This window comes from Sciurus vulgaris, assembly GCF_902686455.1.
Source record: "Sciurus vulgaris genome assembly, chromosome: 14".
Taxonomy (NCBI): domain Eukaryota; kingdom Metazoa; phylum Chordata; class Mammalia; order Rodentia; family Sciuridae; genus Sciurus; species Sciurus vulgaris.
In genome coordinates this window covers 83,581,779-83,712,598 of record NC_136475.1, presented here as the reverse complement: position 1 = coordinate 83,712,598, position 130,820 = coordinate 83,581,779, and the positions used below count along the sequence as shown (strand labels likewise).

Below are 130,820 nucleotides of genomic sequence, written 5' to 3'. Positions count from 1 at the left end.
CATCCGAGGTCCCCGAAGAGAAGAGACCTTAAACCTATGGACACACACACACACACACACACACACACCACCTCTCCCCTGACTGAGATGGGACTCCCTGTGCCCGGTCAGCACAGATGCTCACAGGCATTCACGTTATCCCAACATCCTCGAAGTACTGGACGGACGCTCTTGGGGCTGTTTTTTAAAAAAGGAGTTTTCAGCGTCTTTCTATAGAAGACAATACCCTCTCTCTTCGTACTCCGAACTAAAAGGGAAAATAAATAACTGCTTTGTTCCCAGATGACTAGGCATGCCCATCTGAGAAGCGCCGGTTGAGTTCCTGCTCCTTTGCTGTTCCTTACCGGCGTTTCCTCCAGGCGCATCAGACCAAAAAGGCCAGAGAGCCTGCAGGTGTGGGACAAATGACCATGAGAGCACAGGGGAAGAACCGACCGGGCTCTGCCCACAATCTGGGTGCCAAATGACCTTTGCACCTGGACCTGGAGACTAAAGGTGGCCTTTTCCTCGGTAGTCTTCTCCAGAGGGGAATGCGGCTCGGTCCACGTGAACTGAGAACCAATAGGTTCTCCGAAGGCTCCTTGGCTTCTCAGAAAGTCTCCTGTGTTTTCCATTTAAAGGTTTAACTCTTCCTGGGTTCTAGGTAATGCAGGAAGGGAAACTGACTCAGAACCCTGGATTTCCCTCCGCCTGTGGAGATTTCCCTGAAGTGAGGCAGCCTCCTGCCCCAGGTCTCCATCAGACCTCAAAGATGGTGACCACCTTAGAGCACTTTTCACTGTGAAAAACAAAACAAAACAAAAACATTGACCTGAGCAGTTTGAAAAACAAGAACAAAACACCAAACTGGTGACTTTTTTTTTTTTTTTTTTTTTTTTTTTGAGCCCGGGATTGAACCCAGGGCTTTGTGCATGCAAGGCAATCACTCTACCAACTGAGCTATACCCCCAGCCCCTGGGTGATTTTTTAAAATATGAAAAGATCCCCATCAAACCCTCTACCCCAATTTTTCCTATTTTGAAATACAGAGAAAGGTAAGATTTAGAACTGACCCATTTTTTCCTCCAAGTTGGGTTGCTTCTGTCCCTGCTCCCAAATATCTATTTGATCTTAGGCAACTCTCTCTCTTTGGGGTCTCAGTTTCCTCAGGTCCATGGGTGGTGATAGTTCCTCATCGGGACTCTTGGGGTTGATACTGGGTACCTGAAAATCTTTGGCGGTGGATCATCTGGCTGCTGGCTAGGACCTGCATAGCTAGGGCCTGTCCTGCAGCTCAGGAAGTCCTGGTGGGTTAAAAATGTCCTTTGAAGCAGACCCTGAGTGTATCTCCTGGAGGATGGTCCTCCCAGTCTGAAGTCAGCCTTTTGTCCTTTCAACCCAAACTGGAGGAAAAATGGGTCAGTTCAATATCCTACCCTTCTCTACTTCTCAAAATAGGAAAATTTGGGGTAGAGAGTTTGATGGTGGTCTTTTCGAATTTAAAAAATCGCCAGTTTGGTGTTTTTTCAAACTGAATAAATGTGCCCAGACCAATGTATCTGTTTTTTTTGTTTTGTTTTGTTTTGTTTTGTTTTGTTTTTCTTTTTTGGTGGGGGCGCAGACTGAAAAGAGGAGGAGCACCACAGAAGGGCCCCGTGAGGAAGGTTTGGGGCTTGCCTTCGGCCTGGCTAATCCTACCCTGCTTACATTTCTCCCTGCCCACATTGGTCTTCCTTCAAGATCCCTCTCAGAGAACCATGTACCCAGGGTCCTGTGTTTCCTCAAACTTTCTCTCCATAAATGTGGCTCTGACATTCCCTGTCTACACACATCCACATATCACCCTCTGCCTAGAGACCCTGAGCCCTCACATGATCTAGCCACTAAGGGGTTAGTGCCTGGCTCAGTAGGGAGCCTCTGGCTTTCCTGCCTGGCACTGAGTAAGGTGTCCATCCTGATTTGTGTCTTTACCTTGGGTTATTTTCCATGCCATCCCTGGTGAATCACTGTGTTCCTTTCTCAATAGGAGAAAGATAGTTACTGGAAGGCAAGGCCAGGCTGCTCCCCTCCTTTCTCCTGTGGACACACAGGTCCTCACTCTAGGAGAAACACTTTTTTTTTTTTTTTTGCGGTGCTGGGGATCGAACCCAGGGCCCTATGCTTGTAAGGCAAGCACTTTACCAACTGAGCCATGCCATCTCCCCAGCCATGAGAAACGCTCTTGACTCTGGTGGCTGCTGGTGGCAAGCAGGTAAGACGAGGGAGAAGTCCAGCACCCAATTGCAGAGCTGCCCCATCTGTGCGGAAGGCGTCTGCCTGATGTGTCACAGACATTCCCTGGCCAGGCAGGCAGATCTATCTAACCGAGCACACACTGACCCTTTCACCCAGGAAATCTCCTTTAGTGCGTTTTACTCATTAATTCATTTCACAAGAATTACCAGTGTCCAAAGAGGTGTGTCTAAATGCCCTCCTGTAATCGAAAATGGGAAAGCAAAATAACCATGAGTGTTCCCACACTGCAATACCATAGGGTTAAGACCTGACCTGAAATCTATTTTTAGGTGAAAAGATATATATCTATATAGATAGATATAGATCTCACATATGTATAATATATAATAATATAATAACTAAAGAGTGATACATATTTACTTATTAATGATCCAAATTCTCTTAAAACCTGAACATGTGTGATAAATATATATGTATATATAAGTAACGTGTGTGTGTGTGTGTATATATATATATATATATGTAATAAAGTCTAGAGGTACAAGATGGGATGAGAACAGTATAAGAGAACCTTCATGTTTATTCTGTATTCTTAAGTATTTATAATGAGAATATATGTTCCTTTTCTAACTTTTTAAATTGGAAGTTATTTACTGACTCAATTAAGATGCTTTCAACATCAATTCATAAACCCTCCTCAAGTAGATTAAATAATAGGATCTTTGTTGCTTACGCCCAACCCACATTACCCACCATACAACCAAAACTCAGCACCATTAAGAACTTAGGCTTCTCCCACGCTGAAGCTCCACCATCCCTTGTGTGGCTTTATCCTCAGGAGGGCAGCAAAATGGCGGCATTCCTTCCAGTATCACACATTCATGGCTAACTCAGTCGTGTTCAAAGAGGATACCATTTCCTCCTAGTGTTTTTCCTGGGAGTGAGGAAATATCTCACACAATCTCTCCTCCTCTATATTTTTTTTCCCACCTCACTGGCCCAAAGAGGGTCCCATGCTCTCCTGAACCCATCACAGGCAAGGGGAGTTTGCTCACCAGTATGGATTTAGATTAATCCTCTTGAGACTTGAATCCAGGGGAGCCAATACTACATCCACAAAATGGACTTCTTAAAAAGCATCAGAGGCATGTAAGGCATTCTTACTTTAAGAGAACACAAAACACAGCTTCTTTCATTCCCACTTCTTCCCATTGTGAGGCATTTTAAAGGAAAGCTAGTTGTTTTATTGTGAACCATATCAAACATATAATAAAGACTAATATAATGAACACCTGTCCAACAACCACCCAGTTTATATAATCTTAATGTGATTTTTTTTCTTTTTTTTTAATGAAATGAAGCATTGAGATTGTGATGGTTAATTTTACGTGTTGACTTGACAGGGCTAAGGGATGCCCATATAGCTGTAAAATATTATTTCTGGGTGTGTCCATGAAAATGCTTCCAGAAGAGGTTTGAATCAGGAAATTGAGTAAAGATCTACCCTCACCAATGTGGGTGCTGTGGTCCAAATATTGAGGACCCCAGTAGGTTTATGTGGAGGAAGGGCAAACTCTGTCCGTGAGCTGAGACATCCATCTCCTCCTACCATTAGCCACTGGAACTCCTGGTCCTCAGGCCTTTGAACTTGAACTAAATTACACCACCAACTTTCTTAGGTCTCCAGCACATAGACAGCAAGGGCAAACTCTGTCCGTGAGCTGAGACATCCATCTCCTCCTACCATTAGCCACTGGAACTCCTGGTCCTCAGGCCTTTGAACTTGAACTAAATTACACCACCAACTTTCTTAGGTCTCCAGCACATAGACAGCAAATTAGGGGACTTTTTGACCTCTGAAATCTTGTGAGTCAATTCCCATAATAAATTTATTCATATAAATATTTAGTTCTGTTTCTCTGGAGAAGCCTAATAAACAAATACAATTGGATTTTCTCAATTTAGGTTATATTTTGAGATTTATCCATGTTAATACATGTAGCTCTGATTCACTTATTATAATAGTTGTATAATAATTCATGGAATTATTGTGTAAAAAAATGTCACAACTTATCCATGAACATTTTGTTGCTTCCAGTTTTGGTTTTTTCTTTTTTCCTAAGATACTACACACAATTATACAGTCAATTCTCTGTTTTTGTTTTATGTAGTGTTGGGATCAAATCCAGGCCCTCACCCATGCTAGGCAAATGTGCTACCACTGAGCCCTATAGTCAATTCTTAAACCTGCCTCTTTCCTGCATGTGTGAGACTTTCTGTAGAAATGAAGTCATGACTTATAAGTGCAAACATCTTCAACTTTGTTAGGAACTATTCTGAGCAATGTCTCTAAGCAAATTAGTCTCCAAAAGGCTTATAGTGAAGTATGCTGTCAATGGCAGTTAGGAGAGTTGCCATTTTTCTACATCCTCACTAGGCCTTGGCATTGATGGACCTTTTATATTTTGCCTACTTGGTACAGATTCAAGTGGTATCTCATTGTTGTTTGATTTTGAATGCCCCTCTCATTTGGAAACATTTTGCTGAAACCTTTTGTTGCTGACTGGTTGGGCAGACATTTCTGGTTGCTTCTCACATCTGTTCTCTTCTTTCTCAGTAGAAATCCCTTAAATTTCAGCTGGGCCCATAGCAAATACTACTTTTCCAAGCATCCCTTAGAGCCATGTGTACCTATGTGATTAGGGAAAACCAATGGCAAAACCAATGGTATGTGAACAGAAGTGGTACATGCACCTTTAGAGAAATATCCAAAGAAGGAGGCATGACATTTTCCTTCCCTTTTATCATTCTTCCTGACAAATGCAGATATAAAGGCTGCAGCTAGAGCAGCCATCTTGGACCATGAAGTGAACTTGAGAACAGAGGCCACATATGGCAGAAAAGCTGGTGAGAAGCAGCTTATGTCCCTGGCCCAGGAAGCCCAGCACTAATCCTGGACTGCCCACTTAATCCCACTTAGATGTGTACATGTTGGGGGGAAGATTTTTTTTTTTCTTTAAAATATTGTTATTCTAGATTTTCTGTCACTTGCCAGTAAATCTAATCCTAATACGCATATAAATTCAGCCTTGCACACATGACTAAGTGGATAATCCCAGGGGAGTGTAGGGAAAGGGCACCTGGGGAACAGGAGGAGGAAGGACCTAGACACTTCCCCAAGCCTGGACTACATGGCAGCTTTGGATGTGTCTCAAATCACCTGACACTCCTGTTCCCAAAAGAGGTGGACACAAGAAGGAGCTCAGGGGAAACACCCAGGTCCTGTGCTCCTCTAAGGCACCATTGCTCCCACATGGTCCAAGTGCAGGGGTATTTGCCCCTCTATCAGTGGCCTGAGAGGAAGCCCCTCAGTATGGCCACTGCAGGGCTGTTTAGGGGCCCACTGTGAGACACAAAGACCTAAAGGCACAGGGAAGCTTTTGTTTCTCCCAAGGAACTAATAGGATTGCTCTCATAGTCCTGAGAACTGTGCAACCAGGAGTGTTTCAGTTTTTGCTTTTGTGCTTGGAAACAGCAAGGGATTCAGTGTGCAGCAGGTGTCCTGGACTTGGGCCTGCGACTCTGTTTCCATCCCGAAACCTTCCTCGCTCTGGGCTCTGACCATTTCTAATGTGTTCTTTCCCTCACTTGCTAAGTTGCCTCTAATATTGCATAGAATTTCAGCAAGAAAGAAAGAGAACAATATGCCTTTTGTAAGTATCGTCAGCATTTACAGATCCCGATCAGAATATCTACTTCCTCGAGGGGGTTCCCTCAGGAACCCACACTTATTACCCTCCTGGAGAGTAATAAGAACCTTTTGTCTATGGGGATAGATTTTTTTTTTTTTTTTTTTTGAGGAGGAGGAGGAAGGTGGCATGCAATCTACTCATTTGACAAGTGTGTCCAGAGCCTCAGCATTTCCCACCCCCCGGAAAAGCAAGGCTCACAGTGCCTCCCACGTAAATGGCGTCCCTTGGACCTGTGCTCTAGGAATCCACGTGCCCTGGCATCTGCAGGAACGGTGCTGTCGAGGTGGACACGCAGCAGGACCACAGCTGCCGGGAACCTATGGGAGTCGGATCCAGGGCTGCTTGCTGGAGACACCAAAGTGAAAACATAAGGTTCTCATTTTCTAGAAGTTCACAGTCTTTGGGGAGAAAAAGATATAAACAATCCTTATAAAACAAAGAAGTGTGTATAATACCAGCTTTTTACCAGCAGCTGGAGGAAACAATGGATTCCAAATGCAGGGACAAGTTTCCTAAAGGTCTCACAGATGAGGGTAGGGGCAGGGTGGGTGGAAGTCATTAGACCCTGATCTTAGATGAAGGAAGAGCTTTGGGTAGTATATTAACTTCCTGTGGTTGCTGTAACAAATTACTACAGATTTGGTGGTTTAAAATAACACACAGTTATTCCCTTACAGTTCTGGAAGCCAGGAGTTCAAAATTGGTTTCACTGGGTTGCAACTAAGATGTCAGCAGAAAAAAAAGGAAAAAAAAAAAAAAAAAAGATGTCAGCAGGCAATGCTCCACCCTCGGTCTAGGGGTGACTCCGTTCCTTGCCTCTCCAGCCTCTGGCAGCTAGTGGCAGCATCTTTGGTCCCCTCGCCCCTGTCTTCACATTGCCTTCTCTTCTGGGTGCCTCCCCGCTTCACACGAATGTAGGCTGCCGGGCTCAAGGGGTGCAGCCCTGCAATCCCAGTGAATGGGAAGCCTGAAGCAGAAGGATCACAAGTTCAAGATCAGCCCCAGCAATTTAGCAAGACCGTGTCTGAAAATAAAAAGGGCTGGGGATGTGGCACAGTGATGGTACAGTAAGTACTCTTGAGTTCAATCTCCAGGAGCAGTACTGGTAGGAAAAAACAAAAACAAAAACAAAAAAAAAAAAAACAAAAAAACACCCCAAATAATCCAGGATAATTGTCCCATCTCAAAATGCTTAACTTAAATCAAGCAGTGGCATGCCTGTAATTCCATCAATTTGGGAAGCTGAGGCAGGAGGATCCCAAATTTGAGGCCAGTCTGAGCAACTTAGCAAGATCCTCTCTCAAAATAAAGAACTAAAAATAAAATAAAGACTGGGAGATGTAGCACAGTGGTAGAGTGCCCTGGGATCAGTTTATAGTAAAACACACACACGTTTAACTTACATCTGACAATTCTGTAAAAACTCCCCTCCCCCCCCCCTCTTTTTACTTTTTCTCTGTTCTTTTTGTCCTAATTGGTAGCAGACACAGGTTCCAAGGACTAGGACGTAGCTACCTCTTCAGGGCTGTGATGCAGCCTACCTTCGGTAGAGCAGGCATAGGCCATTCCTGCAGGTAACCTAGCAAAGAGTAGGCAGGAAAGCCAGAGCCAACTTCAGGATGTTCAGGACCCGGAAGGAGACTGCAGTGGACCCAGGGCACAGGACCCCTGGCAAGAGCTGTGCTGCTTACGCTAATGGTCCCCTGGCAGGCCATACCAGGCAAAAAGAGCCTCTGACCTCTCCAGTGACGGAGACAGGCTTGGGTTGCATTTTGGAAAGATCCTGTGGCCACTGTTGGAGGACAGCCTGCAGCGTGGGAGACTGGAGGAGGGAACACGGGGGAACCAGAGAGACACAGGTGGTGGCAATGGAGTGGAGCAGGAGAGTTGGGCAGGATAATATGAGGCTTGGAGATGCTGGGAATCCTCAGCGCCGCTTCCATCCGGTTTGTGTAACTGGCTAGCTTCGGAGGGGCCTAATGAGCATGTGAGGAGGCCTTCAGGCGGGGCAGTGCTGGGTACTGAAGTCAGGCGGTGGACACCACCCAAGCTCGTGACTCAGTCTAGGCCGCCTCAAGGAGCTGCCTTTGTTGGAGGCTTGGACAGGAAACTCTGGGAAAGGTAGGTGTGCCAGCACAGCCACACCCTCCCAGGTGCGCCAGACCCTGTCACCCTGAGCCACTTCCTGAGGTGAGGCCGCTCACCCCCACCCGCCACCAGACCTTCCCACGAGGCTGAGGTGTCATCAATGACCTGGTGTGTGAGAGGCCCAGGACTCCCTCTGACTCAGTCCCCAGGGGGGGAAGATGCCCAGGCAGAGAAGAGAAGGGAAGGAAGGTTATCTGTCCCGCCCACCCTCAGAGCTCAGGGTGAGCTTTACAAAGTCCCCACATGCATGTAATTTCCTTCTGCACATTACTTTAGCTGGTGGCTTTAAGCAAGCATCACCTCTTTGCAATTTAATTTGGCTCTTCGAGTAGGGTAAGAGTAAGTTCCTCCCTCAGAGAGCAGAGTGCGTGAGGCAAGCCCTGCAGAATATGGGGCCAGCACACCTGTGGGTGTTCCCTGCCTGCTAAGGATGTGGAAGCTGCCCTGGGTGGGAGGTGGGGTGTGCGTCTCAGCCACACTGCCCTTTCCCCCTGTGACCTTGGGCAAATCCCTTAAGCATCCTGAATGCATTCTGCATAATGCACGACATTGTCACCTGCACAAGGAGGGGATCCTAGAAATAACAGAGAAAAGCATTCTAAAGCCTGCTGGGGTGGGGGATCTGAGGTGGCCCTAAAAGGCTTCCTGGGCTCACTGGGCAGGTGGTATATGTTCCAGTGCTCTTTGGGTGCATGTACCTGTCTGTAGCACAAGTGTGCACACCTTTACCTCCAGCCCCAGGATACACATGCAAATTTACATAACAGGTAAGTGACTGAGATCCTGTGACCTAAGGTGACTGAGGAGACCATACTGGGCAGAGGTTTCAAAGTGACAGCTCTCAAAGCTACATTTGACCTGTAGAAGTGTTTTGCCCTTACCGTGTTAAAAGACAGAGGGCAGAGGAGGGTATTTCCATGTAGGAATTGCAACCAATTTCTGCTAGTTGTGGTGGTGCAGGACTATAATCCCAGTTACTCAGGAAACTGAGGCAGGATACCAAGATAGGGGTTTGTGGGGCAATTTAAAGAGAACTTGTCTCAAAATAAAATTTAAAAAGGGCTTAGGATGTAGCTCAGTGGTAGAGGGTTTGCCTAGCATGCAGGAGGTCCTGGATTCAATCCCTTGTGTCAAAAAAGAACAAAAGAATACAGACTTCTAACTTGCATCAAGCAGAATCAGGGGAACTAACACACTGGACCACATCTCATCGTGGCGATGACAAGCCGAAGTCACAAGTCATTAGCTCATGACTACTTCCTGAGTCCCAGAGCCCAAAACCAGAGTTAATTGTGCTGGCTCTGGCAGCAAGCCTATCTGGATCTGCACTTTGGCTCTGCCTTCCTGTACGAGTCGTACAACCTTGTTACAGCTCAGTCTCTTTTTCTGTAAAATGGGCATAATAACATCACATTCCTCTCAGAGTTGTAATAGGAGCTATCTGAGTCCATTTTGAGCTACTATGATAGAATACCACAGACTCAATAATTTATAAAGAACAGAAATTTATTTGGCTCATGGTTCTGGAAGGCTGGGAAGTCCAAGATGGAGGGGCTATACCTGGTAAGTGTCTTCTTACTGTATCCTCCACTGTAGAAGGCAAGAGGGGAGAGAGAGAAGAGAGGACCCAGCTTGTCCCTTTATAAAGAGATAAAAGGCTTGAACCCATGTATAAGTGCAGTGCCCCGGTGACCTTAGCATCTATGAAAGGTCCCACCTCCCAACACCTCCATTTCATGGATCAAGTCTCCTGCACAAGAACTGTGGGGGACACATTCAAAGCACAGCCAGGGTGAACCAGGTAGTATGGGATCAGTACTCAGTGTCTGCACTTACTATGTAGCCTATATTTTTATTCTATTTAAATGTGTTGTTTTATGCTTGCGTTTATGCTTTGATGTTGAAGGTTGGAAGGAACCGTCCTCAACTGACACACTTGTCCTCTCAGGTCTTCCTCTGTTGGCTAATGATTGCTGAAGGCCACACGGGGCACTGGAGCCCTCTCCTGGGTCCTGATGTCTCCCCTCGCCTGGTGCTGACCCCCCAGTGCACCCATACTGCCCAGGCCTGACAGGGAGCCAGGCTATCGCTGCCACAGAGCCCCTGTAGGCTCTTGTGGGTACCACACTTGGTCATCTTCCCATCCTCCTTTTGAAATCCTGTGGCGTGGAGTGTTGGTAAAACTGGAATTGCTTTGAGTGTCATGACTTGGTTGTGGGAATGCCGGACAAGGAGCTAGTCACCTTCTATGTGAGACAGACTTCTTGGGTAGACAGAACCTCATTCAATACTGGGACCAATTAGAGCCAGAAGTCAGGCTGGGTGAGTTCAGAGGGAACCCTCAAGAAGTGGGGAGACTCTGATGGCAATAGTGCTTGTCTAGTAGAACAGAGAGGGTAGAGTGCTCTAGGTAGAGGGCACAGCACAGGCAGCACAGGAGAGGCTGGTGGTGGGCATGTTTCACTGGACCCCCGTTGTTGGACCTCTGTTGGGAAGGTGGTGTGAGCTAGGGTCAGACAGGGCTGTGAGGGCCAACTCTGGGGGGTAACCACTCCCACAGGCTGTAGGGAGCAGAGTAGTGATGATCTCTTGACCCCCTGGGGTGGCCTGGCCACCTTCCACTCCTCCATATGAGCCCTTTAGCTGAGGAGACGGGCCAGGAGAAGAGTCTGAACCTCTGCAGAGGTCTCTTCATCCCCAAATCATTCATCCATCCAGTCTCTCACTCAGTTGTCCAAACTTTCCTTAGAAAATAGGCCTGTTGTTTCAAGAACAAGATTACTATTTGCTCATCATAAATCAGAACAGTACCCTATAAAATAAAACTTGAAAGTTCCTTTTCCCCAAGTTCACTCCTCAGGGTAACCATGCTATCAGCTCTTTATGAGGCCTTCCAAACTGCTTTCTTCTTCTTCCTCCTCCTCTCCTCCTTCTTCCTACTCCTTTTTTATTTTATTTTATTTTTTGTTTGTTTTTGGTACTGGGATTGAACCCAGAGGTTCTTAACCACTGAGCCATAACCGCAACCCTTTTTTATATTTTTTTAGAGACAGGGACTTGCTAAGTTGCTCAGGACCTCACTAAGTTGCTGAGGCTGGCTTTGAACTTGTGATCCTATTGCCTCAGCTTCCAGAGTCATTGGAATTACAGGTGTGTGCCACTGTGTCCTGTTGATGGGGGTTTATTTAGAATTTTTCCTACACATTTAACATATCAATGGTACCAATTCAAATACAGTATTGTGTGTGTGTGTGTGTGTGTGTGTGTGTGTGTGTATTGTAACATCTCCAATTTGTGTTTTTGACTCAGCGATATGTCTTAGGAATGTCTGTCACTATAGGCCAGAGCTCAATGTGTACTGCCTGCTTGAGTTTCTGAGTTTGGGCTAGTTCTTGATTTATTCAGCCTTTCCCCTTCTGATGGGTGTCATTGTGCATGTGTATGTGTGCGGTGTGTAAACTTTTATTTGGATGCGCCCAGACATATACAAAAGTAGATAATATGATGAACCTCCATGTACCCAACACCCAGCGTCAACAATTATTCCTGGTCAGCCTTCTCTCTACATAGCCTGTACTTGCTCCCATCTTATTTTGGAACGAATCCCATTGACTATATGATTTTATCCATAAACAGGCCACTAAGTATCTCATTAAAAAAGAGTAAAACATCAGGTTGACATTTAAATTTCCAATGGCTTCATACTGTCATATTTTTAAAATTATAACTGTCCACACATGGAAACCAGTTGACATTTCTCTTGTCTCTTAATCTGTAATCTATTTGAGTCTCTCTCTCTCTCTCTTTTTCCCCTTGTAATTTATTTGCTAGAGACAATGGGTTGTTTGTCCTGTGACGTTTTCCTCGCCTTGGATCTTGCTGAGTGTATCCCTAACATATGATTTATCATGTTCCTTTTTCTCTGCATTTCCTGTATGAATTCTAGGCATGTGATCAATTCAGTTTCATTTTTTTGTGGGAAAGATTGCTTCCTGGATGATTCCTGGTGTGTTTTTCTACCAGGAGGCTCATACCTCCATTATCTATTCATTTATTAAGGATTACAAATATTGCTTTTATAATTATGTTTTCATTACCAACTCAATAGAAATCACACTTCCCTTCACCTATTCCTTTGCCACTTAGTGATACAGTTTGTACAGAAAAGAGGATAAACACTTGATTCATTTTCTTCATTCACTCATTTACAAAATAACAAATTGTCTCACTTGCATCTTTTAATGGTAACTAATTGCTGTGGGATGTTTTTCCCCCTTAAGTTTCATTCTGATCTCATGGCCTTAAACGTATTTGATGTGTTTCCACCCTCTGCAGTTATTTTCCTTATGAATGCTGGGATTGTTCCATCTTGGGCCTCTGGGGACATCCACAGGGTGGTTTTGACGTGACCCTGGTCCTCTGATAGCTTCCTTGTTTCTTACCCATCTTGCACGTTTTCTACTCAAGATGTGCAATCAATCGTTTTCAGAATATCTTTTAAATAGGAAATCGTTTATCAGGATCATTATCTGGGTACTAGAGGTGCTAGTCGCTCCTAGTGTGGTCTTTGATTCTAGACCTCTTATGGGGCAAGATCTCGTACTTGGAGGATTTTGAACCTTCTCTCTTCTTACATGTGTGTCTGCTTACTTACCCCCATACAGGGGATCCAGTTAATGACCCCCAAGGCCAGCTTCCCCACCTCCTCATTATATCCAAAATGGACCCAACTCTCCCAGCACTGCTGCCATTTCCCCACCCCTGCCCTATTCTTTCTAAATGTTTTGCTATCACAAACAATGCTGCAACATATTCTCAAAACTCCTGCATAAGGTGCACAAAACTTTTGGGGGCAAAATAGATAGGTTGCATTGGAGGAGATGCTGAGGACTCTGCTAGTTCCTCTCTCAAAGGGCTATGCTTTCTTTTTTCCCCTCTATTTTGCCCAGTGCTGGGGGATCGAACCCAGGACCCTATGCTTGTAAACAAGAACTTTACCAACTGAGCTATCTCCTCAGCCCTAAGGCTGTGCTCTTAAGTTGTTCCAAGGGCCTGTTCTGAGCCAGGTCCTGGGGTGCACCATGACTCAGGCAGGGCCCTGCCTGGAAGGGCTTGTGGCTGGCAGGAGAGGTCACCAAGGGATGTAGGCTCAGAGTACTAAGATTGGGGAATTCAGGAGCTGGGGCCCCACACTGGGGGAGAAGGGAGCTCAGGGAAGGCTTCCTGGAGGAACTGATATCCAGGTAGAAACCCAACTGGCAAGAGCCCACCAGGAACCAGATCCCATGTGGAGGGGTGCCCCTCCATTTCTCTCTCTCTTCCTTCCTTCCTTAATTAATAAGCTATTTTTTAAGAGCAGTTTTAGATTTACAGAAATATTGAACTGAAAGTACAGTGAATTTCCCCTCACCCCTTGCCCAACACACAGTTTCTCCTTTTTTGGGGGATGGGATCTTGCTGTGTTGCCTGGGCTGTTTGAGTATAGTCAAACTATTGCAGCTGCTATAAACATTATATGCAGTTTTTGTGTGGACACAATTTTTCAATTTATTAGGATAAATACCCAGAAGCATATGGTAAGATCCCCTTTTAATTTCATAAAACATGAATACATTTGCATGCAAAAAGTCCGACAGTGCTACATATAACACCAAGAATCTGCCTTGGCCCCACCCCCAATCTCACGCTGACCATATTTTACAAGGACTGTGTGACCTGAAAATGTAAGTTCCTTCAGCTCCACACCAGGAAGGTGTGGAAACAACCTTCTTCCAAGTCCTTGGAAGGGAGATTCATTAATGCTTACCTGACCACAGGTGTGAGGGGGACCCGGCAAGAAAGCGGAAGTACATGGACGGGGAATCTCATGCTTTGGGGTTTCATTGCCTTCTGGAAGCATTACCTCACTCAGACATGTGTGATGGGCGAGGCATGGGCTCCGGTGGGGGTGACCTCCCGTTTGGGTGCTGGTGGTTGATTGAGGGAGCACAGCAGAACCCAGGAGCTGGTACAGAACGGGGATGGAGGAGTTGGATAGACTCATGGTGTGCTCAGTTCAGGAGTGGGAATCTAGAGGCACCTCTGTGCTGTCCAAAAGAGATTTCTAGAAGGCTACGTAGAAACAGTTTGGATTTTGGCAGAGAAAACTGGGTAGGAGATGCAGGCTTGAAGGAACCTTGCCTGGTGGCCTCAGAAGTGGAATCCCCAGACAGAGGAATGGAGGGAGACACAGCTCAAGGGTGTGCCAGAGAGGCTGAATGCAGAGCTGAGCATGTTGGGGACGCCAGGAGAGGCTAAGGGCAGAGGGCTCAGGAGAGCCAGCACTGGCCTGAAGAAACATCCCACCTGGGGCGTGACCATTCCACCACAGCGGTCCAGGCTCTGGTCAGCGTGTCTTTCCCACGTGCTCTCAGGCAATAAGTTGATAAGAGGTTGTCACAACCACGGTGAAATGACCTGTTTCAAGGAAGCTTAGGGCAGCCAGGCCTGTCAGTTTAAAATCCAGTTAGAACGGTGGTCAGTGGTCAGAGTTGGGGAGATGTAGAGAGTCTGAGGAGCCTCCTTTTTAACTTGTCCCCTGTTGTTAGGAGCCTGTCCTGCTGTCACCTGTGACTGAGAGGGATGGCTTTTGGTCTGACATCTCTCCGACCCAAGCCAGGGATGTTGACCCCTCAGTAGACCCTGAGAGACTTTGGGGGAAGGTAACAGCCTGAAAGCTGGGTGAGAAGGTTTTCCCTCAGTCCCCAAACTGTCTTGGCCAGAACCAAGGCCTGGCCTTGGGTCCCCATACCATGCGGGAGGGAGCAATGAATGAAAAGGGGAGATGACAGAAGGGACTGAGAAGGGCCCATCACTTATTATGTGATCATTTACATTTGTCGTTTGACCAATAACTGGAAAATTAGGACAAATTTTGCCCCACCCAGACCTCTCATTCATTCACTCACTCAACAAATATGCATTAAATGCCCATAATATGCCGAACATTATAAACCAAAGAACTCTGACCCTCACAGAACTTACAGGCTTCTTTTTGGTCCTGGAGATTGAAACCGGGGGCAATCTACTACTGAGCAGCAGCCCCAGTCCTTTATTTTATTATTTATTTATTTTTGTTCTTTATTGTTTTGGAGACAGGGTCTTGCTAAATTTCCCAGGCTGACCTGGAACTGTGACCCTCCTGCCTCAGCCTCGGGAGCCCCTGGGATTACAGGTGAGCGCCACCGCCACCGCACAGGCAGTGCAGTGGAATTTACGTTCAGACTTGGCAAGACAGACACTAACGAAACAAATAAGCTAAATCCACAATGGGTCAGAATGTGAAAAATGTTTTAGAGAAAAGTAGGGAAGATGACCAAGAGGGCAGGGTTGGAGGTAGAAGGTGGCATCTGGGCGAAGACTTGAGAGGTTTGGGGAGGAAGCCGAGGGGAGTGTACGGAAAAGGACTTGCTGCAGAGGGAGCTGCAGCGCAGGAGCCTGGAGAGCAGCTCAGGAAGGGGAAGGCGGGAAGGAGAGGGAAAGGACAGGGCCAGGCAGGTCCTGGAAGGACTTTGGTTAAGGCCGTGGGTACTGGGGGATATGTAAGGAGGTTGAGCAGAGATGTGTTTAGTTCTTTCCATGCAATGTATTTATTTGTTGTGGAAGCTGGATTTTCCCCCTGCCTGGCTGCTGCAGATTGCAGTCTTGTGATGGTGTTTGACTTGTTCTTCTGTCCCCTGCATTTCCTGCAAATGGGATCAGATCTAGCAGCTTGATTAGTTTCAGGATGGATTTTCTTTTCTTTTCTTTAAAGAAGACTTTACACTCTACAACCAGGAGGAACAGAGTCTGTTTTCTCTCTCTGAGATGTTAGTAGTCATTTCTTGAGCTACAGTTACACAGTTGTTTTCTGTGGTTGAGAACAACAGAATCTCACAGCTAAGGAGGATGGAAGTCTGAAATTAAGGTGTCAGCAGGGCCACGGTTGCCCCGAAGGACCTAGTGTCTCCCAGCTTCTACAGGCTCCTGGTAATTCTTGGTTTGCAGAATAGTTCCGGTCTCATGGCTCTCTGTATTTGTCTCTATGTTCAAATTTCCTCTTACAGGGATATCAATTGTATTGAATTTAGGGACCATCCTGATACAGTATGATCTCACTACAAAAATCCTACTTCCAAATAAGATGAAATTCCCAGGTTCACAAATTGCAGGGCGAAATTCAACCTAACACACCATGAATCACCTTTATTATTTCATGAGAGGATGTGGAATGTTGATATTCTAATAGTATTCGAATATCTAATAATAAGAATCTAATAATTCTAATACTAATAGTATTAGAATACAAACATTAGATATTAGATATTAGAATGGTAGTATTAGAATCCACTCATTAGTTGGATTACTTCTATAAAGAGGAACATATCAACTCACTGGTTTCCTTGAGTTTCAATCTGGACAGGGAAGTCTGGTCTAAATATTTACTCTTTTCCTTATTTAATTATTTTACAAATAATTAATTGGTTCTCTAGCATGCTCCAAAAGTGATTCATTGAAACAAAAATCTTGATGAACTCATGGACTTAAACATTTGATATATTTCAATCCATTTGCAGTGATTATTAGTCTTAACAATGGCCAAGGTTTCCTAGTCTTGGCCAGTGGTGACTCCTTCAGTTTATCTTCTGAGTCCTTTTGACATGACGGCCATAGTTCTTAATAGTTCACATTTTCCAAAGACGGATGTGCCAATATATCCCATTCCACTTACTTTTCTTACAACATGGAATTGCCAACCCTCCATCCAGAGGTGGAGTCTATATTTCCTTTCCCTTCAGTGCACTTTTGTGACTCTCTCCAGTGAGGCTGTGTGACTTTGGAGACTAGGCCAAAATGGGCAATTCGGTTTCTGCTTGGTGTCTTTGCCCACACCAACTGTCTCGTTCCCTCCCCCTTTAGAACTAGATGCCTTGAATTGGGAAAACCCAGGTTACACAGAGAGGTCATTTTGACTCACAGCTCCCACTGAAGACCCACCTGACAGTCAACATCAAATGGTGGACATATGACTGAGTGAGCTGTCAGATGATTTCAGCCACTGTTTTCTGTTTTGTTTTTGTTTTGTGTATGTACAAGTGTTCTGTTTGTTCATTTGTTTTGATGGTACTGGGAATTGAATCTGGGGACACTTACCATTGAGCTATACCCCCAACTCTTTTTCTTTTGAGACAGGATCTGAGTATGTTGTCCAGGATGGCCTTGAACTTGATTCTTCTGCCTTAGCTTCCTGAGTTGCTGGGATTACAGGCATGTGTCACCGAGCCTGGCTCTACTAGTTTCTTGAGTTCATTTATCTTCAGATTTCCTTGGCTAAATATTTTTTGCTGAATAGCTTTTGGCCTGAATCTTTCAGGTTTTTATATATGATTCATTAATTTTGAAATTATCTTATAATTATTTATTAATTATTCCAGATTAGATGAGCTCTTTAACTTAGGAGTTATTAAAAAGGCTATTTAAAAATTTCTAAGTTATTTTTCTAATTCATTCTATAATGTAGACTTTTTTAATAGACATAGTTCTCTGTGTAGGATGTATTTTTGATCCCCCTAATTCTACTGTATTCTACTCAGTGAATGTGTTCTGTATGATTTCAGCTTTTTGGAATTTATTAGGCTTTTCATTATGGCCTAATAAATAGACAGAAAAAGATTTGGAAGTTACATACCCAGCTGTTAGCAGTGATTAACTCTTGAGTGGGGAGTGGAACTGAAGTGTGGAGGAGGTGAAAGGAGGTTTTTCGTTTGTAGTTTGTGTCTTTTGGACTGAATATTTTCAACCATAAGAATTAATTAAAACATCACACACACAATTTTTTTTGCAGTGCTGGGGATCAAGCCTCGGGCCTCATGCATGCTAGGCAAATGCTCTATCATTGAGTCACATCCCCACCCAGTGTAGACCATTGGGTAGAGCAGCTGACCAACCCCATAATGGCCCTTGATTGAGACAGACCACTTAAACCTGGCATTCTTGGCTTTCGCTCTTTCTTTCATGAGCATTTTCTAAGTACCTAACATCAGGCTTTAGGCAGAGAGAGAGAGAAGCGTCCGGTCTGGACTTCCAAAGGTTCAGTCTGGCTGGAGAAACCCAGGAAAACAAGCAGTTGCAGTATTTAGTCATCAGAGGATCATGACTTTGTACCTGGAGTCACCATCCTCTGTATCGCCTAAAGAAGCCTCCTGGGACTTCCAGAGATGGTGTAGAATAGTGGGGCAAATTGGCTCATCAGAGGTGGGCAGTAGGGTTCCAGATTAGCAAATGAAACCACAGGACACACAGTTAATTTGAATTTCAGATATGTTTAGTATTAGTATATCCCATGCAATATTTGGGATATATCTATAATAAAAAAAAAATTAGTTGCCCACCTATGGCCTTGGGTGCCAATTAATCCAGGAAGGGAAGAGGATGAGGAAAAGAAGGGTTGAGAGAAGAAGATGGGTTTGGTCCTATTTGGGGACCTTGCAGTTGGAGATGTTGGATTTTTAAGATTTTGGGGTCTGGGTCATAGGAGAGAGACTGGGGTTGCTAAGATATGACTGCTAGGATATAGGATGTAGTTGGGGGCAGGCATGCAACAGCCACTGCAGTGGTGGGTGGGGGTTCTTTGCTTGCTCACCAAGGTTGGGTGCGTGTGTGTAATGCCCCGGAGAGAGGAGCTACCAATAATTAAAGGAAGACTTCCCCCGAGCTTGAGAGACTCCTCACGGTGCAGGGCAACCTGACTTTGGGAAGGGGCCCCATGGCCAGGGGTGGGAGGACCAGGTGCAGGGTGGCGCGGGCCGGCAGCGGGTGCTTCCGCTCTGGCAGCCTATATAATACAGGCTGAAGCTCCAAGGGTTGAGGGCCTCTACGGTGACCCTTGGCCTCTGGATGTGTGCGCCCAGCTGGGCAGGAGCCGGCTCTGGGTCACGTGGAGACAGCCCTTTCCTGACAGCTTGGACCTCCAGGTCCCTTCCCTGTTCCGCACCCTACGTGGGAAGGGAGTGGAATTGGAATATGAAATTGTCACCCTCCCATTCCAGTGGCGACCCTCTCCATCCTCAGATCTCAAATGCCCTCCACACCCCACTCCCAAGCCCAGACCAGAACCCATTTTGAAGAGTGGGACAGAGGGGCTCTCAAGAACATCCATTCTAGTCCCTGGTGTAGGAGAGGACGAGCAGATGGTGAGATTCCTGGCTTTTCAAGGCTTCTTCCCCTAAGAGGTCTGGCATGGGTGATTTGCAGGGCCAACACCACCCCTATCCCCTTCTCCCTGAATTCTGCTTTGCCCACCCTGTTGGTGGGTCCTTTGCAGCACTGTACCCCACGCCCCTGCTCAGGAACCTGTGACGTCTCCCATTGGCAACTACCGACTTGCTTATATTCCAGAACCTCATTCTGTTCAGAGCTGTTTCACCAGCATCTAGAATACAACACAAAGTAGGTGCTCAATAAACCTATTGGAATAGGGTGGCCCCTGCAACTACCTTATCCCAACCTCCCAGTTGTCTCCCCCTCCTAGTTGACTTCTGTGCACTTCACTCTTTCAAGTCCAAGGCACTGCTCCCAGTGTTCTACACTAGAACATATTCTTGACATCTTGATTCTTGTCTAAACTTAAAGCTTTTGAGGGCTGGGGTTGTGGCTCAGTGGTAAAGCACTTGCCTAGCATGTGTGAAGCACTGGGATTGATTCTCAGCACATAAATAAATAAAATAAAGATCTATCAACATCTGAGACTATATATATATTTCTTAAAGTTTTTGAGACAGTAATTACTACCCTTTCAGCCCAGGTGTAGTTCTACCTAGCATCCACCCTGAGTTAGGTGCCATGTATGGTGAAGACAAGGCCCTGCACTGACCAGGAGCTTTCCACTCACTGCTGGGGAACCAGGCCTGCTTCCAAAATGGGTGCTGAGGCAAATCATCTCAAGTAGCCCTTGACTTGCCATAAAAGTCATAGATGGCCAGGCCCATAAGTTGTTACTGGGCAACATTCTTTTATCTTCTGACTCTGAAGGTGGCATTGGGTGACACCTCTTTTGGCTTGTGATTCACTTTGGTGTTCAGGCAGATGCTGAGAAGGAATGGTTTAGGCCAACAGTCAGATTTTTTTCTCAATTTAGAGCTTTCCTGCCTACAAGTCAAATTAGCACAACTTTTCTGAGCAGTGTTATTGTGGTTTACTTCAGGTGAATGAACACACGCTGAGGATTGTTCTTCACTTAGCTATAAGCCTGTGGCTCAACTCTGGAAACACATTTGTGAATGACCAGAGATGGTTCTTCATACTCAGCAACACTGATTTGAATGACGGGCTTCCCTGGGGAACAGAAAATTTTATATTGCAATGTTAACCAAGAAACTGGAGAAATTGCCTACAGGGTATGGAGGTACTCAGGTTCACTAAAACACACCCAACCCTGGCTTTCCCAGGGTCAAGTCCAGTCCTCCCCAGTTGCAAGTTTGTGTGTGCAGCAGCCAGACCCAGGTTGCCTTCCCGCTGTGGTGCAGGCTCTTCCCCAGCATGACTGCCTGAGAAGGAAGCACGGCCCCCTGACTCTCCAGCCCTCCTAACCCCTGTCCACAGAGGTCTAGAGCACCTAAGCCTTACCATACACATCAAATCTGGGTCCTTCCAAGAAAATGAGGTACATAGTAACGCTGCTCTTAGGAGTCTGCCCCCACCACGCTCCATTTTAAAAGGCTTCCTGAGAAAATGTCCTCACACAACTATCCAGGACACTAGGGAAGTGGACAGCATCTTAGATTGGTAAGCTAGGGTGAAAAGACACCTTTTTTTGTAAGATACTTTAATTTCACTGCAAAGAGTAGCAGCTCAGAATAAACCCAAATCAAGGCAAAACCAGGACTGCAGGGTTGTGGCTCAGTGTTAAGAGTGCTTGCCTAGCATGTGTGAGGCACTGGGTTCTTAAAAATGTAGTGCAAACTCATGGTACAGATGAGGGTACTGAGACTAAGTCAAAGCACCTTGTTCATAAGGTCTCAAAAGAATGAGATAAAACTTCCAACCAGGGAAGACCCCAACTTGTGCCTTTTATAAACACTGTGCTTTAGGTTCATGTGGAAAGGAAGCACATACCTCTGTGTAAAGGTATGAGATTTACTTTTCAGAACAGGATTGAAGATATATCATCTAATCAGGAAATAGAGGCTTTATGCTTCATCCTATGAAGAATGTAACTAATTATTCCATCCACTTATAATTAGGTCTTATATATTAATAAAAAGACGGGATGAACACCATCAGAAGGATAAGAGACTAAACCCTAGAAGAGCATCCACTGAATAAAAAAATTGTTTGCCTTAAGCCAGAGTAAACTTGAATGGGTAATCTTAATTATAATTGAGGTACAGAGGGTTATTTTATCTAGAGAAAAACACAAGACCAGGTTTATTTCATACAATGTTATTCACACATTTTTCATTTTCTAATTTATACATAATATACAAAGAAGTGAAGATAACATTTCATATGAACCAATAAGAGCCAGGACTTAGACAAACTGGTCCAGAAACAACCCATATCAAAAGGAGACAAGAGTCGAGCCTAAGTGGTTCTGCCCAGTTAGATTTCTTTATTCTGAAATGTCAGACTTCACTAAAATTCCATGCCAACATACTAAAAGGTAGAATAGGGAATCGGGGTGGGCAGCAAAAATGGCAGACCATAAAATTTCCACGAGAACAGGAATTGTTCTAGAATACACGTAAGTACTGGGAGGGCTGGGTTGTTGGCACTGGGAAACATGGAAACAATAGGACCCCTAGAGGAGGTTGTTTCCCAAAGTAACGTTCTCCAGGAATTGGAATTTTCTAAAATTGCAGCAACAACTGCCTGTGCCAACAGAGTATGGTAAGGATGAAGGCAAACTAGGAATGACTGTGTTAATACAGAAAAGTCATTACCAATCTCCAACAAGGAAAGCTTTGATCTTGAGACCATGGGCTGAGAGTGTAAAGAAAAGCTTCACATGGGGTTGAGACACTCTGAGGCTGGCAAAACAAAATTAGGAAAGGATGGAAGAAAGCAGCTTTATAAGGGACACGGAGTACTGATACTGTGAAAAGGACATGCTGATGAACCAGTGTGACTGAGAAGGAAAAGTGAATGACAAGTGGTTGGATTTAATGGCCTCACCAAGGAATGTTGGGTTAGAAAACTAAAGTAACATCATCAAACATAAAATGTATTCCTGGCACCCCAATCTTTATGCTATTATTTTAAAGTTCAAGATATGAACAGCTAAGTGATAAAACCTTTATATTCAATAATATTGTGCTCAGAAGATTGCTTTTCTTCTGCAGACCTCTAGTAAAAAATCCTTTCCATGTTCAACTGACAGCATGTTCATTTTAGTTTTCAGCATTAAACATAAATGGGTCAACATAAATGTTTATACAAAATACTGACTTCAACAAAATACAAAGCACTTTCTTTATCTTTCAGAAACTGAATATACAAAGCAAGTTTTTTTCCAAAATATTTTCATAGGCAAAGGATTAAAAACGATTTTAATTATACACATATGGTCACAATTTTGCCTTAAAAAGATTGTTGGGAAATGTACATAAGGCCGCTTGTAAATGTACATCATGTTACTGTTATAATGTCTTATGTCCAGAGAAAAAAAGTTATCATACAGATTTGCTCTTACTTGGGAGTAGGCTATTCAAAAATACAGTACTCTTCTGTACAAAGAAAAAAATCACATCACATTTAATAAGATGGAAAAAGCATTGGCCTCCTTGGTAAGCAAATATCTCAGTCCAATACTTTCTATTATGCACAATACCCTGACTTCAATTGAAAATGATCCAAATCCTAGCATGTCCATATTAACAGAGTCAACAACTATGTTATAAAACAAAATGTTTCTCACAATAATAAAAAGAAAGCTGGTTCATACTTCTGAAACCATATAAAGATAAAAAATTTTTAAAAAATCACTCTCAATTTGGAGAAATAAATTTACATTATACAACACTATATTGCCAGGTCAAAGAGGGCAGGGACATAAATGTACACTAAAATGCAAATGTTTCCCAAAGAGATAAAACAAATTCCATTTACAGCATGAAGGTTTACAAATGTACACCTGTACAACCAAGGAAAGTATCACTACTAAATTAGCAAGGCTTTTAGAATAAACATTGAAACAAGATTTGCTTTTAAAGTGTAAACTTACATCTATTACTACACACACAATGCATATATTTATAGGAAGCAAAAAAAGCTATCTGAATATGTAATCATGCTTAAATGTTGAGCTATCAAATTCACTTTTCAGTGGCCCCTTTTCACCTGTTTCCTACTTTCTGCATCTACTAGGAAAAAGCAAAATTAAGCTCAACACGTCCTCAACATGTCTTTGTAATTCTATAAGCAAAACAAAATACAAATTTCCACTCTTTCTCATTGCAAACCAAACTGAAAAGTTAATATGAAACTTCTCATTTAGTGCACTTAGCTGGATGGAAGTGTCACCATGATTTTGTTTTTTTCCTAACTCTTACAACAATTACATATGTAAGTATATACAACACTTCTGTACATTGCCAGAGACATTATAGGGCAGTATCTGTATTAAAAACCACATCAACCGTAAATAATGTTAAGTTCCTTTTATCTCAAATCATTTTATTCTTGTCTTACTTGCTGAGTTTTTATTTGCATGATAGTTTGTGAATTATCAAAATACAACTTAACTTTCTCTTTTTAAAATATTAATAATATTTATGCAGTTGATTGTTAATCTGTTATAAAAGGCTTCACGCAAAGGAAAAAAAAATAAGGACTATAATTCTATATACATCTCTATAAACCTGTTGTGCTATGGGGTTGTAGACCTACCAGACTGCAAGCCAGTTTTTTAAAAGAATACTGTACTTTTTCCTTTAAAAACTATTTTTGTGACTTTACAAGATAAAAATTTACAAAATATGTGACAACTTTTTTTTTTTGATACAGTTACATCATATACAGGCATTCTGTGCTTTGCTAGCAATCCAATCTGATAGGTCTCCATTCAGGGCTGAATATAATTTATAATTCACCACCCCCACCCCCCAAATATACACAAGAACCTTAAAAAATTTACAAATGGATGAATAAAGTCAATAAATACTTTTGCATTAAAAAAAATTGAAGATTCATAGTTGAGTTGTGTTTTGATAATTCACAAAAGAAATAGTCTTCTCACATGGTTAAATCATCTTCCTTCTTTTTTCCTTTACAGCATTCCATTTGGTGGTCCTCCAATAGGCCCTAGATCTGGGCTATTTTTCAAATAATATTTTTCCAACTTGGCCAGTATATGCTTTCCATATGTGTATTTGCGCAAAGTAGTAATGTGAGGTCGAATCTGAAAAACAAAAAATCTGCTTAAGAAATCTGAGTTATTTTAGGTTCCTGGTTCTTAAAAAAGCACCCTCAAATTTGGGTAGTTCAGAGGAATAATCACAATTTAACAATTTAAATTCAAAGCAGTTCTTGTCCATTCAATTTTCCACAAATTTCTGCTCTGAAATTTGTAAAATAAATAAACAAACCACTACTTTTAAATATGTCACATGCAAATACAGTAATACACAATACACAGTAGGAAAGTTTTGCTAGGAGTTTTAACGTTCTTTAAAAACCCTATCTTTATCTTTCCTTCCAGACTGGCAAGGTTAAAAATAAATGTAATTGCTAGATTGATGAATGTATGGTAAAACAGGCACTCTTCTCACATACTGGATAGGCAGAACCATAAGCTTACATGAGTGTAACTTGGCAGTATCTATTAAAATGTAAAATGTTTACATGCTTTGACCCAGTCACTCCGCATCCAGAAATCGACACTACCCACACATTTAATTATGCAAGGGTTTTATATACTTATAATAATCCAAGTTTCTTAAATATGATGTTGGCTCAATAAACTATGTAGCTGTTAAAAATAAGATCAACATTTTTGTACGCATGATTTTAAGCAGAAACACTGAAGTTAAAAATAAGAACTGGGGCTGGGGAGATAGCTCAGTCGGTAGAGTGCTTGCCTTGTAAGCACAAGGCCCTGGTTCGATCCCCAGCAGCCCCCCCCAAAACAAAACAAAACAAACAAACAGTACAAGTTGAAGGATAGTTTTCAAAAACTGGCACTATTATGAAGTTATTAATTATTATATATTAGCTACTAACTGACCCCAAAACACTTTCATGGCAGGAAGGGATCTGAAGCCTCTAAGTCCCAAGTTTTCAATTCCATGAATATAATAATTATTTCAAAGTTACCATAGCAGTATATTGTTGCTCAATTAAAGTTTTTATAGGTGCTCTATATCTGGGATAATGGAACAAAATGGGTTAAGAGATCATTTCCCTTCTACATGATGAAATCCAAAGAGGTTATATAATTTGCTTCATATTTCTCAAAGAAAATTAGAAAAAGTTCCAGAGCATTAAAATATTATTTCTTCCAGTGTTTTTTTTTTAAAATAAGTTTTCCTAAGGCAAGTAATGATTTCTTAAACAGGTCATTAGATTCTAGGAGGAAAACAAACTCAAAAAGTATTAGGAGGCACTCTCCTAACATGCGCAAGGGCCGCGGTTCAAATCCCCTGCGCCTCGGTAGGGAGAAAAAAAAAGTATTAGGAGTCACTACTACATGGGAGGAAAAAAGCAAATTAACCTAAGTCTTTGGTTAGTGGGAAAATCTAATTACATTTTAAAAATTAATGTTCAGTTCATGTACTATGAGCTAAATAAGACAGAGGATGAAAAGAATAAAGCTAAACATAGGTAAACAGATGAGAAATGAATACTTATTTTACTGAACAGGTTACTTTAAGAATTTAATAAAAAGAAAGGTTATCCATGGGTTTTTTCTCTCCAGTTATAGCACATACAAAGAAATTATACCTAGGCAGAAATTATACCTAAACGTGTAGCTGAAGTCACACAAACTATGTATTACCTTGTGCATGATTATCTTTCTCTGAGCAGGTTCAGCCATATCAATCATCTTCTGAACCACATAATTGGCATACTGATCCTTCATCATGGTGTATAAGGCACTGTGAGGACCATCATTCTGGCAGCAAACTTCATCAATCAGTAAAGCTCTCTCAGCACGGGAGGCATGAGTAACACATTTTTCTACCACATTGCTAAAAAAACAAAAACTTTGTTATTTTTTTCTTTATAGCAAGATGTCCATGACTTTTCAAAGAATTTGCTACAACGTATAAGAAAACAGAAGAGACAGTAAGACGGGATTCTTTTGTTTTAAAATTACATTAAAAATAGGAATTTGGGCTGAGCCATGTGGTGCACACCTATGATTCCAGCTACTTGGGAGGCTGAAGCAAGAGGACTGCAAACTCGAAGCCAGCTTGGACAACTCAGCAAGACCCTGTCCCAAAATAAAATAAAATACAAAAAAATAATTAAAAAGGGCTGGAATGTAGCTCAGAGTAGAGCACTTGTCTGGCATGCATGAGGCCCTGGGTTTGATCCTGGGCACTGAAAGAAACATAGGACCAACCTACCCTTTGATATCTGCAAGTTTAATTATGGGTGTTAAAATTATAATCCAAAAAAGGAAACCACATTGTTAATAAAGTCTGACTTTCAAGAACATGTACTGAATACATTTGCACTTCCTTACTGATCTAAATACAGATTGAAAAGTAGAACAAATGTGGGTTAAACCAGTTAGTTATGTGTATTAAAAAGAAGGGGGGGGGGTGGCGAGGCAATGTTCTTGTAGTCCTGTATGCACTTTTTCTTTTGAGACTGAATCTTGCTATGTTGCCAAGGCTAGTATCAAGCTTATGAGCTCAATCAACTCTCCTGTTTCAGCCTCCTGAGTAACTTTGAGTATAGGAAAGTGCCAGCCGGCCTTTATATTCTTTTAAAAGTCACCAAAAAAGATTATCCTTCAATGATATATACTTTATGCATTCCTGATGAAAAAACTGATCCCTGGAATTAGAAAACACTGCAATACCTGGCAAATTTGTGTTGACTCAGAGCTAACACCTTTCCTCTGATTTCAGAAACAATTTTGCTCTTGTCTTCAGGTCGACCATGTTCCAGTACATGCTGAATAACATAATTGCCATACTGATCCTACAGAGAGATATTTAAAAAATATTTTTCTAACAGTTGTTCCTTTAGAATAATGCTTCCTTAAAAAGATGTTAATAATTTGCCCCCAAATCCAGTATTATCAAGAGAATACAATAAACTCATTTTACTGATTCTATAATAATAAACTACATTTCTTAAAAAAATTTTTCAAGAACATACACACATTTCAAATTATTAGGGAATTTATACCTGTACTAACTGCTCTGTATGTTGGTGAAGTTCTTCCAAGATGGGTAAGGTCTGTTCTGCAGTACAATGCTCTAGAATACGCTGAATTACTCTGCAGCCGTAAGGATGGGTGGAGAGCACAAATACCTTAAAACAAAATAATTAAAATTTATACTTCTGATACTTTTAATAGTTCAATAAGGTAAAGAGGTTTCACATGAAACAAGGAGTTAGTTTAAAAGAGGATGATAGATTCAGTTTAATATAATGCCTACCATGGTAGCAAAGACTGGAAGGTTGTGGGAGAGAGTCCTGAACTTAAAGCTATTTTAACTGCATTCACAGATATAAGCAGTAAATAACCAAAGAGTTACAAGTAAACACAGATTATACATGCAAATTTCTGTTCACGAAGGTCACATGTGCAGGTACATGAATTACAAGTGTGTCTAGAACTATGGCCTAACTTTTTAAAATGTAGAAATGTAAAAATTACATCTTGAAAATATGAAGAGATGGTCTACCCACTTCAAAAATTATACCAGAGATATACGACAGCTACAGGATTCAAGTAAAAAGCATCAGATATCAAGAAATTAACACTGGTCAAAGAGAAGAGGAGTATTTTCACATTGCACTGAAAATATGCTGACTACTAGAATATAAAACCTAGCAGGAACTCAGAAAAAAATTACAAAATCTAAAGCCAATTACTTAATATTTATTACCTAAACAACAGCATGACATTAAAAAACTGCACCTGTATTTGAACTGCCAATTTCACATGAAGTTCTCTAAAAATGAAATGCAACAAAATAGCTTCAAACTCTCAATGAAAAGTCTGCAAGGATCAGATTAAAATGTGGAATGTTTCAGATGAAAGTAATAAACATCCAAGTGGTTTTGTTCTTTATTAAATGAAATAAAAAACTGACATTTCACTGAAATGAATACCAATTAAAAAAAAAAAAACTTAGGCCATGTTTCATTGGTTATACGTTTGGAATGTCAGCCAATGTATTTGTCAGTTGTGATTTTTATTCACTGTTACACTTTTTTTTTTTTTCTTTTTGCGGTGCTGGGGATTGAACCCAGGGCCTTCTTGCAAGCACTCTACCGACTGAACTATCTCCCCAGCCCGTCACTGTTACACTTTTATGCATGCTTTAACATCTTATTACTTTTTAAATCTAGAGTGAGTGTTATAAGAGTATTGTATCTTTTTTGTGATACCATTAAGACTTCTTTCCTTAGCCCCTCAGCCTCAGAAATTTGGAAAATATGTGGTTTACTATTTTAATAGTGATTATCTTTACTTCTTAAAATATGACCAAACTACTAAGTTTTTCAACTTGGGGGTGGGGGAGAAACACTATCCAATGAGGTATAAATTAATGCACATTTATTGTTTTGTTTCTTATTTTTGTATGCACATGCTGGTATTATCTTGAGACTCAAGAAAAATGTTAATATTCAAAGTCTAAAATAATGCCCCACTAACAAATCCGAAGCCAAAAAAATCAATCTTACTTGTCCTTTGAAAGCATCAATGATGAACTGCAGTGACTGTGGCTGAACACATTCAATACATTTTTGTACAACGTGGTTTCCATTCTGATCTTTCACACATTTGAGTACATGACCATCTAGCTCCTTAACCATTTCACTCTGCAAAGGAGAAGATGCCATTTAAAATTAACTAATCAAACATAACAGGATTAAAAATACTTAGGTGAGTAAAACAGCATACTCAAAATTATTTCCTATATTTTTTTAATACATGAAAATTTAAAAATTTTCCCCCCTGAGGTATAATTAGAGGAAATCATTGAAGCTGAGAATTATTAAAACATATTGCAGGACTATAATGTTAATGACACACATTGAAATGTAACCTAATGATGCTGAATTTGCATTGTAGATTAAACTACTATATACATCTTCTACTAATCAGCTGGTACCTAACACATTTTAAAGAATTGACAAGGTCTCGCTAAGTTGCCCAGGTTGGTCCTGAAATTTACATCCCTTTGCCTCAAGCTCCCAAGTAGCTGGGATTACAGGTGTATGCCACTGCATCTGGCTTTCTCATAGTCTGTTTAATCTCATATAAAAACCCCACTTAGGGTCGCTTCACAGTATACATATACAAATATGTATATACACACACACACACACACGTACACTTAAAAATTTCTTATTTATTGGTGCATTATAATTATACATAATAGTGGGATTCACTATTACATATTCCTGTACACACACATAACAGAACAATAAAATTTGGTCAGTTTTGTTCCCCAGTACTTCCCCTTTCCCTTTCCTCCTCCCTTTACAATATGTATTTTAACATTGGGAAAATTAGCATTTACTCTTATTCCCTACTCTCAATATTCTTGTCTATTTAAAATAATTTTTAAAAATTATCAGGAATACATGACTAGAATTGCATTAATCCTTTTTTTTGCATTAATCCTTTAATAACTTATTTACACTTCCAATCCAAGTATATTTTCTCATTTAACTTACATGTGTCTCTTTAAAAGAACTGCAAATCTTATTAAGAGGATTATGAAGTTACTTTTTGTTGGACTGGACTTATATATATATATATATATATATATATGTAAATACACACACATATATATATACATGCTTATGTATACCTTACATAAAGCCAGCACAAATGAATGCTATGCTATTTTTAAATTTTTATTCTTATAATAAGACATTAGATACAACCCAAATAAATAGTAAAATGCATTTTGATATCACAGAAAATCAGATTAGTGACTGATATATATAACAAAAACAAATCATGGGCTGTGGCTGTAGCTCAGTGGTACAGTGTTTGCCTAGAACATGCAAGGTCCTGGGTTCAATCACAAGTACCAACTATAACAACCAAAAAACATGCATTATTTGACCTTATGCTTGCCACACAGCAGGCACTCAAATATTCTCACTGAGAGATGGAAAGAAGGGAATGGATAGACAGATCAAAGATCTGCTCTGTAACTTTTAAATAGTAAGGAGCTATTTTAGCCTTAACTAAAAAATTTAGTCTAGTGTGGAAATATCTAAAATTGAATAAATATTACAAAAACTTTTTCTTAACTTACAATTACCTGCTGGTCAGAAGAAATAGACTCTAATGCTTTTTGAATAACACGGCAGCCATACATCTGTAAGGCTAAAGGCAGAACATGACCACGAATACGAGTAGCCAAGGCTAATTTTTGATCCAAACTCCCAAACTGACAGAAAAGAAAGTAACGTTAATAAAATATTATTTTATTAAACTTGAATAAGATGATTTGTCATCTGTTCAACCAGTTTTAAAAATATAACTATCTCCCTTTTATTAAATTGTATTATCTATAATTTTGTTGTTACTATCACATTAACTACTGTTTAAAGTGATATTAGTCTTTTAAAGTTACACATCTTCATTTCTAACCCCCCCCCCGCAACATCTTTAATACATGAACTTTGGAGCAATACATTCAGACCACCAGAACTCTCTTACCCAGGTAATTTTCAAATCATATTCTGATATGATTAAAGAGAAAACTGTTAAACCATGATACAACATAGATGTTTAAGGTATAAACTAAGAATTAGATAAATTACCAAACAACACACAAAAAGACTACAATGGCATTCATTAACTAGTTCACCTCAGACTTATTCCTAGGATTTTGTATTTTACATCAAAATTAACAAATTTTAAAGTAGGTCCACATGTGTAAAATTTTAAAAACTGTAACATAACACATATACATACCCACACCCACCCTATAAAATATACCATTTTAATGTCTATAATTCAGTGATATTAATTACTCACTCTGTTACATAACCATCATCATTCTGCCCATATCTTTTGGATATCTTCAAACAGAACTGCTGTATCCATTCAACAATAACTTTCCATATTCCCCTTTCCTACCAGCACCTGGTAAGCCCTCATCTACTTTATGTCCCTATGAATGTGCTGTTGTAGATATTTCATGTAGATGGAAACTGATATTTGTCCTTTTGTTGTCTGGTTTATCTGACTTAGTTCTTCTACCATGTGTCAGAACTTCATTCCCTTTGATGGCTGAGTACTATTCTGTTGTTTTGTATATAACATTTTATTTATCCATTTATCTGTTGACTGAAACTGGATCATTCCCCAAATCTGGCTATTGTAAATAATGGTACAAAGAACACTAGTGTTTAAGTGCCTGTTTTTAATCCTTGAGAGTATTTGAAGAGAACTGCTGAGTTGTTCAGTAATGCTGTTAAGTGTTTTGAGGAACCACCAAACTCTTTTACAGCAGCTGCACCATTTTATATTCCTATCAGCAATGTATGAGTGTTATGTCTCCACAATGTTATCCATACTTGATATTTTCCATTTTTTTTTAACTTATAGCCATCCTAGTAGGTATAAATAGCATCACCTTGTGGTTTTTTGATATACATTTCTGTAATAACTAAGGATCCATCTTTTTGTGGATTAATGGTTATTTGTATTTTCTATGAAGAAATGTCTATTCAAGTCCTTTATTCATATTTCAATTGGGTTGTCTTTTTGTTGTTGAGGTGTAGGACTTCTTTATATATTTAGATATAAAATCATCATCAGATATATGACTTGCAAATATCTTTGTATGAAAGTGACTGTTACAAATGTTCAGAGATTTTCTCAGCTTAAAGCATATGGATTATAATTGAATATACAAACATGCAATGCATGCTTACCTCAAAAAACTTCTGTATAACGTAGTTGCCAAAAACATCAGTCATTAATTGATAGGCTGCCTGTAAAATTTCATTAAATACCATCTGTCGCTCGGCTGGAGTAGCTCTCTCTAACTTTTGCTGTATAAACCTATGAGAGGATGATTTTTAAATACCATAACAATGGTTGAAAATAAGCTTTATTTCTTACTTGAACATTACATACACACACTCTTCCAGAAATGTTAACACTTTATATATATAGCTAGTTTATAACAAAATACAAACATTATGAAGTATCTGTTTATAATATCTTAAAATATACTTAACAACTTTCAGTTATAGGGAGATAAAATTTGTATGCAACTATCTAATCTAAAATCACTTGTTAAAAATTACAGGTTTATCATAAAATAAAAAAATACAAAAAGAAAATACCTCAAATTTAATTAATGTTAAATTCCATTTTTAATATCTATTTTAAGAATGCTAATTCACACATACCACTCCAAGCATCACATCTAACATATTTAATGTAAAAATGCACTGAATTTTCATATAACAAATGCAGCATATTTCAATTTGAATGATGTCACACTGAATACCAATAAAGCAACACTCATGTGTAACTAAAAAGAACAAACAAAAAGCAACACAATTTTAACTACACATGAATTTTTATAATTTATCCTAATGTGAAAAGAAAAACATAATCCGTAATGGTTTTAAGAGCTTCCAATGTCAATGCTGGTTAGCTAAGCCAAGACAAGAAAAATTTACACTTTTATAAGGCAGCAATTTTCAAAGCAGAAAATATCAAGAATCATAAACACCTACCTAGAACCATGCTGGTCTTGAGAAAACTCAACTATATGTCCAATCAAGTCTCTAAGTTGAAGGTTTGGGAAGCGGTTGTTTCTGAAATCTTCCAATAATCTACTGCGGCCAGAGGGCATAATATCAGACCTATTATACCGAAGCCGAGAAGGAGGAAAGAGCTGGCTGCTGGAGCTAAATAGACTGGAAGTGCTTGAAGCACTTCGATATTTTGCTTCTGCTCCAGGTGCTGCAGAGATATATCGACCACTACCATTTGTCAGTCCTCCTACAACAAAGCAGCTGTGGTCAGCAGATATTTTTGACAAAGTTATTTCTCAAATAAAAGTTACTTATATTACAAATTCAGTCAACAAATACGCATCTCCCCCCCACCATTAATTCCTATTTGTTATGAGAGGAAATTAAGCTTAGAGGAGAAAAACCTCACACAGGTTTAATGTATATGGTCATTTGAAAAATGAGACTATAAAACATCAGAAAAATAAACCCGCATCTGCTCTTGGCAGCTAAACGTGTATAGTAAGATCTAAACGTGTATAGTAATGTCATGTGTATTCATATTGATACCAAAATCCTAACAGCATCAATAAAGCTTTCAGTAACATTAACAAGCAAGTTATAAATAGCCAGCAAACAGATTTTAAGCCACTGAAACTATATGACTAAAATCCACTTGAAGTATTAATGGAATAACATTGAGTGTTAAACCAGTACTCTCTGAGAAAACATTAAAAATACATTGTCTTATATATTTCTACTAAAGAAAAACCGTTTAACTCAATGTTTGAAGCTTTAAAAAATATTGATTCAAATTATACAATTTTTAAAAGATCTTAAAATTTTAATTAAAAGTTCTATCCATAAAATACTATTATTTTGCAGACAGTAGTAAAAAACAGCAGTTATTCCCAGTCTTAACCACTTATGATGCATAAAAAAGCTTGAAACTTATGTCTCATTCAAGAAAATTAAAAGGCAAAGAAATAAAAAAAATGCAAGCAGAAAATTGTTTTTATTATAAAGTACTTGACAGTGTCCTTTTAAAAATGAAAATGTAAATACAACTGTAAAATGCAGACTTTAGTAGTTCAGAAAAATCAAATCCACCATCACCTGTTATTATATACCAACTCTGTTTAGAGTAGTGTGCTATGCAGTCAGTCAGAACCACGGGGAAGAGACATTCCCAAGGACACACTGTCAGTGCAAAGTCATACAGAGACATTAAAGGCCAAAAGGAATTATGAAGACAGGGAGCAAATAGGAGTTTCAATCCTGGAGATTGAATAGGGTTAGAGCACTCTTCTAAGATTCTCTGTTCTTACGGCCCTAGTTTTAATTTTTCTCCACCGAACTTTCCCATTGTACAACATATTACGCACTTCTTTATTTGAATCAACTTCTCCAATGTTGAGTGGCATTAAATTAGATAACCTGGCATCTAGACAATGTCTAACATATAGTGAGGTGGGTGCATAATATTTACTGAATGACAATTAGAAAGCATAAACATTTTATGTAGCATGGACTGCCTAAGGTTTCGTTGTAGCATATCTTGTTTAAAATGTGTAAACAGTTCATCTTATACAACAAAATCACTAATAACAAATTCTTGTTTTTTTCTTGTTCTACACATTATACTCAGTAACCACAGATGAAATACGCAGACTAAGAGTTCAGTGTTTGAATACTATCTCAATTTTATCACTACTTTCAACTCTCCCAGTTCCCATTATTTATATAGTTTCATGAAATGTTCACAAATAAATAATAACTAGCCCATCTGATTTACAATGCAATTACCATGATATTTAAAAATGCTACTTTAATTAGGTGTTTATCATTAACATCCCGTGTGTCACTTTTTTTTTTTTTTTAAGCATCCTGGCCCTTTTTGTAGTGTAGTTTACTTTTTCAATGTTTTTACACACATGAATTTTATTTCTCCTTTCAAAGGCTATTTTGCTGATATGGTAAAATATGACATCCTGTTGAGTATGTCCTCAATATGTTTTCAAATCTATTTAAAACCTATTTCTCATACAGTTTTCCTTGTAGTACACTAATTGTTCACCTTTTTCTTTTTCTTTTTTTTTTGTCTTGGGGATGGAACCCACTGGTGCTTACCCACTTTGAGTCACATCCCTGTCCTTTTTGTATTTTTTTTTAGAGACAAGGTCTCACTGAGTTGCTTAGGGCCTCACTAAGTTGCTGAGGCTGGCTTTGAATTCAGGATCCTCCTACCTCCCAAGTCACTAGTATTACAAGTGTGTGCAACCATGACTGGCATACCTTATTCTTTACTATCTCAGTACCATTGCTTTAAACATAGGGTTAAATTTTATACTTTATGCAATAAAGATTTTCAATACCAAATTAAAAAATGCATACTTACCCCAGGAAATAACCAAACCAATTTTATTTGGTACCTGGAATGTCTCTCATATCTAGATTTTCTTTAATTTTGTTCTATCAGTTCCTAACACCCAACTCCTGATGTACTCTTTGCATGCAATTGTCTAGTAAAGCTATGCTTCCTTGAGTTTTAAAAATCTTAGACTTTGAGCTCTAAAAAACTGTCCTCAATTATGAAACAAGAAAAATTATTTTACCCAGTAGGATACCTGCCTTACATTAATTTTTACTCAGCATTTAAAACCCAATTTGTAATATTCATTAAACATTTTAAATGTGGTAGTTAAACATTAAAAAAAGGTCATCTAAAACCTGTGGGGTTGAGGAACATTCTAACAAAACAATGGACCTATACCCATATTCTCCAAAAAAAGAGAGAAGGTAATAAAAAACAAACAGCTCAAGATTGGGGAACCATGAAAAATAAAAGTAACACATAATCACTTAGGGTTCCTGGTTGACTGGATAATAGGCTCCCAAATCAATCTCCCTCCTTCTCTTTGTTATAACAAACACTGGTGAGGCAACTGGCAGCACTGCAATAAAGCTGGCTGACTTGCTAGTAATATTGCTCACATTAATCTCCCGACTTTAATAACTGTGGTTACATGAAAGACTATCGTCCTTTTCAGGAAATACATACTGGTGAATTTATAAGTACAGAACTTCATTATTGCAACTTCATCTTCAAAAATAAAATTGTGCTTTTTGTATAGGGGATAGAGAAAGGATGATAAAATGAATGTGGTAAAATGATGACATTTGGAAAATGAGTGAAGAATATCGTGGGATTTTTAAAACACTAGTTATATGCCTTTCCAACAATCCTAAAACTATTCCAAAATCAGTCAAAAACAAACACACAAACAGGTCACCCATTTTACACTTCTGATGTTCGTAGTCTAAAGGCAGGTTATGTTCTGTACCAGATGTGCTAGAGGGATAACAGGTCCTTTCATCATTTAGTCTCCACCACCACTCACTACTTCTTAAGGTCTATTGTTCTAGAATCTTTCCTAGCACCAGAAGTAAAAAAATATTTAAAAATACAGGAGAAAACAGGGGAGAAAAGCAATGCAACAACTGAAAAAAAAATCTGACTAGCCTTTGTTTTCTAACCTCTTGGGATTGCAAAGGCAGGTCCTCAACCTGTTTGTCAGATCATTATATACTTTTAAAAACAGAGATGCCTAGCTATGCACAGTAGCACAAACCTACACTCCCACTGAGGCTGAGGCCTCAGCAACTTTGTAAGATTCTGACTCAAAATAAAAAATGAAAAGGACTACAGATGTAGCTCAGTGGTAAAGTGCCCCTGAGTTCAATTCCCAGAATCAACCAACCAATTGATGATAGGTAGGAAAACAGACTTCTGAGCCATACTTTAGATACTGAATTACCTTTTCTTTAATTTTTACTTTAAAAAAATCAACTTGATAGCTATTCTGATAGAAGAGTTTGAAGAACAACAAATTAGATCAAAGTAATTTATTTAAAGTTTTAATTTTATAACATGTCTCAACTACTAATTTCAAATAATAATGGCAATTCAAGATTTGGAGTCCTGCACAGTGCACAATTACATAAAAACCAAAAGGGAGAGTGTTTCAGAAGGCAAGGCTCTGGAAATCTTCATAAAATAAAGATAACAATGCAAGATAGTTTAGTTGCAATAAGCAAAGAATCAACGACATAGAATGAATAGGTAGTTAAAAAAAAAAAAAAGCTAAATTGAATACAGCCTAGTTAATGGCATTAACTTTACCTCTAGCCTGCAGAGGTCCATTTAGTGCTCTAGTTCAGTATTTTTTCTCTAATTCATTTTCAAAAGTATTTGGAACATTCAAAGTAGACTTTAAAAACCATGGATAATCTGACCTTCTACTCCATCTATTTGCATGTTGCTTAGAAAAAAAGACTCCACAGCAGAGATTCTCGATATGCACACAAATGACTTTGGGATCATGGTAATTTATTTCTAAATACTCACAGTTGACAGTATAAAGTAGACCTTGGGTCCAAAGCATATAGTAATTTATTATTTTGTTGAGAAAGAAAAATTACTTTGTTCAGAATAAAACTATTGTGAGTATAATTCAATATACTCTCTCTGGATATTATTCATGGCCTTGTTATCCTTCTGTACATAATTGTTTTAAAGAGGCAGTTATCACTTACTGAATATTCTGTATAAGACTATGATAGGCAAATTTGGAATAAAATGTTATACTGTGTTATGTCCTCCAAAGTCGTCATTAAAAATGTTTTAAGTCACCCAGTTGTAGCAATTTGTTCCATATCAAACCTCCAAGTTCTTCTACCTTCTATCCATTACCCAGTTGCCTAAGATGTCAGACTTTGAGTTGGTGAACCAGAGGGCCAACTCCGTATTGCTGAGTTGTGTCCCTCCCCCCAAATATGTTCATTTAAGTTCTAATCCCTAGTATCTCTGAATATGATATTATTTGGAAATAAGGTCTTTGCAGTTGTTACCAAGTTAAAATGAGGTTATACTGGACTAGGATGGGTTCTATCCAGTGATTGGTGTCCTTATAAGAAGATTTAGATAGAGAACACTATGTGCCGATGGAGATGGAGTGATTTAGCTACAACCTATAGAAAAAAGAATTTCTGGGAACCACCAGCAGCTGGGAAAGGGAAAGAAAAGATTTATTCACTAGAACCTTTTAGAGCATGGTCATGCCTACACCCTGATTTTAGACTTCCAGCCTTCACAACTGTGAAATAAACTTCAGCTGTATGAAGCCATCTAATTACTGTAATCGGTTATAGTAGCCCTGTAAAAGGAATACAAATGCATTCTTTTTTTTCAATTACAGAAAATCAAGCATTAGCTAGAATGCTTAATGTTAAAAATGTTTATATAATACACATACATGCTTAAACGAAGATTATTAGGTCATTGATTGATTAAAGTTAAAACAAGACAGTATTTCCTTCTAGACTAATATACAAATGACTCAAATTTATGATTCCTTTTTCCTCAAGACTCAATTTTTTTATATATGTATTGCATTTAAAGTATAAAACCATTTTATTTTTCTCTCAACTGGCAAGTTTGTTCTATTATTTTATGAGCTTTAATGTAACACTGCTACACAAGAATGTCATTCTCTTAATAAACCTGAGTCAAATGCATTCCATTTTACTAACACTGACAACATACTTAAGCTGAACGACTCATTCAGGGAAGCATTAAGTAATAATTAGACTGAAATTTACTTATTTTCTTTTTTTTGCAGTACTGGGGATTTAATCCAGGGGTGCTCTAACACTGAGCTATAATCCCAGCCCTTTCATTTTGAGACAAGTTCTTAAGTTGTCCAGGTTGGCTTTGAACTTATGGTCCTCTTACCTAAGCCTCCCAAGTAGCTGGGTTTCAGGAAGGCATTATCATGCCCGAACTAGAGTAAAAATTTTTTAAATGTCAGAATGATTCACTTAAAAGTTTTCAGCTAAACTCTGCTATATCTCATAAAAAATATTTCATGTCACGCTGGGGTTGTAGCTCAATGGTAGAGCACTTGCCTAGCATGTGTGAGGTGCTGGCTTTGAGTCTCAGCACCACATATAAATAAAGATCCACTGACAACTAAAAAAAAAAAAAATTAATGTCATATGCCACCCTGGAAAATGGAGTTATGTTTTAAATACATAAAAAAATTTGAATTATTGTTATCTATATATTTTCCATATAAAGAAACCAAAATTTTATTTTATTTTTTTTGTGCTGGAAATTGAACTTAGGTGTTTTACCACTGCGCTATATCATCAGTCCTTTTTTATTTACTTTTTGAGAAGGGTCTCCTAAATTGCTTAAGAACCTTGCTAAATTGCTGAGGCTGGCCTAGAACTTGGGATCCTCCTGACTCAGCCTCCAGAGCTGCAGGGGTTATAGACATGCACCACTGTGCCTGTCAAGAAACCAAAATTTTATTCAGGGAAAGACTGAGGAAACAAAGACTTTAAAAAACAAAGCAATCACAGTTGAAAGTATAATCCTTCACATCATTTTAATAGGCTACTATTAAAAGCATTATCGTGTTATCTTAAATACAAAAAAATTTAATAATATGTAAACAAACATAAGATATAAACTATAAACCAGTTATGTAATATAAAATAAAAATCTATTGCTTCTATTCCTATTGCTTATGATTCTCTTCTAAGAAATCTTATCTCAGTCTCAAATAGTTGGACTTAAACACATAAATAAAGGTAAAGGGTGATCGCCATCACAGAAGATACTTAATCTTCCCTCATTCATCAAAAAGCATTTTTTTTAAATTAAAAAGCATGTTTAACAAATCAAGATTTAATATAAAAACTATACACTCTTCAGTCTAGTACTATACCATTTCTATCAATAACTTTTCTTGCCAATTTCCACTATTCTGTCAAAAGGGGTAGAGTTTTGTATGGTTTGAAAAACTGCCGGGATTTTGTAACTTTTGTGATTGATGAACATGCGAACACTTTAAAAACCTAACCCCACCACCTACCAAAGAGTAAGTAGTAGGTAAGCCTCTCTGAGCTGCCTATATGGACACATGGCTAAAAGTTTTTTCAGACTTTCAGATTTCACTTGACTTTTTTTTAGTTAAAACACTGGGTAATACAGTTAACAAATGAACAAGTTGTATCTGTATTTTCTTTGAAATATTGCTGCTGAGACTGCCTTTCCTGTTTGGACAGTGGAAAAACTGTAGAAGCTGAGAGTTTTCTCTTAAACCATGATTAATAAGGACTTAAGCTATCTTAATTAAAGTTCACTTCATAAATTAGGAATACTGGGAAGAATAATTTAAATCCTAGACTAACATATGCACATTTATTTCTTGATGGGGTTGTTATGATGGGAAGAGGGCTGAACTGGGAAGGTATTATGAAAAATCTTAAAAACCAAGACGTGTACACACACACACACACACACACACACACACACACACACACACACACACTTCCACAACTGACTCATAAAACTCCATTTTTATAGTGCAACAGTTCAACATCCCTATTTAAAAAAAAGAGAACTCTGGTATCCAAAACAGTGCCAAAATCATGACACAAGTGAAAAATTTTATACTTCCACACGGGACCTCATGTGAAGGGTCTCAGTTAAAATGCAGACACCAAAATTACATATAAAAGTACCCTCATGATGCACGTATAGGTACATATGAAACATAAATCAATTTTGTATGTAGACCTGGGTCCCAACCCCAAGATCTTTCACTATGTCTATATAAATATTCTAAAATCTGAAAAAATTCAAAACTGTATTCTGAAGACTGACACACTTTTAACAGAAAGTACATTGATAAATGTATACCACTGATAAAATTACAACAATAACCCACTAATGTAAAAATCTATGTAGGATATAAAATATTTTTTTAAAAAATGAAGGTAGCCAGTGTCTTTGATAAAAAATAGATGTGTTAAAACCACTTGAATTCAACTACCTGAATATTAATTGAGCTCTGACTACAGAGAAAGGTCTGGGACTTCTGGTTTCTAATTTGGCAGGAAAAAGAAACCTAGAAGCAATTCTAACTTAATCCAGTGGGCAGTAAATTTGCTACAAAAACCATGAAGGAACGACAGTAATTTTATGGAGAGAATTACTGTTTCTATAGAATGGAATTATTGTAAGTGTATTTTAAGTACTGTATCATAGCTGTTGTTTCTGTATAAGCCACTAAACTACAAACTTGGTCATAATACACAAGAATAGTGCTTTCTTTTCTAGTCAAGCAGAGTGTGGCATGCAGGTGATTGATAATGGCTGAATGAATTAATAAGTAAAAACTTTGATCATACATAAAAATTATAAAAAGGTAGCCAATGAACTACATAAAAGATGAATACATTAAACAGCAATTAGACTCAGTAATTATGAATAAAATTTGCTATTGATTCTATTTAAAACATTTTAAAAATCACATAAAGATCATATTCTAAAAAATAAGAAATCTGAAATCCAAAATAATTTAAAAATTAGTATTTTTAAGAGCTTTTTATGGTAAAAAAACATTTATTTTAGATTAAGGGTTATCTGTTAGCAAGTAAAAGATGATGAAGACAGCAAATACAACAACATTCAAACTCACTTTTTCCATCAAGTCACAATTGGTTAAATTATATTTTACCACAATGTTATAAAAAGTTCACAAAGATTCTAAAATTAGGAAATAAGATTCTTTTAATTCATTTAGATAGATATTACACAGAAACAAAACCATCCTTTAAGAAACAGAATAGCATCTGGAACAAGGAAGATTGGTCTGATCTCACGATTTTTGTTTTGCCTTTTAATAATTTAATGATCATAAGCAAGTCACTTCCTTTCTTTAAGGATGAAATTTGTGAATGCACATGATAAGAGTGTAGTGAGAAACAGAAGTCAAAGTTCATTTCCTCTCATCTGGACCCCAATTGCTCTAGCCCAATGTGCTTTTCAAACATTTTCCAATATACACTGGAGTAGGACCTGGGTCACAAAACAGGTTAATTAAATAAGCAGATTTATTTCTACATCCTCTTTCTGTTCTGATGATCTATTTATCTATCCTTGTATCAATACCATAATCCTAGCTACCACAGTTTTATAGGTTTTGGTATTTGGCAGTATTAATTTCCCTAAGTTTGTTCAAGATTTTCTTGACTATTCTTGGTTCTGCTTTTTCACTTACATCTTTTTAATTACTTTTGTTAATGGTATTAGGGATTGAACCCTGCGGTACTCAAACAGCTACAATCCACAGCTCTTTAATTTTTTTATTTTGAGACAGGGTCTTGGCTAATTTGTTAAGCCTATCCTTGAACTTCCACTTTTCCTGCCTCAGCCTGTGGAGCAGTTGGGATTACAGGCATATAATACCATGCCCAACTTCCACTGACATTTTTAAAATCAGCTTGTTAGTTTTTTTTAATAACTGAAAAAATTTTGAGGTAGTACCAAATATGTACATATATTTTAAAGTTTACAGTGTAGAGAATCTGCCCTTCTTCAGCTGGATGTATTCCTAGGTATATCGCATGGGAACAATTTTATATGAATATATTCTCTACAAATAAGATACAATTTTCAATGTCATCTCCCATGCTGTTTTCATTTTAAAAAGTTACTTGCTAAGGCTACAAATCTCTCATGAAGCAAATCCACTTATATTTTAATGGAGTTACTTTTTGGTCCTGTATTTACTTGGTGTACATTGTAAGTACAGAGCAATGAATATAAACTCATCTATGAATTGTTGGTAGACTAAATTAAAAAAAAAAAAAAATCAGTCCTTAGTAAGAACTACAAGTTATTTCAGTAAGTCTAATTTTTAGAACATAAACCTATATTTAAGTATCACATTTTTGAAAATATCACATATAATCAAATTCACATGAATATGTACCTGTTATAAAATGTAAAATCTTGCAAAAAGTGATAAAAATGGTAAATCACAAAGTTAAAATTTTCCATGTAAGACATATAGATTTACTTGGCAGCTTAGTAAAAGTATAAATTGATGAGCGAATGAAATGCAAATGTAAAATGAATGACAGTAAATGATATACAGAATTAAGGTCAGCAAAATTAAAGAAAACACTCCAATCTGCAAAATATATATTGGAGGTAACATTTCAAAACACACATAAAAGGAGATCACACTTTTTTATTTTTTACTTCTCATTACATAAGCTACACTCCTTTCCTACTTAAACTATACAGTGGTACACAGAGTTCAGGTTAATGGAAGGCAGGAAGAAAGAAAGAAAAAAAACAAAAACAAAAACAAAAACATTAGGGGACAAAGTCAAAGACTCAGAAGACTCCATGGGATCCTGGAATTTTGGGCTAAAAAGCAAGAGAGACACTGGAGCAAAGCTACATGCAAATTATGATTCTTTTCATTTGGTATATTTTCACATGAGAGCTACTGAAAATTTCAGTGTGACAATCTTTATTTCTGTATTATGAAATGTATAGCTCTAGGTGGGCATTTCATGCCAACAAAATGCACAAAATCACTATGATAAGCAAAAGCTGTTGCTACACAATTCCAAATTGTTCCTTTTGACATCTACATAAAAGAGTATTTCTCACCCAAAATTTCTAGGACTAGAAAAGTTTCATAGGCCTAGAAATGTTTCAGATTTCTATCATTTTTATATTTTGGAATACTTGTATAGAATTTACTGTTTGAGTCTCTAATCTGAAAACTTGGAATGAAATGCTCCAATCAGAAAATTTTTGAGGGTCACCTCAGTGCTCATAACATGATTCTGATGTCAGACTACAGGGTTACCCCAAGTATTTTCTAGTCTTAAATCTGTGATTACCTTAACTAAATTACTGATAACATTCTCAGACATGAGAACCACAGAGTCACAGATAATGTGATTAAAGGGCAACAAAAACTACAAGGCAAAAAGTAATCACTGTTACTCACTGACAGAAAACCAATCACCATAAATTCCTCAAGTAATAATCCAATTTCTTCATAATGTATTTTCTACTCCTCAGTAAATAAATGACTTTTAGATCTATCACAGAATTACAGCAGTGTTTTAATTTGTGAGAACCCATAAAAAATACTCTGTTGAGATCTGGATATGCTATTCTACAGTCAATCCCTGAGGTGCCTGTTTCAGATGAATAAGTACTTGCACTTTAAAGGTGCTTAGATAAATACAGTACTTATATGTTGGGTAAAATTGTTCAATTACTTATAGAATAGCATAATGGAAAAACTGAGACTACTAGCAGGAGTCAGAACTGCATGCTAGTCTCAATTCTGTCATTTTATGGTTTGAACAAATCCCTTAGTATCTGATCTTTAATGGACTTATCACTGAGCCAGTTTATGTCCACAATTAGGATGAAATGAAATGAATATGAAGATGCCTATCATATGCTCTGGAGTTACAGGGAACCCGACTTGAAGGACAACAGTATTTTCATTGAAAGCTTCAAAATAATTTATATTGTTTTTTGCTTTTATTAATAACCATACATGGAACAGAAAAATGGCACGTGGCCTTACAACCAAGTTGGTTACACTTTAATTCCATCTGAGATGAACAGCTGAATAAATCTGTCAAAGGTGAACAATTTTAACAAATAACAACTACTTAACAGAAAAAGTGATACTAAGAGTTAGTAACTCTCTATTTTTAATATAAAGTTTTAGATTAGGATGAAAGGTTATGAAATTTTCCAATCAGCAGCAAATCAACACACTCCCACTTATTTACACTCACATTATGGGGCTGGGGTTGTGGTTTAGTGGTAAAGCGCTTGCCTAGCATGTGTGAGGCACTGGGTTCGATTCTCAGCACCACATATTTTAAAGAAATGAATAAAATAAAGGTCTATCAACATCTAAAAAATACTTAAAAAAAACCTCACATACATTTTTTCTTAAGGAAAAAAAAAGTCAGTTGAAAAAATGTACATAAGGGAAAGAAGCCATTAATCTGCCAAAACCTAAGTTAAACAATAAAAATCAGGATGCTTTGTATCTAAAAAGTTCCATACCAATCTAATTCCTATGAGCACAAAAATCAGGGCAAATCAGAAATCACCAATTATATAAAGGAAAAAAAAAAAAAAAAAAAAAAAAAGGACACAGATGCAACTAACTAACTAGCTCCAAGCAGAAAAAGAAAAAAAAAAAAAAAATTCCGGAAATATTCTATATTCTTCATAAGAAGAGAAGTACAGATGTTCCTTGACTTATGATGGGGCTACATCCCAACAAACCAATCATAAGCTGAAACTATTAAGTCCATCATGAACTCCAGCACACCTAGCCTACTGAGCAGCCTAGCCTGTGTTAAATGTGCTCAGAATAGTTACATTGGCCTACATTTGGGCAAAATCAACTAACAAAAAGCTGACTTCATAATAAAGTACTGAATATCTCATGAAATTTACTGAATACTGTACTGAAAGTAAAAAACAATGGGTATGGGTGGGTATACTTTTGCACCACTAAAGTCAAAGGAAAAATTATTTTAATAAACAACTTCAGGCAGAAGATTTTTTTCTCAATCTCTTGTGTTCAAAATAACATTAGAAAACAATTTCCATTAACAACGAATGCTAAACTCGAAGCTCAGTATTTTACACTGCTTTTGTATTTTAGGTTAAACCACTGAAGTTCTCCCTCCTTGTTCCTTCATGCTTCTTTCTCTGATCTCCAGTAACTTAAGTCCTGTTTTTAAAAAAGCAGTCAATATGGGAGTCAATCAGAAGGGGCTCAAAGTAGCCAAAGATTGTAGAATTTTAGGGTATTTCTCACAATGCAAGAACTAAAACAATTATACCCCAAAACTATTAATTTGTAGGTAACAATAAGGATGAAAAAAAATCCCATGAATCATCTTTAGAGATTGGTAGAACATCAGCTACTATTCTGAAAGTTAGAAAATAAGGGAAAAGAATCAAACATTACCCTGAGTCTTATATGAATTGTCTCTTGGGTTAACCTCATAATTGATGAGAGAATTTTTTTCTTTATAAAAATTTGCAAATAATAAGTGCATATGGAATGACAAAATTAAGAATGTAACCATTTTGCAGGCTTTGAAGACATATTTAAGTAATGATCAGAGGTTGCTAAAATGATCAAAAGATTTGAATGGCAATTTCACAATGGAGACAACCAGATGTGTCTTCTGGTACAGGAGAATGCACACAGAACCACATCTTGCCAAAATAAACCAAGCAATCATTTGACCAAGTCTCTAGATCAAATCCCATTTACAGGAAATACAGAGCGACATGAACACTGGTGGTTCCACCAGTGGGAAGTAATCAGCAAAATCAAGAATGTGGCAAACTCAACAGGACAAAGTTCTTTGACAACAAATAAATGGAAAGAAAAAAAAAAAAAGGGCAGGAGAAACAACTGCAGATTAAAAAACATCAAATAAATGCAATGTTATGTACCTAATTTGGACCCTGACACAAACAAAAGAAAATTAATGAGAAATTAGTTTTAAAAAATATGATGAGTATTTTTCAAAAAGGAATCTCTTAGATATTATATATACTAGAAACTTTTTTTATACTTCTAACTTGAATACATTTAAAAACAGGGTTACAAAGCTCAACGGAAATGTTCTGGGTTATTATAAAAAATTAACACTCAAAACTTACAAGCTGAAATAATTGTTCCTGAATCAAAAAGTGGCTACTACTCATCCTGCTAATAATATGTATGTTGAATAATAACTACTCTTTGAAAAAACTGAATAATCTATTTTGGAAAATCAGAATGTTGCTATTAGGCATTTTCTATGAATTTCAAATAACTGGCACAAGTAAAGGGAGGGCTACGTTAAAAAAACAATGTTTCATTGCATACTTGGGAAATACAGGGAGATGGCAAGGTCTACTGATAACCATAATGATTATAATATTCATGTCTTAAAATTAAATCTCAAAAGAGAAAATTCTACAATTATAACAAATTCTAATGAGACAGAGAACTTACCTATATTGTATGACTTTATATATGTCTTACATATGTAGGCTGAGTAAAATAATTTACAAAATGAATATGCAAATTCATTTCTAGTATAATTTTATGTATCAGAATTCTTGAAGACAACTCAAAAAGAAATTCATTTCAAGGATATAAAATTTTAAATATGTATTTTTTAGATTAGGGAGCATGGAAGTCTTCTATCATGAACAGTATGCAAGGAGTAAATTATGAAATCTAAATCATTTTCAAACTGGCAGTCTTCTTTGTTAACAATGTTGCCAGCTGTATTACAACTAAAGCTAAGGGAAATTAGGGAATCACAAAGGAGAATAAATAATACAGATAATTATTAATTCCAACAACTGTGTGTTTAAATACTGGATTTCAAGCTGAATCTAAACTAAGGAGTTTAACCATGGGTATAAAAGTACTAGGCTGTAATAAAGAACTGATGATTCAAATGGTGATTATTTCCCCAATCTAACTAGAATTCCTTCCAAGGCAAATATTAGGCTAGATTCTTTAAATAAACGCAGAGAAGCGCGTTTCTATATTAGCTTGATTACAGGAGGTATCTAAAAAGTCATTTATATCCAATTTCCAAGCAACCTATGTATAACAATGCCATTCATAGAGGCTCTGAGGCACAACACAAGCATTAACAGTGGAACAGAAATCTGATCGGAAACTTACCTATGAAAAGATGACAGGACATGACAAATATAATCTTAACAATAAAACACAAAACTATTATGACAATCTATTCTTAGATTTCCTGTGTTCCAAATTTTTGGTTCATTTTAAAGACATGTTTTATGGGATGGGTGGGGGTATCTCAGTAGTAATAACAGAAACTGAGCAGCTCCAGTGACTAAGAAGAACAGATGATAAATAAAGATATTAGGCTAAAATCCAGCCATGTTTGGTTAAGTCTTTATGAATAGTACTGCAAAGATGATTTAGGACTCAATCTCAATAAATTAATTCAATGAATATATTCCATATCTCCAAAAGAGCAAAGGTCCAGAATTTGGAAAGAAGAACCATTCTTTAAAAACAAAACAAAACAAAACAAAACAAAAAAAAACCGGAAGTAACCTACTTCACTGTGCAATAACATAAAAATAATTGATGACTGTGGCAACAGATAAATTTGTTATATGAACACTTACTATATTAATGAGTTTAAGGAAAAAATAGTTATACCCATATGATTCTGGGTTGAGGGTTAGACTAACTTACTAACTTAGAGCCTAACTGCTTATAACAGCAATATTACTTTTTAAACCACAAGCTAATTTAAATATTTCCAAGCACATAAAACTCAGCAACAGAATCCTTCAGTTTCAGTTGAGGTAACTAGAGTTATGAAAATTCAAAACCTAATTTATTTTATGAATGAGGGATTCATACAGAGCCTCTGATGTCCCAAACCCTTCAAAATACATTGTTATCTAGACAGATAAATACTCCCCAAAGAGGGATAAAAGGTAACCATCAACTTGATAATCTAGATGTGGGGATAATTTAAAACCAAAAAGTTCTATATACCCCAGTTTCAGGGGTACAATAAGACTACAACTTTTTCTTTTTCTTTTTCTTTAACATATGGAAGGTAAGAGAAGTACATGGCCCAGGTCCATCAGCTTCTCTAATGAACAAACATACTAAAATCATATCCTTTGGTATAACTCTTTAGAAAAATGGTTGAGCATTTAAGGGACAAAGCAAAAAAACCATTACACTAAACTAAATTATTTGAGTTCAATTACTGTGTGACTACTATTTTTCTTATGGTGTGCGAAAACTTTTGATAGTGAAATTTCTTTCACTATCAAATATCTTTCACTATCATGTAGAAACAACTCCTCAGATGCTCTACAACACACAAATCAAAAGCACAGACAAGAAAAAAAACACACCATTGTACTTTGTAAAAGGAACATGAGATACAAGAGGGGGTCTTTACCTTACTGTACATTAGACCCTCACTTTGGATTTTCAGGAAGGTAGAACTTTTTCAAAAGGCTAACATCTAAAAGCAAAAGCAATTTGGCATGTTTTATCCAACATCAAATACTTTACATATATTATAAACACACACACAAACACACTTACATGTATACATACAAATAAAAAGGGTTTTGGGTTTTTTTTTACCTAAATGCAAACTGGATGAGGATCCATGTGATGAAAGTGATGGCGGTGGCGTAAGTGAATGTCCTGGAGTTTGGCTTGGCAGAGGCATGCCTATTGGACTTGGAGAGGAGGAAAATCCCAGACTATTGTAAAATGGTTGCCCTATGGGTGCTAGGCTGCTACTAGATCTTTTGTACAAGTCAGAGCTAGTAGATAGAGACTCTCTCCTTGTGGCACTACTACTTGCAGAACTGCCAACTGAAGAAGAAATAAAAAAAACCCTAATTACATACAGTGTTAACTGAAAAAAACCTACCCCCAACTCTTGCTGGGCAATAACAGATGTGATCACAATAATTATTTTTAGAAACATTATGGAGAAGATAATTACTGTGATAACAATATATGCTAACTTATTAATCATAAAAGGGTATAAATGCACCCCAATAAAGTAACCAAATACTTAATAGAGCAGTCATATGTTTCATTATTTCACACATATTTAGCACTGACATGTATGATTACTGTGCTTTAATACCCTGGTATGATTTATAAACCCTGAAATTGCAAGTTGTCTGCTTTAGGACATGCTAAAGAATAAACTCAAATAAGGTAAACTTTTAGTATTATCCTAATCTCTGGAACCTGGTTCTTACAATTTGACTCAATGCCAAGAAAAGATTATGCTAATAAATGGAATATTAATACATTTCCTTCATCATTCACATTTGATTTGGTTGCTGTGTTCAAAACATAGCTCTTTAAGTCCATATTGGCCCGAATATTAGTCAGTTGTGAAATACAGATGGGAACTAATTCCGAGTACTTTTCATAGCTACAAATTCTCCGTATTCTTCAACAACTAATTACAGAATACATATGAAACTACTAAACATTCTCTTGGAAAATTAACAGCTCTCATGACTGTCACCACACCAAAGACATGCTTTCACTTCCAGGACTCTTCATTCCTAAGATTCTACCTAGTACTGGCCTCTTGAGCCCTTTATTCAAGTACAAGACTGCTTTTTTGTTTCTCTCATGAGATGAGATACAATGTTGTACCTCATATTCCTCATTACATTACACACCAAATTCTTTTACTTCTATTAACCTTCTGATTTTTCTTCCTTTTTCCATTCCACGGAAAAAAAAAAAAAAAAAAAAAAAGGCCCACCCTACCAAGTAGGTCTTGGTGAGCTATGCACACTCAAGAAGATCAACCCAAAATCTGGTTGCTAATTGACATATATTTGGATAATCGAATTCTTTGCCAGGTGTGTTTAAGGCCTGTCCCAAACTTTCAATTCTCAAGTCTCCTTTAATGCCCATTATTTAAGTATACTTTTCCTTTCTATGCACTAGCTTCTTTTAACTCTATCTTTTACATCTAAAAGAATTTCATATTACACTTCTTAATCTGCCAAATAAGGTTCTGACAAGCTCTATATTCGGACCAATATGGCAATTCTTTTCAAGGAATTGTAAAGTTTCTATTCAATCTCTGATTTCTAATCATAAGTGATATAAGTATGTCATACAGGGTATGGATTAAAGAAAACAATTAGCCAGAGTACACGATGGGTAAACCAAGTTAAGTTCATAACATAGATAGGAACCAAAATTACAACCGTTTTGCCAAATTTAAATTCTACAATGGACAAAGGAAAAAAAAAAAAAAAAAAAACAACAAAAAACCAGGCTTGTGCTACCTACTAGATTAGGCACAAGATTATAATGCTATTGAACCTTTTCTATCAGTGAATGCAGATCATGCTTTCTTGAAAAGTACATTTAAGACATCATATAAAGGAAACTGCTAGGTAGTTATATGCATTTTAATAGCAAAATGAATATAAACATTAATGTAAAACACAGCTTTATAGCTTTTCTAGAGTTGGTTTGGGAAAAATTGTCAATATATGCTATATTAACTATGCTAATTTAAAAGGACACTGTCAAAGTGATTTTTTGAAAACATTTGTATTACATACTACATTTTAAATTCCTATTTAGCTCAAAAAATAATTTAACTGATGAGGAAAAAACATACCAGCTCTCTAATGAGAGCAGCAGCATTATCATTCCTCTGGCAACTAACCAAAGAAACTGGGTTTGATACATGCAGTATTACTTTCTTCCAGAAGGGAAAAGTCAAGCCAAACATTCAAAAAATAATTCAGAAATTACTTTAAACATTAAAAAAACTGGCTCTTAGTTTTATTATGCCTAAGTTTTCTGCGACTTCATGACATAAGTAACAAAATCTACCTAAAATATCTAAGAAGTTAGACAATGGAAATTTTAATCATTCATCAACTATAAGATGTTAAATTACAAACTCTCAATTATTAACAGTATTTTAAAAATAAAGGTCATAGGAATGATGATTTAATTACTATATTAGAATGGCTAAGTTTCCTAGCCTACTGTATTATAAACTGGGGCATTTAACACTGTTCAACAGTATTTCATCATATAGGTAAAACAGTGATTGTATACATATGTACACAACCCTACTGTATTTTAGCTTTCAAATAAATATGTAATTGGTATAGTATGAAATGGCAGTAGAAATACTTATTTTAAGGGAACTTATACGCAGCACTTAAATGAACTCTCAGATAAAATGCACCTTTCCTGACCTGAACGCTGGAACTGAGTAAGCAATGCTTATAAATAAGGGAGGCATGAAGGTTAGTTTTTGGAAAAAAGGCATCTGGAGGGGACAAAATGTTCATGCCAAACAGTTCCAAAAGACAGTGAAAAAAAGTCTTAATTAACAAATGTGAATCTGGAGCTTTTAACACATTTTCCCCCCTGTGGCCTATTTTGGTTCAACAATATCAAGTTTAGGAAATAGTTATTTTCACAAAGTTTATTTTTTAAAAGTTATATGTTCTTTCAGTTTTCCTCAGAATATTCGGAATTCTAATTCTGTTTGAATGAATTTTACAGGAGTGCTCAAGCTGGACATTTAATAATGCTAAACTCCAAAAGGAATGAAAAAAAGTAGAAAATTAAAAGAATAAAGAGCCTCCACATTTACTGGATTCTCCCTCAGAAGTTCTTATGCCCATTCTTTAGATAATTTTGTTAGGCAAGTAATGTTTCATTATAAGAAAGGAAGCATTCTGTACCTATAAATTTACAGATATCCTAGGCCACTTCTCCTGAAAATATGAAAGGTAAAAAAGCTCAGAAGACACTTCCTCAGATAATTGGCAAGCATCTAATGACTGACATTATATTAGTTTTGTCATTTTCCACACCAGAGAAGAATATAATTTGATGTGGTAGGAATAAAGATAATAGACATTAAAGATCATAGGACACGTGGCTGTAGCTTAGTGGTAGAGCACTTGCCTACCATGAGTGAAGCATTGCATTTGATCCTCAGCACCACATAAAAATAAATAAATAAAATAAAGGTCTTTAAAAAAACGGGTGGGTGGGGGGCACATTGGGGATGTAGCTCAGTGGTAAACTGCCCCTGGGTTCAATACCCAGTACCAAAAAAATTTTTTAAAATAAAAAGTAAATGCATTAATGTTACAGAAACAGAAAATCTCTTAAGATCCAAATTTAATCTCTCCAACTTGTGAAGGCTGTCAACTGTATCAACAGAATTAGGGTCAGTTGTTTTTTCCTAATGTGAAGTCATTTAAAATTATAATTTCTTGAGTGTTGTTTAAGGCTAAATTTAAATAAATTTTTAGTGACAAATGCTAACTTTTAATTTAAAATAAAGATAAGTACACTGGTAGTTTGCTTGTTCCCTTTTTATTTTGCAGTATTGGGGCATTCTACCACTGAGCTATATCCCCAAACCTTGTTTAAAAATTTGAGACAGGGTCTCCCAAAGTTGCGGAAGCTGGACTCCATTTGTGATCCTTCTGCCTTAGCCTCCCAAGTAGCTGGGATTACAGGTGTGTACCACCACACCCAGCTCACTGCTAATTTTCTAGGGGCTCATTTAGAATGTTTCACTATATGAAATATATTTTAGGTATTATGTCAAATAAAGTAAACCATATTGAACCACCAGAATTTAGAAGGAATCATTTCATAAACACACAATTTTAAGATGGTGAAGTATTTATTTCCTCAAACATTAACATCACATGGAGAATAAGGAGGAATAGTAATTAGCATGTAACACCATTTCAAACAAACCTTACTAAAATGAAAAATACAGTAATAAATTCTTAAAGCTGGGGGAAAAGGAAATGTATTATATTTTGAGTGAAGAAGGGACTGCTAGAAATGAGCTAAACATTCATGGTGTTTAAAAGATGTGCAGCAGATATTTTTCTTTTAACAAAAATCAAACCAATAATCAAATACTTTGTGTCCTTCCTACACTATATGCTATTATTGCTTATCTTAATATTAAAAACACAAATACCTCATGACCTCTTAGCAGAGTACACACATCTTAAAAACAAACTTACCTGATGAACCAAATCCACTGAGGGCTGAGCCTATAGCAGCACCCAAAGAACTACCACTTCCAAATCCAAGAGATGTACTTCCAGGTTGACCAGGTCCATGAGAAAATAAAGAACTGCTCTGGGAGCTATTACTCAAAGAACTGCTCCCATAAAATGAATTAGACTGCAGATTAGTGCTTGGTTGCTGTTGCTGCTGCTGCTGAGGTGGCTGAGTGCCAATTGGCCGAAACAGACCATTTGTACTGCCTGTAAGACTATTTGCAGTTCCTCCAGCTGCTGCCGCTGCTGCTGCAAGACAAATTTCCAAAAAATCACTTAGGAAATTATTCTTTATTTTAAAGATGGTATCTCAAACAACCAGAAAATGATTATCCTTCAAGATGTCAGTTACACTTACCAGCCTGTGCTGCTGCTGAACTAATTAAAACAGGTGTTGGAGCCATTAATCGAACTGGAGCTCCAAGGCCAGTTCTAGCTCCAGGGCCAACCACTAAGGCACCGGTCTGATCATAATAGGCAGTTGGAGCTAGTACTTGATATCCTAGATAACATAAAGTAAATGTTTACAAATGAGAACACTTACTGTAGAAAACATACATGTTTATTTTCCCTTGCATTTGTTTTTTGTTAACCACAAATAGCTATTTCGTGTTATTAGTGTAAAACCCTTAAATACCTACCATATGAAAAACAACATATTTAAAAAGGTGTTACTGAAAAATTATTGGAATGTAGTTATGTCTTTTTTCTCTAAATTTTAAGAGATAACCTTGAGCAAAAATGCCTTTCACTTATGGACCATAAAAAGAATTATTTTCATTAATACAGAAACTATAAGGTATATCAAGGGTTGATAGTAGAAATATATCACCTTTAGTCACTTGTGATAGGACAGGTAGAGAGACTAGAGGAAGACTATAAAAATGTCTATTATGCAATTTCAGAAAAGTTCTAAATTAAGTGCCTCATTGTCAACATTCACTCAAGATTTTCATTTGTAAGCATCTCTCTAAAAACTTAAAATGTGAACCAACAAGATACCTCAAAATCGTGAGTCTATTTTGTAAAGGTTCTCAACCTAAAGTTTGAATAAAATCATGCAGGCATTACTTTTTATTGTAGGCTTGAGCACAAGGCAGGTAACAATTTGAATTATTCAGAACTACAGGAGAGTCAAATTTACCTCTTAGCAGCCTTTCTCACAGAAATTCCTCCTCTGAACCCAAGATTATTCAAGTGACTATTTTGTAAGTACATTTACAAGTAGAGCTCTAGAGGCACAGAGAGGAGATAATTATAAATAATGATGGCTACTTTAGGAGAAATAAGGCTTATTTCTCTCCTGGAATTCAGGTTGAGAAAGGTTGCCTTACACAGTAACAAGAATTCACACTTGTCTGACATCTGACAACTATCTGTGAAAAAGTACTGGTGACTTCTAATATAAGTTTTTCAAAAACAGAATATACTCAATTATACTCCAACAGCAATTCCTTAGTTTTACTTTGTGAATACTATGCAGAAGTGAAAGTCACTATAAAATTTAGTCATTAAGGCAGTAAGAACACTTTACTGTATTCTTATTCAAAAACAGTGAGATTAATTCAGTTTAAGTATAATAAACAGTGCCGGGATAAACACTGTACTAAGGCTGACACTTTCACATGCATTTTAAGTAAATACAGCAATTTTGACCAAATATAAACATTAATACAATGCTAGTAAAATATCCACATTACTAGTAAATCTCACAAAGTAGATGCCAGTCAATAGTGTAAACTGGTATACATGTCCTAGTTCTAAATTCAAGACATACAGAAAATAACTTTTGTTCAAAAGTATCATTGTTTATTTAATCCTAATTAAAAAATAAAAGTTAATCCATAGACATTTGGGCTGCAAACTACTGAAAAATTAAACAGCATATAAATGATACTTAACAAGTTAGTGTATGTAAATTCCCAAACAGGGGAATTTGCCTGTAGTCAATTCCTCCAAGACTAGTTTATTTGACCTCCTAAATCTTTCTCAAATCCTCCTGACTGCCACTACCTATACACCTAGATCTATGTGTTTCTTTTTCTTTTTTTGGCGGTACTGGTGATCGAACTCAGGGCTTTGTGCTTGCGAGGCAAGCACTCTACCAGCTGAGCTGTCTCCCCAGCCCAATCTATGTGTTCTATTCATGCTTTTTTGTCCCAACTTTATACCCTATTCTCCAGTGACCCCCCCCCATATTTTTAATAGGTGCATTAAAGTTGTAAATAATGGTGGGATTTGTTGCTATGTATTTGTACATGCAAGTAACAATATAATTTGGTCAATCTCATTCCTCAGTATTTTCCCTCCTCTCCTGCCTCTCCCTGGTCCCTTTACTCTACTGATCTTATTCCTTCAATTTTCATGACACCCTGCCCTACTTTTATTTTCCTTTTTCCTGTCTACTTTCTACTGAGAGAAAACATATGACCCTTGGCCTTGTGAGTTTGGCTTATTTTGCTTAACATAACGTTCTCCAGTTCCATCCATTTTCCTGCAAATGAAAATTTCATATTTCTTTATGGCTGAAGTGAACTCCACTGTGTATATATACATCACATTTTCTTTATCCACTTACTTGTTGATGGACACCCAGGCTGACTCTATAGTTTGGTTATTGTGAATTGTGTTGCTATGAACATGGTATACATATATCGCTGTAATTTGATACCTTTCATTTTTAGGATCAACACCGAGGAGTGGTATAGCTGGTCGTTACATGCCTAATCTTTTGAGGAACCTCCAGAATGATCCTTTAATATCACACCCATGTTCAAAACCTTTCAATGAGTTTAAAATGAAAACCAAAACTCTGAATTCAACCCACAATGTGATCCGCTGGTACCTTGGTCTTTTCTAGTTTCACCTGGCACTTCTATACCTTTTTACACTCTGGGAATAAGGAGGTTTCAAACTCCTCAAAGGCACCTTATTTCCTTTTACCACAGGGCTTTGGTGTATTGTTTCCTCACTTATGTTTTCTTTCCCTCTCCATTCCTAACTTAGCTTAACTTATTGTTTTTACATCCATCCACTTGAAAAATATGTATCAAGGAGCTACCAAATGCCAGGCAGTCTTCTGAGAATGAGAATATAGCAAGGAACAAGAAAAAGAAGTATCTTTACTCTTGAGATTATTTTCTACTGCAAACAGACAAAAGAACAAAAAATAAGTCTGAATATGTTAAGTATTAGAAAGAGAAAAATCAGATAGGGAGAGTGGAAAGGAAGTACTGAGTAGTGATAGAAGTGATGATAATTTTAAACTGGGAGTAAAGAAGAACCTCTATAATAAAACAACTTATGAGGAAAAATCCGAGCAGATGGCTATATAAAGAGCTCTCCAAATGGAGGAGATAGAAAATAAGCCACTATGGCTGAAACAGAGTGACAGAAGGGAAATAATCAAAATACTCATCAGGGGACAAGATGAAATACGGGAACCTGGACAGAAAGCTAATCCAGGTGAGAGATGTAATGGTGACCAGGTCACAGAAGAAGAGGGAGAAGAATTGTGAGACCCAGCAGTTATTTGTTGAGACTAGATACGCAGTGTTAGGAAAAAAGGACTGAAGGGTTATTCCTATTTTTAGACTAAGTTTTTAAAAGAATGGAGCTATTTACTGTACAGTAGAGATGGACAACACAGGCATTTATCCAGTCTACATTTTGTAATTTATTAACATGAGACTCTGCCTAATAGCTTCTCATGATTATTTAATTTTCCTGATACTAATTACTTATGGCTTTTGCCCCCCTCTCGCCCACTGCCCCAGTGCTGAGAATTGAACCCAGGACCCTGTACAGGCTAGGCAAACACTCCACAACTGAGCTAAATCCCCAGCCCATTTTTTTGATGAGCCATTCAGAGGCTTACAACTCTATTTGTCTTTTCAAAGAAAAACTTTTGAGAAAATCGATCCTTTTGCTTTTATGTATGCTTCTATGTCATTCACATCAGCATCTATCTTTATTATGTGCTTCCTTACCTTCTTTGGCTTTATTATCTTTTTAGTTTTCTAATGAATACACAGCTCATTAATTCCTAGTCTGACATATGCTTTAAGTCTACATATTCTCCTTCTATGTTGTTTTAGTTGCACTCCACAAGTTTACATTTTCACTGTAATTTATTATAGTTCAATTCAAAAGTTTCTAATTTCCACTCTATTATCCTTTTGCTACTAAGAAAGTTTGTGCCTTAAGTGAATGTATGCGTAGTAGGGAAAGGGAAGGAGATTAAAGAGGGATAGTACAGATAGCACAAAGAATCAAGAAGAAAGATTAGAGAAGACAATGATTAGGAATGTGAAAGATGAATATAAAAGATAGAAGGTAGAAGAGTTAAGAATAAGACTTGAAGGAATATCAATTTTCTCAAGTGAGCTATTTTTAATATAGCACATTAACTTTATAACTGTGTAATTAGTTGAATATGGAAAGTTGGAGTTACTTCATTCAGAATGAAAACACAGAAGGCATTAAAGATAGGTTTTGAGCAAGGGAATCATGTGACCAGTCCACAAGTCACTGAAACATACAAATACTAATTCTAGTAAGGCTCCTTAGGAGACGATTTTTATATTCTTATTTCTAAAAGGGCTAAAAGTGGTAATAAGTAATATAATTTACCGTAAAGACAAGTTTTACCAACTTTTAATGCCACTTTAAAAAGATACAACTGTTTTCAGACAAATAGTATAGAAGACTCTTTTCTTCCAGAATCAGTAACAGAGTTCACTGTGGAACAAAAAACAAAATAAAACAAAGCAGAGGCTGAGAATATAGCTCAGTGGTAGTTTTTGCCCAGCATAAATGAGGCTCTGGGTTTGATTCCCACATCACCAAAAGAAAAGTAACCATAAAGAGGTTTCTCATAGAATAAAAAGAATAAAAGTGAATATAAAAATAAATTCTAAGAGCAAAGTTCATAAAATTAAATAGAAAAATACTTTGATATTTTGATATTTTTAGTAAGAAATAAGACTATCAGCTGAATATAAAGAAAAAGAACAAAGACATTTATAAGGAATGAATAGGGCTGGGATTATAGCTTGGTGGTACACAGCTTGCCTAGCCTGTGTGAGGCACTGGGTTTAATCCTCAGCACCACATAAAAATAAATTAAAAGAAAGAAAGGAAGAAATGAGTAATATGAACAGCATCAAGAACCTTTACCGACTAGTAATAGTTACAGGCAGCAGCAAATATACAGACAGAATCATGTTCTGAATTCCAGTATCCATTGAGAACCTAGTTAGGCAGGAAGCACTACTGTTCTCCATGACTCCTTTCCCTGGTCAACCTGCAGCTAAAACCTAAGAAGAACCACAGTAGTCTTAGTTTTAGCAGCTCTCAAAAACTCCCAACTCACTTCTTTTAAGCCCTGAATCCAGATACCTATAATAATTTCAGCTTCACAGTTCACTTCTCAAGAGGTTGCTTCTGCCAAAGTTTCTAATCTGCAACGGCTCTAAAACAGTAGCTTCTTAGGAAGGAAACATATAGCTATCGTAAAAGAAGAAAAAACGAGAATGCCCCCTAGTTTACTATCACTGGTACCTTCAGGGACAAAAGTATGAAACCATCATTCATCTAGAGAACTAGATGAGATGATAAACTCAGACCTTAGAATTACAGAGATAGCAGAATGAATGCAAATTAACATATAAATACTTAAAATAACATAGAAGTATGTATCCACAATACATAAAAGAAAACTTTGATATGTTAGAAAAGATTTTTTCCAATACATTGAACACATTTTCCAAATGATCAGAATAGAAAATGTCACCACCTTACAATTATTGGAAATTGGTATTCGAATTTCATTAATAAGTAATCCGTATAATGAAGAAGTAACCATTCATTATGTCAAAAGTGAAAACTAGCATACTTACTGATACTCAAATGTAGCCTCTAAATTTCACTTTTATAACTAAACAATTGGTTGGGGGTATACTTTAATTGCAGTGAATGAGTCCCTAACCTGTAGCAACTCACACAAACAAAACCCCCCAAATAAAACAATGGGTACAATCCCCAGCATAACCCGCCCCCCAAATTAACCACAGTCAAAACAAAGCAAGTTCCTTACGATTTTCTGTCTTAAGAAAACATTTTCCTTCCTCCATTATAGTAATTTTCTATCTAGTTTCACCAAAAACAAAACAAAACAAAAACCCACTCTTATTGCCTTTTCTAAAAGTTGTACAGTGGCAACAGAAATTTTATACTGCAATTTTCTATACACTAGGTTTTCACAGACATATTAGAGACAATGTCGCTATTAGATTATAAGTAAAAATAATTTAAAATGTTATGAACAGGTTAAACATGATTGAACAATGTTCAAATTAGAAATATTAGTTGCAAACTTCTCAATATTGACTAACCAAATGACTATTCTTAGGAGGCAGGAATGGCAAATAGGTTTTTGTCTTATATGACAACTCTAATCAACTGGTTTTAATTTCTAAGCATTATACTGAAAATTCTGGGCTAGCTTCAGCTGGAAAGATGCTATGGTTCATGTTAAAAAGAAAAAGTATGGAGAGACTATAAGACTATAACATTTTAAATCTATTCAAATTTCTACAAACTCCCAGCACCCCCTGAAACAAAAACAAAACCAAAAAACTACAATTAATCAATTAAATACCTGGCATGCCTGTAGCAAGACCCTGACCAAATGCCAAAGTTGGATTTGCAGCTGCTGCAAGTGATTCTGCTTGCTGCCCTTGTTGACCCTGATTGGGAGTAAGAGGACGCTGACCTGCTCCAGCACGAAGAACCTACAAAGGACAGATGAATTTTTTAAAATCACTATCATATAATAACAATTCACAACAATTATGTATATACTACAAGTAGACTTTGGATAGTCGTTGAATACATTTCATATAATGAAATATAGATTTAGCATGAAAAATTACAATATACTTCAAATCAAAAACATCACTGGCTCTTGACAACTATAACAATAACTCAATAAAACAAACAAGATGGAGGTTCTAGAAGGGCTTAGGGTAAAAATTATTTCTAATATCTATGCTCTTACCAAGGGGGTGGGGTGGGGGGGAGAGATCTGAGTGAGGAGAACTGAAAATGAATTCAAGGAAGACTAAAAAAAAAAAAAAATTAAAATTATTTTCTAAGGTTGAAACACAAGAAGCTTAAAGGAAGTAATTCTGATTTTCATTTGTTATGGGATTTGATATAGAGTAAAAAATTCAAATCAAACCAAGTTTCCAGAATTCAGAATCCAAAAAAAGTGACTTAACTGCTGCTTTTTAACACAAAACCTAAGTGAAAACAAAAAAACAAACAAAAAAACCCCACCAAGACAATATTAAGACGAAATGAAAAGTTCTTAAGGCTGGTCAAGTTTTACTACTTTGCACTGCACATAGCTATTGTAGTGCTGATACACAACCATGATGACTTTAACCATGAAGTTCACAAACAATTCAGGATAGGGTGGATTCATTATAAATTCACCCACATAAGTCAGCAATACACACAGGTGTGTTAAACAATAACAGGTTAAAAAAAGGACTATCCCAACAGAGCATCAATATAGTATTAAAATACAGTAAAGATAATTCAGAATAAAATTTAACGGCCAAGTAAGCAACACCACTGTATTAGGTTACTTTGTTGGTATAAATATGATGAATGTTGACAGCCAGAATTTTAGTACTTATCAAACAGTGTGTGTGCATTTATCAGGATGGTTCTGAGAAAGGGGTTGAAATAAAAAATAATCAAGATAAACTCTTTTGGTTTTAAGAAATTAAAGGTAAACTTTAGTAAAAGTATTTCATCTTTTTTTGCTTAAAAATATAAAGTATGCTTACTTGGGAGGATGAGGCAGAAAGACAGCAATTTGAGGCCAGCCAGTGACACTTAGCAAAACTGTCTCACAATAAAAAGGGCTAGGGATGAAGTGGTAGAGAATCCATGTATTTGATCCCCAGTATGGTGGGGAAAAATAATATACCTAATAATCTAATTTTATATTGGAAACATACTAATATTCAAACTTGTAATTTAAATGCCTGAAGAAAAATAAAAGGATAATTATTACCACACTTTTAAGTGATTAAAACAAATTAAAAATTGCTAGAGATTTTTAAGAATAACAAACGGAATATAATCAACTCTTTGAATTCACATAATGATGATCAGAAAAAATATGCAATAAATAGTTGTATACCAACTATATGCCAGCTACTGTGTTTCATAGAGGAAAAAGAGAGAGAAAATATCTTAACACTGAAGAATTCTCAAATATTATTTAATGAAGGAAGGCCTACCTGTTGCTGTCCAGGCTGAGCTTGTGAGGCTGCTTGCTGATTGGCTGTATTGTTTGCTGCAGCTGCAGCTTGTTGCTGAAATAAGTTGGCTGGATACACCCCCCACGGAACACCATAATACTGAGGTGGAACCACAGCTGGACCTAAACCCCATCCAACAAAACAAAACAAAACACCAAAAAAAAACCCAACAACTAGATTTTATATTACCATTGGATTATAAGGTGTAAGACTTAAGAGCAGAGCATGTCCTTAGACTCTTCTATCCACTTATATCAGCTATACCCTTTCTACTTTTTCTGATTATATTAAGAAGAAAATATTATTCAGGTTCAGATTATTGAAAGAGAAAAAAGTGTTCAAGAATGACAGCCATAGTTTTAATGGAGATATGTGAAGCAAAGCTAAACACTACCAATAAACTGACAGGACTCTTAAGTCTTATATTCAACATGTTCTGACTGCCAATATATGACCTGATAACAAGATGAACACAGATAATTTATTCAGTGAATATTAGACAGCAAAAATTGTTAGGATTTCTAAAGGCCAATTCATCACTTCTCTAAAAAAGAATACTTTCTGACAAGTGAAATGAATTAATTACATTTTCCCCCTCTTCTGCTTTTCCAACTACAACATAAAACTAGGAAATATTTGGATAACAAGCTTGCTACAAAAGTGTCTGAACTGCAAGCATTCAATTTAAAAATATTCTTATTTGAAAAAGAATTAGTCACAATTCTCACAAACCAATAGAGAATTATGTGAAAACAAATGACACATACCTGTTTATGTGATTAGAAAAATGAGACTAGTAAGTCAAGACAAGAAAGTACTAGATAAAAGCTCAGAGAAAAACAGGTAAGAAAGCAAATTAGAAAACACAAAAGGAATTGTTCCTGTTCTACTTAACCTTGTTCAAGATATTTGGTTCTTGAAGAGTAAACAGAATTAATTATATGCATAACAAGGGCCACCATTAAAGTAGTGAATAAAACGTCATGATTTCTAATTTATAACCAATGTTCTAAAATTTCATCTGTCAAAATTTAGAACATTTGTTTTGTACATTTTAAAAAGTCAAACTCTCAGTTTCCCTTTGTTATAGAAGAAAATAAAGACATTACTGACCAAATAACTAAAATGAAAAAAATTCTATAAACTTAATGTAAAAAGTATTTCTAAAGACAACAAGTTAAACACGAGCTATAGTGAGGAGTACTAAAGATTAAAAAGATAAAGTCTGAAAAGTCCCCAAACTCCTAAGAAAAAAAGTATACATGTAAAAACAGTAGAGCCGAACATCTACCTAGAACCTCACTCTCCAACATGGCTAGAAGCCATTTGTGGCTAATGAACAATATAAAGGTAGAAAAGAGCAAAATGAGATGTGCTTTAAGAGTACAACTAACACAGAATTTTGAAGACAGCATGAAAAAAAAAAAAAAAACCTTAATATTAAAAAATATTCATTATATGCTGAAGTATATTTTGAGTATGTTGGGCTAACTCAAATATATTATTGAGATAAATTTCACCTGTTCTTTACTTTTATATTGTGACTACTAAAAATTGTGAGGTTCATTTTCTGGTGCACACTGCATTTCTACTGTACAGCACTGGTGCTAGAAAGCCTGGGTTCAGAATGTGTAGTATGCCTATTTCCAAACTAAATGACCTTTTAAAGTTGTTGCTTTCAGTCCCATGGGTAAATGGTTGTCTGTACCTTATGTACCAACATTCAGTTAAACAGCACCAGCAAAGCTCACATCATTGAGTCACATGGTGTACTTCTACACCGAAAGTCACTATGAGAGGTTAGTTTTAGTCTACTAGTTAAGGTATCAAGCAATATTTTGAAATTAATATTTTTCTCTCACTTTTTAAAAAAGATCTTGAGTTTGAAAGTCCAACTTCCCAGGAACGATAGACTGTTCAACAGTCGTGATAATAAATAAATACCAGTAGTGTATTAAAAATGTCTAATCAATAAGTGATAATCACTTTGGAGATGATCTTTGAAAGCCAAAAAAAAAAATCAGTCACAGCCTCAAGTTTTGGAATTCAGTCCATAGCAGACTCACTCCAGCCAACACATTTTTAAGGCCAACAGAAACCCATTCTTGCCTCTATAAACATAAACTGTGCCTAACTCATTTGTCTCTGCAGTCAATTCAACTTACAACAAAATTTTTTGAACAACCTTACCTAAAATCAGCAAATAGCAGTGCTCACTAATACTGTGTCTGACCACCCCACAACTCTTCCTCACTCAAACAAGCAACAAATACATTGGATTTTATGTCAGATTGAGGGATAATCTTGGGCTTTGACAATTTTCAGGAAGTTCTTTTCAACTCCACCCTATCCTTTTTTCCCCCTTCTGGTACTGGGAACTGAACCCAGAGGCACTTTATCATTGAGCAACACCCCCAACCTATAATTTTTTTTTTTTTAATATTAAGACAGGGTCTGATTAAATTGTTGGAATTACAGGTGTGTGCCACAGAGCCCAGTTCTACCCTACCTTTTTGTTTCAGCTTGCGTGTACATTTTAACATTACCCAAGAAACTTTTAGATATGTATTCTGTTGGGACTGCTGAAGATTTTATATTACCCCTGACCCAGATATTCACACTACCTACCTCCAATTATTTTTTGAAAAGTAACGATACTTTCCATTGCCTCCATAGGTATTAAAATGGAAATGCACAATTGACAATGCAAGGGTTCTAAAATTACAAAATGAAAATGCAAAACAACTACATATAGGGAAGAAAAAAAAGTTATTGCAACTAACTCCCTGAAAACTTCAATTCATTCTGGATGTTTCAGGATTTTTTTTTTTTTGGAATTTCAAATTGCCCAAAGAGATAAAAATAAAGCTTAAACCAAAATTAAAATAAATCCATAACAAACAACAAAGATAAACAATAAATTACCTGCTAATGTTGCTGCTGCAGCCAATCCTGCTGCAGTATATGGATCAGTCCCTGGAGGAGCAGCACTAATAATATATGGATTTGGCACAAATGCAGCTGGAGCAAGGCCTGCTGAGAATACACCAGCTACATTTAAAAGGAGGAAAAACAATAAATAAAAATGCAAAGTATATTTTCTTCATTAAGTAAAAACACTTCTATTTTGAATCTGAGATGGGGAAGCAAACCATTATAGTGGTTTAATTTTTTTACTATGTGACCCTGAGTATGTAACAGTAACTGATTCTAAAATTTTTAATTTAAGAAACAGGTATACCACCAGTTACTCTGGACGATTTTGTTGAGAATTAGTTCCACTCCTTGGAACAAGAAGTACTACACGTGTACATTCAAAATTTTTTCTTCCCCTTTACTAAATGTAGAAGTGAACTTAAGGACACTTTAAATGCTTCCTTTTAACTTGAGGGCAGTCTAAACCTCTTAGTATGAACCAGGAAGTTTCTGAGACTTTATTCTGGTTATAACACCAGTTTTATTTCATTATTCTTTATAGCTATTCATCTCCATCGATCCCTTCCCAAATTTGATATCCTTTCTTTCTACATCCATATCACTTACTATACTGTTTTCTAATTGCTAACTGACTTTTATTGATGGATAGAGTGCATTGTCAGGATATATCTAATAATCTTCCTTCCAGTGTTAAATTCCTAGGTCATAGTATCACTCACTAAAGATTGAAAGAGAAACTACTACTGAATTTAAAGCTAAAGGAGTTCAGCAAGGTTCAAGTTTAAAAGATGATGGGGAGGAGGATAAGGGTATAAGTAGATGAGTGTACACTGATTTTACACAAAGGAAAATGTAAAATATATCTTATCTAGGCCTTAAAAATCAAGACTCTGAAACTATTTTAAAATTGTATCATATTTGCTTTCAGTGTTTGACTCTGATTCATAATATGAAATATACTTCAGATCAACTTACACATACAGAATAATGACACAAACAAGTTCAGTAGAAAAAAAATTTTACTGGACTAAAGATGTGACTCAGTAGTAAAGTGCTTGCTTGCCTAACACATGCAAGGCCCAAGGTTCAATTCCCAAGACCCACAAAATTTTTGAAATTTCAATGAACTCTATATTGTGCAGCACTTATTACTTTTCACATCATTTGATTTTTTAAAAATACAGGCCACAACCCACAATAATGATTTCATGCACAAGCACAAAGAGACATTTTCAAAATATGCTGTTTTATAAAGAAATTAAAATTATAGTGTGGGCTCAGTAAAATCCTCTTCTACTTAACATCATTTGGTCAATCATATTCTTACCTATGCCCTAGGTCAAAGGTTTCAAGATTCTCATCTATCAAGAATTTATTTATCATAAGAATAGAAAATACTGTATTAGTATTCACATTTGTATGCCACTAAAAAAAAATATCTAAAACCTAGGTCATACTTGTTTGAAATATGTATTTTATGATTTATCATGAAAAACACTCTTAACATTCAAATTACTACTGGAATCTATCAAGTAGAAACAATTGGCTTATACCCTCTTCAATTTTTAAATGCATATGTACTCATGCATTTGATATTCTAGTCCTAATATTTTAATATGCTTTTCCTACTTACCAATTAATCATAGATCTTTAAGACACAGACACATAGCTCATTCTTTTTAAAGGCCACATAACTCATTCTATTGTACAGAAGGAACACAATTTAATCAGTCTACTACACTAAAATTACATTTCAATGGTTTATAATCTCTTACTACAAAAAACGTTTTTTTTAAAATTACACAGGTCTCTATATCTTAGTCTTATGAAAATTCATTTAAATGGGCAAAAATAATTAAATTCTTGATTTCCATTTCCAGATTGTCCTCCAGTAAAGTTGTACCAATTTACATTCCTATCAAGAGTATTGAAGTATGCCACTCACATTCTTGCCAAAATAAGACCAATCAGGAACTTTTTAAGCAATTTCCAACCTGATAGGTAAAGCAAAACACTAAAAAGGAAAAAAAAAAAAAAAAAAAGGCAGCGACTATTTTGTTTTAATTTATGATTCTTTGGCTCTCAATAAGGCAAAATTATCAGCCTTTTTTAGAACTTTTTCTCATTTAAATTTCCAATCCAAAAGGAATAAAACCCAATTATCCTACCAGGCTATTTTCCAAATAAACATTCTTTTAAAAATTGATTTGAAATGTCAATTCAGATTAAAATTCATGCCATCACTCTATCACACAAACACCCACACTCATACCAATACAAACACACAAAATTAAGATTGGTTTTGTTCACTGATCTACTTGCATATTCCCAGGCCAATACCACATTGTTTTAATCACTTTTACAGTGAGCAAGTCCCCCTCCTGAATTTTAGTTTTCCATTAATTATCTGACACTAACAACAACTCAAATTTTTAAGTATCAAACAAACAAAACCCTGTTAGAATTCTGATCAAGAGTACATTAAATCTGCACATCAGTTTCAGGAGAACTGACATTTTTTACAATGTTGATGTTGACTTTTACCCAGAAAGCATGTTTCTCCATTTACTCAAGAGTTCAAGACAAGTTTACAGTTTTCTTTACAAATGTCTTATGTATCTTCAGTTACTTCCTATTTCACTCTATAGTTTTTTAAATTTCTAATGTCCTTATTACTATGCACTGTTTTCAGTGTTCTGGAAGGTTTCTAAGTTTTATTTCCTAGTTCATTTTGTCCTAAATAATAATAGCTATGTGGACAGTTATGCTATTTTTCAATGATTTTTATTTCTAAGATCCAGAAATGGTTCATTCTTCCATCATTTTCTGATCTGAAGACCTCTTAAGGATGTTTGATGACTTAAGGCTTGTATATCTTAAAGTTCTGAATGGTTTCAAAGTTCTTTTTAAAACTTAAAAGTCCCTTTATTTCTGTATCTTGAGTGTAAACCCTTTTGCTAGACTGTTCTAGCTGACCTTCCTTATTTGTACTATCATTTTGTTTGAAACACTATCTTCTGTGAATTTTTCCTGCATTTACCTGTCCATGTTTCAACTATATTCTACAGGGTCCAACTTTCAAATCAAGCCTTCTATTAGTAGTCTGGAATTCTTGATTTATATAATTAGCATAACTCAAACTCCAATCCTGGTAATTAATTTCTCTTGTAGGCCCTCACAGACTTTATTGCCAATTACTGCTATCAGTTTTCCTGTGTCATAGAAATTCCCAACTACCTACAAAACCTGTCTTTTTCTTTGAGCTCACAAGCAGATGAGTTGAGTGTCAATGTCTATTTTTAAAAACATATTGCACTTATTATCTTCTTTTGGCCCACTCTATTAGTTAAGTTTAGCCTGTTAACCTTTTTATCCCCTTCTTTAATAAATTAGCTAAGAAAAGTTTGAACATATTTAAATGGTTGAGAAAAAAATTCACAGCAAGGGAAGTATATGAAATTCTAATTTCAGTGACAATAAATGATACTCATTCATGAATCGCTTATGACCACTTTCACGCTACAATAGAACAGTGGAGTAGTTGTGACTGAAACCATATTGCCTACAAAGCTGAAATAGTTACTATTTGGCCCTTTATAGAAAGTTTCATTAACCCCCATCCTAGATGTAATCTTCAGAGCTGCACTGGCAAATGTGGTAGTTACTAGCCCATATAATTCCTGGGCATTTGAAGCGTGACTAGTGTAATTTGAGATTAGACCTATAAGAAGGAAAATGCATAACTGATTTCCAACACTTAATATGAAGAATGTAAAATTTCTCATTAGTAAGTTTTCTATTGATTATCTTTTGAAATGATAATCAGTAGATAAAATGGGTTAAAATAATCCATTAAGAACAAATAACTCAAATTAACTTCATATATTTTCACATTTTAAAATGTGACTACTAAAAAAATCTTAAACTACATATGGCATATATTATATTTCTATTGGATAATGCTAAATGAGTCATTGATCAGCCAAGAGATGACTGAACAAACTGGTGAAAATGACTGATGGTCAAAAATCATTTAACTATGGAACTAAGACTGAAATGTGGGGTCAGTTTAGATAAGCTATGCTTTCTTAGAATAATTTATCTCATTCCAGATTTCAACTTTATTTGAACTATCTATGTGGTTTCAGAGTTCTTCTGTCGCATCTTTGAAGATCATGTTAGTCTAATATTACTTAGTATACTCCATGTTAAAAAATAGAATATCTCTAAATTCTTTTTATGAAGCAATATACTGATACAAAAACTTGAAAAAAAACTGAAAAAATACAGACTAAAGTGACTTCAATACTGATGCAAAATCTTCAGAAAGAGAAATTAGGAAAACTACCCCATTCACAATAGCCTCGAAAAAAATAAAATACTTGGGAATCAATCTCACAAAAGAGGTGAAAGACCTCTACAATGAGAACTATACAACACTAAAGAAAGAAATTAAAGAACACCTTAGAAGATGGAAAGATCTTCCATGTTCTTGGATAGGAAGAATTAATATTGTCAAAATGGCCATACTACCTAAAGTGCTATACAAATTCAATGCAATTCCAATTAAAATCCCAATGACGTACCTTACAGAAATAGAGCAAGCAATTATGAAATTCATCTGGAAGAATAAGAAACCCAGAATAGCTAAAGCAATCCTTAGCAGGAAGAGTGAAACAGGGGGTATTGCAATACCAGATCTTCAACTTTACTACAAAGCAATAGTAACAAAAACGGCATGGTATTGGTACCAAAATAGAAAGGTAGATCAATGGTACAGAATAGAGGACACGGACACAAACCCAAATAAATACAATTTTCTCATACTAGACAAAGGGGCCAAAAATATGCAATGGAGAAAAGATAGCCTCTTCAACAAATGGTGCTGGGAGAATTGGAAATCCATATGCAACAGAATGAAACTAAACCCATATCTCTCACCATGCACGAAACTAAACTCAAAATGGATTAAGGACCTCGGAATCAGACCAGAGACCCTGCAGATTATAGAAGAAAAAGTAGGTCCAAATCTTCACCTTGTTGGTCTAGGATCAGACTTCCTTAACAGGACTCCCATAGCACAAGAAATAAAAGCTAGAATCAACCACTGGGATAGATTCAAACTAAAAAGCTTTCTCTCAGCAAAGGAAACTATCAGCAATGCGAAGAAAGAGCCTACAGAGCGGGAGAATATCTTTGCCAATCATACTTCAGATAGAGCACTAATCTCCAGAATCTATAAAGAACTCAAAAAACTTTACTCCAAGAATTCAAATAATCCCGTCGACAAATGGGCTAAGGAAATGAATAGACAGTTCACAGAAGAAGATCTACAAGCAATCAACAAACATATGGAAAAATGTTCAACATCTCTAGTAATAAGAGAAATGCAAATCAAAACCACCCTAAGATTCCATCTCACCCCAATTAGAATGGCGATTATCAAGAATACGAGCAACAACAGGTGTTGGCGAGGATGTGGGGAGAAAGGTACACTCATACATTGCTGGTGGGGCTGCAAATTAGTGCAGCCACTCTGGAAAGCAGTGTGGAGATTCCTTAGAAAACTCGGAATGGACCCGCCATTTGACCCAGCTATCCCACTCCTTGGCCTATACCCAAAGGACTTAAAATCAGCATACTACAGAGATACAGCCACATCAATGTTCATAGCTGCTCAATTCACAATAGCCAGACTGTGGAACCAACCTAGATGCCCTTTAATTGATGAGTGGATAAAGAAACTGTGGTATATATACACGATGGAATATTACTCAGCCATAAAGAATGATAAAATTATGGCATTTGCAGGCAAATGGATGAAATTGGAGAATATCATGCTAAGTGAGATAAGTCAATCTCAAAAAGCCAAAGGACGAATGATATTGCTAATAAGTGGAGGATGACACATAATGGGGGGGAAGGAAGGGTTAGTGTTAGGGTTAGAGTTAGGGTTAGGGAGGGGGGCAAGTATGGAGGAAGGAAGTACTGTATAGAGGGTAAAGAGGGGTGGGAGGGGTGGGGGGAAGGGAAAAAATAACAGAATGAATCAAACAACATTACTCTATGTAAATTTATGATTACACAAATGGTATGCCTTTACGCCATGTACAAACAGAGAAACAACATGTATCCCATTTGTTAACAATAAAAAAAGAAAAAAAAAATACTGATGCAAAAATCCTAAATAAAATATATTAGAAATTTAAAGAGTATGTTAAAAGGACAAATATATACAAGTCATTTTGATTTTAAGGGAAGAATGATTCAATTTTAGAAAATATCACCCCTTAAATCTAATAGATGATATTCAAAATCTTTCATGCATACTACTGTTTCATGAATGATAGGAGGTCATCTGATACTAAAACAAAATATTAAGAACAAATTTATCAATAAATATTCAAATTTGTATAACAAACTTTAAAGCACTCATGAACACTAAAGCAGCCTTGAATAAAAGTAAAGATACACTATACCCTAGATAAGAATGCTTAATGTTATAAGAATACCAATTTTTCATAAGTAAATTAAAAAACTTAACCTGATCTTCTGTAAGTAGATAAGCTGATTCTTTAGTTCATATTAAAAAACAAAAACAAAAACAAAAAAAAACCCTACAATGGCAAATAAGAAAAATGTTAAAAAAAACAAAACAAAAAAAAAACACACATTATAAAGCCTCAAGTAATATACACTGTGTTGCATGAACATACAGGAATCAGTACATTTTTAACAATGAGAGAAGAAGGGATTAAGTACGTGGATGAAAGGAATTGGGGGGAAAAAGCAAAAGAAAACAGGGCCAAGGTGGATGTTGCTATTAAAGGTTTAACTACAAATGTGGACATCTTTGATTAAAACCAAAAGTGAAATCTGGGACCTAGGAAACCTTACTGCACTGATACAGAACAATACAAAGCTAAGAGAACCAACAACAGCACTATCTTTCCTTCCATAGATTCTAATGTCAGAGTATTCACAACTTCTCTAACTAGAAAATAAAGTTTAGTCAAAGTCAGATAAAATGTTTCCACAAATCTACACATGTAATAAAATGACAAAATTATATACTGTATCAATGACACATTACTCGTTTTGATACTGTACTATAATTGTAAGATGTAGCTATTAAGTGAAACTGAATTAAGGGGCATAGGAACCTTTGCACTCTCTTTGAAACTTCCATATGAATCTTTAACAGTTAAGAAAATAAAAAGTTAAGCCAGGTGTAGTGCTGCACATCTGTAATCCCAGTGGCTCAGGAAGCTGAGACAGGAGGATCCTGAGGTCAAAGCTAGGCTCAGCAAAAGTGAGACACTAAGCAACTCGGTGAGACCCTGTCTCTAAATAAAAAAATAGGATTGCGAATGTGGCTCAATAGTTGAGTGTCCCTGAGTTCAATTCCCAGTACCCACCCCCAAAAAAGTTAAAAAAGTTAAAGAAAAAAAAAAAAAAAAAGAGGCACTCAGCTTATTTTTCCACATATTTTACTACAGAAAGTGTCAGAATCACAGAGCTGGGTGGAGGAAAAAAATAATAGAACAACTGCTAGCAAGATTTATATATATTAATAAGATTTACATGTATTAATAATTTAGTAAAGATTTGTGCTTGGGGGAGGGTGGAAACAACAACAACAACAAATTCCAATACAGACAATATAACATGTACCAAGCTTGAACTCTAGCAATAACAAAGAAATAATTCAAAAGTCTAAAGGTCAGATATCACGTAACTTAATGAAAGAAAATATTGAGAAATTTTCTTAGCATTCCTATTTTTAAACAATTTTTTAAATGAACATTTTGGCTGGAAAGTGGATAGAAATAACTACACTTGAATTTTCTGGCATTTAACTCTCTAGCCTTCACACTTGTGAGGTGGTGGGGGGGAGAACAGAAAAAACTTGTGCATGGACAACTTTAAGCTTGAAATCTTTGTTTAACCAATGATGCAAATTATAATAAGAGCAGAGCCTAGAGGTGCACACTGGTAATTCCAGATACTTGGGAGTCTGAGGCAGGAAGATCACAAGTTTGAGGCCAGCACAGGCAACTCAGCAAGACCCTGTCTCAAAATTAAAAAAATAAGCTGGTTATAGTGGTATGCATCTGTAATCCCAGAAGCCTCAGCAACTTAGGGAGATCCTAGGCAACTTAGAGAGACCCTGTCTCAAAATAAAAGTAAATAAAAAGGGCTGGGGATGTAGCTCAGTGGTAGAGCACCCTGGGTTCAATCCCTGGTATTGTCCAAAAAAAAAAAAAAAAAAAAAACAAACCAGAATTAATTCTTCCTCTAATCAATACCCTTGCCATATATTCTGCTGTTGTTGATCTCAATGGGATTCCAGGATGTTTCACAAAAGTTAACAAAATAGCACCAATTGTTAATTGAAAAAGACAAAAAACCAAAAAACCAAAACCAAAGCCCAAAGATTCTAATCACTTTTGACAAGATGATTTTTCTAACAGTCAAAAATGACAATTTAGGGGAAGGAAAGATAATAGAATGAAACAAACATCATCACCCTATGTACATGTATGATTATACAAATGGTATGACTACTTTGTGGACAACTGGAGAAACAACAGTTGTGCCCCATTTGTGTACAATGAGTCAAAATAAAAAAAGAATTTACAGACTCACCGATATGTGGTTGCTGAGCTGCTGCTAATGCATATTGCTGCTGTTGAGCTGCAGTTAACTGCTGAACTGTTAATGCATTAGTCCTCTGAAAGAGCTATCAGGAAAAATATTTAATACAAAGATTAGTGTCAAAACATTTCACGTGTAATTGGAATGCTGTGAATAAAATAAACACTTATTTAGAAGCACTCAAACACAAGGACATTTTAATCAGTAACACATTAAATGTTTAAGAAATCCCACGATTCACATCAATGCCACATACTACATTGGAATTCACTAGTAAATAGTCAAGAGGACTTTCTTAAAGGAGATGCATGCTTTACCTGCTGCTGGGAATTGTACTCAAAGAGGCCTACAGTAGCTCCTGAAGAGTCCATGGGTACCTGGTTACCAGGATAGTCGAACTGTAAGGAATCCAGACCAACTTGTTCCATGGCATCCAGATTCTGAGTTTCAGGATTTGAAAATTCTTCAACAAGTGGCTTATTAGCTGTAGGATTAGGAAGAGGACCCAATCCTTCTTGGGGATTAGTATTGGGGCCAAGGCGCTCAACTACTTCAGTTGGAGAGGCTTGACGACTTCCAGGAGTACGACTGAAAAAAAAAGAAAGAGAAAAGTATGAGTAAAAACAAGTCAAAAGGAAAGTATGAAAATAATGAAAAAAATTTTTATAAAATACAGAAAGCAAACAAGGCAATCTGGGTCACTAACATTCTACTCTATCACATTTTTTCCCCTATTTAATATTACTTAAGAGGTGACATGGTTTCAGCTGAGTATGGTGACATCTTCTATAATCCCAGCTATTTGGGAGGTTGAGGCAGGAGAAGCACAAGTTTAAGGTCAATGTGAGCAAGGTAGTAAGACCTTGTCTCAAAAAATAAAAAGGGAATTGGGTGCAGGGGTGCACACCTGTAATCCCAGCAATGTGGGAGGCAAGAGACAGGAGGATCGAGAGTTCAAAACCAGCCTAAACAACAGCAAGGTGCTAAGCAACTCAGTGAGACTCTGTATCCAAATAAAATACAGAATAGGGCTGGAGATGCGGCTCAGTGGTTGAGTGCCCCCAGGTTTAATCCTGATACCCCTGCCCCCTCCCCCCCAAAAAAGTAAAAAGGGCTGGGGATGTAGCTTAGTCATAGAACATCCCTGAGTTCAATTCTCAGTATCCCCCCCCCCCAAAAAAAAGAGATGACAATGGTTTTAGTAGTTTGTAAAAATTTTTAAATAATTTTTAATAATTTTATTTTTAAATAATCAATCTCCTCAATTTGAATATTATTATGACCAACTCAATTTTACAGGTAAAAAAAAAAAAAACCATGCAGAGAAACAACATGTATCCCATTTGTTTACAATAAAAATAAATAAATATGTACTCAGAAAAAAAAAAAACTATTTGTATTATAATTTAGGCTAACAGAATCTGAAATCTTTGTCTCAAATCACAGACAAAATGAATGGTAGATATGAAAATCAAACTATTATGCAAATGTGGGAAAATGAAAAATCAAACCCACCCATCATTCTGCTATCCTGCCCATCAGCATGTAATTTTGTCATACAAATATTCAAACATAAATATATTAAGTTAATAGCAATAAGTATTTTACCTGGTTTTTAATGCCAGTTTTATGTCTATCTAACTCTGTCCCTAAAGTCAGGTGCTCCACATTGGCATAAATATGCTAGCATGCACAGAGAAGTTTGCAAAGCCAATACCTGATTATAAGAACTCTTTCAGATATTTAATTGAATATACATTTTATTTACAAATCATTGTCCTTGCAACATTAGAAGATTTCAAACTCCTTTCTTCTTTAGTCATATTTAACTTGCAAGGGAAAATTTCAAAGTTCATTTATTCATTTGGAACATACAGGAAGAAAAAAGAAAACTGAAAGGATTTTGTTTAAAACCAGTCAATTAAAAAACAAAACAAAAGAAAGTTTCCTATGAGTCTTTCATTCATTGCAGTTCTACTCCAGTAATGTACAGGTTGATTTATCACTTAACATATAGATTAATGACATGCTGATATAGTGTGTGCATGTTGGCCACAGCTGTTTTTTGAAACATTTTTTATACTGTCAAGTAATGATTAACATTGTATTTAAAATAATTAGTGATTTTAAACATCTAAAATAAAATTTGAATGATTATAAAGTTGGTACTAGTGTTAAGAGGAAAAGTAAAAACTTTCACACGAAATAACTCAAATACCAAAAAGCAGAGGACACACACAAAAAAAATCATTGTACTATGAGTGGTGCTCTTGCTATAGTTAGTGGTGTATTAACACTTCAATTATAAATGTATAATCTGAAGGGTTTATAATCAACTGAGTTTTAAATGCATGTTGTTTACTAAAACTCAGATAACAGGAAGAGCAAAATCAGAATGCATAAGGTTCTAGAACAAACCAAACAGCATTAACTTTTGTATCAAGAGAGATTTAGAGATTTTGGATGCTTTTTTGGCACTCTGAACAGATAGAAACGCCACTGTTTTTAAGAAGCAATGTTATTCTGCTTTGGTAGTTAAAGGCAATAAATGTAAATGCAAACCATCATGTACCTAAACTGTAATCTAGGGTTCCATGGTTCACTAGATCTCAAAGAAACAGTTCATTTTCAGGTAGTCTCCAAAATATCTGATTACTACAGTGTAAAAGTATAGGAAATTAGTACGAAGGAACAATTCCCTAACATATAAATGTACATTGTCTAATTTAGTGTCAGAGGTTAAAAAAGTATTTAATTGCCTAAAAACAACTACGGCTGGACATGATGGCACATGTCTACAATCCCAGCTAGTAGGAAGTCTGAGGCAGGAGGATCACAAGTTCAAGGCCAGCCTTGGTAAATTTGCAAATTCCTGTCTCAAAAGCAAAATTTTAAAAAGGGGTGGGGATGTAGCTCAGTGATAGAGCACTTGCCTAGCATGCTGGTGGCCCTGAGTTCAACCCCCAGTATCTTGCACAAGGAAAAGAGACGGAGAAAGAGAGAGAGAAAATTAAAAAGGTATTAAAGAATTCTGAGCTTAGAGTTAACTTTTTAAAAAATATTTTTAGTTGTAGATGGACATAACTTTTACACACACACACACACACACACAAAATATATAAAATGTAGTGTTGAGGATCAAAACCAGTGCCTCACAAGTGCTAGGCAAGTGCTCTACCACTGAGCCCCAACTCCAGTCCAAAGCTAACTTTTAAGTCTCTCAAGTCTCACTAAATTCTAGAAGAGGAAAAAGTTCAAATTTAGATATTAGCAGAAAATTAACAGAAGCTTCTAATATTACTCCTTCAACAGAATGCACTGTTTTAAAGATTTCTTTTTAATTATTCATAATCATTAACTAATTTTCCTTATGAAAAAATAATTGTCCAGATTAACACCAGATACAAAGTAAATAAACAAGTTGGAAAAACGTCTAAATCAGTCACAGTAACTAATTGTAATAATCCTTAGAAAGAGATAAGTTTTTCTTCTCAAACAAGTTAAAATCTTACTTAAAATCTTTGCAATCGGCATCCATTCCATTTGGCAAACTTCTGCCATTTATTTTAGAATCATCATCATCTCCTTGTTTAAGATCTCTGTTTTGGTCCTCCTCAAATGGAGAAGCCTTGCCTTTTTGATCTCCTTTCTCAGGTCCATCTGTTTCAGCATCTCTAGTGCCCTGAGGAAAAAGAATCTGTTTGATTCTGAATACTTAATAAAACACACAAAAAAGGCACCATTCGGTGACCTAAAACTACACTACTGTGCATGTACACAAGAGAAAGCAGTGACACTTATTTTAAGTTCACAGTCAACTATTTTAGCGAAAGCCAAAAATTTGAGTACAAATTAGTGATTTATAACAGAAGGGCTAAGGCAACCTTAACTATAGCGGTGCTAGAAAAGCAGTAACACCACAAACAAGATTAAAATATTTAATGCACAGATAATTTCACTTAGTTACTTTCATATCAAGAAATGTTTTAATTTTTGCAAAATGTTTTAAAATCAATGTGATTTGATTTTTATAAAATGGTACGATTATAAATATTTCCAGTGGTTTTATCATTTCATGTATTTCATGAAGTGGACAAGTGAAGAAGAAGAAAAAAAAAAAAAAAAAAAGAGTCCAAACAGCTATTAAAATTTCCTTTAGCTCTACAAAGGGAGGGAAAAATAAATAGACTTAAAAATAAAATATAACCAAATAACTATCAAACAAATATTAAATATGTCTTTACTGAAAATACTTACAAAAGTTCCTTTCCTAAAACGAGAATCCAATTTATCAGCAGGAGAAGAACTTAATACATATTCTACCATGCTCACGCCAAGGCCTCCACTTTCTGATCGCGGAGACAGTATTGCATTTACTTCACTGTTTCCATGAAAACCCTGTCCAGATCTTCTCTGTACCATAATAGGCTGGGACATTGAATGATCTGTTTGGAATAAAGATTAGAATTATAGATTTGCCCTTTCAAGTTAAACCAAATGAAGTTTCACAAATATACTAAAGTAAGAAAAATCAGCACTTCATTTTATTTTGAACATTATTATTATTATCTTGTAAACAGCTTTTCATTCTGTTGAGAATCGGTGGCTGAGGCACATCTCTTGAAAATACAAATGGGAGGAGCACTTTAGTAATAAATAGGAAAAGCCTATGCAAAGAACTGTCAAATCAAAAAGGTCAATGGAGGTAGAAATATTAATTTGAAGGCCAAGGTGCTTATAAGCATTACACTAAAAAGTTAATATTCTTTTGGTTAGTCCTACGAAATCAGAGGGTTTTTTTAAGGATAAAACAGAATAAAAACTCCTTCCAAGTTGGTAGCACTTCTCAAGCTCATTGCTATACACTAGACAAATTTGGAACACACTACTGTCACACTATACACATGAATGAGTCTGGAAAAACCAGTAACACCACAGAATTTTCTATTCTTCATGAAAAGGTTAAATATCACCTTAATTTTTTTTTTTTTTTTTTTTAAATCTCTTCTATCTGGGCTCAGGGGCACACACCTGTAATCTCAGTGATGGGAGGTGGAGGTGGAAGAATCACAAATTTGAGGCCAGTCTCAGCAACTTAGTGAGACTTGTCTCAAAATGAAAGTAAAAGGGTTGGAGATGAAGCTCAGTGACAAAGCACTCCTGGTTTGATTCCTGGTAATTTTTAAACAAAAAATTTAAAACAAAATTATTCACTTGATACAAATATGTTAAATCATATCAAAACATTTCTATTTCAGCATCTATATCAATGATAGATCAGCAACTATATCCTTTCAAACATTCATTCACGGTTTAAATATTGATTTACTGCCCCTTGTATGCTAAGCATTGTGCTATATATGGGGAATTTAACAACAAAGATAATCTCTGTCCTCAAAGAGCACAGATTTAATAGAAAGCAATCATAATAAAGTGCTTCAACAAAAATAATCCAGGATACTATGGGGAGAGAAAAGATGGAGCTTTGATTCTTTCCAGTCTTTGAGTGAATTCCAAAGGAAGTGATATTTAAGCTGAATATAAAGGGGGTAAAGAGTTAAAGCGTGCAAATAGGGAGAGAGTGAGAGCACTTCAGTTACAAAAACCCACTTTGCAAAGGCCTGAAATGACCAGAAGAACATACTGAACCTGACAATCACAAGCATATTGATTTAGCTGATGTTATGGTTTAGATGTGAGTTGTCCCCCCACACCCAAAGCTCATGTGTGAGACAATTCAAGAAGGTTCAGAGGAGAAATGATGGGGCTATAACTTTAATCAGTGAATTAATCTCTGATGGGATAAACTGAGTGATAACTGAAGGCAGGTGGGGTGTGGCCGGAGGAAGTGGTTCACTGGGGGGTGTGACTATGGGGTATATATTTGTATCTGGTAAGTGGAGACTTTCTCTCTGCTTCCTGATCACCAAGCAGGCTGTTTCCTTCTGCTACTCTTCCACCATGATATTCTACCTGACCTTGAGCCCTGAGGAAAGGACCTGCTATTTATGGATTGAGACCCCTAAAATCATGAGCCTCCAAATAAAACTTTCCTTCTCTACAGTAGTAAGATAGCTGACTAAAATAGCTGAGAATGACTACAATATATGATCAGGTCTCTGCAGTCATAGAATGTCTTAGAATGACAAATCCTTTAGAACAAGGAATATATTATTCATATTTGCATGTGCTTGGAATCCAATAAATGTTAGGTAAATAAAATTCCATTCATTTCTAATGTTCTCATGATTTTTGATAGAAGACTAATATTTGTCATCAAAATTTTAATCTATACAACTAAAAGTTAAGTTGGGAAAAGTGATACAGGAACTGACTAAAATGATAAATTTGGTAATTCTTCTATCATCCATCCTGAAAATAATCTTTTATTTTCATGTTCTGCTCAGGATGCTTTGTAGGTCAATACTTTATGGGTCTAATACCTTTCTGTTCTCCAAACCTGCCACAGTATCTGTTTGTTAGCAACTAAACTGAAAACAAATTTTCAACATTTTAAGGAAATATCAACCTAAATTGGCTGTTGCCAAAAGTTTTCGATCTATTTGATTGAAAATGAAATTAAAATTTTTTAGATCTTCCTAACTTTTGAGTTTTAGCTTTAAGGCAATAGTTTAACAGCAGCAAATTAAAAACTATAAAGCAGTTTAAAATGCTATTAATACATTTTTAATGATTTGGAGACTAAAGAAACACCTGATGATTTACACTTATAAATGAACATTAACAGTAATTATCTGGGAATTTGGTTTTTTATTACTTTGGTCATTTTGCATAGATTAAGCAAGTTACATTAAACTTAGCAATAAAAAGAGAAAACTTATTTGTAAAATATGTTATCAGTTCTAACTGTACAACTCTCAAATTTTACTAATCAGAAACTTTGCAAAATATAAAGTGATTTTAAGAATATAACTATGCTTTTCAATTTACCAATAAATACCGCCACTCCTACACGTTATATACCTTACAGACCAGTTCCTTTTCCCCTTATGAGTTTCTCATACCAACTGTCTCCTCACTCCTGAAGGAAATCAAAAACTTTCACATCTGCTCTTTTCTAGGAGATTTATATCACCAAAACAATTTACTTCTTTTCTGGATGTGGCCAATGTCTAATAAAGCTTTGAGCTACAACTAGATAAATGAGTCACTGTCATATAAAACAGTTTAAAAGTAAAACTTCCTGTGGTTCAACAACTGTGTCCTCTAGTGGTAATTCAGAATTTTATAATCAGAGTTAATTAAGAAAACAAAAAACTTTAAGAAAACCTTAATGTGACAAACACATCTAAATCAATTCATTGTGCTAATAAGTAAGTGTGCCTCAGAAAAGGGTTAACTACTACAAGAAAATGCAAATTATGACATGAAATCCTCAATAACATTATCAGATTTTTCTCTGATTATCACCTAGGGATAGGCAGAGTTAAACAAACAAACAAAAAACACTGAGGTGGAGGGCTGATAAGAGAAAGGCAGGTGACACCCTAGGGCCAGGGCCCAGGGTGGGGATAGGGAAAACACCAAACATTGAGTCTATTTATAATTCTCATGCATACAACAGTAACTTACGAGAAGTTCCCCATGCAGTCTCTCTCCATTCATCATCCCCAAGAAATATGCCTTTTTGTCCATCTTTTGTTGAATCATCAGGTTCCCAAAACTTTTTGGTAGGCAAAAGCTATTTGGAAGAAAAAATTTGTATTTAAATTTTATTCTAATTACAAAGAATACAAAGGGATTAGTAAACATATCCTGACATGTACAAATTAGTTTTTAATGCTAATGAAAATGAGAATGATCTGTTTTTAAAAGTTTCTCATTAACAGTAAAGTAACTCCCCATTTATATTCATGTACTGGCTCTAATAATTCTGAACCTAAACAATAAAGCAAAGTCCACTTTTGACTTTTGTTTTTCAAATGTTTGTGTTATCTTCTTTATATGTAAATTTCTTCAAAAATTAAATTTCTTACTCAAAAAGAGATCATTAAAAGGATGATTAATATTTTTATTTGGCTTTCAAGAACTACCTTTGGACAATCTCCTATCCTATAACTTCCAGGATAGAAAATATTTTTTCTTTCTTATTTCAGTTATTCAATGGAAGTGAATCTCACAATTCTTACAAGTTCCTGAATACTATGAACCCACCAATTTCAGATCAAAAAGCTATGGATTATAGAAAACACGTACAGAAAAAAACCTACAGATACTTTTGAAATAATTACTTTAAGGCCCTGGGCTATATTCTACATGGTGACATACACAGCATGTAAAAATTGTGTTGAAAAAACCATTCACTGATTATTCAAAATGTATAATTCCTACCTATTCTTTAATATCCTATTCTTTTAATACCCATTCTTGCTACTACTACCCCTGATGCTCAGAGGAGACAGACTTGGCATGTCTGGTTGAATATACTATCTTTCTGAGACATACATTTGGTATTTTAAATAAGCATTCATAGGACACTCTTAGCCTATAATTAGGTGACCATTCCCTTTAGTGCTAGTAATCAAACCTGTGTATACTTCTAATACAATACATATCATACTAAATTACCTTTTTGCTTCTTTAAGGGCATGCTCATTTCATCTTTAGAGCTCATAAACAGGCTACAATAAAATATATCTTACTAATACCTGAATTGAGGTCTGAGAGAGAATATAGTGTGTTGGGAGTGTGCTAGAGGTTGAAAGTGGGAAGGCAAGGCAAGAAAAAATATATAAATTGCTGAATAAAATACAGTCAAGCATGAACAAAGGCAAATACTTGAGAAAATGCAAGATGTGGAGAACAGAATATAAGATAGGAGAAACAGATGTGGAAGGCCAAGATTTAATACTGGTAAAGCTAACCAGGTAAATTATGAGGACTCTTTCCTAATAGACAAGCTAAGCTATAGTTAAGCTTAGCTAACTATAGTTAGCTAAGTTAGCTATAGTTAACTATAGTTAAGCTTAAGTTAAGTAATAGGAGAAATCAAGACAGGTTGACGAGTGACATTTTTAAAAAAAATTTTTTAGTTGTCGATGGACATCTATCTAATCTAATCAAACCAAATCAAATCTATCCATCTCATTGAGGAATGATCCCAGGGTGTCACACATGCTAGGCAACTGCTCTACCACTGAGCCACAACCCCAGCCTGAGTGACATGTTTTGAAAAACAACTCAAGTTGTAAGGAATGAGAGATATAAAGGGGAAAGACTAGAGACAAAGATACCAGTTTAAGGAAAATTATGAGAGAGTCAAAGTAGTGAGAACTCAAAAGAGACTACTACTAACTAGCAGAAAGAACTGAGAAAATAAAATGGATTTGAGAAGCATTTTGGAGAGTCAACAGGACCTGAATACAGATGGTGGGAGAAGATGGATAAAAGGGATAAAAATCTTAGTAACTAGTTAAAAAGATATATGATAGTGTCACTGACCAAAATCAAAGAAGCTGGGTGATGTTTGCAGTAAACCAGGAGAAGCAGCTTTGAAGATAGGGGGACAATATCACTTTGGCCTTGTTCCCAATTTATAGAACTTTTTCTAAATAAGCAAATTTTTAAAGAAAACAAATTTCTATGCTCTTAACAAAGATCACAGTAACTAAACTAAAACGGCCTCCATTCCTTCAATTTAAAAAAAATATCACCATAAATGACATGTAAATATTCAAAATGTAAACCTGATAATACTAATATTATAGCATTATTCAATATATTTAAATAAATATACATTTATTCATAGTAAACCCCAAGTTAATCTTTTAAAAATATTGCATAAGCAAGTCATTTCAGGAGGATGAAAATCATTCCTGATATAAAGAATTGCTTTGCCCATACTTCATGAAGAAAAACATTTCAGTCACAAAACAGGAATAACAAATAAGGAATCCAAAATAGGTATAACAAACAGAAGCATTAAAAAAAAAAAAAAAAAAAAAAACTATGTCAAATACCAAGTGTGAATATTTTTGCAAAGCGTTGTAATATGACTCTCTTGTTAACACAAGTTATCATGCACAGGAAAAAAATTAGTAGTTAAAATTAATACTTCTATCAAAGATCTAAACATTCTAGAAACTGCTTTCTGTGGCAATTTAGACAGTGATTCAGATACTTTTAGAGAAACCACTATCTTGTGACTAGGAACAGGTTAAAATGGACTAAATAAGAGTAGGCAACAATTCAGAAAAAAAGATCAGTTAAAAACAAGTTTTTAAAGGTTAAAAAAATAAACTGATGTAAACAAATTAAAAAAGATATTTGTCCCTGGAGATTTTTTTTTAAACTATAGTAAAAAATAAGAATGCACATCACAGAAAACAAGGCTAAGGAACCTTAAATATCTATAAAATATATTATTCACAATCACTTTGTATTCGTTCCCTAATTCACAGTACACTCAGTATTTCTTGTCAACTTGACTTCCCCATGCTGAGTGTACATACAATGTTCTTTCCTTCGAAAGTATTTATGGCTTGCCTTCTCTATTAAAAAAAGTTACCTCAGCATATTGTCTCAAAAAATAAAATTAAATCAAATTCCTGCTCTAGCATTTACTGAATTACACTTATACTTCAGATTTTTCTAATATAAACTTACATAAAATAAAAAACAACCAAATAAAGATAACTGGGACACTTTCAAGCAAAAGGATGCTATTAATAATTATGCCTTAGCTGAGCATGATGGCACATACCTGTAATCCCAGCAACTTGGGAGGCTGAGATAGGATTTCGAGTTCAAAGCCAGCCTCAACAAGAGTGAGATGCTAAGCAACTCACTGTCTCTACATAAAATATGAAACAGTACTGGGGATGTGGCTCAGTGGTCAAGTGCCCCCAAGTTCAATCCCCAGTACCCACCCTAAATAATAATAATAATTATGCCATAACAGAAATGTAACTGGATTATCCTGGGCGAATCATGACATAAGTTATATCTCTCTACTTATAATACAAGTTCATAAAAGACAAAAACCAGATGCTAAAACAGAGAACAAAAGACTCAAAGCAGTTTCCTAAAACCTAAGAATGGTGCTTCTCTGGATTTCATTTTTTTTGTGTATGGATAAAATATATTAATATTTAAAATTTTTCAATTCATATCACTTCCCCATCTTCTCTAATTCTAATATCCCTTAATGCTAACCAGCTAACATTAAACACAGACATTTCCAAAGGAAAGTAGCATTATAAATAGTCAAGACAGGCATGAGTTCAAACTTTTGCTCAGGTATTATTATGTGGCCTTGGGCCAGTTAATTATTCTTTCTGAACTAGTTTCCTTATCTTTAAAGGAAAGATAATAAGCTGCAGTCCTATGAGTTATGAGACTAGAATGGAATAACATAAGTAAACCACTTAAACACAACTAACACACAGCAAGTACATAAATATTAGAAGCTTTTACAACCCTTAAAATATAAATCCTTTAATATTATACAACATGAGTCAACACACTGGTCTGCAACATTAAACTGGCTGATTATGTCAAAGAATTACATCATTCATTACAAAGATTTTGTGTAAGAGCTATTTGCCTTCTTTTTTCCCTTGAGTCAGTTTGAATATTCTAGGGGAAAGATAAAACCCTACCTACTATTTAGGAAAAGACAGTTGCCAAATACAGTTACAATTCTGCATAATGAAAAAAGAGTCAGAAATTAAATTGTTCAAGGTTACACATATAACTAATAAATGGCAGCATGGGATTGGAATCCCTATATTTATTTAATTCTAAGGCCCTTCTCTTTACATTTAACTACCACAAATAGTTCCTTTCAATTATAATCTAATTTGTTGTTATTTCTGAAAATTTCCAGTATTAAGCCAGCCCCAGTTAAAAATGAAAGCAGTTTTAAGATAATGTGATATTCTTCCCATTATCATGGATAAACTTTCAGTACAAATTTATTGAGACAGGATTCATAGTACACAGTATTCCTATCTTTGCTTGGAAATAGGTCAATCTTCCTCAAGGTCACAGCACTAGAGTGAGATCTGAGAGAAGTTTCGTTACTATCCTATCTAATATTTTCTACTTTATCATACTACCTAGGATCTTGTTGCCAAAATTTTCTTTAAATATTATTGTATCAGAAAAGAAAGAACATTATTTATTATACTAAGGTATGAAAATATTCTCAAAATTAAACATACTAATTCTGTGATTTAATTTCTGGGTTCCCTAAAGAAATTTCAGGCAGGGTACTTTTTCCCATTATTTAAGGAATAAATAAGAACTCGTTTACATACATCCTAATAGCCTGGAAATGACAACAGAAATGTGCCTCTGCGGTGTATTTGATTAAAACACTACATATATTAACAATGCTTAATATCTTCTATGGACATTTTTTCAGCCACATGACTTTAGACAAAAATTGATATTAGATTAAAAAAAAAAAGGGCAAGCATATGAATATAGGAATACAGTCTGTTTCTATTTCTGGATGAACAACCAAGAGATTGCCCTTCTGATGACTGCTACTAAAGCTACTGTGATATACAAAACCCAGTACATTTTGAAATGAGCCCTACATGAAAATGCAGTGCTTTGTACATTAGAAACTTACAACACTTAAAACATAATAAGCAAAACTTTATCTTAAAAAGAACATCCATTAAAAAAGGATTTTGCATTACTGTTAAAAAAAAAAAAAAAAAAAAAAAAAAAAGCCAACACCCAAAACAAGCAATTTTAGAAAACACAAGAGCCAGAAACTTAAGGCTGCTTTAATTTATTCCAATGACTGAATTCTGGGATAAAACAAAACCAAAAAAACCTCACCTGTCAGGAAAGGAGAAGACTGGTGAGAGAGAGACAGGCAAAGAAGGAAATCCCAGAAGGTTCCCTGCTGCCTGTGAGATGAGGAAAAGATAGAAAGGCTTGTGGGAGAAAACCCAGAGACAGAAATCTGAGTAGGTTTCTTAGTTATCTCTTAGAGGTAACAATAATAATTGGTAAACTATTAAGAAAAAAAAAAAAAAACCAAAAAACAAAAAATCCTTAATTCATAAAAACAGCTTATTTAAGAATACATTCTCACTGGCTAAAGTAAGGTCACAGATACACTGACCTGCTGCTATCCAACAAATAGTAAGCAATCTACACCTAAGTGACTATACTCTTTTGTTCTGCATATCTGACACATCCATTAATAAAACCTGGATTTAAGTTTATATAACGTACATTTAATCTAGCTCCTCTTTTTCTAAAATCTTCTTGCACCCCCAAATACTCTTTCAACTGCTGTTTCTAATGATGACATGTTTTGGAATTACAAAGTTCTTTAGATTTATCAAATATTAGTTAGAAAGGGGGAAAAGGATCTATTTGTAAACATATACACACTATACATCTGGTAAGTAAAGAATAAGAAGTATAATTAGAATTAAGGTAGGAGTGTGACTTTTCTTGCTCTTAAAAGAAAATAAGTTCAAGTTTGTCACAGACTAGAAGGCCGAAGCACTGCCAAATCTGCTTTTAAGATACATTATTCTACTTTCTAAAGACTACAGAAAACAAGTGGAAAAGAAAGAATAAAAGCCCTTTCTGCCTCTTTTTCATCTCCCATAATGAAAACAGTGTCAAAGCAAGTCACTGTGCTGCAGTAAAGGTACAGTATTTTTAAACAAAAAAATTATTTCCTCTCTCAAATTTATCTTAGGGCCTATATTTTTACCTTGTGCACTGGACTAACAAATTTATTTTGGCAATACTTAAGCTTAAGCACCTTAACTCACCCTTAAATCAGTCCTCTGAAAATGACAAACTCTTTGGAAAACGCTGTTCTGAAGAAAGGGAGGGTTAGCTAGCTGCAGGGTGCCCTCTTGTGGCCCAAAGGAGTGACTGGACTCTTTTTCTGCATCTGAAGAGCACAGCATTGGATGGAGTGAGTCTCATGACGGTTTCTAATCTACCAAAGTAAAATAATCTCCAGGTGCAAGCAGTTAATTACACATAGTAGGTCTGTTTACTGTTATTTTCTATTACCAAAGTCCACACTATGTTAGTAGTATAGAACATGACAAAATAAAGATGACCACAAGAGTCTCCATAAACAAAATTTTCTAAAATTTCATTAAGTGTATGGAAAACTAAGTATTTTAGCTGGCTTAAAATATGTAATGGTGAGGTTAAATTGGATGCCTCAAAGAAAACCACAGATTAACAGGAATGATAAAATTAATTTTAAAATGTGGAGTACCTACTATGCCAGACATTCAAAGCTAGCAATTTACAGGAGAGACAAATATAAAACAAACTGTAACCAGTAATATAATAAAAGTATATATAAAAAGATCTAGGGAAAGTCAGATGAGAAAATAATTCATTCTACTGTAGATAGCAATGGGACAATAGGTAAGTATTTTCAGTAGAGTCTTGTCAAGAATTAGAAGTTTATTAAGCAAACAGCTTTGGTGAACAAGAGAGATTTTGGGGGAGGGAGAATAATGAACAACCAAGTGTGGCTACAGCAAACACAGCATACATACATAAAACGGCAGAACAAGGATAAAGAAGTTTTTCTTCTGAGCAAAGCTAATGATGTATGATTCATTACCAAAATATAATACATCTAACCAAGTTAATCAAACCACCTAGAACAATCACACTAAATAAATCACATAAAATCACTGAAAATTACTTGCTATAGGTTAAAAAGGCAGCTGAAAATCACAACTACACAACTGTATACAACCAGAGATTTAAAGTAATAAAATAAAACCCATATAGTTTAGAAGATAATCACTATTTTCAAGATTACAGTTTATTAAAAAAAAAAAGTCTCAACAGCTCAAATAATTAAAGTGAGGTACAAGTTCTTGGTATTGGTAAATATTTACCTCTCCCATTCCCCGAGATTCTAGTGCAAGAGCTTGAAAATCATGATTCATTTCATCCACAGATCAAACCTGTTGAATAACAAAACAAAATTAGTAGAAAGAAAATTTTAAAGTATAAACTATTTTTACATTATATTGCTGCTATTACTAATATTAGCATGTGATGGGCAAGAACAGATTTCCCTCTATAACAGGTTTTCCCAAAATAGAGTACATGAGAGCAATCTACTTTCAAACTATGAGGTCAAGGGTTCTTGAATTATTCTGCATGCTAACAGAAAACTTAATTCTTGAGCAGAAGAGATGGAATCTGGGTGCAGTGGCGCACACCTGTAATTCTAGCAACTTGGGAGGCTAAGGTGGGAGGAACCTAAATTCAAAGCCAGGCACAGAAACTGAGGGAGACCTTGTCTCAAAAAAGGGCTGGGGATGTGTGTGGCTCAGTGGTTAAGTATCCCTGAGTTCAATCCCTAGTAAGATAAATATGAAGATCAGAAAAAGCAAACTCAAGCATTAAAATAGCTGTATTTTTATATTTTATATTATTATTTTATATTACTTCTTTCAAGATTTTTCAAATATTTTTCTCTGCATTTTATTATTTGTACAAATGATAAAATATTTCTCAATATTTAAGTAGCTAAATACACTCAGTCAATAAAAATGTTGATCCAGTTCTATCTAAAAGCAACATAAATTACTAAAGCATCTTTCTATATTTCCATTCCTGAAAGTCTAAACTGTTTTCTATCTTTCATATGACAATGTGTTGAGACAGTGACTCTTTGCTTTCTACAACAATGCTGGGGATGGGGAGACCATTCAAGATTAAAGCACCATAAATTATAGCTTTCAAATTCCACTTGGAAAACCCTCTTATTTTTCCCAGTCAGTTCTCTCCCTCTAAAAACTCCATAGTGTTTGATATATGAAAACACCCCTCCCTCCCATTAGTACTTTTTTCTGTTCCTACTTTGTGTCTTTTAGCAACTCTTTTTACTTTCCTAGGTCTCTAATTGCTTATCAGACTCCTACTTGTCTCTTCACCCCTTAAATGTTAAGGGTTCCTCAGTATTCTGCTTAAGGTACTCTTCTCTACCCTTTATCTTGAGAAATCTCATCTGCTAATTCTTTGAGAGCTATCTATATGCTTAGCCCCCACCCACTGGTATTTACCAAATCTTCTCATCAAAATTTCCAATTATCTATCTCCTTTTGTTCCCTACATGTATCAAAAGAAATTTCAATTTTATTCTTCTCACTTTTAATTCTTTTCTTTCTTACACTTAATGTCCAATCATTTACCAAGTTATCAAGTTTTGCTAAGTCAAACTTCTACCTCACGTAAATCTGTTCATAATTTTCTAGCAGCATGGTTGTTGAGACCATACACCCTTTACCAAAAACAATGCAATCCTCTTCCCATCTTTTCATCCTACAATCTAATCTCCAAAATGTAAGCAGTCATCTTTCTGAACTATACTCTGATCAAGTGACTCCCATTTTAATCTTTCACTAAAGATAAAGTTCAAATTCCTTACTGTGGCTTATAAGAGGTGGAATTGGATTCAAACTGTATTTCTGGTACCTGGAAGTTCTACAACTCTGAACAAGTAATCTAAATTATTTTTTCTCAATTTCCTCATATGAAGAAAACAGGAGCAGCCACCACGTAGATTTGCTGTGAACAATGAAGTAGATAACAAAACACTTAACACTGTAACTGGCACCTAACTATTCAAAAGTCAGCTATTAAAAAGAGATTTTTTGGGCTGGGGATATAGCTCAGTTGGGACAGTGCTTGCCTTACAAGCACAAGGCCCTGGGTTCAATTCCCCAGCACTGGGCCAAAAAAATAAAAGAGCTTTGTTCTATTCATCATACGGTGCTGGGACAATAAGATGTCCACATACAAAAAAATTTTTTAAAAACCAACACATACCTTATACCTCAATATAAAAATCAACTCAAAATGGATTATATACCTAAATATAAAGTCTAAAATTAGGATACTTCTAAAACACACAGGAGAAAAAGCTGTGTGACTGTGTTTTGCAATGAGTTTTGAGGCCAACATCAAAAGCAGAGTCCATAAATGAGAAACTGCCAACTGGACATGATTAAAATTAAAAACACTATCTATACAAAAGACACTGTTAAGAAAACAAAAAAACAACAGCCAAGGAGAAAAATATCTGCAAATCACATATCTAATAAAGGACTCATGTCTAGAATATACAAAGAGGGAACAAACAAAATTAAAAAATGGGCAAAAGGTCAGAACTGATACAACAAAGTAGATATGTAGATAGCAAATAAGCAATTCTTTTCTCATGAACTTGTTGGAAAAGTTGAATTCTTTAACAGTTCTTCTAACAACATAAACATTTCATTCATCCATTATTTGGTAAACTTTTACCAAGCACCTTTTCTTTCTTTTTTTTTGCCGTGCTAGGGATTGAACCCATTGTACCAACTGAGCTATATCCCCAGCCCTTATCAAGCACTTTCAATGTATAAGATCTTAGAGAAGAAAATGAACTCACATAGGATCATGTTCTGAAAGAGTTTATATAGTTTTCTACATTTCCTGGTAATGGGAAAGTACATCAGACCAAAACATTCTACTAACTATAAATTCTGGAAACAAAAATAAAAACAGCAAGACAATAGAAAGCAATGGAAAACAACTACTAAAAAAGAGAAACTGGAAGATAACCTACACTTAAAACAAAGAACTGGTACTGAGTAAGGTTTTGTTTTGTGTTGATTTGTTTCCTTAAATGACTTTTTTTTTTTTTTTTTTGTCTGAGGCCAAGTCTGGGTAAGGAGGCACAATTGGTTTTATTCATTCAGATGTTAAAAAAGGTAAATGAGCAGTAGAAACCCTTACTGGTCAGTCAAATAAAGCAAACTAGATAGAGAAATAATGTGGACTATATTTGATTTGGTTAACCACCAGAAAAACCATACAGATAAGGAGGTAACTGAACATCTACATAGTATTTTACCAGTACTGTCATTGTAATTTACCAGCTGACTGTTGATAAGAGTTAGTGAACCTGGACAAGATCAAAAAGATAAAAGTTGCAAGTAACTGGAATTCTAGAAGGCAAAGAGAATAGGGTGAAAAAAAAAAAAACCTGGAAAAACAATGACCAGAAATTTCCCCCAAATTTGATAAGAACCAAATTTATAAATTCAAGAAGCTCAGTGAATTCCTGGCAAGATTAAAAAAAAAAAAAATCACTGAAAAGCAAAGATAAATAGAAAATCTTGAAAGCAGAGGGAAAACAATGTAATTACATAAAAGGGAACAATAATAATATGAGTGACAGTTAACTTCACACCAGAAACAATGGGGTCTAGGTTGTGGAACCAAACTTTAAAGCGCTAAAAGAAAAAAAATGAAAACCCAGAACTTTCTATCCAGTGAAAATATTCTCCAAAGAATAAAGACTGTAATAGTCATGTGTCACGTAATGATGAGTATATGTTCTGAAAAATAGGTTGTTAGGTGATTTCATTATTGTGAGAAGATCACAGAATATACTTATGCAAACCTAAATGTACAGCCTCTTACTCGTAGGCTACAAACCTGTAGAGATGTAAGTGTACGAAAGACTGTAAGAAATTTATAGTAAAAGTATGGTATAAAAGACAAAAAAAAGATGCGTCTATATATGGTACTTAACCACAAAGAGCTTGCAGACTCAAAGATGCTGTGTAAGTGGTGAGTCAATGTGGAGACTGGACTCATACTGGAGACATTACAAACACTATTAACTTAGGCTGCACTAAATTAAGATTCTTTCCTTTCTTTAATAAGAGCTTACTGTACCTAATAAACTTTTAAAGTTTCCTCTTTAACGTTAAGTTTAAAACAAAAACACTGTACAGTTGTACAGAAATAATTTATGTCCTTATTCTATAAGCTTTCTTCAATTTTTTTTTTTTTTAACGTTTTCAACACTGGATTAAAAACTAAGACATAAACACACACATTATCCTAGGCCTATACAGGATCAGGATGACGAATATTGTAAATGAAGAAAAATCTAAATAAACCCTTCAGCTTTGCTTGTTTTTAGCTGACTTTAAAAACCACTAGTTTTGGAGGTCATACAGCTGAGCAATGTATTATTAGCCTCCCACTAACTTGGCTGTAGTTGACTGCAAATGACACCTCTGACTGAAGCAGCCTAAAAGGTTAAAAATCTGTTGCCTTTCGCTACCTTCTCCCTTTTATATCTTAATGACTAACTGCAAAATTAGCTATTTCTGGGAAAACTAAAAAGAAGCCAATCATAAAATTTACCTGTAAGTTTTTTCTGTAGATTTACAGAACCTAGGATATCTGATGGTCTTCAGTTTTGTTTTTGTGATAATGGGGACTGAACCCAGGGGCCCTCTACTACTGAGCTACACATCCCAATCCATTTTTTTATTTTGAGACAGTGTGTAAGTTGCTAAGGCTGGCCTCAAAATTGGGATCCTTTCTACTACAGCCTAAGTCACTAGGATTACAGGCATTAGCCAACAAGCTCAACTGAGGGTCTTCAGATTTTAAGATCAAAGTATGGACCAAGAATTTGCTAATCTTATTCCTTAAGTAAAATCATCTAACTTTTCAGGGAAATCATGTGTATCTAAAAAATTACAGGAACTGACCTAGGAGACAGAAACTGATCATTATCACAAAGATATTCCAGAGGAGAAAACATAGGCCCTGGATGATTTATACCCTGTTCAGTACTTGGTTTTCCTGTCCAGTGCCCCGCCCCCTTTGTATTAAAACCCCTTCGTGCCCCCTAAAGAGGGCCTTTGTGAAAACTTCCCATCTTTGGTTTGCCAGCTTTCTAAAAAGTCTATTTTCTTGCCCTAACAACTAAAGGACCCGAGATCAGTCACAATACCAGTGTCTTCCACCTCTTATCCCACTGTTGTGTCTAAGGGGCAGATCTGTTATCTCCTATGGTAAGAATGCCCTCTTGTAAAAAATCTGAGGGTGTTTTACAGCAACTTTTTTCTTTCTTTTATAAGTAAATGCAGTACACTCAAATAATGATAAAAGTAAATACATATATCAGTAACATGGTCATTCATTATCAATTATGTATTGTATAACTTTGTGCTATACTTTTACACCATAGCACAGGTATGGTATAAAACTACCAAGAACATTTAAGATGTCATATGGTCACAGAGGTCACTAGGTAATAGGAATTTTTCAGCTCCATGTAACTTTATGGGGACCTAATTTTTTGAGATTAAATAGTTATTACACATCACTGTACTGCATAACAAGTTCCCATTGTATTAAATTCATTACATTCACTATAATAAAATATGAAGATAGAATATCAAGTTATTTTTCAAATTCAGGGGGTCACATGCCCAAATATTGCTTAAGGTTTGATGGGGATCATAAGAAAACAGTGACTGCTACTTTTCATTCTTGTAACTTCCTCATACCTTTCATCTTCACTACATCTCAACAATATTGCATACAGGAATATATAGGAGATACATACTTACCTAAAACAGCTTGTCTAGGGAAAATGCATGAAGTTCAGACACTCTCTCCCTTACCTTGCCCTATGCATCTTTTCCATCTGGTTCACCTGAATTCTTGATAATATTCTTTAAAATAGATGAATAATGAAGTGTTTTCTCAGTTCTGAAAGCTGTTCTGGCAAATTAATAAAACCAAAGGAGAGGGTCAAGAAAACCTCCGATTTAGAGTTGGTTGGTCAGAAGTATAAGTGACTGATGTAAGAAGTGGGAGACATTCTTATGGGACTGAGCCCTTGTGGGACATTGAAGATATCATTTGGATATAGCATTCAAACTCAGTATACACAGCTGGTAACTACTAAAGAATCCTCTGCAGAACTGATTACTTGATGTGTGGGGAAATGCCCCCATATATGTGGGGTCACAGATATGTTCTGTCTTGTGAGAGTATAGCAGGAGAAACTGAATGTGGTTTTCCCCTACAGCTTCTACATTGGTGTAGAAGTGGACTTGCAAACACAACTGTGGCTTACAGAAGAAATGTGTGGTTTGGGAGTAGAAAAGATGAAAGGCTGAAGAGTGAGAAACTTTTGATTTCTAGGTGGCTCCATGGTATGAAAGCAACAGCTGTTCTGTACTTAGTTACTAAAGGTTAAGAATTATCAATAGAATTTAGAGAGATCAAACTTCCAGGGAACTGGGTCACTGGATACTTAAGGAAACGCAAACCAACAGGATAAAAGCAAAAAAAAAAAAAAAAAAAAAAAAAAAATTACTGGTATTCACAGCAGCTAAAATGAAATTAAATGAAGTGCTAGGTCAGATCATGATGCTAGACCAACCTCAGATATCAATAAGTCTGAGTTTCAGTCACTAGTCCCAAAACTGTCTTTTATTTTACAGATAGGTACCACCAGCTTCCTGAGGAGCAATTACTAAAATGAATTCCGAGATTAACTAATTTAGGAGCAATAGTTTTGTTTTTAAATACTACACAGGAGAGCATGTTAGGACAAACACAGGACCCATAGCTCACTATGGCACAATCACAGATGGCTGTACATGATCCAGACACAAAGGAGTATTATCCCTGAGTGTTATCTAAGCCAAAGTCAAATATCAGGGCTCCATTTTAAACTTTTTAATTTGTAATACCCCTAAAATATTTTTTCTTATAATGAATGAGAATTTCAGATTTCATCTAAATGGAGGTGATTTTATTACTTTCAATAGCCAGGGTATATGACTTTAAAATTTTAAATAAATACTTCAGCATTCCCTACACAGTAGCTCTTAAACTTAGCTTTTCAGTTTAAAGTGTTACTATGTATTTCAATCACGAGGAAGAAAATGTGCACAAGTCAGCAGGACAGGAATAAAACACTTCTATAATAATCTCCATATTGACAATAATAAAATTGAAAGGGGGAGGGAACACATATTTGCCATTAAGTGGTACTCAAAATTTTTTTAAATGAAATGTCAATCTTCTGTCTCTTAAGCAACTACAAATGTTGTTATCATTGAATGACAAAGTTAGAATCTGGATATGAATTTAATGACTTTACAAGTTGAATGGCTGATCTTAGGGAGACAAATCTTTTCTTCTAACAAGCAACAGAACTTTTCTAGTAACTGGTTATACGATGCTGAATTAACCATTCATTAGAACAAAATGTATTCAAGAGTTATGACATATTACACTATTTGAGAGTGTAAACTGTCTTCAACTTATTACCTGTGTCATTAAAGCTTGAGATTCCCCCATTCTATTTCTTCTAATGAACAATAAGATTTTGCTATCATAGAAACTTTTCTATGATCAAGACCCAGCACAATCTTGAGGTAAATCTGAAAAGTTTTTTGAGATTCTAGATTGTTTCTCACCCCAAGAAACGACAGTGTCTTAGTTCGCTCAGTCTAAACTTTAAAAACATTAGCTAATTTATTTGTAGGCAGATTATTAGATTATGTAAGAAAAAGTATCTCAAATAACAACTTGTTTAAGTCCTGTGATGGTTTGCATACTTACTAAAGCAAAATCCAAATGGTTTACAAATAACTTGTGCAAAGAATCAAGAAGGTGCATTAACATCATATCACTGAAAAAATTAATTTTTCTGTCATCAAATTCAATTTTTCACCATATGCCTACCATAAAAATTAGCTGGGAAGTGAGGAAAGCATTTAGAGTCACAATAAATGGTATCAAAACACTCTATTACATAATACTAATCATATTTTCAAAGTCCTATATAATTAGTTATACTGTAAGGTAAAGATAGAAATTAAACTGAAATCAAAAGGACTAGCCTTCTAAATGTTCAATATATATAAAGAACTTAAAATTTTCAGCCATTTATAAAATTTGAATTTAGATCATGAAACCAATTCATATCTGGATAGTGACTATGTATAAATTGCTTTGTACATTTAATACACAAGGTTCACTTTAGTAGAAAGACAATAAACAATGTTCTTCCTTAAATCTTTTGAACTGCTGAAGACATTTACCAACACCAGTGACTAATAAGTGCAACTTCCCATTGGCACTAGTTTCCAACTGATCCTCTATTCCTAGAGCTGCAGTTACCTTTTACATCAATTACAAAAACAACAAAATTACATAAAAACCTAACTGATGAACATAAATAGAAGTAAACTGAGTGACAAGCTGCTTATGACATATTCTTGGCAGTTATTCTCCTTGGACAGTTTTTAATGAACCTAACCATTGAACATTAGTGGCATCCACTACTAAAGTCCTAAAGAAAATTTTCTTCCCATCATGTTAAATAACTTTTTTGCAAATCTGCCAGTAAAAATCAACTTAATTTAGTAATTCATAATCTATGTGAGAAAGGCAAGCCTAAATCCCATTCAAGTATTTATAACAGACCCTTATTTATCATTCAGAGCCAGGTGCAATGGTGCATGCCTGTAATCCCAGCTAAGAGGTTGAAACAGGAGGATTCCAAGTTTGAGACCAATCTCAGCAACTTAGCAATCTCAAAAAATAAAAACAAAAATAATCTACAATTTCAATCTGGAAAATTCCCCCAAAGGCCCGAGTGTTAAAGGCTTGATTCTCTGGCCCATGTGGGGTTTTTGAGAAGTGTTGAAACCTTTAAGGGGTAAAGTCTAGTGGGAAGAAGTTAGTTCACTGGGGGCATACCCCTGAAGAGTATATTGAGACCCCTGGATCTTCTCTTCTCTTTGCTTCTCTTCTAGGCTGCCCTAAGGTGAATTTACTGGCTGCTATGAGGTGAGCAGTTTCCTCTGCCACAAATTCATGTCATGATGTCCTATTGCCTTGCCACATACCCAAATGAAACAGGGTCAACTGACCAGACTGAAACCTTTAAAACCATGAGCCCAAACAAACCTTTCCTTTAGGTTGATAATCACAAGTTATTTTGCTGCAGTAACACAAAGTTAACTAACACTTAGCTGGCAGAGGAAGGAAGAGCCCCATCACCAGTTTTTACATTTTCTACTTATTTATGTACTTCATTTCACTAGCAAGTCAAAAAACACTATGGGGGGTGGGGGGCACACAGTATTATTACTCAACTGTATAAAAGATAAGTCAACTTTTATGTTTTGAATGCAATTTGGCATAACATCATGTCATCAACATAGATTCCGAGAAATCAGAAATCCCTTTAGCTCCAATATTCTAATGTCTTATTCCAGCCCAGAGGATTGAATTTCCCTAAGACCTCATTATAAGTAATAGAACTTATGTTCTTAAATACTCCTTTAATATGGAAAAATACATACTCCTTTAAAAAAGTAAAACATGGATATAAACATTTTGCACAATGTTGAATATGGATGATAGATATCCAAAGGTTCACTCTTACTATTTTCTCCACTTCTATGTTTGAAAATTTTCACAACAAAGAAAATCACATGCAGCAGCAGGACCATGAAGAACATATGAACGAAGTATTTACACTGGGTCTTGAAGGATAGGTACACAATTCAGACAATGCTCACCTTTATTTTTTATTTTAAACATACAACACTAATAACTGCAGCTTGCCAAGGGGATTACTTTCCTCCATGTTAACTAGCTCAGTATCCAAGCTGTTCTATGAACTTAATTTTACTTATTTCTTTCTCAGTCATATTTCTTACAAGTATGTGAAATTTTCCTCTAAAAACTGATTTCCAAATGAGTACGAACTGTTTTTGGGGACTAATTTGTAAAAAGACCATTTCCCCCCAAAGAAAATAACAAAAGAACATATTGTGCACTCAATTTAAAGTCAAGAGATCACACCAGACACTTTATTACCTAATTCTCATACTATCCAGCAAATCAGGTACTGTATTCCTACTTTACAAATAAGGCAATTGTGGTCATTTCCCAACCCTAATAGACAAAGCTACAAATGACAAAGGATTCAACACTATCAAGACTCCAAAAGTCTCCTGCTCTTTCCCTTAACAACCACAAACCATCACATAGTTGGTTAAGAACTTTCTCCCTATCTTTAATTTACACTATACCAGTCACTGGACAGCTCTTTACTATTTATCTCTTTATTTGCAAATCCCACAAATCCTTCAAAGTTTGGCTCAAATAGTTATTAGGGGAGGCCAAAAGGAAGGATACTAAGGATATTATTACTGGGATGGATGGAAAATGATAAAAATATTTCAGGAAGCTGAGCATGAGGGCCTAAGTGTGTAATCTCAGCTACTTAGGAAGGAGGCTCCCAAGTTAGCCTGGGCAATTTATAAGGCCCTGCCTCAAAAATAAAATTTAAAAAGGCTAGAGATGTAGCTCAGTGGTAGAATGCCTGCCTATCACAGATGAGGTCCTGGGTTCAATCCACAGTACCACCAAAAAAAAAAAATCCATCTGTCTAAAAATAGGACAAACGTGCATATGTACACAAATGCCACATCTGAGCACTATAACCAAATGACTTCTACAGTTTCTCTCAAAGGAATATCTATGTTTACTACCATGTGTGAAGATCAGATTTTTCATAACATAAATATATATTCATTCATTCATATTCATACACACACACACCATGTATCATGACTTGTAAAGAAAAGTATCACTTAAAAAATATTCTTTTTTAAAATTTTTTTTCATACATGTATATAGGGTAATAACATCTGTCTCAATCTACCACCCGCCCACACTTCCTCTCACTTCCCTCTGTACAATTAAAAATTCCTTCATTCTTCCCTACCCACTCCCCACCATGGATCAGCATCCGCTTATCAGAGAAAACATTCGGCCTTGGTTATTTGGGATTGGTTTATTTCACTTAGCATGATCTTCTCCAGTTTCATTTACTTGCAAATGCCATAATCTCATTCTTCTTTAAGGCTGAGTAATATTCCACTGTGTGTGTGTACCACATTTTCTTTATCCATTCATCTGTTGAAGGGCATCTAGGTTGGTTCCATAGCTTTGCTATTGCTGCTATAAACATTGATCTGGCTGTATCACTGTAGTATGCTGATTTTAAGTCATTCAGTTTTATTTGTAAGTTTCCAACAGTTTTAGAGGCAATATAAAAGAATGTACATGTATACTCAGTACATATTAGATCATAAATATCTCTAGCCATACCTTCAAAACAACTGGGTCTTAATGAAGCAAAACCCAGACTGCAGATCTAAACATTCTCTCATCGCCTAATTTTAAGCAATATTACATCCTGATTAATTCTGCCCTTCTCTTTTGTTACATTCTGCGAACTGCAATGGAGTCAAACAGATCATACATTTAAACTCAAACATATTTGACAGTATGTCATGATATATGTGCTTTACATACTTCTGAACTCTGAAGACAGATCAGGGAAGGAAGAGGCAAATGTTTAAAAATTTTATCATTACTCCTAGTACCTGCAGCTATCACTGATCTGAATTCAGAAGATATCAATGAAGTCAAAACACTCCAGTTCTGATGTTTTGTTTCATTTCTAACAGCAGTGCACATAAGACAGGATTAATAACTAAAGAAAGCTAACCTTTTGGTGCCTAGAAAGTTTAAGCATCTGGGGTCAAACACCATGGTAAGATCTGGGATGGATTAAAATTATAGCTTTCTTAATACCCAGGGTAAGGATCTGTAACTGATTCCCAGAATGCAGACATTTTCAAACTTTTCATGGGCCCCTCAAGAATTACAAATACTCCAATTTTAAGATCACTTATTCTCAAACCCTCACAGTGCATCAGAATCTAGGTTGATAGGCTTTTTAAAACTGACAGATGCTGAAATCCCACCTGCCCAAGGTTGATGTATAAATTAGTCTGGATAGGGAGACAGGCATAGACTTTTTGATTTTTTTTTAAAGCTTCCCAAGTGATGTTTTCCTGTAAGGGTTGTGACCTTCATACATCACTACATGGTTAAGCAATATATCCACAACCTTGCAGTTTTTCAACTAAAAAAATGTTTGTATCTTTCCTCATGGTATAAAAGAAACCAGAATCAAAAGATGTAGATTATAGTTGCAAGGCTGTCTCTGGCAGAATGAACTCAGATTACTTCTATCTAATCGTATTTCCAGATTTGCAATCAGGAATAACCTCCCTCACAGGGTTATCAAAGACCAAGTGAGGTAATACATTGCTTCCTAAAGTATTAATGACCCACCACAACAGGTTAACATTTTTTGTTTGTTTAAAATCAATATAAGATCCTTTGACCCAAAAGTTTCTCTTCTGGGAGTTTACCTCACACAAACAGCATCATTGACATAACAGACTTAACTATTACATAAGAATATTTACTGCATCAGTGCTTATATGGTTCAAAAACAGAAACTGAACAAACTAAATGCAACAACAGGAAAATGATTTTTAACAACAAAAGGTCATGCACTAAGAGTTGTTACTAAAGTCACACGTACTAATATTCAATGGCACAGGACTGTAATCCCAGGGTTTGGGAGGCTGAGGCAGAAGGATCACAAGTTCAAAGTCAGCCTCAGCAACTTAGTGAGGTACTACATAATTTAGTGAAACTCCATCCCTAAATAAAAATAAAGTTATTTTTTAAATCAGGTGGGGGGTGCAAGGGATGCAGCTCAGTAGCTAAGTGCCTCTGGGTTCAAACCCTGATACCAAAAAAAGAAAAAAAGTTATATGTACTAATATTTTTAAAGTCCATGATGCTAATTAAGTAAAAATACTAAGTTGGCTGATATGTATAGAATCCCATTTTAATTAAAAAAAGGGAGAGGGACAATATATAACTATATATGTTTGTGAATATGAATAAATACCTAATTCAACTTTGATAAAGGAGAAGACTGCTGGCTTTATCTTTGTATTTCTGTGTTGTAAGGCTTATTAATTATAAAAATTTTTTTTGAAAAACGTCCTATATAAACAAAGCTTACATGCACTATAGTTTGGGGGTTTTATCATCTAACAGAGTCCAAGAAATCTTGTGCTATTTTTAGTTCCTATTAGTACCAGGCTGAATGCCTAACAAGTGAAGACTTGTCTCATGGCCATCTAGTAATTTGCAACGGTTACATATTATCAATTAAAACACAGAACCAAAGAAAAATAACTTAAGCAATATTAATCAGGTTGTAACAAACTGAAGTAAATCATTTGAATGGATGGTCAGCGGTAACTGGAAAAAAACAAAAACCACTTTAAGCAGCAGACTAAAATGCATGCCCCCTACTCACCCAGCAGTGATTGATGGGGATCAAACCTAGGACCTTTCTGTGCTATCGGTAAATGCTCTACACTTTGGTGTTTTTTTTTTTTTTTTTTTTTTTTTTTTATTTCTTTTTAGTTATAGTTAGTATAAATAATTTTATTTATTTTTATGTGGTGCTGAGGATCAAACCCAGTGCCTCACATGTGCAAGGCTGAGCCACAACCCCAGCCCTTTAATAGTTTTAAAAGGATGCTCTCTTTAGAATTTTTCAAAGCATGATCCTTATTCACCAACTGTTTTTTTTTCTTGCTTTTTGGTACCAGGGACTGATCGGGGCGCTTAACCACTGAACCCCATCCCCAGCCCTTTTTAAATTTTTTATTCTAAGACAGGGTCTTGCTAAGTCATGTAGTGCTTAAGTTGGTAAGGCTGACTTTGAACTTGGGTTCCTCCTGCCTCAGCCTCCCAAGCAGCTGGATTACAGATGTATACCATTGCGCCTGGCACCAACTCAATTTTCTCCAAAATTCTCTGAAGTTCCTTGTCCAATATCTTTAAAATATGCCGTTCTCCTGTATCCTTAGCTCTTTGGCAAGGTGAGTGCATGCTCAATCTCCCAGTCACTGTTACCACAGTAAAGGTTCTAAGAAGGCCTCCAATTACAACTGTTTTAACTTTACCCCCCAGAATCATCTTAATTCTTTATGTAAATGTCAACACACACACAAAAAAACTTAAAGTAGTATTTCCAAGGCAACTTATAGAAAAATGAATGAGACCTATGTAAACATATCTCAACTTTCTCATGTAGACTAGGTAGAACTTTCAACTTTTGTCTATAAAATTCCTAACTTGTGACAGCTAAGGGCTGCTTTAAAATGTTTACTATGACGTATTAATAGTTTAAGAATACAGGGTATACAAATCTTTGAATTAAGAAGAATGTTTTAGGTGATGAGCATAAATTTTTTTTTTTTTTGGTTTGTTTTAGACAATACTAGAGATTGAACTCAGGGTCTCACACACACTAGGCAAGTGCTCTGCCACTGAGCTATACTATATGTTCACCCCTTTTTATTCTATTTTGAGACAGGGTCTTGCTAAGTTGACCACATTGGCCTCAAAGTTGGAATTCTCTTGCCAAAACAGCTGGAATCACAGGCATGAGCCACTGTGCCCAGCACGAATTTTTATTTTTAAAGTTCCTCACGTATTCAAATTAAGTCTTGAGTTTGCAATCATTTGTTTCCCAATAACTTGAAGTGAGATAATCAAACCAGTTTTCTAAAGATACTTAAGTTTAAAAAAAAGGAAAGGTATTGCTTAGAAACAAAAAGGGCTGGGGATGTAATTGGGTGGTAAAGCACTTGCCCAGCACATGTAAGGTCCTGGGTTCAATTCCCAGTTCCACAAAACACCAGCAACAACAAACACCTAGACAGCACTGTCTGAAAAGAGAAACCAAATGAACTTAGGTTATTTTCAAAATTAAGTATCAAACTATATATACATACATATTTTTAAAGGATCTGTGGTATAAAAAGAATATAATTTAAGTAAAAGTTACTCTCTTCATTTTAACAGAAATATTTACGTGACTTCCTCATAGGAAATACACACAATAAAACAAAGTAGATACTAAGTTGCTGAGGTTATCTTTGAATTGAGATAGTCCTGCCTGGGGCTCCTGAATTTCTGGGATTACAGGTGTGCGTACACTGTGCCTGACACAAAACAGACACCGAATAACAAAAGTGGAATATAAACTCTAAATTCACTATCTTACTTCTGACGATACAAGATAAAAGGAGAAAAAACACAGATTATATACGACCTTATTCATAAAAAGAAATCAAACCACTTCCATAAAGGCAAATTTATTCCTAGCGTTAAGCTCTAAAACAAGTTTCTTTTTTAATATTTTTTAATTCTTTTTAATATTTGTTGATGGACCTTTATTCTTACTTATTTATATGTGGTGCCAACAATCAAACACAGAGACCCACACATGCTAAGCGAGTGCTCCACCACTGAGCCATAACCCCATCCCCATCCTGTATGGGGTATTATAGAAGGAAGAGTTGTAAATAGAAAATACCTTCAACATTCCCATAACAGATGCAAGGTTTCATAATATAACTATTCTTATCTTAGTCCCACAATAAAGTTATACACCTAATTCCCAACATAATCCAAGGAAGGAAATTCCATAGTCAACTCATATGTAATGAGTTAAAGGAGAATATGGTCTAAATCTTCCTAAATGAAACCCTGATTTCCAAAGTCTTCAGATGAAGCCCTTCATTCTGATGGGCTCCCATCACTCTATAGTCACACCTTTTGCCAATTCTCCTTACATGTCCACACTTTAAACTCCTGTTATTTTCCCCCATCAGGGTCTCTCTATATATTACTTCCTCTGGTTGAATGCCTTTTCATTCATCTTTTGGCTAAAGTAACCTCTACATATTTTTAAGATGCAGCTTTACCTCTTGCCAACAGCTTTTCCTGATCCCAGCATTCTCTACCAAACTAAGTGCACAGTATCACGTCCATAGTAGTGTACTGCACTAATTAAGAGCTTAAATTTTCTTTCTCTACACTTTACTGTAAATTCCTCAAAGTCAAGGACCACATTTTTATCACCAACATCTAAGGACAGTCTGGCACAAGATAGGCCTGTGACCTTAAAAATGTGTACAGGATTCTGGTAGTCTATCCTGATGAAAAGACACAACTTAACAATATTCAGACTAACGGACTGAATGCTCTTCAAACAATACTCCATGAATATTTTCTCGGTAAGAATTCTGATAAACATTGCCCATTTATCTTTAGCAAAAGCCTAGAATGCTTCTATTTTTGCTGACGTAAAATTCATGTAATTTAGAAATTAAAAGAACTGGGCATGGAAGCCCACACTTGGAACACCAGCAATTCAGGAGGCTGACAGGATTACAAATTCAAGGCTAGCCTCAGCAATTTAGCAGGGCCCTTAAACAAGAAGGCCCTGTCTCAAAATTAAAAAAAAAAAAAAAAAAAAAAAAGGTGGTGGGGAAGGGGCTGAGAAAGTAGATCCCTGTTTAAGTGCTTCTGGGTTCAATCCCTTGTACACAAAAAAAGAAATGCAGGTAAAACCTGGAGCCATCATCCCTCTCTTAACTTCAAAACTTAACTGTTCATGTTGAATTAGTATTAAAGATTCAGGTTTCATCACAGAAAATTTAAATGCTTTCCATTTAATTACACTGACAGTACTGGTAAAATACTAAGGAGATAGTCAAGTCATCTCCTTCTCTGTATATAGTTTTTTTCACTGGAACTGAGGATTGAACTCAGAGGCATTCGACTACGGAATCACATCCCCAGCCCTATTTTGTATTTTATTTAGAGACAGGGTCTCACTGAGTTGCTTTGTGCCTCACTTTTGCTGAAGCTGGCTATGAACTCAGATCCCACTGCCTCAGTCTCCTAAGCCACTGGGTTACAGGTGCCTGGCTCTCTGTATATAGTTTTTCTGATGACTGATTTTACAAAAATCAAACATATTTTCTCTACCTACAGTCTGCTTCATTTGACTGCCCAGTAAAGGTCTCTACTGCTCATTTACCTTCTTCAACACCTGAATGGGTAAAACCAATTGTGCTTAGTTAAGACTATCTGGTTGATCCCTAATAAGTCTTTCAGAAACAATGCCTAAAAATCAGGGATCAGATTAAAATCTACAATTCATATTCTTGACATATCTACCACTGAAACAGAAATCAAAGATCTATCCTCAAACCAAGACCTCTACATATTTATCAGTGCTTTCAGGAATGAATACACACACTCCTTCCCTTCTTTCCCATTCCACCACATTATATATGTTGTCAGTTAACAAGTTCTATTACCCTAGACATTGTTAATTAAAAGTTTATAGTATCATTGTATAGCAAATTGTATAGCAACTCTCAGCAAATTTTTTCAAGGTTACTGTGTTTCAAACATATTCTGCCCAAGTAGGTAATAAAGCCCTTCTTTTCCTCTATCCCATTTGCATTAAATCAAAACATCGACTCAACAACTATTCCTTTTTTCCTTTCACATTTCATAGTAATTCCTTTTTTGTATTTGGAGATACAATAATATGCACATAAGGTGTGCACATGAGGATGTTTCTTAGTATTCTCATGTCTTTTTTCCTTCCATGAGTGATAGAATAAGAACTTAAAGTGAAAATCAGAGATAATGTAACCTGAAAATCAGTAGGATTACAGTAGCTAAATATGCAGAGTGGGAACAATCCTTTTGTCAACAGGCTTGAATGACCAATCATTTTAAATTCCTTAAAGCACAGCAGAATATAAAAGTGAATCAGACAAGGATCAAACAAAATTTCCCATTTAAAACAAAAAAATTAATGAAAGACAAATGTATCTACAATTCCATTAAGAATTAAAATCAGCCCAGCGCAGTGGAGCACACCTATAATCCCAGTGGTTCAGGAGACTAAGGCACAAGAAACCCAAGTTCAAACCAGCCTCTGCAAAAGGAAGTTACTAATTCAGTGAGTGAGACCCTGTCTCTAAATATTACACAAAATAGGGTTGGGGATGTGGCTCAGTGGTTGAGTGCCCCTGAATTCAATCCCCGGTACTCCACCCCCAAAATAAAATAAAATAATTAAAAATCACTCTCTAGAAGGTGATACTTGTTTAATTATGCCAGATCTTAATTTTTCATTTATAAAGAAGTTCAATTTTTGAGTTAATGAAAGAAAAAAAAAATCACTTAAAATTTTATTAACTTTGTCTCTAAACATACTGCTACCTGAAACTCTAAGAAGCTAATTCATTTATCACACACCTTCCTATAGTGTTTTACTGGAAAAGCTTGAAATATCTCTCTCCATAAATTCACTTTTCGACTCCCAAAGCACAAAGTTTTAAATGAAAACTGTTTTGTCTATATGCTCTCAAAGGTAAAAATCACTAATAAAATATCAGCTTCTGAATAATAGGATTTGAGGAAACCTTTTTCTACCATGCCAGAATTCAGAACCCAGTAAAAGACTGAGGGTAATACAAGCATCTCCTTTACTCCAGATAGAACCACAATGGAAGGCATAAATTAGGTGTAGGCCAAGTGGGTTCCCTAACACCATATCCCCTAATTACTCTAACCCAATAACAAGTAACACTGGACAACTACTGTCCTCTCCTCTAGAAAAAGGTAGTCTATCCCTTGTGACCACAAGAAGAGACAAAACAAATTGTTTTCTGCAGGGACAGACTCCCAAAAAGAAAGGGAGGAAGGGTCAAGTCATACTTGATCAGTTCCCTCTTTAAAATTCAACAAATGGAAGAACGAGAATAGGAGCAAGTCAGACTTTTTGTGCCTTTTTAAAAACAGCAAGAAACCTATTTAATAGGTCACAAATCAATTTGCCCAGCTAGAAGTACAATTTTTATCTTAATCACACCTGTTAGCAAAATGGCCTCAAGCTGTGAATTCAAGTTAAACAAAGCCATGTGAGATTTGAATATTCAGATACTGTATTTTAAATATCCATAAATTTTAAGAATAGGAAAAAAATACAGAATATTTTCATATCCTAGAACTCAATGAACTCAACTACAAAATACATAAGCCTGAGTTCAGGAGATAGGAACCAACCTCCATTTAAAATTATGAAGACCTTGTCAGTGACTTCATAATTTTAAAAAGGAGGCAAGGTTGGGATGTAGCTCAAAGGTAGAGGTCTGGCTCAGCATGTGCAAGGAAGACCCTGGGTTCCATCCCCAGCACCAGGAAAGCAAAAAGAAGAGGCAGTCTGGTCACAAAGACTGGTTCTGGATGTTAATCCAGAAATATGGCCCAAATTTCGGCTCATAAATACTTTCACTAACTTGGATAAGTACATATTCAGGAAGACAAATTATTAAGAAAGACTTATAAACAAGTATGGAAGATTTAAGAAAAATAAAATTCAAATATTGTATCTGTGTTGACTGAATTTTATACATTTATAATGCCTAAGAAAATTTAGCTTTGTAAAATCAATTTAAATGTATTTAATTTAGGACTCTTTAAAAAGTTACTTTGAAATCTTACTGAATATTGAAACATTTAAGGGAATTGTGGACTCTAGACAAATTAAGGAGACTATGTTAAAACTAAACCACTAAAATTGTTTGAAAAGTTTTAAATGTTAATGGCAAATCTACCTAGAAGGTAAAAATAGCTAGACTTATGCACGGATTAAGAAAACTAAACTAAACTTAGGAGGAAAAAAACCTGAACTTAGTCTAAGGTTTCTGAATTATAAGTTTAATTTGTGAATTAATATAACTTTTTCTGTGCCCTCAAAAACATCAGATCAAAACCAAAACTGAACATATCTACACAACTCAATTTCACCAAAAATTGGAATTTGAAAGACATTCTTGATACGAGAGAAATACCATCATTTATGAGGTGCTGATGAAATAAATCGTTTTTTAAAAGCAGAAAGCATAGTAGATGAGTAAGTACAGAAGCTTACTCACCAATTAAAAACATTTATCCTTGTATTTTTAACAGGATTCCTGGCCACAATTTCTTCAACCATACACTAACACTCCAGGTCACATGGTGAAGAGTCACCTGTGCAACACAAACCTAAGCAAGGAACAAGCTTTTAAAATGCTACGGGTGACTCCCATGATTAAAATTGCTTTCTTGACATGCGATATCTTTACCGGTATTACGTTTCTCTTAAGCGTTTTAAGAGCGTTTTCCTTGAAGTCTTTTTACCAGAAGGATTCCGCCAGCAGTTTTCTTAAGTAATAAAGCTCAAAGTACCAGGTCTTGAGATGATTTGTCTTACCGCACCTAACATGTCGGCAATTCATGCCCTTCCCCCAAAAGTTCAAACGTTAGAATGTTAAGCTAAGAAAAGTGGGTTTTCTCTAGCTGTGTTCTCACAAGAAGCACCAGCCTGCACGTGCGTGGCCATAAAACTTTTCACAACTGATTTTCTCCCAATTTGATCCAATTCGGACACGAAACTACTGCTAAAGTACCTGAAGCCGCTAACCCTGCCTTGGGTTTAATCTACATATTTTTCTGAGTCTGACAATCTGTCCCTCGAACACAGCAGTACTCCTCGCCAGTGGCACCTGAACGACGCGAACCCAACCCACTGTTTCTTTCATGGCCACACCTGTCTAGCCCAAGCTTCTCCTGTGCGCCGGGGCCCTCGAGGATCCCCACGCTGGTTTCCATAAAGCCACTTCTTCCTCGCCGCTTCCACCTCGCACGCTTCTCGGGATCCACCCGGCCTCCCCACGCTCCCCGAGCCCCAAGCGCCCGGGCGCGCGGGCGGACCGCGGGGTCTCCAGCCCCCCGCGCGCGGAAGCCGAGCGAGAACCGGGGGCCGCCCGGGGAGGCGGCGGGAGGGCCGCGCCGCGCACACCCCCTTCCGGCTCCCCTCCCCCTGCATTGTGCGAGCGGGCCCAGGCCGCCGTCCGCACGGGCGCCCGCAGGCCCCGTCCGCCCTCCCGCCGGCAGTCTGCTCCCGCCGAGGCCGCCACACAAAGGCCGGAGCCAGCCCCCGCGGCGCCGAAGGACGAGAGAGGAAGCACGCGCGGGCTGACTTACGGGGCTGCTGCGGCCGCGCTGCCTCAGCCGGGGACACCGACCGTTGGGCACCGGCGGCGTCGCTCTTGGCCGTCCTCCCCCTCCTCCGCCTTCGGTGGCGGCAATGTCTTCTTTCTCCTCCTACCTCCCTCCCCCCCACCCCACCTCCTCCTTCTCCTCCCCCTCCTCCTCCGAACCACCGAAGTACCGAGGGTGAGACACAGAGACTCACAACAACATGGCTGCCACCGCCGCCTCCCCTCCCCCCCGCCCACCGGGCGCGCGCAAGGCACTCCGGGAGAAAGGGGAGGGGGAGCACTCACCGAGGCGCGGCTCCTCTCAGTGGCCTGCGTCTCTTCTCCCGCGCTCGGCGCGCGGGCCAGCGGCGGCTCTGCGCGTGCGCACGTTCCCCACGCTCGCGCGCTCCCCCGCCCTCACCCTGCGGGCTCGCGGCTGGGTCTGGGCCTCGGCGACTTGCGCTTTCCTGTGCCCTGCCGCGGCTCCCAGTGGGGCGCGCGCCGGGCCGGACCGCGCAGGCGTGGAGTTTCGGAACGCTGTATGCCGCGGTCTTCCCGCGTGGGGCCTGGACTTCCGAATTCGCTCACCCTCAGCTGCCTTCCCTGTAGTTCATTGTTCTCCCCTAACTGCCAGTGTAGGTGTAGGCGCCCACGCTCCACACACTTCGGGGTACTCCTACTTGGCATTGGGGTTGCTGGTACCCACAAGAGCCGGACGCTAATGCAGGCCTTTATTTTTAACCCTTTACCTTTCCCTCCACCCAGATGTTGGAGATGCATTTCGGGTGAAAATTGCACCCAGTGTAAGTGGACTGTCACTCTCCTTGTGGTCGCTCCCTGAACGATCGGATTCAGCTCTGAGCAAATTGTGGGTCCCACGTGCTTGACCAGGATAAGTACAAAGGTAACAGGAGTCTCCTGCTGAACCACTGGTTCTTGCTTGAGTTGTATGTATCATCACAGACTGAATGCATTCTCCTTCCCAGTTTACAGGCTAGTTGGAGACTCCAAACCTGCCCTGGTGAGGCATAGCCCTTCTGGCTTGGAATCTGCAAGGAAGTGATGACTTCTCTTTTTGGACCCAACTTGTGGCCACTCCCCGTCACAGCTGTAGTGTGGGAGAGCAGGGGCACGTGTTGAGCTTGTTCTCCACGGTTTGCACAGTTCCTGATTTTGACATTTTTGATACATACTTCATAAGTATCCAGGGCCTTGTAACCGTACCTTGCTTAATGTACGGCTTTGACCAGGCAACTGTAAGCTCCACCAGGGCAGGAGCCATGTGTATTTTGTTCCATGCAGTGTTCCCTAGTGCCTGTTAAATGCATGAACTCTTAGGTTTTTTAGTATTACAAGAAATGACTGACATTGAAATCCATCTGTCTTCGTTTCGTGTTGCTTTAACAAAATACGAGACTGAGTAATTTATAAAGAAAAAAAATATTTCTCACAGTTCTAGAGGCTGGGAAGTCCAATACCAAGTTGCTGCCATTTGACAAGGGCCTTCGTTCTGTGTCATCCTATGGTGGAATACCAAAGGGCAAGAGAACATGGGGGCTGAACTGCTTTTATAACAACCCATTCTCTAGATAATATACACTCCCTTGATAATGACATTAATCTTTTCATGAGGACAAGGCACCTCTGATTAGGCCTCCCCTTCCCAACCCTGTTAACACAAGAAATTAGTGACATATGCAAAGCAACGCATCATCGCAAGCCTTCACCTCCAGCCTGAATTTCAGGCTTCTAGATATTTCCACTTGACCATTTCTTGCTGTCACCAAACACATTAAGAACAAAAGTTACACTCATCTCCTAAGCCCAACTCTTGCACTATCTTCACCTATTCCTCAAATCACTCCTCAGAACCATTCTTATTTCTTCCTCTTATTCCCCCACTCTCCCTGTAGATAACTGCGAAACCTTGCAGATTTTTGCTTACTAAATATTTCTGTAAATAGTGTCTTCCTCAGTCTTCCCACTAATACAAGTTTTGCTTTCCCAGGTCTGGATTTCTGTAGTGGGCTTGTAATCAGCCTTCCTGTCTCCAGTCTCACTCCCTCCAGTCATTTCTGCTCACTGCCATGTAAAAATGCAAATCCAATTTGTGGCACTAGCTCCTTCACACATTTCATCTCTTAACATCCTCACCAGCATTTCCCTGTGTTCATTGTCAATAGATGACACTTTAAGAAATGCCCCACAACCAAGTGCAGTGGCACACTCCTTTAATTCCAGTGTCTTGGAAGACTGAGACCAGAGGATCACAAGTTCACAGCCAGCTTGTGCAGCTTAGCAAGACCCTATCTCAAAATAAAAAGGGATTAGCAGTTTAGCTCTGTGATGGAGCACCTCTGGGTTCAATGCCCGGTTGTAGAAAAGGAAAAAAAGAAATGTCCTGTCATCAAGTGAGCATGGGAGATTCTGGGATGTAAACATTTTGCCTGCCTTCTTCCCCCTCTGTTAGGCTGCTAAAGAAAGAATCTACATACAGTTTCTTAGTATGGGTGAAAATAGGTAGACCCATCAGAGACTGTTCCTTAGAATATGGAATTGGGACCAAGTGACCCCCGTTTCACTTAGGAAGTCACTTGATCTGGATTGCGTGGTGGGGCTGACTTGCCCCATGTAAACAGGGAACCTGTAGAGAGGAGAAGAGCAGAATTGAGAGAGAATAAGGGAGTCCCAACCGTGTTTCACTTCCACTTGTTCCTATGCCTGACTGGCTGCCTCTGCAGTTGAAATCCAAAACACATGCCTGGATCCTTCTAACAAATTCTGCTTTTCTGCTACAGCTTGATAAAGTGATTTTCTGCTACAACCAAGAGTTCTACCTGAATGCCATTCTTTGTTCCATTGTTATTATTTATTTGGTGCTTAGAGTGTGCAGGCACTTGTCATTTAATGCTGCCAGTATCTCCATAAGGGAGGCCAGCTTTGGGTGGTTGTATAATGCCTCACTTAGAAGGTTTCCTTCTACAATTGGTCTAATGCTTTTGTCACCATCCAGAAAGTCTTAATGGTTTTTGGAAAAGCAGCCCTTCATTTTCATTTTGCACTGAGCTCCACAATTTTGATAGCCTGTTCTGCCTATGAAGTATTTTCTCTATTTGAGAAAAGGTTTCTTTACTGCAAGTAGAATCTTAGTACCTTTAAAATCAGAATAGGTCTTGTAAATATCCAAGTGAGGAACATAGCATGCAACTTTCCAACCAAATATGACCCTGGAAGACTCTTTTTAAGAGAATCTCATGGTTTTGTGTTCTGTAGGACACAGATTAAAGCCCAGCCCATTATTGATCTGACTCTCCCTGTTCCTCTCTCTCTGCAGCTCACGATTCCCACTGCAGTTTTTTGCTTCTGTGCCTTCCCATATGCTTTGCAATCTGCCATGCTCATTAAGCATTTCTGATTATAATTGGCTTCTCTTTAGATTTACCTACAAAGGAAGAATGTACTCCTCAGCTAATATTAATATCCTGTGTGCTTGGTAGTTAAGGTGGACATTGTAATTGACACCTCAACAGCCATTCTAATCACCTGGGAGCTTGTTAGAAATGGGAATCTTGGCCCCTTGCCAGACCTACTGAATCAGAATCTGCATTTTAACAAGATTCCTGGGCAATACCTATACACAATCAAGTTTGAGAAGCTTTAGTAAGCCAATTACAATAGTCCCGTCACGCTCGCTAGAAATCGGTCTGTAATGGGTGTGCCATATCCATTTTGAATCAGTGAGGCACAAAGAGGTGCCAACTTGGAGCTTCTGGGGAAAGAAAGCCATCTTTCTCCCTCTCCTGGATGTAAACATGAACACATGTTGCCTCAGTTCCTGCTGACAGGCATCTTATGCAAGAGAAACCAGACTGTGGCAGAGGCAGAGACTACTAGTAACCTAAGTAGTATTCTCTCTTCCTTCCTTAGTACTAACTGGTCCTGATGTGGATCCTCCTTTGGGATGGAGGAGTGACAGAATGGAGTGTTATGACTTTCCAGCCACAAGCCTTACATCTTGGAAATGTGTCTCTGTGTCCTGTTGAGTCAAGTTATTCACAGCCAGAGTTGCACATCTGAATCACCTGGGGAATATTTAAAACCTATCAATTCCCAGGTCCAACCCCCTGAGATTTTTGTTTAATGAGTCTGGGCTGAAGCCTAGACATTGGTATTTTTTGAAAGCTCTTCAGTGGTTATAATGTGTAGCTATAATTGAGAACCGGCAATTTAGACAGCTCACATCCTAGAGCATAATGCCATTTTAATATTCCCCAAGCAAATGCCTCTTTCCCACTGAGACAGTTTTTGAAACTTCTTGTAAACTTATTTTACAGCTATGTTATCTTTATAAAAATAATACAAACCCTTTATAAAAAGTTCCAGAAATACAGAAAAGTTCAAATCATCCCAATTTTACTATCACAGAGAATAAATTTTCCATGTTTGGTGAATAGTGTTATTACACAAATACAGATAGAAAGATGGATAAAAAGATGCATGGGGTGACATTAGTTTTATTAGGCTCCTTCTGCAAATACTATTTTAAAAATAGAGTATCAAATTTATTTTTATGTGAATTGAGCAAAAAAAAATTTGGAGAAACTGCTCAGATGCATGCTATTTCACGGGAGAAAGTGATTCATAAAAGACTTCTCAATGATTAAACAATAATAAAAATCATTAATAGGACAGAGGAACTTTTCAAACTATATGTTTCAACCTTGGTTAGTACTGAATTCCCTGCTACTGAAAATAATTAACACTCTCTGCTACCTCTTTCTCAGACTTCTAAGTTCTCCTTCTATGATATTTTTTTTTACTCTTGTCAGGCTTTATACATTCACCTTTTATTTTAGTAATTTGAGTCTTCTCTCTCCTTCTCTTTGTTAGTGTGGCTAAGGGTTTGTCTATTTTGTTTACTTTCTCAAAGAACCAACTTTTTGTTTCGTCAATTTTTTGAATAGTTTCTTTTGTTTCAATTTCATTGATTTCAGCTCTGATTTTAATTATTTCCTGTCTTCTACTACTTTTGCTGTTATTCTGTTCTTCTTTTTGTAGGACTTTGAGCCGTAATGTTAGGTCATTTAGTTGTTGACTTTTCATCCTTTTCTGGAATGCGCTCCATGCAATGAATTTTCCTCTTAGTACCGCTTTCATAGTGTCCCAGAGATTTTGATATGTTGTATCATCATTCTCATTGACCTCTAAGAATTTTTTAATCTCCTCCCTGATGTTTTTTGTTATCCATGTTTCATTCAATAGCATATTATTTAGTCTCCAGGTGTTGGAGTAATTTCTCTTTTTTATTTTGTCATTGATTTCTACTCTCAGTCCATTATGATCTGATAGAACACAAGGCAGTATCTCTATTTTTTTGCATTTCCTAAGGGCTGCTTTGTGGCATAACATATGGTCTGTTTTCGAGAAGGTTCCATGTGCTGCTGAGAAGAAAGTGAATCCGCTCGTTGATGGATGGAATATTCTATATATGTCTATTAAGTCTAGGTTATTGATTGTGTTATTAAGTTCTGTGGTTTCTTTGGTTGGATTTTGTTTGGAAGATCTATCTAGTGGTGACAGCGGTACATTAAAGTCACCCAGAATTATTGTGTTATGGTCTATGTGATTCCTGAAATTGAGAAGGATTTGTTTGATGTACAGGGATGCACCATTGTTTGGGGCATAAATATTTACTATCGTTATGTCTTCCTGATTTATGGTTCCCTTAAACAGTATGAAATGTCCTTCTTTATCCCTTCTGACTAACTTTGGCTTGAAGTCCACTTTATCTGATATAAGGATGGAAACCCCCGCTTTTTTACTGAGTCCATGTGCATGGTAGGTTTTTTCCCATTCCTTTAGCCTTTAGTCTGTGGATGTCTTTTTCTATGAGATGAGTCTCTTGCAGGCAACATATTGTTGGGTCTTTCTTTTTAATCCATTCTGCCAGTCTATGTCTTTTGATTGATGAGTTTAGGCCATTAACCTTCAGGGTTATTATTGAGATATGATTTGTATTCCCAGTCATTTGGCTTATTTTTGGTTTTTAAGTTGGCTTGGTTTCTTCTTTGAGTGGTTTTTCTCTAAGGTAGTTCCTCCCTTTGCTGACCTACATTGTTGTTTTTCATTTCCTCCTCATGTAATATTTTGTTGAGAACATTCTGTAGTGCAGGCTTTCTATTTGTAAATTCTTTTAACTTTTGTTTATCATGGAAGGATTTTATTTCATCTTAAAATCTGAAGGTTAGTTTTGCTGGGTATAGGATTCTCGGTTGGCAACCATGTTCTTTCAGAGCTTGAAATATGTTGGTCCAGGCCCTTCTAGCTTTTAGAGTCTGGGTTGAGAAGTCGGCTGCTATCCATATTGGTTCCCCCTATATGTAATCTGATGCTTTTCTCTCGCAGCCTTCAAAATTCTATCTTTATTTTGACTGTTAGGCATTTTCATTATAATATGCCTTGGTGTGGATCTGTTGTGATTCTGTGCATTTGGTGTTCTGTAAGCCTCTTGTATTTGATTTTCTCCATTTCACTCTTCAGGTTTGGGAAATTTTCTAATATTATTTCATTGAATAGGTTGTTCATTCCTTTGGTTTGTATGTCTGTGCCTTCCTCAATCCCAATAATTTTTAAATTTGGTCTTTTCATGATGTCCCATAGTTCTTGAAGATTCTGTTCATGATTTCTTACCATCTTCTCTGTTTGGGCAACTTAATTTCAAGATTAAATATTTTGTCTTCATTGTCTGAGGTTCTGTCTTCCAAGTGGTCTAGTCTTTTGGTGATGCTTTCCATTGAGTTTTTTATTTGGTTTATTGTTTCCTTCATTTCAAGGATTTCTGTTTGGTTTTTTTTTTTGAGAATCTCTATCTCTTTGTTGAAATGATATTTTGCTTCCTGCAGGTGCTCTTTCAGCTTATTGGTATTATCATTCATTGCCTGCATTTGCTCTCTTATCTCATCCTTTGCTTCGCGAATCATCTTAATCACGTATAATCTGAAGTCCTTTTCTGACATTTCTTCTACCATACTGCCATTGGATTCTATTACTATAGAATCTAGATTTATTTGGATCATTTTCTTCCCTTGTTTTTTCATGTTGTTCATGTATCTTCCCCTCTAGCAGTGCAGATCTGGGATATTGAAAATTTCCCCCTATAGGCTTATAATGGCCCTATAGGTTTCCAAAACCCTTTCTTTAAGGGGAGATCAATATTAGCAGTGCCCAAATCAGACATTATGCAATCCTATACCAAATAGCCCCTATGGGGACAATAACAAAATTGTCATAGTAAACAAAATGAGTTCAAATATTATCTTCGGTAAAACAAACAGGTTTGCAATAAGGTCTGCAGTTTCTAATGTAGGACAAAGAGGATACAGAGGGATGTAGAATGTGGCTGTTAATGGGATAAGAAAAGATTATACAGAAGTTCTAGAAAATAGAAAGGGTGAGAGTGTAATCAAAAGAAATTGGATGTTAGCATGCAAAAAAGGGAGAAAGTGACTCTGAGGGAACAGGTAAACAAAAGGAAAAGAGAGCAAGAAAAGTAAAGAAATAAAAACTTAAATTTTTTAAAAAGGAGAAAAAAGAAAATCTACTGTATAGCAGTCACATACTAATGAAACCTCCCAGTGTTCAGTAGCCTGATGCATGAGAGGTACCTGACAATGAGCTTCAAGCCTCCAGCAGGTGTCTCAGGATGGGATTTGCCCCACCCAAAGATCTGAGCTACGGCTTCCAGGATTATCCAAGATGGCCACTCTGGCTTCGAAATGTGTTGGCAAATGGGGAGCTGCAGCTCAGGGTTGGATGTGGTCAGCTGGAGGTCCTGGAGACAGGATGCGGTTGGTCCGGCAGGGGTCCTGGAGGTCCGGTGTGTTTGGTGTGGTTGTAGGATCCTGAAGGCCGGGTGCAGTCAGTCAGTCTGGGGTCCTGGTGGTAGGGTGCAGTCAGTTGGTCTGGGGGTCCTGGCGGCAGGGAGCAGTCAGTCAATGTGAGGGCCCCAGAAGCAGGGAGTGATTGGTGGGACTGAGGGATCCTGGAGATGGGGCTCAGTCAGTCCAGCCAGGGGTCCTATGGGGCCTGGCTGTTGTCTCAAAATGGCGGCAGCCATGTGTAATCAAACCTGCAGGTACTGTAACAGTGAACTTCCAGGCAGCAGCAGGCAGCTGGTGCTCCACTGGTGGTCAGTGATCAGTTTGCTGACTGTTGTCAGACGATCGGGAGGTGAACCTTGTGTGTTGGATGCTGGATAGGTGTAAGGCAGGCGATGGACAGGCGAGAGGCAGGCAAATGGCAGATGATAGGCGCCTGACAGTGAGCAATCTGCACTCAAAAAAGGCGTCGATATGCTGGCAGACTGCAGGTGATCACAGCAGACAAATGGGGTAAACAGCAGGGGATCGATAAGAAACAGATATCCTCTGCTTGAAACTGGAGTTACAGAGCGACAAGGAACGCAGCTTCCCTCTAGTCCGCCATCTTGGATCTCACCACCTTTTATTTTATACATCATTTCTCTAATGGTTTGCCTTAATTTTAGTATTTAACTGTATTTGCTGTTCATTGGTTCTTCTTTTCTTTCTCTACATTTTGATTTGGTTATATGGGTATCAGTTAGCCTTGACCTCAGCAATCATTTATTAGATCACTGTGGCTTGGTGAATTGGCTGAATTCAATTGGGAGGTTCTGTGGCTCACTTATGCTGCTGTGGTTGGCTGGTGACTTGGCTGGGGCTGGGGTGGTTGAGGTCTGACTAGCAGTGAAGGTGCCTTATGTGCCTCCAGCCCCAGCACCAGCACACCAGCTTAGGCTTGTTCACATGCGAGCAGAAAGTGAGAATGGGAGTTGTAAGACCTAGGCTTGAAATTCATATAGTGTCCCTTTTGCCACAACTTATTGGTCAAAACAAGTCACACGTCCAGCCACTATTCAAAAAATAAAGGAACAGACTACCTTTTGATGGGAGGAAGAGCTGCAAAAATTGTGTCCATTTGTAATTTTTTATGATAATCTCATACTCCCTAACTTATTTCATATTTGAAAATGCCTTTCTGTTTTATTTAAATTTAATAAATTTTATTTGATCTTTTTTTATTGTAAACAAATGGGATACATGTTGTTTCTCTGTTTGTTCATGGAGTAAAGGCATACCATTTGTGTAATCATAAATTTACATAGGATAATGTTGTTTGATTCATTCTGTTATTTTGTTCCTTCCCCCGCACCCCTCCCACCCTTTTCCCTCTATACAGTCTTTCCTTCCTCCATTCTTGCCACCTTCCTTAACCCTAACCCTAAACCTAACCCTAACCCTAACGCTAACCCCTCCACCCCCCATTATATGTCATCATCGCCTATCAGGGAGATCATTTGTCCTTTGGTTTTTTGAGATTGGCTTATCTCACTTAGCATGATATTCTCCAATTTCATCCATTTGCCTGCAAATGCCATAATTGTATCATTCTTTATGGCGGAGTAATATTCCATTGTATATATATGCCACAGTTTCTTTATCCATTCATCAATTGAAGGACATCTAGGTTGGTTCCACAATCTGACTATGGTGAGTTGAGCAGCAATGAACATTGATGTGGCTGTATCTCTGTAGTATGCTGATTTTAAGTTCTTTGGGTATAGGCCAAGGAGTGGGATAGCTGGGTCAAATGGTGGTTCCATTCCAAGCTTTCTGAGGAATCTCCATACTGCTTTCCAGAGTGGCTGCACTAATTTGCAACCCCACCAGCAATGTATGAGTGTACCTTTTTCCCCACGTCCTCACCAACACCTATTGTTGCTTGTGTTCTTGATAATCGCCATTCTAATTGGGGTAAGATGGAATCTTAGGGTAGTTTTGATTTGCATTTCTCTTACTACTAGAGATGTTGAACATTTTTTCGTATATCTGTTGTTTGCTTATACGTCTTTTTATCCCTCAAACTTTATCAATATTGCTCTTATGAAAATTTTGAGACTACTTTGATTTTAAATCTACTCAAGGTTTTTTCCCTACTTAACCACAGTGTGTCTCAATATCTGTCATTCTCTAACAATTTTTCCTTGTATTACAGTATAATCCTTATATTTCAAAGCTAACTACTTTTATCATTTCAGGGAAATTTTCCAGCATAATATTTCCAAATATTATTTTCTCTGATCTTTGACAGAGTCTCTACTTCAGGGACTACAGTTCTTCTTACTTGAAATATATTCGTCCTCCACATGGATCATCATCTCACTAATTGCTTTAGTATCTTTGCTTTTTTCTTCTGAGATTACTATGATTAAATCAATCTTAATTCAGTTTGTGAATTAATAATGATTTGTTGCCAAATTGCGCAGTGGTGCAAACTCATAGTAATGTTTTGATTTCAGTGTTACCCTAGCCTGGCAGTCATCCTATTCATCTCATCCTGAGGTTATATCAAGTCATTTGTACTGATTATTAGTCTGTTGTTTCTGAGCTCCACACTTGTCAGTGTTAAAGCTGGGATTCTGCAAATTACACTTCTTTACCAGCTAACTCCCTGTCAGTGGGCAGCTGGAGAGACATTGGAAAACAGGGGAAAGCAGAAGCCTTTTGCTCCTTCCTGTTTGCATTTCATTCCTCTCAGAATGACCCCCAAACAACACATCAGCCCCACTGCAGTAGCTGAGTGCCCTGCCTAATTTCTTTGCGCACTTCTAGAACTAGTTCATGGTACCCCTTCAGAAGGTGGAGTAGCAGCAGGGCAGTTCCCCTCCTCAGAGTCCAGGGCCAAGTTCCATGAACTGCTTTTCTAAACTCCTGAGCTATCAGGAGCAATATAGGTGCCTATTCTATGGCAGTATATGTCCCAGATGCATGGGACCCTCCTCCAAGTTTCTCAGTTCAGATACCATCTACCTCTTTGCTTCGCCCTCCCCCCCCCCACCATCGCACCCTAAGCACCCTAAGCAACCTCTAATCTTTTGATCTATGTAGATAATTTACCTATTGCAGACATTTTATATAGAGAGAATAATATAAAATGATATTATGTGACTGACTTTTTAGCATGATCTTTTAAAGGTTCATCCATGGTGGAGCATGTATCAATACTTTATTCTTTTTATGACCATATAATATTCCATCACATGAGTAGTACACATTTTATTATTAATTCATACATTAATGATCATTAGGGTTGTTTCTACCTTTTGTAAATCATGCTGCCATGAATGTTCATGTGCAAGTGTTTGTGTGGCATGCCTTTTTCTTGCAGTAGGGTTTCTGTCAGATGGGGTTCTTTCTTTTGTGTGATATGTTCCTCCTACTTTGCCTGAGGTATGTTTACTGAATGGAAGGGCCACTGTTTTTTGTTTTGTTTTGTTTTCTTGCTAGTGAAAGTTAGCAGGAGCAGACCTGGCACACTTTCTTTTTGCTTTCAGCTAGAGCAAGTGAAATCTTTTTGATGGCTGTTTTGTTCTTCTTGGGCCAGTGTGTCCTCCCTTCAGAGTTGGAACTTGAGTCTAAGGTACAGGATAGGTAGAGCCACTTCTCTGAGTCCTCAGGAAGCTGTTGTAGGTAGGTGGGTGAGCTACCTACCTACAGCATGAGCTGTCAGCATGAAGTTAAACTTTTGCTGGAGGACCTAGATTCTGGACCTAGATCTTAGTAGAGATCTTCTGGAACATTCTTTTCTAGGGCTCAGGCCAACCAGTCACAAGTCTATATCATTCCCATGGGCTTCAGTATGTTTTGCCAATTAAGAGTATCCTGGAAGATGTTCCTCTAGATTGATATCTGCTTTGCTTCTTGGTTTACCCCATCATAGCAAGCTGGTCCCATCTCAGTACTAAAATAAAGCAAGTGCTCTGAGCCAGATAAGCTTAACTGCCTCCTTCTTCCAAGACAAAGCCTGATTGCTTCAGGATTTGTATATCTGCAGCAGTTTGGTTTATATCAACTTTTCATTTCCAAATCATGAGGAAATTTCTTAGTGCCTATGGTCTGATGAACTTCCACAACACTGAATAATACCTTACTCTTCAAGTGAAACATCTAGTCTACAGTAGAGGATTTCTCCAAAGCTTTTATTTCCAATTTCTGCAGTGTCTTTCTGTCATTCTAATGGTATTCTGAGGAGCAGCATGATTCATGCAGGCTTGAATTCTACTCCTTTGCTCAGAAACTTGTGCAAAATAAAGACTGTGCTGTTGGCCAAACATTGACTACCTGTTGTTCTTCCATGACATAATAAAACAATAGAGATCTGATTTCTGTGTTGGGATTCTAGTGACAGTTTTTCTAGCTTACAGAGGCTAGTACTGTTATAATCCTCTATGTTCTGTTGACCCCTGAAGGAGAGACCAACTGAATATTAGAGGGAAAGACAGAGGCATTTCCCTGAGTATAAGCATACCTGGATAGGGTGTGTTTTTCCCAACTAGTTATGATTTCTTAGGGGGGAAATCCTGCTCCGCCTTGCACTTGAGCATAGCAGAAAACCTGACTTTCCTTGGCTTAAGTACAAATGGTAGGTTTTAGACATGAAAATCTATGACCTTATCCAATGTCTCTAACTAAGGCAAGACCAAAACTTGACAAACAGACCCTTTGCTATCTCACACCCACCACACTTCCTTAATTCCCAGAGCATGACCCCGAATACCATTGAGGTGATTCTAAGCTTGTGAGAGGGTGAATCAGGGAGTTAAGTTATGCTTTTTTTTTAAAATATATTTCTTTAGTTGTTGATGGACACAATACCTTTATTTAGTTAATTTGTTTCTTGTGTGTAAGGATCAAACCCAGTGCCTCACACATGCTAGGTGAGCGCTCTACTCCTGAGCCACAACCCCAACCCCAAGTTATGCTTTTAAGTTAAGAAATAAATCATCTTTAACCCATGGTGTTAAGGAAAACATACTAGTACCTTCTACTTTATAGATTTGCTAGGAATGGACATTTTGGAAATAGTTCATATTTTTTTGTTTTGTTATTAAACTGGAGATAGATTCCTACAGGAAAAATACATACAAAATATCGAAAACTTCCTGCTTGTACAGCAGTTTTGTCTTCAGTGTTCATGATCCCTTTGTACTACGCGTAAGAATGGCTTTTCTCAATCCTCTCTCTCTCTTTTTTTTTTTTTTTCTGTAGCTGGAATTGAATCCAGGGGCACTTTACCACTGAGCTACATTCCCAGTCTTTTTTTTTTTTTTTTTTTTCTGGTTGGTTTGTTTGATACAGGGCCTTGCTAAGTTACTAAGGTTGGCTTCTAATTTGTGATCCTCCAGCATCAGCCTCCTGAGTCACTGGGATTATGGGCATGCATCACCATACTCAGCTTCAGTCCTTTTTATTTTTTGTTTCAAGACAGGGTCTAAGTTGCTGAGGGTCTTGTAAGTTGCTGAGGCCAACCTTGAACTTGTAAGCCTCCTGCCTCATCCTCCTGAGTTGCTGGGAGTAGAGGCATTCACTACTGCATCTATTAGTCAGTTTTCTATTGCTGTAATAAAATACTTGAAGCTGGGTAGTTTCATAAAGAAAGAAGTTTACTTAGGGTTGCAGTTTTGAAGTCTGCAAGCCAAAACAGCATGGTGCCTTGTTGAGGAATCACATGACTATGTCACATCACAGAGGAATGCATCACAGTGAGAGCATGTACAAGAGGGAAGATCACATGGCAAGACAGGAAGCCAGAGAGTAGGGAGGGGCCAGTCTTGCTCTTTTGTAACAACGCTTTCATGAGAACTAACTCACTCTAGGAGACCAATATCAGTCCTTTCCAAGGGCAGTGCCATAAATGACTACCTTGCACTAAGCTCCACCTCTTAAAGGTTCTACAACCTCTCAACTTAGAATCTTTTGGGAACACACTCAAACCCTAAACAATAGCTGAAGCAATTTAAGCTATCCCTCCTGCTGGAAGCAGTGGTACATGCCTGTAATCACAGCTACTCAAGAGACTGAGGCAGGAGGATGACAAGTTCAACGTCAGCCAGAGCAACTTAGTGAGACCTGGTCTCAAAATAAAATTTTAAGAAAGGACTAGGGATACAGCTCAGTGATAGAACACTCATGTTGCCTGTGTGAGACTCTGGGTTAAATCCCCAGTACCAAAGGGAAGGAAAAAAAAAAAAAAAAAAAAAAAAAAGGATATTCCTCTCATTGCTGAAGGTCACAAAGAAGACTTAACCCAGAAAGAAATAGATGTCAGGGAAGATAGAACTACCCCACTGTATGGCCTTCTCAGGCTGAAAGTAGAACTTTCATTTTATATATAGAACATATTAGAGAGAAACCAAACCTCTTTGCAATATAAATATAAGCAAAAAGGAAGCATCCTTGACCATGAATAGGGAGCAGTAGTTTGAAACGAGAAATAAACATCCCAGAACAAACTCTACCTGTGAGACTGCTCTCAGAGTGGGGCCTGCCCCAGAGAACCTGTAAGAATCCTTAGGGAGAGGAAATCTGAGAGGAAATAACTATACTGTTGGCTACCCTAGTTATGGATTTTCATCTCCTTCTGCGTGAGGAGAAACGAGTCCAAGAGTAAACCCTTCTGTACGGCATTTGTAATTTAGTATCTATGAAAATTTAAAGTAAACCCATTATGGTTCTCATTCAGGGAGAGAATCCTTCATACACAAGGTCCCCAATAAAACCCCAAGGTTTTTCTCTAGAAGATATTAGAGCTGGATTCTTACTGAACGATGCACATCAAAAGTCTAATACATAGAGTGGTCAAAACAAGGTGAGTATTTGCCTCCAGGCTACTGTTTTACCAGGGTGTGCTGTATTGTATATGCATATTCCAATGCACACCTGAAGTATCACCTCTATGTATGCAATGCACTCCTGTGCACTTGCACCCACATGCCACCATCAGCAGCACGATCCTCATTGTGTCCCTCAGTGTGCATATTTGTAGGGTTACCAGCTTCAGTGAGCTATGACCACTTTGCCCAGGTCCTTGTCATGCCATTTCCTTAGTTCCCGATTTTCATCTTTTCAGAAAAATATAAGACCTCAGGCTTAAAAGCATTTCCTCTCTGCAGCTTCATTGTTCCTATTTTCTCAGATCTGAGTCATCCCTGGAGTCATCCTTGACTTTGATCTTCCTCTAAAGCCTTGCGTGCAGTCCACCAGAAAATCCTGTTGGCTCTGCCTTTGTAGAGTGTCCATTTCCCACCACCTCCACCACGACCACCTTAGTCCAAGCCCCCATCATTCCTGAGCTGGATACTGCAAAGCCCCCTGTCTCACTGCTTCCAACCCCACCTAATTCTAGCTTAGTTCCTATCCAGCCAGTGCATCCCCTTTTATTTTTCTTATTAGATCTTTTTGGTTATACATAGCAGTTGGGTTCATCCCAACAAACTCAGGCATGCATGTTAATCAATTTCAGTTCATGATCATCCCTTTTCCTTCCCTACTCCTTCCTCTACTCTACTAGACTTCCTTTCACTCATCCATTCATATGTATTTGTTTTTTTTTTTTTTTCATAATCTTAAGAATGTGACAAGAGAGCCTACAGAATGGGAGAAAATCTTAGCCAACTCTTCCCTCTTTCCCTCTTTCCTTTATTTTACTCTAGTTTCCACATATGAGAGAAAACATTTAACCTTTGAGTTTCTGAATTTGGCTAATTTTGCTGAGCATGATTTTCTCCATCCATTTACCAGCAAATGCCATAATTTCATTCTTTTTAATGGCTGAGCAGAACTGCATTGTATATATATATATATATATATATATCACAATTTCTTAATCCATTCATCCATTCATCTATTGACAGGCATCTGGGTTGATTCCATAATTGGGCTATTGTGAATTGTGCTGCTATAAACATTGATATGGCTGTGTCACTGTAGTATGTTGATTTTAGATCTTGGGAGAGAATATTTTGGAGTGGAATAACTGGGTCATATGGTGGTTCCATCCCTAATTTTTTGAGGAATCTCCAAACTGCTTTCCAGACTGGTTGTAGTAGTATGCAATCCCACCAAAAACGTACACCTTTCTCTGACAATCTCACCAGCATTTATTATTGTTTATAGTTTATATTCCTGATCATTGCCATTCTGACAAGATGAAATCTTAGTCGTAGTTTTGATTTGTATTTTCCTGAGTGCTGGAAATATTAAACAGTTTTTCATATATTTATTGGTCTTTTGTGTTTTTTTTCTATTGAGATGTTTCTGTTTCATTCTTTTGCCCATTTATTGATTGGGTTATTTGTGGTTTTTTGGTGCTAAGTTTTTTGAGTTCTTTGTATATTTTGGATATTATTCTCCTGTCAGAGGACTAGCTGACCAAGATTTTTCTCCCATTCTGTAGGCTTTCTTGTCACACTCTTAATCATTTCTTTAGCTATGCAGAAGATTTTTAGTTTAATGGCATCCCACTTATTGATTGTTGGTTTTATTTCTTATGCTTTGGGGGTCTTGTTAAGGAAGTCAGTGCCAGTACCTATACGGTTAAGTGTTGATCCTATGTTTTCTTTTAGCAGTTGTAAAGTTTCTGGTCTAATTCCTAAGACATTGATCCATTTTGATTTAAGTTTTATGTAGGGTGAAAAGTGGTCTAATTTCATTTTTCTACATAGCTATCCGGTTTTCCCAGCACCATTTGTTAAAAAGGCTGTCTTTCCTCCAAGAATTATTTTTGGCAACTTGTCAAATATCGGACAGCTATAGGTATATAGATTTGTCTCTATGTCTTGTATTCTATTCTATTGGTCTTCATGTTTATTTTAATGCCAATGCCATGCTATTTTTGTTACTACTGCTCTGTAGTATATTTTTAGACCAGGTATTGTGTGCATCCCTTTTTTAAATTCATGAATTATTTATTTTTTCACACTTTTCAATATCTTTTTTATACTATTCTTTGCATTTTTTTAGTGATTTTTTTTCCTTTTTACTGAAGGGTTTCCTTTACATTTTCATTTCATTTATTTATTTGCAGTACTGGGGACTGAACCCAGGGCTTCATACACGCTAGGCAAGTACCACTGAGGTACATCCCCAGTCCCATTTTTGTTTTATTTTTAACTGACACAATAATAATACACATTCATTGTATATTTTAATATATATATACAATATATAAAAATCAAAACATAGCAATTAGGATACCCATAACCTCAGATGTTTATCATTTTTTTTTTTTTTGATACTGGGGATCAAACTCAGGGCCTTGTGCTTGGGCTACCTCCCCAGCCTTTGTTTATCATTTCTTGGTGAGAACATTCAAAACCCTTTCTTCTAGCTCTTTTGAAATGTGCATATATTATTGCTAACTATATTCACCTCACAGTGCTATAGAACACTAGAACTTACTCCTCCTATCTGAATGTCATTTTGTAACTGTCAATCAACCTCTCTCCAGATCCTCCTTCCTTTCCCAGTCTCCGGTAAGCACTGTTCTACTCTCTACTTCTACGAGGTCAACTTCTTCAGCTTCCACTTGTGAGAATGTGCAGATGTTTCTTTCTGTGCCTGGCTTTTCCAGTGTGTTTCTTTCATCACATAAGTTGGGTCATGCCACTTCTCCACTCAAAACCCTTCGTGCCACTGGAAGAAGTCCAAACACTCTACCACAGCCTTCATGATCTAGCTCCATACTACCTCTCACATCTCTCTGAGCCTTATTCAAGATACACTAGACATGGCGCTAAGCCTCAAACATGCCAGATGCACTTGCTTCAGGGCTTTGTGTTGTTGATTCCTCTGCCTGACCCCACATACAGCTGCTTCCTCACTTCAGGGTTCTGCTCAGATCCCCTGTTAGGACCACCTTCCCCAAGTGCTTTTCCTCAGACAGACGTCCATATTCAGATCCTCCCAGCCATTCTCTACTTGCTTATTCTCATTTTTTCCTCTTAGCACTTGTTACCCCCTTAGAGGTTATGTACGCATTTATTGTCATCCCCCTGCACCAGAATATAAGCTTCACAAGAGCAGGGACTTGACTCTGTTCCCTGTGGCACCCCAGCTCCTGGACAGCGCTGGACTAGGAGGGAGGGGGAATGGAGGATGAGCTCACAGGAAGGCGTCTCGTCCTCCTGCCTAAGTATCACTGGGGAAATAGCTTTGCCCATTTCCTCAGACCCTGTGTGGCACCATGCTTCAGAAGGCCTCTGCCTCTGTCTCCCCCACAGCCAGTAGCTGCCCAGGAAAGAGAGGCTAAGCTGTGGCAGAGATGATGCCAGAGGCGTTTAGGACGCTGTTCTGAGGAGCGCAAGCATGGGGAAGTGAAGTCACCTAAACCAGTCTGACAGGAGTGAGGTCAGGGTTCCATGCAGACTGGAGACTCATGGGGATTCCCAAACCCCGCTCTGTTCTCTTGCAGGGGAGGCAGAGGATGTGAGGGCAGATGCAGAGCGATCTTGCTGAGATAGTGTAGGGAACTGGGTGCCTTCCCAATACAAAGAACCTGTTTCCATAAAAGCAGCTGTTGCAGGTGAGCAGGCCTTCCAGAATCCTCCATTCATTCAACAAACATTTACTGAGTATGCACTGTGCCAAGCACCATGTGAAGTCCTAGAGAGACAGTCTTAAGAATTGAAGGTTTCTGGGAGTATGGACCACAGAAGCCCAGAGAGGTGCTCATGGTCTGCTCAAGAGAGTGACCGTACCCCTTGAGTTCCCAGACTTCCCTTTTTTCTCCCTGGGGGTGGCAGCTGCAGGCAGTGGGCATAGCTGTCTCTCCATGTATGGTGGAGAGCTATGCTGCCTAGGCTTCTGAGGCTTCCGGTGACCCAAGGAGGCCTGTGCAGCCTCTGGAGGTTCCGACCACTACTCCTTATCTTGAAGACCCCTCAGCCCCCTCCCCCAAATACTGCTAACTCCCTCAAAGACTGATAGGTGTCTCTAAGGCCCATTGCCCTGTGCTTTGGACCCAGAGCTCCACCTGCTGATGTGCTGAAGCCTGTCCCTGGCAAGGGCTTGTGGCTTGCTGTGGCCAAGGAAAAGGGACTGTGCCAAAAGGGAGTGTAGAAATGGCATGGGATGAGTATTTTGAGGGTGCCAGCCAATTCTGTGGTTGAGGAGGTCTCCAGGGGAGACATAAGAGGGCCAAACTAGAAGCCAGTCTTGTTGAAAGTGTGAAATGGAACTCAAGACCTGAAACTGAAGTCTAGGCACTGATGCCCAGGACCAGCTCTGACAGTGGCAGAGGGGCCCCTGGGTGCCAAGGCCTGGAGGCAGTGGGGGATCCACAGAACCTTCAAAGGGGTATGACAACTCTGAGGTCTTGTGGGCTGGCCCAACCCATCCACCTTAGACATGGGGGCCACAAGGCCAGCTCAGACTTCCTGTAGGACTTTGGCTGGATTTGAGTGATGGCTGTCTTCTCCCTGGGGACTGGAGAAGGTGGATTCACCTGTAAACACTTGAGTGTGCATCTAAAGCAGTTGGGTGAGGCCAAGAGCTCTCAAAGGCTGATATGATCTCATTTCCAGAATTTGGCCTTTCCCATCCAACGCATTTTGAGTTCTGGTTATGACCAGCCCATTGGGGCAATGATTGACCTCATCAGGAGACAGAAATGATGTCAGCATTACTTCAGTTCACCTCTCGGGTGCTCCCAGAACTGCTCTCGGACTCAAAGGAGGAGTTTGCTCCTATCCTTAAAGGAGGACACATCTCACAGACTTTCCGAGAAACCGTTTTTGTATAAGAACACTGGGAACTCTGAGTGCAGGGCCTTCGTTTTTCAGGGCACAGTCCTACCTGATACCTTGGAGAGAATCCAAATGGCCAGACATTTGCAGTCTGGCTGCCAGGGGTGTGATTGAGCACCATTCTGGACAGGGAAGCTGATGAATAACAAGGAAGAATAAATCATGGGCCTTAAAAACCTGAAAGAGGAGCTACCCATCTGGGCTTTCATTTCAGAAGGAGGAAGGTAGGAGGTGGAGGATGAGGACTTCATTATTATTCAAAGTTAGGGAGTTTAGTTTTACCTTATTTGGCAGTCACAGGTTGCTGAGGTCTGGGCATTTGGGTGACACAAGCAAGATTGCTCCAGTGCTGAGGTGGTAGAATATTTTGCAAAAATCAGGGAAATTTCTTCCAGGACCCCAGCATCTCCTGCACCTCTGCTCAGCAGCTCTGGAAATTTGGGAGAAAGCATTCTTGGTACAGACTCTCATTTTCACGAGGTTCATTATCCTTGGAGGCAGAGGTAAGGTGCCCTTGTGCAGGATCATGAGTCAGGACATTAACAAAGAGGAGTAGGAGCAGGAGGGACATAGGATGAAGGTGACCAGTGCTAACTGTAGTTGACAGAAGGATATGTGAGCATTCAGGAAACAACCCTGGGACCTACCCTCCTTGCAATACTGGAGGGAAATTTTCTGGGCTCTGGAGTCTGAGGGAGGCAAGAATAGGAAATCTAACCTATGGATACAAATGTAACTTCTCCCACTTGGGTTTAACAATTGGGAAAGGTCAGTGTTAGGACAAGGTTAGGGAAGTCACAGCCAGCAAGCCTCAGTGTCCTCCTTCCTCCCAGACCAAGAAGGCTCTGAGATTGGGCTGAGCCTCAGAGCACTGGCTCCTTCCCTTTGCCTGGCATTTTCCTGGCAGTTCCCAGCTCTCCAACCTTACCTTCTACCTGCATTTTCAGGTACAGGGTCTGCTGATCAGTGGGGTCAGCCTAGCTCATATCTACATCTTCCTGTAGATGAATGGGTCATAGAAGACTTAAGAATCTTATCCCCTGGTGGGCGTGGGCTGTTTATATATTAAGAAATCCTCACCAGGGGAGTCTTGGAAATTGCTGGTTTCTTACCTCAGACATCAGGTAATTTCCTTTCTCATTGACTCCATTCTACACCCCATTCCCCATCTGCTCTCCTCTCTCCCCTTATTTCCTGCCTTCTCTGTTACACCCCGTACACTAACAAAGTCTATGAGTGCTGATCTGAAAGGAACAAGCCCACACCATCTAGCTTCTGTTTAGTAGGCTTTTGTGGAGAAGGTTTAGATAGGGGGGATCATTGGGAAATTCTATTCCACTGGGAAATTCACTGGCACTTCACTTATTCATAAAGACCCTTCACAACAGGAGCGACAAATACCCAGCTAACAACTGGTCATTATTGTGCTCTAACAATGACTATCTGGGGTCAGTTTCTTGTTTGCTTTGCCAACTCTAGACACCATTGACTAAACCACAATTAGCAATTGAGTTCATTTAGCTTGCCTGCACAAGACCCTAGAGCCCTGCAAATTTGACTTACACAAATAATTTCATTTATAGTGAATGAAAAAAATGTTTTCAGTTATCTGAGAGAGTTGAAAATCACCAAAATAACTCACACAGTCTAACAGTAGTCAATTAAACAAGGACCACAAATTCTATACAACTCCATTGTCCAATAAGGTAGCCACCAGCCACATGTGCCTAAATATCTTAATTAAAATGAAGTGAAATTAAAAACATGATTCCTCAGTTGCATGAGCATCATGATAGGTGCTCCAGAGCCACACATATCTAGTGCCACTGTATTTGCACAGTTGCAGAACATTTTTGGTATCACAGGAAGTTTTATTGTAGCTCTGCTTTGGAGTGTCCCTCTGGCATGTAATTCAATCTCTTCACATTAGATGTCACTGATGAAAACATT

At 37.1% G+C, this 130,820-nt stretch overlaps 1 protein-coding gene and 2 long non-coding RNA genes across 15 annotated transcripts; 2 read left to right on the top strand and 1 right to left on the bottom strand.

The window, feature by feature from the left end:
• Positions 1–24,043: 24,043 nt before the first annotated feature.
• Positions 24,044–109,363, bottom strand: PUM2 (pumilio RNA binding family member 2; the record flags this gene model as incomplete). 13 transcript variants are annotated; one of them, XM_079110929.1, is made up of 22 exons in its annotated part: positions 24,044–24,528; positions 26,125–26,317; positions 27,160–27,281; positions 27,492–27,617; positions 29,001–29,138; positions 30,593–30,727; positions 32,223–32,352; positions 33,039–33,306; positions 49,130–49,366; positions 53,563–53,850; positions 53,960–54,103; positions 60,263–60,395; positions 61,920–62,062; positions 64,866–64,991; positions 73,527–73,620; positions 73,853–74,123; positions 77,048–77,217; positions 77,793–77,980; positions 81,129–81,237; positions 88,412–88,480; positions 91,555–91,632; positions 109,212–109,334. In XM_079110929.1, the coding sequence occupies 20 exons, from the start codon at positions 88,460–88,462 to the stop codon at positions 24,397–24,399; spliced, it is 3,198 nt and encodes a 1,065-aa protein (XP_078967055.1). In that variant the 3' UTR covers positions 24,044–24,396. The 13 variants fall into 13 exon arrangements, with proteins under 13 accessions (XP_078967055.1, XP_078967054.1, XP_078967057.1 ...); XM_079110928.1 differs by lacking the exon at positions 91,555–91,632 and having other exon boundaries at positions 109,212–109,363; XM_079110931.1 differs by lacking the exon at positions 91,555–91,632 and having other exon boundaries at positions 30,599–30,727; positions 109,212–109,363.
• Positions 94,681–99,004, top strand: LOC306644227. The gene is made up of 2 exons (XR_013759212.1): positions 94,681–95,935; positions 96,120–99,004. It is a non-coding gene; the product is annotated as an uncharacterized lncRNA (long non-coding RNA).
• Positions 109,364–109,647: 284 nt separating the features above from the next.
• On the top strand, positions 109,648–110,760 carry LOC306644226. The gene is made up of 3 exons (XR_013759211.1): positions 109,648–109,842; positions 109,973–110,111; positions 110,194–110,760. It is a non-coding gene; the product is annotated as an uncharacterized lncRNA (long non-coding RNA).
• Positions 110,761–130,820: the final 20,060 nt, after the last annotated feature.